At 39.8% G+C, this 144179-nt stretch overlaps 2 protein-coding genes across 2 annotated transcripts; both read right to left on the bottom strand.

The window, feature by feature from the left end:
* Positions 1 to 28761: 28761 nt before the first annotated feature.
* On the bottom strand, positions 28762 to 87194 carry TGFB2 (transforming growth factor beta 2). The gene is made up of 7 exons (XM_072332988.1): positions 86266 to 87194; positions 51267 to 51430; positions 36171 to 36303; positions 35944 to 36054; positions 33415 to 33589; positions 32702 to 32855; positions 28762 to 30680 (listed from the first exon to the last, which is right to left on the bottom strand). The coding sequence occupies exons 1-7, from the start codon at positions 86606 to 86608 to the stop codon at positions 30522 to 30524; spliced, it is 1239 nt and encodes a 412-aa protein (XP_072189089.1). The 5' UTR covers positions 86609 to 87194; the 3' UTR covers positions 28762 to 30521.
* A 4153-nt stretch (positions 87195 to 91347) lies between these two features.
* Positions 91348 to 119675, bottom strand: RRP15 (ribosomal RNA processing 15 homolog). The gene is made up of 5 exons (XM_072333615.1): positions 119529 to 119675; positions 116123 to 116391; positions 114661 to 114758; positions 113598 to 113799; positions 91348 to 97461 (listed from the first exon to the last, which is right to left on the bottom strand). The coding sequence occupies exons 1-5, from the start codon at positions 119614 to 119616 to the stop codon at positions 97309 to 97311; spliced, it is 810 nt and encodes a 269-aa protein (XP_072189716.1). The 5' UTR covers positions 119617 to 119675; the 3' UTR covers positions 91348 to 97308.
* Positions 119676 to 144179: the final 24504 nt, after the last annotated feature.

Here is a 144179-nt window from a genome sequence, read left to right as displayed (position 1 = left end):
TCCCAAATTCTGTTCTTTATGGCTGGACTAGAAATATATATTTTTTTTTCCTCTGAGGCTTTAAATTTTCTTCTGAAGAATATTGTTAACAGAAGGAAATCATCTGGTAAATGACTTATAACAAAGCAGCATTTGGCTTGTACTGAATTCTCAGAGATGTTGAGCTTTCATTGTAGTCAGAATATTAATATATGAAATTGTAATAATGATTTATTAATTAACTAAGACTGTCATCACGCTTTTCTATAGCTAAGTTAAGTGGCAGCCACACTGGAGCCTGTTTTGTTTCACTTTCTCCCTTTCAGTAAAATCAAGCACAGACACTTTGTTGGCCATCCAAGATACTTTTATCTTTGCCTACAGGGACCCGGGGGGAATGGAAGCAGGAAAAGTATATGGAAACAGGATTTGTACACCTCATGACTTCAAGACTTCCCTTCAAGCCCTGCATTTTTTTTTTCACTCCTCCCTTTTCCTGTTCAATAAGATATCAAAGAAGAAAGAGAGCAAGAAAAAAGAGAGAGGCAGGAGCATCAGTTTAAACTTTTTCCAGTGTCCAATCTCTCAGAACAAAAGAACGATATTTTAAGCTTTTCTAAGCCAGGATTAGAGGTGGATTTTTCAAATTATAAAGTGAGGAAAGTAAGTCTGGTTTTCATGTACTTACAGAAATCATCTCCAATCAGTAATTAAAATAAATCATGAAGGAGTTTCAGTACACAGGGAAGAAATGTCTCTAAAAACACCCAACAGTTTCCTCCAGAATACTTACCATGCTTGCCAAGGCAAACGAGGAGAGAGCTTATCATGACACTGTTAATAATTAAAGTATATTCCTAAAATTGTCAGAGATTCAATGGAGGTTCAGTAGTGATTGCATTTCATAGGTGGTTACTGAAGATACATGAAGGCAGTGAATCCTATATTTCAAATAGGAGCTACTAAAACTGGTTTATCCTGAAACAAGAATATAGTCCTTCTTTAAGCCCAGGAAATCCTCTATATTAACTCTGATAAGGTTTTGCAGAGAGCTGGAGAATGGAATATGTGGATGAGTAGGAGGGACAGTGAAAGCAGACACACCTTCAGGAGTTGTGGCTCCTGGCCTTCCTGCACAAGAGTTCTTCAACTAACCAAGGAGCAGAAGAGGCAAAACTGCACTTCAGAAGAAGGTACCCAGATCATTTTTCTCCACAGTCAAAATTACATTCAAAACCCAGCTTACTTTTGGTGAAAATGAGAGACTCCATGAAGTATATTAGATTGCCTAAGGCAATTTTAAATACACGTATCATTCTTCTTTTATAATGTTTATAAATTTAGTAATATTATACATTAATATCTTGAGGTATCAGAAAATGAAAGGCATTGTAATGTTTTATCCTCCTGCTGTGAGCTATGACTCTTGCTATCAGCTTCTCTCCATTAGGCAGTCTCACAGACAAAATCATAGATGGTGAAAGCATCCCACAGATTTGTACTTTGTCCATAACCTCTTCCCACATTGTAACAATTTGTTACTTGAGCGTAAATCTGATACTTTTGGCTTGAAAACAAAGCATTAGACAATCTGCAAATATGAGATCATCACTTTGGGCAAGGTGAAAAGGGTCACTGATGCAGTGCACTCACTGCTGGCACTCAGATATTAGTCAAAACCTCAGGAAACCAGCTTTTAGCATGGTGTCTATTTTCCTTTCATTAGCCTTTTTTCCATCTCTGACTCTATCACAGTTTGATATGTAGTCACTCAGTTCTTCCCTTTTGTGTGTGTATTTGTGTTATGATTCAGCCTTCTAACATGTATTATCAAGCAGCTGTGTCTTGTAGAGAGTTTGTGGTAAACTTGAGTGAGAAGGGATTTATTTCATCATTTCCCAAATTCTACCCTTTCCCATCCCTAGCTCAAGTAGTTTTCTCTAAGAGCAAAGATTTGCAGATACTATGAAAACCAAACCAAAACAAACCGAACAACCCAAATATGGGAGAGCATTAGACAGCAAGAATCCTTGTATTATGGCAGGTGTAAAACTTCAACTCTTAGTTACACTTGTAGTCTGCGCAGCTCCTCATCTCCATACTGCTCTGATCAGTCAACACAGAGCTTTCAGCATGCCAGCTACTGGTAGGAGAAAGCTCATACTCCAGAGCATCAATTTGGAATGCACATTTTAGCCTAAAAACGCTATTCACTATTTTTTTTTTTCCAGAGGATAAAAAACTCACCAAAGATAAGACTCAGAGCAGCCACAATAAGCTCAAGCACAAAAAAAATGTTAAAACTTGTTTACGTTCTCTTCAAATGATCTATTAGTGCTCTTTTTTTGTTGTTTTTCTTTGTTTATTGCATCTTTTTCTGACTGAGTCTGCAGGCTGATACACCTCCAGGAGATGCTTTTTCCTCATGGTACATCTGGGAGAAGTATAAACAACACAACAGAACTACTACTCTGTTCAGGCTTGTTACACTCAGGTTTTTCCTCACTGGACCTCAGGCTCATCAAGGAGAAAGGAGGCCACAGCTGGACAGCCTTAGATAAATCACTTAGCAAGACAACTTTTTGACTGGTCCCCAAGTTCCTCACACTTAGAATAAAGACATTGTTCTGGCAAATGGGAGAGAAGGCCACTGGTGTCAGCAAAGCTCAGCTCCTGCTAGGATTGGAAAAGTCTAAGAAGAACTGAAACATCTCAGTAAAGAAGATTGCTGAGATAGAGCTACTGCAAGAGACCCAGGTTCTCCTAACTAACATACTGAAAGCCAAGAAACCTAGATCAGAAGCTCACAGTAATTACCTTAATCATTCTCCAGCACCTTTAAACACAGTGTTATATCACTAATAGCACACCTGCCCAAAACTTAGAATAGAAAAATTAAGAGCTATCATAACTGAAGGATTTTTTTTTTTATTTTATTTTTTAATCTTGTAGGTTGACTCCTGCAATAAAAGGAGTGGTAGAAACATGGCAGTTTCCTTTGAAGTCTGTGTGATCCTGAGATCTAGTATCCTTGATTGAGTACTCTATGCAGTAAACAGTTGCAAGAAGGATAGGTAGAGGAAACTAAAAGAGGGAGGACAGAAACTGTACAGCTGACTATTAAAGTCTACTAAAAATTGGTGCTAGTAAAGTCAAAGCAGTATCTGAGGTAGAATGAAGACTGAAATGAACTAGAAAGGTTTTGCAAATTCAATCACAGGTTCAAGTAGAGTGAGGATATGGTGCCTGCGCAAGCAGCAAATGGCACAAGGGGTCAGGCTGGGAAAGAGATAAGGAAGGAGGGCTCCTCCCCATCTTGCACACAGTCCTGACTGGGAATGGCAAGGCTTTCTGCTGAGAACTGGGGAAGCAGAAAGAGAAACAGGATTGGGCGAAGCCCTAAACCTAAGAAAAAACTTCAGATTATAGAAAAGACCTGTCAGAGACTGTTGTGAGACTTTTATGAATGTAGTTTCAAAGCTGCTGCATCCACAGATGGAATAGGAAGGGTGGTCGCAGTGCAGCACCAGGCCACAAGATGGCAAAACCCAGAAGCTGACCTTAAACCAGACCTTACCTAGCATCATTTGTTTAATGACATGAGACCTTCTTAGCAGCCTCTCTGATGAGTCTCTGAAAACACCTGGAAGAACCTCTTCCTTAGCAGATGACAAAGCAGGATCAAGCAGCAGCCATTCCTGTGCCTTTGCAACCCTACCCTCGTGTTTGTTCCTGGGTATCATTTTGCCAAAACCAATGTGATTCCAAAGCATCCTGCTGTGAGGTGGGCTGGGTCTGTGTGAGGGCTGTGGAATTCAACACCCACCACATGCCAAGCTTCCTTTGTCTTGTCCCAAGCCCAAACGACATACAACTGTTAAACTTTAAGCATCTCACCACTTTTGTGAGCACTTAGCCACTGCAGCCTTTATTTGTTCCCCCAGTCATTTCACACTGCATGGAAATCTCAAATGTTTTCAGAGCCATGGGAGAACTAATTAAAACATTCAGTGGTTTTACTGTCTGAGCAATGTAAATACAACGTAAAAAAAGAAAATTAAGGAACATTTACACAGATGCGTACTTGCTCATTGTAACTATAAAACCTAGCTGCAGGGACCTGGCAAGAGCAAAAGTTCTTATTCTTCAAAACAAGTTATTCAGCAAAAAAAAAATTAGACACCAAGTTTCAGCATGGAAGAGTTATTCTTTGTTACTCTCATCCTTAATTCATCCTTTCAAAGCCACACTTTCCTCTTTTTTTTCTTTTTTTTCCCCCTGGTTCCAATTACTGGTCACTCAATTTGCTGCTGAAATGGGTCAAAAGTTGATTTGAAACAAAATATTTGCTTCACACTCTTGAGGTCAATCCACACACAAGCTTTTTTCCCTTTTACTCATGCAAAAGTCTTTTGAATAGCTAGTCCCAGTCACAGTGAATAAGATCCCCTGAAATACTGGTGACGGGCTATGCCCAGGACAGGGAAGGCATTCTGGAGTATCGTATTTTCCAGTGCTGGTTGATGTTTCAGTCTGGGATTTCAAGAACACCAACTGTGTTGTTTACACTGCAAAGAAAGGAGCTTTTTCACCAGGGCTAGCTGAGTCATTCCCTGTTAGTTTTATCATTTTGCAAAGAGCAAGAGCTAATGCCTGATCTTTCTCTGACCTTTTATTCAAAAAAATTTTTTGCTGGATTCCCAAGCTTTTCTATTCAGTTTAATCATGTCTCGTTGATATTCAGAAGAATCAGATGCTTTCTCATTTGATGTGACATACAAAAGCAGCAGAAATCCTATGAGGTTACCCTCTGGACAAAATGGTTCAATGGAAGGATGAGACTTCATCCTAGAACTTTGTTTCTGGGTTCTGATCTATTTTCAGAGTTTTGTGGTATTGCTTATTTTGGGTGGGCAGGGTGGGGGTAGGGGAGTAAAAGGGGTTGAGATCTCTTGCTGTTTTTTCCCACAGAGATCATAAGACAAACAGATCACGGGTCAGGTAATGTAAGCAACAGACTGCAAAAACCTTGCCAAAAATCGTAGCCACCCAATTGGGTCTGGAGGAAAAAATTAATTTAAGTGACACATGTTAATAGTATTGAATTCAAAACAAGTGTTTTGACATCCAGATGTTGGAAAGTGCCATATCCTGATTAACAAAAATATTTTCTGGTCTTTCTGATCTTCCTTCCTTATTTTGATCATGATTCAAGTTTAGGAGAAATTCTTTCCCACTACTGTCCGCTGATCACATCACTGAAGTATTTCAAAATTTTAACTTCTTTCCTATAAGGAAAAAATGGAAAGCATAACCGCAAATATTTATGTTAGTGTCACTGCTTATTATTGGAAGCTTAGTTCAGTCTGCTGCAGTGCCTTTACAAGAACATGTCATCAGATGTGGCATTCAGTTCCTCCAGGCATTTTACAACAACACCAACACATACAATCTTTATAACCTGGGAGAGAGATTGTATCCCAAAATGAGAAGTGTGAACAGCATGCAGAAAAGTCCTTATGCAATTTCTTCTGACTGCAAGGCATTGGAAAGATACAGCCATGTTGCCAATCAAAATGGGCTCTAGATGTAAGGGTTTTGGAGAACCACGATCATGGAAATATAGAGCTAATGTGGAAAAATGTTAACTCTTTCAGAATAGGTGCTGCCATGTGTGAGGCTCTGCAGCCAGGTGGATGTTTTGCTGTCTATTCTCATTTACTATATCAGCACCCCAAATTTTCCTGTAATATGGAATTATGAGGAGAGGGGAGGAATTTCATGGAAAGGAAAACTTAGGTGAGCATTCAACACTTAACTCTCAATGCCTTCCAAGGATACAGCAGGCAAATGGTGAAATCCCTAAGTTCATAAAAGCTTGCTGACTGTGAAGATGGTCTCCATATTTTTAATGAAAAAAGGTCACCAGGGATCATGAAGGCAGTGCACTGTTCTACCCTAATAAAAGGGACTATAATTGTCTAAGAGAAACAAGTTTGGGATAGAAGGCACAATAAATTTATAGTAGCTTATTTTGGTCTTTTCCTTCAGCTATAGTAGCCTTGATCATAATGTTACCCCAACCAAAGTTATTGTCAACCAAGCAGCCTTGTTTTCTAGAATTATAAGGCTTACAACTCATTTCCATTTCCTCCTTTACTTGATGGGAAAGACATAGAATGATCTATATTGCAAATATTGGCTAATATCTTGCAAAGCCTTGTCCTAACCTAACATGACTGAGCAGTGTGGGAGGAGGAAGTAATGACTTCCCCCTGACCTGTGTAACTGACATGAAGCCTGCCAAGAATCACAGCCCTTTTGCTCAAGGGAACACAGGAGAAACTCTTCAGAGAGGAGGCGGGGAATTGGGGCCGAGGGAGGGTAGGAGCTTGTCTCCACCTCCTCCTGTGCTCCATATGACAGAAGAGTGTGGCCACACCACTTAAAAAGAAGTAGTAAATTCCTCTCCACCTTCCACTCACAAGCAGTTTGTTTCCAAAGGGTGGGGTGGTGTAGCTGCTGCTTTCCGCATTGGTACAGTTTTACTGTGCCCACCACTTGGGGTATATATAAAATGCACAGTCTAGCTCATTTGGAAAAGAAAATGGTTTTCCTGCATGTGCAGAGAGGGCTGTGCTGTGAGGATGGAATTTCACAACAGAGCAAAAATAAAGCACAGCACTGTTTCAGAATTTCTCAATTCTTATTCTCAACAGCAATAAACCCAGCACCCAAACCCCAGCCCGGACAAAAAATTAGCATTCTCTCCACTCTGGTTACAGCTCACATCCCTCTTAATACCTCCTGCTCTGCCATGAACTATTTGTATAAGAAAGACTTATGTTTGAACTGGAATTGGCACGAATAGTTACCCATTGGATATTCCTTTTCTGCAGAAATCTGAACTCTTTCAGTGCTTCACAAATCACAGAATCCACTGAGGACAGAAGTCTGTGTTTTCTTCTTCTCCAAAGAGAGTAAAAAATTGTCAGTAACCCTGACAGCTTCCTGTAGTGTGACTCTCACAGCTTATTCCAGATGAGCCGAACATTAAACTTGCCATAAAAATGTTGTGATGGGAGGATGCATCTCCCACAGTACTCAGAAATTATTTAGTGAGTTTTGCCATCATCACCCTCAGGCTGTAACTATTCCCCAGCTCTTCTGAGAAGTGAAAACAATACGGATAAACTTAAATCCAAACCATAACAGTGACAAATAAAAACAGCAGCTACCATAAGCAACAGTAATGACTGAAACAAGGCAGAAGAAGTCGTTGAGTCTGTGTGCTTTGTGAACAGCTTGAACCCACCTAATTGGATATGGTGAAGAACTCTGCAAAGATACACCCACAGCTGTATACAGGCAGGACAGAAGTCAGCAGAATCATAAACATTGGTAATGACCTCTAAAATCATCCAATCCAGCTATCTGCTCACCACCGACATTGCTCACAGAACCATGTCCCTCAGTACCATATCTATGTTTCTTGAACACTACCTGGGTTGGTTATTCTATCACTTCCCTGAGCAACCTGTGCCAGTGCAGAGAAGTTTGTCCTATCATGCAATCTGAAACTCCTCTGGTGCAACTTAAGGACATTACACTGTTCCTATCACTGTTAACTCAGAGAAGATGCTAAACCTCACCCCACAGCAACCTCCCTTCAGGCAGTTGTAAAAAGGCAGCCTTTCTAGCAAGAGGATGTCTTTTTCCTGCATTGGCTGCTTGCTCACCATGAGATGTCAGTGACTACACAACATGATACATGTGCCCTGCTCCATTCTCCTCTTGATTCACTCAGTAGCACTGCATATGGAAAGACCTGAAGAAAAAGGAAAATCTGTGTCCTTTACAGACCACTGTGGACAATCAGGCACTATTTTTGCCAGTAGCTGCCCACTGAGGATCTTACTCCTCTGGTTTATTTCCATCTGAGCAGCTGCCTCCTCTATCATGGTCTATTTGGTTCCGTCATTGTTAGATATGGGTAAGAAACCTTGAAAATTCTTCATGTTCTCAAGAGATCTGGATTTTCTCAAAAAAAAAAAAAAAAAAAAAAAGTTCTGATATTTCTCAAGCCTCCCTTTCTTCTTCTGAAAAGGTTTTAAAAATGTGGAATGTTGTGGGAAATTACTCAGAATGTAATAAAAATGTACATGTAGAAAAAAGAATCTAGCTCACAGTCTCCTTGGCTGGAGTGATATCCCAGGGCTGGATCCAGCTCAGCAATGCTCTTTGGCCTTTCTGTAGTTTTCTCTTTCCAGGATCACATCCCTCATTCAGTCTCTGCTTCCAGGACCCTCTCTCTCACCCACACACACCACATAAATACACAGACACATACAGCTCTGACATACATTTATTTCTATGGCACAGGATACCCCCAAAGCTTGTTTTCTCTTTCACAAAGTTTAGGCAGCCCCTCAGCAGAACACCTCCCTTCTCTATTCCCTGGTCTCCAGCTAGATACAAACAATCCAAAACACAGTTTATTTATTGGATCTGTTTGGTTTTTTTTTAACCACTTGGTCACCACACAAACCATTTCTCCTCTATGTATATTTTGTAAGAACTAACAAAAAACACCATAGGAAGGCACTGGTTGTTCTTTTTTGTACTTTAAGATGTTATTTCGAGTGCTCTTTTTACACACATGCACACTTACAGCTCACCAAAATGTCACTGACAAATAAAAATTGAAAATAACTTCTAAAAATGTGCATATGAATGATGCAAAAAGTCTTTTGAAAGTTTCTCTAAACGTGCCTCTAAAGAATCAAAAAAAATCTATTCAAATGTATTTTCACTGTTATGAAACCAGTGAAATTTTGGACTGTTTTTACTTGGAAAATTTTGAAGTAACAGTTTTAACCTTCACATCCAGAAGTAGCTTCAGTGTTCAGAGCTATACATCCATGAGTCATTCTCTCCACCTCTTTTATACCTCCAAATGTTCCTGCCATTACTGTTTAGCAAATAACATTTTGTTTACCTCTTTTATGCGAAGAAGCAGAACATTTTTGTAACTGAAAGGTCTATTGAAGGTGATAATTACTGTTCAGAAGATTATTGCAGACTTCAGCTTGCTGAATGAGGCTCATGCTGAATTAAATGACTCATGCAATTCAGAGGCGTAGAGATGGACTTTGGAAAGCCGATTAAAAGCACACATTGAGGATTTTTTTTTCATGATGGCACTCAATTCTAAGCATGTAATAACACTGTTGAAGCTGATTAGAGCATTTGCACGCTTAAATACAGGCTTCAGTACCTTGCTTGGTTGTGCCATAAATGAGTAGAGCTTAGATACGTAAATAGTTTAAAAAACACTCTGTACTTAAAATAACTTTTTACCCTTTAGAAACCCTTGTGCATTTCAAGTTTTCCATGCCTTAGGTCTCATTGCCATGGAAGCACACAGTGCAGAGCCCGTTACACCCCTGGGGCTGCCCTAGGGTCACTTTTCCTGCAAGATCCACTTGGAGCTAGCCAGCATGCCCCTTCCCACCCTATGCATCAGACCTGCTGCTCTCATGGCACCCATTCAGCTCTGCAGAAGTATTTCAGGTGGAGATTAGGTGAAGCAGAGTCCTCCAAAAGGACAGGTTCCACCCACTAAGTTGAAGGACACAGCTCAGATCTACGGCTGAACGCAGGTCTCCCAGACTTGAACATTTCATCATATACATCTATTATTCAAGCTTTGAAGGCACTGCCCTGGGGAGCACTTACACTTCTAGATGCCCTTGTAATAGTCTGCAAGCCTTCCATACTGATGAGAAACAAAAAGGGGTCAACACTTTCTCCACACTGTGCTAGCGTTTTCCAGGTTGACAGCCAGCACTGACACAAATCTGTTTCCCAGGATAGTTGTTCTTTGGATGAAGAGCTCCCTACGAACACTATAAAAGCCATCACAAAGAGAAAAAACTGTAGCATGTCTCTGCTACCCCCTCATACAATGTAGTTACAGAAATATGGTATTACACTTAGTATCCTTCTTTCCAGTGGCATGCATCTGTCTCCATGCTTTGTGTGGCATAGGATGGGCAAAAACACAGAGACAGGGAGGACACAGAGCTGTGGGGGGCCAGTATCACTTCCTGCTCTTCATCTCCTGGTCCTCACAGCATGACAAGTGCCGTTTACAGAGACAGGCAAGTGGGGAAAAATCTGGTCAGTGCCAATATGCAGCTCACAGTTTAATAGAATAGGTTATGTTGGAGGGGATCTTAAAGATCACCCAGTTCCAACCTGCTTGCCATGGGCAGGGTTGCCAACCACTAGATCAGGCTGCTTTAAACACCACCATGGATGGGATAAGTCTTTCACAGAGGCTGTGTTTCTGTGGTGACAACAGCTTATAATTTAAGTTTGACCTAAATAACGTTTGCAAATGAGAAAGCATGAAATATGTAGAATAACACAGCACTTTGCAGAGAGTTCTCAGGATGTCAATCCAAAGTTACTACACTTTGCTGGTAATGCTACACATGCTTTGGTTGCATAAATCTAAGTATTATACCAGTGGGCACAGCAGCCATTATCTGTGTGCTGTAGCATGTATAACACTGTAATCTGATGAAAAGCACAGCAATGACAACTAAGTTTCAAAATCCTAAGCTGCAGGATCAAACACAGCAGTCAAAGGTACAAAAACAAAGGAAAGAGCTGACTGACCTTTGGAAGACCTCAAGTGAACAGGGATCTCCAGGAAAACACCCTTACCTCCCCCTTACCAACACTTAAATAAGGTTTAGTTAGGGTTGGATCCTGGTTCCAAGCCCTTCTGTCACTCAGGTACATTGCTTGCACCTGAGTTTCCCTGGGTTGGCCCTGCCTTCCCACCAGATGCTCAATCACTGGTTCAAGCCATGACTTAGCATTTTCACTACAGCCTGTCACTACCTCAGCATATAACATAAAAATCAAAGCAACAACTCTGTGCTGACAGGTAAAGATCTCAGTGCTTTCAACAAATACCAACTACATCTCAGCTGCATAAAATGCTCAGTCTCCCAGAGAAGAGCTCAAAGTAGTGAAAAGCTGTACTTTTATACAGTTCTAAATTCAGATAATTCTACAGCTGATTGTACTATGATGCCTTGAAAAAAGAAACTCGTGAAATCACTCATGCATCTTTCTAGAGCCAGTGTGAAAATTACATCCAGATTACTTTGCTTGAACAGGAATGATGCTGGAGACACATACAGCATTAATTGCAGTTTGTGCTACAGCCTAGGAAATTAGTGAAAGCACCTGCCTTGCATAAATGGCAGAGCTCTGCATGCTATGAAATTACCTCTAAAACAAACATCGGCAAAATTTATTGAGGTTTCTTGCATGCTTGTGAGATCTGCTCTGGGTGACGCAGAGAACTTGACTGTGCAAGGTGCCTCGTACTGTGGGGCTTGAACTTTATAGTAGTGAATGGCAGACAATCTAATGGGTAATTAAGCAAAGGGCTGTTCTAGTACTCAGCTTTAACGAGGACTATATTCCAGAGGTGAAAGTATGGAAAAGTAGTTAGATATGATTTGCTGAGAGACTTATAAGGAACCTCAGTGCACACATAAGGACGATGTTGACATGGAAGAATAGCTGACCATTTAGTCTGAGTAAACTATTACATAACAGCTAAGCTATAATAAAACCCTGATTCCAAATCAAATAAGTCTCCCAGACTGCTTGAAGTGAGTCACCAACAGCTTTATAAACATACAAAATACTTGACAAGGAAGTCTCTGATAATTTTTTAGTAATTATGTCTGTGAATTGTTCTCTGTTGACATCACTATTAGAAATGGTTTCCCATAAGTTTGCACTGCCTGTTAACATCTGCTCATTAATCACCGAGGCTTTGAATATTTCTTTCATTACAAGTTTATTATGGAGTTTACACGATCCTGAATCTGGTTGTTCAGAGAGATGTTTAATTAGTGCAGAAACAATAGCTGAAGACAATACAGTTTTATTTTGTATGGATTTTTATGGCTTCAAAAACCTCTTAACAAGACAGGATTTCACAAGGCAGTCACAGATGATGAAATATCTGTGCATCCCAGAAATTTGTGAGCAAGAGAAAACCATTTTTCACAGGCTTCAAGGACACTTTCAAGCACTGTCTGCGGTCTGAAAAAAAACAATAAAAGTTTTGTATGAAGTATGATTTGGAAGCAAATGCAGCACCAAAATTAGAGGTCCTTAAGACCATCCTGCAGGGCTGATAAAGTAAACGTATACAATTGGCCTAAGGGCAAACATGGAAAAGGAAGGATGTAAGCAGAGTCTGATGAAAGAAAAAGTTCCTGGAGAATATGATTTTTGAGGAGAGATGAGTTACAACGCTGTGTTTTAGAGGCAGGAAGGTCCTAAGTTCAGTAGGAACTGAAGTATCACCACGGGCAGTTCTCTTGACCTTTGTGGTACCTCAGTCAGCTAAGCTGTAAGACTGGGTTCCATTGAAATCCAGATGTTGCCTTTGAATTAAACTACCCTGAGTAAATAAATTACCAGAAGAACTGCATATCTGAAAAATGTCCTAGCCAGAGGTTACTAAAGGATATTACTAATGACAGACAAATGAGGAACATCAGAGACTGCCATATTTGTAGATACTTCAGCCAGGGATGCTACTTTATGTAATGCTTGGAAGAAAATAAATAATGAATTTCATTATAACGGAAAGGGAATGGAAGGGAAAGGAAAAGGAAAAAACCCACAGTGCAAAGACAGATGCTACTCTTAAATGAAAACTCAAGTACTTTCAGAATCAGCAAGACAGTGATGAGAGCACCTCATTGCTTTCACAGGCTTTAAAAGTGAAAATAAAATCTTAAGCAGTCTGCCTTGCATGACACAAATCTATGGCTGGTCACAGGCAAATGTGAGGGAAAGAAAATATTTCAGATATCCAGTAACTTCTTGCATTGCAGATGCCAGCCCACTCCCATGCAGATGGTGAATGTGAATCAATGGAAAGAATCCTCAAAGAATTAAATGGGAAGTGATGATGACAGTCCCAAAGCTCTGACCCCAGACTAGCCTGGCATAATGCACGGAGGGTGCTAGTGAGCAGGCAAGTGGGTTATATGTTGACAGTTCCACTCAGAGAATGGAACTAGAGAGAGTACTGATGCCCTGTAATTTGGAACTGTTAATAAAATCAGCAAAATCAGCAAAAATCTTGTTTTGCAACTCAATAGCAAAACGTGGCAGCATTATTAGAATTAGGATTAGAGCCAGTTTCTTAGTGTGACATCATAATTTGACTTAATGCAGCTGCACACAAAGAAGATTGAGGATCCTGATGTGTACACACTGGTTTGTGGCTCTTGTAATTGGATGGGGAATAGGGCTGCCTACTGTTTACTTCCTCTAAGTAGCAGTTTTGGATGAAAGACTGGCAGCAGAGGGGAATAGATGATGATAGGTGGATGCATGAGACAAGAGACAGGCTATAATTAATTACTATCTTCACCAAGACCAAATCACTTAGTTCTGTACCTTGCAAGAATAACTGCAGCTGTTTTTATGCACTGTCTACAACTGAGGACTGTATACAATGTTGTAGCATGATCATAAGTAGGAACCAGATCATGGGCTAAACTACAGGAGAAATAACTGCAATTGATGGTGATCAGGAGCCTGAAGACAATGGGCAGAGCTCTGAGCCTTATGGCTGTATTTTTCAAGGCATCATGCTTGCTCATATCTTTCCCTTTTTCTTTATTTCTCTCTTTCTTTCCTTCAACAAGAAGAGTGGCAAGAGCTCCACCTAGGATGTCTTAGTGTACTGGAGCGCAATGGACTTTGGTGTTTACATCTTTCTTCTACACAAGCAGCTTTGGTTTGAAAATAGTGTCTAGAAATGAATAGGGATTTTGCCATTTTTTTTATTTTTTTATTTTTTATTAAGTGCAAAATGCTAGGAATGTTTAAAAGTAACAGTAACCAAAGTAACAGGGAATAGGAAATAAGAGAGACATTTATCCCCTTAGAAACAGCTTTATTCCCCTTGCATTTCTACAGAAGCATAGACGTTTTCTGTCTGCTTTGGCACCAAAAGCAGCTTTTTCAAACATCAGGAATTTTTCTGCCTTTTAAAAGGATTGCATATATTGGATGTGAGAGAAACAAAATGCACTTCAGTTTTAAAACACTTTATCACTGCTACCAGCAGGACAGTGTAACAAATAAGAAACTTTCTTGAACAATAAAGGCCACTGAAGAAATATATAATTTCACTACACACCAAACACTTCCTTACTAACAGCTTGTTCTTGCTTTGTCAGATCCTCTGATCTAATGACATCAAAGCAGATGAAATATGTAGGCTAGGCTAAGATTAATGTGTTTGTTGCTTACACTTTTCTAGTTAGAAAGTACATTGCAGTATTAGAAGACAGGCATTTTTATTGTGATTGTGATCAGCAAAATCAGTGACAAGGGACCTAGTTCAGTGTCCATTAACATCCATGGAAGCCAAAAGTTTTTCCATTGATTTCATTGGCTTTTAATCAGGCCCACTACCTCTTCTACAAAATCCATCTACTCTGATTTTCAAAGAGAATATTAACACAAGGCAAGTGAGCTACATGCTGCCATGAAGGTCATATTCGTGGATCTGCTATAGCATATGCTGTAGGCAGAATGTTGTGTACCCTGATTTGACATCAGGAGCAATTTAGAGGAGAGTATTGAATATCAGGCTTTTAAATACAGTCATTATAAGATCTTTGAAACAAATACTACTGTTGCAATTTGGGAAGCCTAAGGAATTTAATCAGCCATTCTTGATCTAATTGCCAGTATGATTTTCACTCTATCAGATGAGATTTGTAATCATTTTGGAAAAGTTAGACATTTGATAGGCTTCTGAGTTCTCCTTACCAAAATACTTTATTTTATTAGACAACTTTCTCAGCACAGTCGATAATCTGGTTTGAAATTCATACCCTTTTTCCTAGGACACAGTAAAGTAAGTACTGAAATGACCATAGCAATGGCTCTGGAAAGCTGTGACAGCTAGTAAGGACTGAATTATTGATAGTTACCAAAGGCCAGAAAACCCTTTCTGTTAACATCCACTATTCTATTTTCAATGGAGCAGAGTATAAATCTTTGTCTGAAATCCCATAGCACAGGGACATCGTCAGGAAAATGAAAGGAAATACTTCTTCACAATGTGGAATTCGTTGCTGCAGGAAACAGTGTAGTCAAATAACGTGTCTGGATTTCTACAGGACTGCAGTGGCATTACTGGTAACAACTGTAATTTCTATTCATGGCCCCAACTCTACACGAAACAAATTTTTTTGCAGGATCTGGGCTTCGATTTGCAGATGCGCTGTAGCAGGAACCTATGTTCAGATTTATCCCCCAAAATTACACAGGGCGTGTAGACAACGGGAAGAGATAGTGAAGCTGAGCTAGTATGAGTGCTGCACTTTGCCCCAGCAAAAGCTGGTATTATCCATAAAAATATCAAGATTTTTTACTACCTGGCTCAGGTAAAAGCTCTCCTCCATGTACAAAAATTGCAAGCATAAAGCAGTTCATGGGTAATGCACCTTACTGTTTTCCAGCTTTCCTCCATTCAGGGAAACAGAGGGACTGCAGAAAAAGCAGCAAATTGGTCCCATCATTTGTCCATCATCTAATAGCTGCTGCACAGCCTCCAGTACTCCTAGTGCAGAAAGTGCTGCCTGCAAACAGAGGAGCACAGGAGGGGAACGTCAGGAGGCTGTACAGAAATGTGATGCAACACGACCTGGGCCTGATCCAGAGCTCGGTGGAGCTGATGGAAAGACTCATAATGACTGTTGGATCCCACTCATGACGCGTTGTAACCAGGCTCTGTGGGGAGCACTGAGCCCAACTTCACTATCCACAGAGCGCACAGCTATCCTCCAGCTGCACTGTCCCAAACGGCACTGAAATGATGTTTGTTATTGTTATTGTTATTGTTGAAAGAAGCATTTTCACAGCAGTGAAGGTCAGCTACAAATGATGACTCACTTGCACCACCGATCTACACAAATAGCATGTGCTAAGATTACCATCTGGTATAACAATCTACATCACAAGACTCCACATTTCCTGTTACCCAGGGTAAGTAAATTTCAAGCATGAGGGAAAATTTTAGCAAGTTTCCCCAAGTACCTTTGCAGAAAGAATAATGTGGCTTACACAGAGGGGGGAAGAGAAAGGGAAATTATGAGGTAAACGTTATTTCCCTCCCTTCTGCCCCCTCATCTCACAAGAAGAAAAACATATTAGGCTCACCGTTCTCATTTCTATCACATTTAAAAAGCTGGATCTATGTAATGAATACCTGCCTGGATGGATGCCAATGGGACACTGACAGCCAGCCTGTCTGGGTGCAGAGGGAGTGTGTTTCCCCCTCTCCCTTTCCCTGTCTCCGTATTATGTGTGGTGTGAGGGCAGCCTCTGGTGAGGAGAGGGGCATCTCTGTGGGTATCTGTGAGTTACTGTGACACTATGCCGTCTGCTGGGGTGTTGTTTATCCCCTGCAGAAGTGTCCCATCACCACCACACTTTTGTTTCCCTCTGTCCCACCTGTCTTTGGCAGTGAGACAGTGGCACTGCTGGATGCAAGGCTGAAGTTCCCTCTCAGAGCCAAGCTGCAGGTGGCCAAAAGTCACAACTTCTCACCGAGGTCACCCTTACAGACCAGCCATACCCTCATATGGTGGGTCCCAGTCCCACATCCTTCTGATGTGGGACACAGGCTGGCCCTTCCTCTAAAGAGGCTCCCAAAATGTGTGGCTATAGGATCTGGCAGGAGCTGAGAGAAAGACCTGAGTCTGGGAGGAAAAACAGACGAGTCTTTTCCAGACAAAATAGAGTCTAATAGAGGTAAATCAAATAAATAATGCTGGGCAAGCCACCGAATGCCAGAGGCATTGTGCATGAGTGAGGTGGCTGGGAATCCCCTCTGGGATCCTGGCAAGCAGGGACTGATGATGTCTCTCATCATGAGTCAGTGCCCTTCAACATGCTCAACTCAGAGACAGGCCTCTGCAAAGATGGGAGAGATTTCATCTCTTGCTGGCATTTCAGCCAAAACCAAACACTCAACAGCAGAACGTTTCTCTCTGTTTGTCTGCCTCTGAAGGGCTGGGGTGGCCACCTCTGAGACCTTCTCTCTGATGGGAACACCGAGAAACAGGAGGCAGCAGAGTGAGAAATGCAATAATAAAACACACAAGAAGAGGTGTCCTGCTTAACAAGTGCCAGGCACCATTCTTGTCTTCCCTGCCCTGCCTTGCCATGGCACACTCCTTCCAAATTTTCCTTCCCAAAATCTTCCTTCTTTGATTCATGTGTGTTTTAAACCACCTCAGGAGTAGCACCACTGACCAGGGAAGGGCACTTCCTCAGCCAGGGTAAACTGCTGCAGCTCTGTTAAAAAGGCCACAGATGAACATCTTTTGAGGAGAAAATGTCATTTCCATACTTTTAAGTGAGAAACTTTCTCTCACACAACATTTTTTTTTTTTTTTTCTCCACAGCTGTTGCAGGAATCTACTTTTGATTAAAAGTGACAGACCTTTACATAACAATAAACGAACCTCTATACAAACTGTTGCCCAAGGCTACCAAAGAGTGAGATCTCCCATTCTGCCCTGACCATCCAGTCCAAATAGCCTGCATATACAGAGGCTGCACCTCTATGTATGTAAGAAATCGGCCACATCGAAGTGAAAATTGTTATATATCAAATTATAGAAGGGCACTTTTTCTTTTTTTCTATTTTTTTTTTTTTTGATACTGTGATCTAAGAAACCTTACAGAAACTCCATTGAGTGTGATGCAAGTACACATGAGATTGATTGAGATAAGATTCTCTTGACATAACAATATGTGCAATACACAATAGTGTTTCCTGTGCTATGCAGCACGTGTTGAATATGTGATGAATTACAAGGTTACTATGTCCCAAAGATAGTACCACTCATAATTGAGCTGACAACACTTTTGTTTCTTATTTTGGTTTATCAAGGCCTGATTAAGCCTTGCAGTGATGTAAATCAGATCTTTCTTGAAACCACTAGGCTGAACTAAATCAGCAGAGAACCAGCTCAAAGGCTCAGTGTGCATCAGGATAGTCTGTGATGTGTTATACTCATATCTGACTTCATATCTCCTTGAAATGAAGGGAAAACTTCCAAATGCCTCATTAATTTTGCATCATTTCTTTAAAGGGTGAGGCACTGGACACACAGATTAGAAAAGAATCAAAGCTGGGTAACTGCAGGGATATTATACACAGTTTCAGGATGAAAATTAGTAGGAGTGGCAGGCATTTTTAATTGCATTTGCTTAGTTTGTAAAAACATTGCCTAAACCCACCTCTGAAACCACAGTACCAAGAATACAGATTTCATTCGCATTTCTGCAAGAATAAAACTGTGTCTTCAGCACTTCTGAGTTATTCTTAACATATGAGCTGTTTTCTGGAGAATCCAAGCCTTTGATCAACTTTACAAGAAATACCTGCAACAGAAAGAAAACATTTAATGAGTCAGAGATGTCAATTACAAGCTTAGAAGCAATTTTATACCCTATATACTGCATATAAACCAATATAGTTTAAAAGGCACTTTATCATGCTATAAATGTCTTAAACTATCCCTTTAAATATTTCAGCTTTTTTTTTTTTTCATTCTTTGTTTCAAAGAGTGAAAGGTAAAATTCTTCACATATTGCGTGGTCTTTCATGGCATAAAGCAAAACAAACTGTGAACAAAGAAGCAGAGCTGCATGGAGATTGTAAATTTCAAACAAATGAAATGCTTCTGTATTTCTTATTTCAATCAACTCATGTTTGGATGGATAGACACTGATTTTTGTTTTTCACTTTCTATGTTTTAGTGCTCTTCCTTATGTTCTCCCTTTTGGACCATTAAATCATTGCACTTAAGGATCTGGTCCTTCATCAGTGATACTAAAAAGAAACTCACCACTGACTTTGGGAAAAAACAAACAAACAAAAAAAAATCATTAATAAAAATCTTTGAATGATTATTTTAGACATCTTGATTGTTAGTGCCCATTTTTAAGTGCCTTATAGTGCCTTGATTTTCAGAAAATGCTGAATTCCAGTTTCCTAAATTACACAACTAATGTATGGCTTGAAAGCAGCTGTCTTGTATATCTGTTTGCCTTGATAGAGCTCTTCAGCCTTGAAGCTCAGTGAAGTTCTCTGTCAGTGTGAAAGAACCTCTGAACACTGGTATAATAAGGAGTAATACATTCATTCTATTTTAGCTTTTCAAAAATCATATAGACTGAATTCGACTTTTTGTCATTATCAGAAAAGTTTAACTGGGAAGCAACAGAGTATTTCCCTTATGCAACTAGACAAATATCCAGAGAAAATGTTAAAACTTCCAAGTGAACTTTTGTCCTTAACCAGAGGGTGGGCTAAATCCCATCTACTTCAAAAGTGCTCTCATTATTTTGTAGTCTCCAGGCCTATCTGTAACACCTTCTGCTTCCATTTTGTGAAGTTTCTTGCAAAACGTATTAGCCTCAGTAAGAGATCTTCAGTTCCCACCAAGACTTACATTTCAAAATGATGCTCCGTGCTAGTAAGTAATATTTTTCCTGGGCTTCCACATATGGCAATATTTATCTTCAAAGTTTTCCTCTTTGGCTCGTAGGCTGGTTTGTAAACCAGATGGTCTTGTGTGGCCTAATTGTAAGATGATTTGTTGTGTGATTCAGTAGCATTGTTTATTTGTACAGTGGTTTGATGGAATTTGTAAACTGCATAATATTGTTTTACTGTGTTTTCTTTTATGAAAGAGCCACATCTTGCTCTGGCATTTGTGGCAGCTATTATAATTAAATGTAGTTCTCAAGATACTTTGATCTCTGTTTGCTTGCTGCTTTAAACTACTGACATAAAAACACAACATTTCTCATTTAAGCATGGAACCAGTGCTAGATTTGAAGGCTGAATGCATCACGTTTAGTATTACAAAAGCAATAATGCAATTAAAAAAAAAAAAAAAAAAAGTGTTGTAAAAGTGTTGTTAATTGGATGGTGGAAATTTGATGACTTTTCATCAGTGTCAGCTGTATGATTTATTTTGAACTAACATTTTTAACATACCTCTTTCGTATTTTTTTCTGCAGAGATATCTTTGCTTTTCTGATCAAGAATATTTCTGCCCTACTTGTTCACTGTATATGGGTTACTTCCATTTGTATGAATATTCTTTAGCTGTGAATATATTTAGGCTGCCAAGTCTATAAAAAGATCTAAGTGTTTTCTGGCTTTCAGTCTGTTTCCATCATGAAAAGTGCCTTCAGGGGTCTGTTTGGTTTCTGGTAGGCAGACTTTTGGAGGGGTGAATGGGACCAGCAACCAAAGAAATACTTTGTAGAACAGTATTCCAAGCTTAGAAGATAGTGAGGCTTCTTCTACTTTAAGAAACGCAGCTACAGGCCAAGATGCTTTACTCAAGGTCATATGAATGTCTCCTAGTTATTGATGTTCTGTTTGGAGATTTGATGGACTAACTTCAATCCCATATTCTTTTCCAAGCGATGTCCCCATCACATACAAGAAAATCAACATCAGGCACCACAGCAACACTAGCTACTTTATTAAGCAATCTCAGACTATTTGGGTAACTATCCAAATCTCAGAAGACAGGCTGCAGAAGGAAGACATGCAAGAATCAGGTTTGACACAGCCTCTGGAAGCAGATCAGACTGCTGCCCATAATATTCCCAGTGTCTCTTCTGTTTTTTGTTTTGTTTTGTTTTATTTTGGCAGTAGAAATCAAAGTCCATTGTCTCCTGCTTCTACAAGTGTGTGTTGATGGAAACTAACAAACAGAAAAGTTGTTGGTACAAATTAGGAATTATTTTAGTGCAGACATGCTGACTGTGCAACATCTAGTAAGTAATTTATAACTGATCTGGAATAAGGCAAAAGAATCATAGTTTTATTTCCATCAGGAAATAAGGATATCATGGTGATTCACACAGAAAGAGCCTGACTGACCTTTGATTTTTATTTGGGCACTTGCTACTTTTTATCCCTTTGTACAAACACATTCTATACGGATTTACTCTTAATAAAAAAATAAAAAAGATCAGAGAAATAGTTCAAGTCTCAGCGACAGAAGCATACCAGTAAGTAAAGCAAGTTCATGAGGAAGCTTGAACTAGACTGCAAAGCTGTTACTCCCACACAGTGCCTGGCCAGCCCAGAGATATGTCATCATTTTTCTTTAAGTGTCTTAACAGAGATAGTCAGTGTTCTTACACTTTTCTGAGTAGGTCTTTGTTTGGGATTAAAACCTCTCCTTCTGCCTGCTCATCTCTGGAGATGCAGCTTGCAGTTCTTGTTCTTTGCGGTTATTTTTTGCTGAATAAGATTCCTTCATGCTTAGATTTTCTCTTAGGTCAGGCAGTGGTTGAACACCAAGACAAGTCTGAACACAGCTTTTATTCTCCTGAGATCTACCTTATCTCAATGGGCTATCACAGCTTCGTTGTCTTGTCAGGTTGCCACTAATCAACTATGCATAAAAGACCACTCAGAAGTGAGAAGCACAGCTCTGAACTGAAGACTTAGTCTGCCTTAGCTGGTGAAGAGAGTTGGCACTGAGGTGCTCCGTCTTGCTCTCAAAAGAGTGGAGGCGACTTCTCTGATTCTAGGACTTCTCAATAGGATATATGTACAGATGGACCATTTCATGCTGCTGCAAATGTACACTTTTTAATTTCTGGAAAGAATATTGGCCAGATGGAGAGCAGTTTAGATTAGCTATTTCTTTTTCTCGTCAAGGACCAGAAAGCCCGAAGCTTTCATTCTTGTTTCTTCAGTACCAGAGAAAGAAGAAAACTGTTACACTTGGGAGATCTCTTTTCTATTGAATGCCAGAGGCGCTGTGGAGAAGTTACTTAACTGAAGATACACAAGTAACACCACTTCGCTCAGTGCTTTGTTCCAGTTACTCTGCAAATTCAAGTAGATGTTGCCATGTTAATTCAAAACAGCTCATGATTTCAAGCGTTTCTTTATGGTCAGGAGCACTGGAAACTTGCTTTCATGTTTGAAATGAAAACTGATATACCAATCTAACTATATGACCCTGACAACTTTGAGTGCATTTGTCTGAGTTGTGCTTTCAAGTTGAGCTATGAGTGCACAGCATTTCTGATTGGAGAGTAAAAAGCAAATATACTTGCCTGTTCTCTCAGAAGTCAAAGATCTCTCAACAAAGCCTGATAAAACTGTACATAAATTTATCTCTGGGCTGAACTTCAATATCAAAAGTTCAGCCTGAAAATGATCCAAGAAAGGTACAGGCAACTGAAAAGGATAGTTTACCCTATCTATAGTAGTATAAAATACACATTCAGTAAATATAGTGCAATTGAATTCAGTATTAAAGTATATTATTTTCATTACTGTTGGATGACAGCAACACATTGCTAAATTACTGATCTAAGTAATAATAGGATTCATTTCTTCCTTTGCAAAATGACCATATTCATATTTTTCTAGGTTTTAAATATAAAATCGAATGTGTAATACAGATGCTTTCATGTAGGCTCTTGTGGCAATCCATACTCAAACATTTTTGCAAACACACATGCTGTATGCAAAGTCATGAGTGAAATGACAAACAGCCTGTCTGTTCTTGTACAAATGACATTAAATCCTGGCGTGTCCCCTATTGAAACAGTTGTGCTTGAGTAAAGCTAATGCATGAGCTGGGAATAAGACCAGGCAGTTCAGTTCTGTTGCCTCCAAAAGTCATTTCCTGCATTTAGCAACACAAGTTACAAAAACAACCTGCTATTACTGGAGTAACCCAGAAGTGAAAGAGTCTGAAATTTCCTTTTTAACTCCCTGGGGCCATACAGTAAGACTGCTAAGAATATAACTAGTGAAGTGGTCCAGAAAGTGCAAAAATACTTAGCAAACAGAACAAGAGACTTAAGAATACAGAAAAAGCTATATAAACATGGCAAGTGTGTGCAAATTCTAAAGCAGGCTCTAATTCTGTATGCACCATCTTCTGAGGACAGATTTCCTCAGTGAGTCACTGATTGGTCCTGCTCTGCTTACAGGGGGAAGGAGTTCTGGTCAGTGAGACAGTTGTCTGGGTGCAACCCTGGGAGCCCTGTGGAGACCAGAACAACATATGTTTGCATTACTTATATGGATTACCCATTGCTGGCTTAGTGTTTGAGGCCCTCTTTATGCCCAGCCTGAAGAGCACTTGTATATACAGGGCTTCTTGAAGGGACTTGGCACTAGAGAAACCCATGAATTTTCTCATTTAGTTCCTGGAGTACTCTGTGGAATTTCAGCTACCTGATAGACATCATCTGTTGTCGCAGTGCAGTGGAGGACATTTTAATATTATAAGACCAAGGTCAAGGAAGAAGCTAAGGGCTCTTAGCTACTGGAAAAGTTTATTAAGATCTTGTTAATGGCTCATTCACAGTATGTTTCCTGACTGATAAAATTTTCTAAATATGTCAGTGACTTTGTTATTCTCAGGTAAATTCCTTCCTCTGTAAAGATGACTCTATTGCAAAGCAAAGGATAAGAAATGGGAACAGCCCTCTGTGGTATGGAACCATAGCCAAGGCCAAAGCATAAAGTACAGCAAAAAAAAGGAAAAGTGTACTTATCCTGTGGGTTTATTTAGGTCATATACTTTGTGCTGACATAATCCTACTGTTGTATTCATCTTTCCTGCTCTGCTTTCTGTGACCTGGCTCTGCGTACATCATCTGGCTGTCTTTGAGAGCCAAGATTTGTGGTGATTCAACTTCTGTGTTGCACATATCATAACTGGGTATCAGAGTAAAAGTCAGATCATATTCTTATTTACAATCCTTTGACTTTTTTGTGATTGAAAGTTTTGCAGAAGTGGAGGAAACATTGCATTTCAGAGTCTCTCTAAATCCAACTTTCACTCCCAAATGTTCACAAATTGATCCAGACCACCTCTTTGAGAGCAGGTTACACACTGAAGAGGAATGCATAACTTGCCCATGAACTGCAGCATGTTTTGTCTTTGGTATTTACATTTTTCCAAGGGGAAAAAAAGCACACTTTTCCTGATAAATATATATTTTCCTCTTTTGATGAATGAAATTAGTCTGCATACCCTTCGAGGCAGCCAACAAGTTTACACTAGGAAGTGGAATTAAGCTGCTGATTTGTTTCACATGGGTTCCATCAAATGGCAAAAAAATAAAACAACCAAAAAACAAAAACAAAAAAACCCCATCACTTTGTTCCATACTGCTTAGCCTTTAATTACTGGAGAATGAAGTCACCCAAAGTCTGATATCCCACTACCAGTCCCCTGGAAATGAACTTGATCTGGAAGGGGACTTTGTCTGACTGCCATTACTACAAATGGCAATTAGACTTACACATCTTTGTGCTTGGGAAAAGTCCAACTCCTCTGAGAGACTTGTACCTGCCCAAGAGCTACTCAAGTGTAAGAAAATTCTGGCACATGTAAAAGTCTTATACGTCCCAACAGTGAATCTGGTGATTAAAGTCTGATTATAAACCAGTTGTGGGGATTGAGCCTAACTCAGTTTTGGAAAAGTGATCCAAACTACTTGAAATCAGAACTCTAAATACCTGATTTATGTATTTGGTAAAATGCAGACTCACATGTTAACATTTAGGGTTACTCCACCTCTAATTAGCTGTATTAAATATGTAAGAACTGCTTTCTGTGCCTCATGGTATATTTCATAGAACAAAATGAGATTCAGTGCCCTTTTGCCATTTGAATCTATGTTGTTCCATTTCCTATAGAAAAGTATTCCACATAATTAGCATGGATCTTTTAACTGAGACTAGCCTACAGTTTGGGAAAGAGTGCTGAGACCAAAGATCAGTGACCACTGAACCTTCCTCCCTACTATCATCTTGCTTTGGCACTAAAACACATTCAAACAAACGATTTCTTCCTTGGACCACCACATGTTTTAAGAAAGCTTTATACCCCAGGGGTTCTGTTTTAGATTCCAGCAGGTTACTTCATTAAATGAGCATATCAAATTTGATTGGAAGTTCTCATCAGCTTTCTGTTCCATTTAATTTTATTTTTATACAGATGAAGAAATTACTGTTACACCCATACCCACTGACAAGCCAACTACATTACTTCACATCTACTTTATAACCACATATAATTACATAACCTCTCGGTTTATTTTCTTCCAGAACTCATGGCTCCTCACAGAATCTATTTGGTCTGATCTGAGAGGCAGATTTTGGCCTAAAGACTAGTTTTCAAGACATTTACATGGTTTGGATTTTCCTATATTGAATATTCCACCTTCATTAACCACAATTTTATTCAAGCAGAGAAGCAAGGACTTCACTGATAGAGCCTGGTGATGCTGTATCAGTAATGGTAAAAGGCAAACCTAGCACCAAAATACTCTGCATTAATATCATTGTCGTGGGAGAACTTCCATCTTTTCATCCCCACACTGTAAAATCTCTCTTAGCACAATGTGTTCCTTCCACTTTGTTCCTCTTTAATCATAGGCACGACAGTGACTTTCCTATTTAAAAGATCCAATCAACAAAGCACTTCCAACTCTCCCATTACTCACTGATTTCAGAAATAAAGCAGCCAAAGTTGCAGAGTATTCTCACCAGTATAAACTGAATACTACCTTTAATAGGAACGGAGCTGGCAGATTACATGTATGTAAAAAGCATGTAACAGGATAACTAAAAACACAATGAAAATTAATATCTGTCAGCTTTTTGCAGAACCAGTTTTACACTAATATAAACTCAATGACATCAGTTAAGGCTCCACTGTAAGACTGGAGCGTAACTGTGGTGAAATGGCCCCTAGGATTGTTTTCACTGCTTATCCCAAGTTGCATTCCTAAACACATATTCACAGACCACAGGGTCCATTTGTTGTAATTTATCACAATAGCACTAAACAATCTGGGATAAACATATTCTTTCTTTCACGCCAAGAAATGTTATGCACCCCTTAGATCCCAGATAAAGCACATGGAAGAGAAGGTAAGGTGTTCAGTGCTACTTGTCATCAGTCCATCTTCTGGAAGCATGATCCAATACTGCAGCCCTTCCTCCAATCTGCTTCATTTATTTGACCTGTGCTGCTGAAGGGCTAGCAAAGAAAAGATGCAATGCCTGGCTCTCTACTTCATATTTGCTTAGTTAGTACAATTATATATTGCAGAGAGCATGGAGAGAGGCTTACTATGAAATCCTATTTCTTGTTATAAAACAAGCACTCATACAAAATAAACAAACAAAAAACCCAAAACATTTCAAGATGAGTTTGTGGCTGGTGCTAACAGTTAGATGAAATGACTGAGAATCAGATAAATGATTGGCTTGGACTGTAACCATTTGCAGTTTCATGGGGCAAGCAAGAGTCGATCCCAACCCTCTGGTCAGAGCAGGTGCAGGGGGACCAGGCTGCCCAGAGGCAGGTTTTTAGCATCTCCAAGGATGGATATGTCATGCAACCTGTACTAGGTCACATTCACCTCCACTGTACAAATATTTTCCTTGCACGAAGATAGAATTTTCCTTGTTCTAATTTGTGTCTTTTGCCTCTCCTCCAGTACACCATCTCATGCCACATCTTGTTCAATGTACAACAAAAGTTTCACCTTTCCTCTATTGAAGGATGTGATGATGTGAGACCTTTTATTGTCCAGGCATCCCAAAATTGACCCAGATCACCTTCTCATCTTTTGTGGCACTACAGGCACTAGGAAGAAGCTACCAAAGACAAAAGCCACTGTAACTGATGCCTGGAGTAACAGCCATGCGGAGGGACCTTTATATGTCTGGGTAGGGTGCTGGTGAAAGATGGGGCATAGTGAGGTCATGGGGTAAAACTGCTCTTACCTGGGGCAGTCCTTGTCCTGTGCATACATGGGATAGTGCTGCTGCTCAGAGCAGTCAACCAGAAATCACTTCTTGCCTGCAGACCAAGGCATATTCTGCACTCACTGAGGGGAAAGTAATCCTAAGAGCAGATGTGCTGGACCACATCAAGCTTCCCCACAGAAAAAGTGCTTGGACCAATTAAGCTGAGCCTGAGCTGAGGAATTGCCTATGCCAGAAGAACACTGTCATATGAACAACACCAGCGTATAATTGAAATAATTTATTTACCACTAGAGCACCACAAAAACAGACATACAATGTGTTAAAATACAGAGTAATCGATCACCAAAGTACAACACAGCTGTCCTTTAAGTTCCTTTTTTTTTCTTTTTTCTTTTTTTCTTTTTTTTTTCTTTTAAACCATGCCAACCATACATTTGTGTTGTTGCTAAACACATAAAAAATGCTGTCCTAACCCACTCAGCTAAGTGCTAAGACCCCCCTCAGGCTCACACAGCTCCTTTGGGTCTGACCTTTCAAAGTGCGGAACATTTCCTGCCAGGTGCTGGGCATCACCAATGCTCAGGGACTTTGCTGAGATGGTACCTACTTATTGTGACAGTCTTTGAACCATTGCAGTCCCATCTAAACATCGTTTGATGGAGGGGGGTGGGGTGGGTAATCGACATCAGACCTGAGTGGTGTTTGGCCTCACATCACACCACTCTATAGAGGGGTGTTTCACCCATTAGTTCTGCACACTGTAGGATCAGGTCTAATAGTGTCCCTGGTAATTAAGGGAAATACGTGCCTAATAAAGTGGAGAAAACAAAGTCGTAGGAGCTCTATAAGAATATTTCAAATACTATCAGTGCATTTTGAGGAAAAAAGTTTTTTAAAAAAAGTATCTGATCTTGTGGTAGTGATTTACAGAAATAAGGCTTTATATTTAAATTTAGACAACAAAAACTCCAAACCCAAACCAAAATCTTTAGCTGCGTCCAGCGCATAGTGAGTATAATTGGACAACTATGCTATCTTGTATTCCACTTTTCCAAAGCTTCAAATCCACTCTGAGTTGCATTCCCGTAGCTGAGAATTGCAAAAATGTTCTTCAGTCTTATGAAATGTGTTCATCCATGTCTCTTCCTGTCCAACAAAAATACAGGTCTCATACTGAACCTGATAAAACTAATTTTGCTGCTGTATGCAGCAAAATCCAGAGTATTTACTACCCTGAGGAGTTTCACTGAGTTCAGTGCATCTTCTCACTGAAGTAAGTCTGGCTCAAGCAAGTGTTAGCAGGACAGATTTTTCACTTGTTCATCTCAACTCGCTAAATGAATCAGAAGTCTAATGTACCTCCTCCTCTGTGCTGAGTCAATGGGTGGGATTAGATCATCTGTGGGGCTACGTGTCCATGTAGGCAATAAGCATAGACTGCTGAAGTCCCAAGGAGCTGCGGGTGCAAGCCGCTGCAGTACTTCAGCTTTGCATCAGTGTTCTGCTGAAGTCAAAGAAATTGCACATCTTAGAACTGAAGCTGACAATGTAAAGCTCGGGAGCATCCTCCTGACACCACTCAGGTCAATGACAGAAAATGTCCTTCTCATCCAAGTAGCATTTTTCTAACGCAGTTTTCAAGCTTTGCCATGCAAAACCATTTATCATATGATTGCGCCTTCTTCGTGACATTTTTTTTTGCCAATTTAAACTTTTTAGAAAAGAAATGTATAATGTGGATTATTTTTTTTAACTCCCTCTACAGTATTCAAATGCATAACAGCAACAAAGCCCTAGAGACCCCATATTTCTTTTTCCATTTCTTTTTTTTTTTTTCCTCTTTTAATAGGTTAGAAAAGTAAAAAATTAAAGAGTCTGACCCTGCAAATTGTGCCACGCCACTGCAGAAGTTAAAGGCAAGCCTCTGATACTGTGCTGGGAGCAGGATCAGCCCCACAGCTTAATCACAGGGCAAGTCCTGCTTTGTGCGAACCCAGGGCAGTCTGCTCCTATGCATGCCCCATGCAAAGGCATTGCTGAGGCAGATGCTCCGTGCCAGCCCTTGACACAGGACTGGGTGTCACTCTCTGCCTCTGAACCGCGTTGCGATTCAAGTGTTACAAATGGGGATGAAACAGGAAGGAGGGAAGGAGGGGAGGAAAGAGCACTTCAATCCGTCCTTTTTTATAATATAAAACAAAACAAAATTAAAAAAAAAAAAAACACAAATGGAGTCAGGTAGCTTATGTCATAATGATGAACAATATACAAAGCACATGTATAGCAATTATTATAAAACATGTATTTGTAGTGCAAGTCAAAATATAGGGACTCTACTCATACTGGCCAGCTAGAGGGAAACGCGTGATTCTGAGTGATCAAAAAGAGCCCCAAATTCAAATTCAAACTCATGAGAGCTGACAGTATTACAGAGTACAAAAATATGGTGAAAATTTACACATTACACATAAAGTACTTAATTTTTTAATAGTTTACAAATAGAGATCTACAGATATGTTTCCAATTAAGCTGGCTTTTACTACCCACCTATTGCAATACTCTAGGTATGGTTACATATACCAAAAGAACAAAAAATCCCATAGCATAGCTATACAGCAACATATTAAGGTCTGAAGATTAGACCAGTACATGTTAAATATTTTACTGGTTTACTAAACTGACATTTAAATCATTTACAGTAAAAAATAAAAATAAAAAAAAAAATAAAAAAAAAAAAATCTTATAGACTTGTCTTTGAGTCTGAGACAGAGTGTCCTTTATTAGTAAGTTATTCAGTATTTAAAACAAGGGTTTGAGACCTTACAAGAAGCCTCTCCAGGCAGCTGGCATGAAAAATAAGGTATTCTAAAGGCAGAGTTTCTCAATAGTGTAATAATTGATTGCTATTTAAATCCAACTAAACTAACCATTACTTTCTGCAACTTTTGATCTTGTGTTCCTTTAGGCTTTCTATGTATTTCTGGCAGCTTATTTGGTCTCCATTTTGTCCACATTTGCTGGTTTTCCTTTTCCAATGGCGATACGGAAATGTTCATTTGATAGTTTTTACACACAAATAAATAATGCACTGTTAACTCTACAACTAAGAGGAATGGGTAGGATGCCTATTGCATAACAATACAGAGAGATCAAGTAAGGCACGGGACAGATACAGCAACTCCGCTTCATGGGATTTTCCTGTTTTTTTCCTTTCACATAGTAACACTAACAAATTTCTTCCAGTGTTTATTTTTTAAAAAGGTTTGTTTTTTTGTTTTTTTTTTTCTTTAACTTTGCTTCTTGTCTATCTCACACTATGTGGAGGTGAAATGTAAGATAAAGGCCTTCAATGTTTTGCTTCGGATGCCAGTTTAAAAAAGAAAACAACAAAAACTTTCAAACAGTTCAGACTAGTACCGCTTTTTTTTTTCTTCGTGTTTTTTGGTTGTTTTTTTTTTTTCCTTTTAACACTGATGAACCTGGGTTTTTGTTTTTCTTTCTTTCCTCCTCGTTCTCTCTTTCTTTTTTTTTCTCGGTTTATTATTTTTATTTATTTATTTATTTATTTTGATACACACACGTCACGCTGTTTCTGGGGTATCCTTTAGCTGCATTTGCAAGACTTTACAATCATGTTGGACAGCTGTTCAATTTTGGGTGTTTTGCCAATGTAGTAGAGGATGGTGAGGGGTTCTAAATCCTGGGACACGCAGCACGGAGAGGCAGAAGCTTCTGGATTTATAGTGTTATACAAGCTGAGTACCTAGAAGGAGAAAGGAAATAAGAGATTAAGACGGATTCCTCTGCCTGCTCTACTCTGGAAAGCAAATTCCTTTCTGCATCACTTCCTCCTCCAGTGCCTGGGAAAAAGCCCAGTGAAATCAGAAGAGAGATGCCTGGATTTGAATATTTTTGCATGCTTTTCCAGTTCAACCTGGTGTCACAAACCGTCTGAGCTTCCTAATGTTTTATCCCCACAGCCTTAAATCTTAAAACATGTATGTGCCTGTAGCCTGACTTGAAAATGTAACTCTTCAAAGCAGCACACATGCTGTATAGATAGGGAAGGAAGAAACTGAAATATTTTTATCTGCAACTTCAGAATGTCATTTACTGTTACAGTATTCTGGTTTTACAAGAGCACCAAAGGCAGAGGAGAATCCTTCAGCACGAGTACTGTTTTCCTTCTCATCCCTGGATACTTTTCTGTAAATCCACCAATGCCACCCTTCAAGAGCCATGACTACTTCCTCAGTAGTCCAGCTGAGGATCAGCTGTGGCTGAGAATCAGCAGCACCGGTACTTTATGTCACGTTGGATTCATATGCATGGTTCTCTGCAAGGGAAGTATGTAGGGTTACCCACTGATGATTCACAGGTATTTCCGAGGATGCCATTAATGTGTTAGCTAAACACTAAATGACCTTTTCCTAGAGCTTCAACACAACATTTACAGCTTTTAGAGACAGAAGACCTGTTCAGGACAGCAACACTAACTACTTTATTAAGCAACCTTTGCCTATTTGGGTAACTATCCAAACCACATATTTGTGACCATGACAGTTATTCTTCCTCTTTCCTTTAAAAACAAGTGCTGCTCCAAACAGTGCATGCTACTACTCCACACAAGCATGGAAACATAGGTTCTATTAAAAAATATTTACCACTGTCATCTGACAGCTACTGCTGATACTACAAGGCCACAGCCACTGACAGTTACAAAAGATACCTGCACTTAGGTCTGTACCTTGTGCCTTTACAGACAAAATGGAAAGCAATCTCTCTCTTGAACAAGAGGCTGACATTGATCTGATACTTTAAAGAAGGTTTGTAAAAAAAAGAGAGATATCATCCTTAGTATGGAGGGTGAAATTCTTTCTTTATGACAACTGCGGTGCAAATGCCTGCTTCATGCATTTACAGTCCAGACATCCTTATTGACAGTTGAGCAAAATAAGTCCATCACAACAGAATTATCACTCATTCTAAAGCACTTGGCTAGAACAACCCATCCAATCCCTACAGTAAAAGATTCTATCCCAACCATCTATCAGTTCATAAGCATCCCAGACACAAGGTCATTCTTCCTCAAATAAATTTTCAATGTACAATAATGAATGCCTCTTCTGAAGAAGTACATCGATCCCTACATCATCATGAAATTCAGCACAGTAGCAGATCTCTAACAATATAAAAAGGAAAAGAGCAATTCATAAAGTAGGTGAAAATTGGATGGTAAGACTCAGCCCCATAATCATTCTGATTATATTTTCCTAGGTGCCTTGGCTGAGGGAACTCATTGACACTTTTCACTCATGCTCTTTACTGAATGGTCCCTTTTCAGGCAGCCTTCCAAAGCTGTATCACGCTCATGGTCACAAAGAGTATTGGATACATTCATACCTTCCATTGATGACCATGTTTAGAAAAGTATGTATCTGGATCAATGCATGCCTTTAGCTTCAACTCTAGTCTGAGGCCACATTCAAGTCTCTCTTTAGGGTCATATTTTCTTATCTACTGAGATAATAAATTGAAACTTTAGGCTCTCAAACTGATGACAGTCCCAGAAACATATTTTACCCTGTAATTATAAAACAGAAGATAACCTATGTTCCTAAGCACCACATCTACCCTCTTCTTGAACACCTCCAGGGACAGTGACTCCATCACCTTCCTGGCATACTTCACCCCTCTTTCCAAGAATAAATTTTTCCTAATATCCACGCCGAATCTCCTCTGATGCAACTTAAGGTTACTACCAGCACCAAAATCTTTACTTACTCTGCTGTGCTGAGTATCTGAGCTCCATAAATATGGGCAGGCTCCTGCACAGAAATTGGCGTGATATCCTTTAGGTTCATGAATCCATTTCCAGCCAAGATCCCTCTTGAAGTCTATATAAAGTGGACGCAGGCAGCAATTATCCTGCACATTCCTGGAAAATAAAATACAGACAAATGCATTGGCCATAACAAAGACAACACAGAGAATAAAAATAATCCAGTTGTTTGCTCCCTGAATGATGATTTAGAAACAAGTTAGAGTCCCAAAAATTCACAACCTAATCACATCTGTTGTGTTTTATACCATAAATGAAACGAGATGCTTAGACATGGTAAAACTTGTTTATAGAAAGATAATGGAGGATCACTGAAGTATTTTCCTCCAGCCCGTAATGAGTCACCTCTCAACACAGTGGAGGTGATAATTTGGGTACAACTATGGAGCCGATAGGCTTGGGAATCACCCCAAGTGGAGCTCAGTTCCTGCATTCTGAGGTCTTAACCTTCCTCCTTTTCAGGCACCATCTCCATGGGAGTGGAGCGCACTGGGCAGATACCCTTTTGGGCATGGACACTGTGGGTCTGTGAACAAGGACCAAACTGTAAAATGCCTGCCATAAAGAAACATCTGCTTACATGAAAAGCAACTGCACTACAATTTAGAAGCTGGCACAGTTATGTAAAGTATACTAAACATAGATGCATAGTTACCTAAAACAATAGGCAGCATCTAGAGCACGCTTCTTCCGCCGACTGGGCTGTTGCGACTCAAGTCTGTAGGAGGGTAACAACATTAGCAGAAGATGTGGGGTCTTCCCACTGTATTTTTTCCTATTGGACTTTAAAGCTTTCACATCACCACTGGAATATGTGTAGTCATCAATACCTTCAAAAAATACATTTTGGTGATAAACATTATGTTGCTATTTTCTTCACAAATTAAATAAACCATCTCTTTAAAAAAATGCTGTCAGAACCTGGGCAATGATGGCATCAACTGAGCACATTTACTGGGAAAGTTGAGCCAAATTTCAGCCCAAGATCCCAAATATATTCACAGTTCTCATGCATCTAATGTATCAGCCCTCCCATATTCATAGCCGCTTAATGGCACTTCAGTACCAAAACTGTTGAAATGAGTAACAGAAAAGATACGTGGAGTCCCTTCAGCCAATGCATCTACATTGCTTAAACTAGTTTCAAATGCCCAAAGCAATGATGCTTCTACTACTTCACCTACAGCAGTATTCTAACAGCTTGCAGTCTTCTAACAGCAGTGTACCTTTCTAAACCTCACAGTAGCATTAAAGCTGCTCTGTATAATCAAGCTGCATTTCTCACTGCTTACTTTCAAGTCATTAGTTTTCTCCATCACATTTATGCCATTCTAATGCTTATAAATTCTCTGTCTCTCACTGTCAGTTCATTGAATTCCGCTAATTCTCCTAGTAAAATCTGTTATTTTATCTCCTTCCGTGTGATCACGGTAAGGACATTGATCAAAATATTTATTTTTGCAGTGGAAATCAATGATCTCATATTTCGTATTTTCCCTTGAAACTAACTGCCTTACTAACTTTCTTATCATAGCAATAGGATGGGCAAAAGAACCCAAGTTTTAGCCTTTCCCAGGAATTAAATAGCTCGTGTTATGCCTCTTCTTGAGAACCTTTTGAAAATTAACCTCCTGAACCAAATAATGCTATCTAAAGGAAAGAAGTTACTTTTTGTAACATGCAAAAATACAGAGATCAAATATAATACTAACATTTTGTTTAAATGCACACAATGGCTTTATTCATATCTACAATGCATATATTTACCCAGAGAAAAAAAAAAATCCAATGCAGTAAAACAATGGTTAAATACATGTAATACTTGACAAGGAATACAGCCAAATGCTTGGAAAACCAATGAACCAAATCATGATATATTTGAATAAATGAAAACTTGATAAACAGCATGAGTGAATTCCAATATAGTCTCTACTTCAATATGCACTGATTGATGATAATTCTGGCATCACCAGTTAAATAACATTTCCCTTTTAGAAAATGAAACCCGAATGGCTCAAAGACACACTGGAGCTTATGCTTTCTATATATCACCTTGTCTGTTGTCCACAGAAAGCACATCCATCCATAACCCTTACTACATATTTCTTTCTTTTTATTACTTATCCAATCCAATCTTTAAGTTTTTACTAAGCTATCAGAATAAAAAGCATTTGTGTAACTAATATATAAGTAACAATAAATTACAGATGCCAGTGATGGAAAGTATATGTATTGAAATAACCAATATTATATAATATTGCCATTGCTTCACCTGAGACTCAGACTTACCCTGCTTGAAGCAGGAACACATTAAACAGGCATACCCCTTCTGTTACTTCAACGCATAACTCACTTGGAGTATAGAAGTTTATATATTCAAGTCTGGCACCTATTGTTCAGTTATTTCTGAAGTAACTGATGTCATTGCTCAGATGAATTTTAATATTATGGACATATATGAAAAAAAAGAAAGTGAAAAAAAAAGCTGGTGTTGCTCACTGTTTCCAAACAGGTATCAGTTATTTACAAATACTGGGCCCTTTATAGAAAAGGAAGGTGCCTCTGTAAGGAAACCAGCCTACTATTGCTTTACCTATAGTTTGGAAATTTGCCGTAATAAGTATTATTTTCTCAGACATGTTCTTAAAACACACTCACACACATCTACTGTAAGCAGCTCAAATGTGTGCCAAGCACTACCTTAACTGCACTCTCCAGTAATCTTCTCTACTGAAGCCTGAACTGTTACAGAGTTAGAATGGACAGCAAAGGGTTTATTCTGAAAGATCTGGTAAATTTTCTCATGATTATCCAAAAGTGGATGGTCTACTGTACATTAGTCTTTCCTGCATCCAAAACTGCATACACATATACTCATTGTGGATGCTGCAAACTTTAACATAGATATCTAAGGACACAGAAGCTCCAAGTATGGAATGAGACAGCTAACTCATGCCATTCGGTTTTAGAGTAGTTCAGTTGATTTTAGAAGAGTTCAGCTGACAAGAGTTTTGCCCTTGTGCCTTTAACACCATTTCCTACCAGTTAAGAGTCAAGATTTTTAAATGTATAAGTTTTCCATCAGCTGAATCCAATTTTAGAAACGTAAGAGATCCTTCTCCGCCCCCCCCCCTGCCTCCTCAGTTACACAACAGTAAAAAGTTACATATTTTTCAGTCATTACCTGCAAATCTTGCTTCAAGCTCCTCACTTTTATTTGGGATGATATAATTATTGGAAGGCACAAAGGTGCAGCACGGACAATGTAAGCTTATCTTAAATCCAAGGTTCCTGTCTGCAAAACATGAAAGTAAGTGGAATAGGTTTTTATGAGTGGAATGAGCCTGAAATACTGCTGAGTTAATAGATGATGGCTTGGGGCAGGAGTGAAGACAAAACACTGCTTGTCACCTCTGTGATGGAGCCATTCATGTACAGCCTCAGTGACATCAAAAGACAACCATTCTCCTTCAGCTCTTGTTTTAACCACTTTGCTGTCAATGTAGCGCTGTCCTGGTGATGACAATTCTTTGGATTTCAGAACCTGCAAGAAATAACAAATATGACTGTTTGCAGGTTAATATTTAACAGATTTGCATTAAAGTGGACCACCAGCATTACAAAAGAGCAGAAGAAATTATTACAGCTCAAATTTCTACACAACAAATATACATTCAGTGAAGTTTTCAGTACCAGAAGAAAGTACAGTATGTCTTAGTTTCTGCAGAATCATTACTATCAGTTACAATGACAACAGCAACAAGGATTCAATAGTGTGACTATTGCAGTAAAGGTACTTGGCTAATGAAATCTTTTTCACTTCCCCTAGAATAGTGCTGCAAATGGTCTCTACCCACCATCAATTGCTCCACACTTCAAAGTCCTCACAGGGCTACCATGTCATAGTTCTACTTTGTTGCTACTGCAGCGTATCTTGCAGTTATGATGTCTGACTTTCAAAAACCAAGTGACGCATGCCCATGTTTGCTCCCTACTTCACGAGGAATCTTCTTTGGGTGTGTGGGGAGAGGAAAGCAATGAAAAAAACACCTCAAGGAAACAGGCTTTTGTCCCCAAGCAAAATATGTAATCATCAAATACTTCCTCCTAAGAGAATTCACACAGGGTGACTGCACTGAAAATTTGTCCTGCAACACTTGTGGTCAAAGGAATCGCAACAACTGGAACTTCAAAACAGAGGCTACACCACTTTCTTTAGTAACACACTGGCTAGAATATCTCCAACAGAGAAAGGCTCAGGAGGAATCTTATCAATGTGTGTAAATATGTGAAGGGAAGATGCAGAGAAGCTGGTATCAGGTTCTTCTCAGTGGTGCCCAGTGTGAGGAAAAAAGGCAGTGGGCTCAAACTGGAACACAAGTGGTACTGTCTGAACATCAGTAAGTTATTCTTCACTGCATAGGTGCCAAAACATTAGAATGGGTTGCCCAGATGTTGTGGAGTCTCCTCGTTGGAATTGTGCAAAAGACACTTGGACGTGGTCCTAGGCAATCCTTGAGGTGTCCTCACTTGAGTAGGGGGTTGGACCAGATGACCTCAAGAGGACATCAACCACTCTATGATTCTGTGCTAACAAGAGCTAAACTACAAAACAGTCTATGCTCTGAAGGTATGATATTGCTTACTCGTAACTAATCTGCACAGTAGATCATCATCACTTTCAGTACTGGTTACACACTAAATAGAAAGAAAGTATTGTCTATACAGGTAACCTATGGGCATGCAAAACCAGCCAGGTGTGAATAATGGCCACACAAAGATCTGCACAACAGATGATTCTGCTTCTGTCCAAACCAGGATGCCAGCTGCGTTTGTATTTGAGTCAAAGGTTTCAGCAGTTTGCTGCTGAGATTGCAATAAAAATTACCTATACAAAAATCCTCAACTCCCCCCCTTCAAGGCACAGAAATGCATGCCTGGAATTTCAATTGCTCACAGTCTTCCTTGTACCTAAACAACTTGAGTGACTGCCTTCTCATATACAAGCATAGGCTGCTATTATGTACCTTACCTCTAGGATGAAAACAATGGGGCTTTTAGCTGCTAAAAAGTTTCTGGATTCAGAGTTATTGTTACATTGATAGTTCTGTGATGCAGGAAGTTAAAATACCACACCAAGTTAAGTCAACTCCAATCAGCATACCATGCTATAACATCACTTTGTGACTTATAGCATGCCAGCAGTGTGAGTCTGTATTTTGTTTTGGGTTCTTCCACTCTTTAGCCGTTCAAGCATATCTCCAAATGAGTAACTCTCAGACATGTCTCATTGTTTCCTCCTATTTTCTCAGCCCAGACCAGCCTGATATCTACCAAACCACTTGCACAAAGCAGTGATGAAACTGCATAACGTATATATAGAAAGGTATTTCAAAAGAGGTGTGAAATTACATCACCATAATAAAATTAATCTTTTCATAATGGAAAAGAAAACTTGAAAAAGCTAGACTCTGTCCAACATGTAGAGATTCCTCCCTCTTTATTTCAAGTGAATGCTGGATCTCTCAAGATTCAACGGTGCAGCAGCAGCTCCTACAGTATCAATTGTACTACAAAAAGAACAGCAATCTGATATGCTCTTTCACATTTGCAGCAGGAGAAGAAGAAAGATATGAGAAGCTGTTGGCCCCCAATCCAAAAAATTAACAAACTTTGATAGTAGATGATGCTAATGTCTCCAGTAGAAATTGAGGGCACTCAAACATTCAGCACTAGGACTCCTTTTTACAGGGCACCCTTCATACAAAGTGTTTGAACAACTGTTTACAGAGAATCTGGCAGCAGCAAGGGGACTACCATTGCCCAGAAGTGCCAGAGAGATGAGACAACTCACAATCAATGCTGGGAAAGTCCCAGAGAAGTACAAATATAACTTTGCCTTCCCTTTGGTCTTTATCAGGTCAACTCAAGTGTTTCTGAGGACGTAATGCAGCTGTCACTCTGTAGCAATGTGGTGGGGGTGCAGGGAAAGGGGAGCAAGTGGGACACAAGAACTTGGCTAATTTTTCTTCCTTTCTGCACAGTCATATCTTTCCACTGACTCCAGAAACTGCATACCTCTCAGTTTTGGCAATGATGTAAGGATCTAAAAGTAAGCAATGTGCCAAAAGTAATCTCTTGCTGTTAACTATAATTGGTCTTAGATGTGTTTTGAAAACTCAGTTGTGCTTTGGTATCCAAAAGAGAATGTCTTTATCCCAACCTCACCCCTATGAAAGGACAAAGTCAAGGATTGGCAGTGTCCAACTGGCATACAAGGCATTTACAGAAGGACAAGAGATCATCACTGCACATATTCAGTAGTACAGAGTACACCCATCTTGACCCATGAAATGAACTATAAGAAAAGTGATTGCATGTTTCCGAACTGAAGGACAGGATGGACAGTGCAGATTAAAAGAGCCAGATATAATCCATCCTTCACTGTCTACAGTATCTGAAAATGTGACTTCTCTCCTTGTGGTTTATGTAGTGTGTTCAGGAAAAAAGTTATGAGGAATGAGCTAGAAAGTAAAAAAAACTAAGCACAGCATAAGTAATTTCCACAACTGACATCATGCATTAAACAGGCACTAGTAATTCTTAAGCAAAATGTTATTGAGTATAATATGAGTGCCACACACAGTGAAATTAGCAGGTCTGCTTCAACCTCAAGCAAAAATGATCTTTTAGCCTCACTGTTTCCATTCATCTCCCCCCCCTTTTTCTTTTTTTTTTTTTTTTTTTTTTTTTCTTTCTTTTTTTTTGTGGGAATAGCAGTCCTAACATAGAGCTAATGGATGATAAAATCCCAGGCTCATCAGTCTGTTTCCTCCCACAAACCCACCAGATGAATGACTCTCTTCAGTTTTCTACATTGCACTCTATTTCCATCCACGCTGAAGCAACTACTTCCTGCACAGTGAGAATTAAAAAGGTTTCTTTGTAGGAATCTATCAGAAAGTCTTAAGGCTAACAACACATTCTTCAAATACACTCCCAATAACTAATTACATTAGATAAACTTCCTACTAAATCAACTAGCTTGGTTAGAAAAAAAAAAGAAGAAAAGCCTTTTGTATGCCTTGCAGCTCTAGTACTTGAAAGCTTGTCTACTTCTTCCAACTACAATATAGCTCTTAGAAGAGATATTACACCCTTACCTATAAACATTGCTTTGTCTGTAAACACTGCCTTGCCTTTATGCTTAGCCAGTCACAACCACATCTAACACAATCAAAAATGTCGTTGCTTAACTTGTATCTGTGGGGTGCCTGAAAGGTGAATGTCTTTGTTCTACAGTTTTCAGTGCTCCAAGTATATCAACATAAGATAAGAAAAAAAGAACACTGGAAAGAAAGAATACTGAACTAAACTTGTAGTTCAGTCTTTTCTCATTTCCTCCTGGAACAGCATCCAAAAAATCTACCTTCAAGAGGCAGAAGGGCTTTGGTATGTCTATGGTTTATGACCTGGATTGATAGGACTTTCAGGGCTGGGAGTATCATGTAGGGGAAGAGCATACCACCTACACATTGAAAAGCCATCCAATCCAATTTCCACACACACATCATCTTACCCCCCCCCCACTTACAAGTGTATGGTATATGCACAAGTAGCTGACAGTGCACAAAAACTGCATGAGTGCAGGCAGGTATGAACATGCACACCTTTATACATGCATGAGTGAAAGCTCAAGACAAACAAAACTCAAAATTCAGGTTGTGCAAAATCTTTATAGCTTCTAAACATGAGGATGTTCTTCCACATATCTCTATTTAGTCTTTTCTTCAACAGAGTGATCATGCAATGCTGCCTTTTCTATAAAAGGATTATGCATAGGCATATGATCACATTATGAAAGGATTAGCTGAATAGGTGGAACTGTTACAAAAGGAGTATCCAGCAGATTTCTAGCACAGTATGCAGAATAAATTTCCTTCAGTATCAGTGCTGTTACTTTAAGAACAATTTGGCTTTGTCTGCCCTCCTTTTGTATGTAATGTCTTCCTTTCACATGAAGGCAAATATTTAGCCAAAACTCTTCATTAATCTCTACTTGACAAAGTAGTTTGTATTCTCGAGCCTTGCCTTCTAGCTGTCATTACTACGGGCGCTGCAAACTTTGTCTTTTTTTTTTTTTTTCCTATTCTGACCCCTCCTAAAAATACTCAAGGAAAAGAATTATCTCAGGAATATCCAGGAAGAATCTCCAGATGCCACATGCATGCAGCTGCCGCCAGCAGGACAAAGGAAAACACAACAGTGGATACCTGCATATTGCAGGTAACTGCAGGAAATGGATCATAAAGCAGCCAGACAGGCACAAACAAAGCAGCGCTCTTGCTTGTACAGCTATGTGTTTGAGAAGCCCACTTGGTGATCACTGTGATGTGAGTGCCTTCACATGCCGCTCTCATCAGGCCTGAAAGAATTTGGGTACCTTATAAATCCTACTCAATTTTTTTACTCTTCACTGGATCTCTAAAAGTGTTCTACCCACTACTCAGTTCTTGAAGGGAGGCTCTGCTCTGCTGGCTAGAATTTATCTGTGCTCATTTGTTAGAGGAGGCTGTTAGTAACATGTAAGCATATTCCAAACCAACAGGACCAGGTGTTCAGTGATGAAGTAGCTTAATTTTGTCATAAACTGGTTGTAGAAGAATGACAAGCAAACTTCCAGAAAAGACTGAGCTCTGTATTGCTTCTGCCATCCACTCTGATTGTTTTTTTTGACTAAACAGCATAAAGTGATAGATACTTTTAAATTTAAGTATCCAGTAGCTGAAATCTTCATTAAAAGACTGGAAGACATAAACGGTTTATTTATATGCACGTATGTTTATACTCCTAGGAAGCTGTAACACAAGTAAGGAAAGGCATTGTCTTAGTCTGCATTTTATAAACTGTGATGTATGCTGAGAACACTAAAGGCCATGATAACTGACAAAGCAGAACATTTGCAAAATCAGTAGAAACGTGGTTTCTTTAAAAATGAGGCCTATCAGAAGCTGTTTTAAGCAGAGAATCAGGACTTGGCATCAGCGAAATGACATCAGTTTGAAAACAAAAATCCTCCAGAACTTTTTAGTCTGTTAATAAGAAAGACAACTACTTTGCTCAAATTTTCCTTTGCCTACTCCCTTTCTCATATATATATGCAGCTAAAGTAGGGGATAACTCAATGAACACATTAGCGTATGAATTTTAAACAATAACCACTCAGAGCAGACAGCAGAAGAGCCTGTCTTCATGACTCATTACACACATAAAAAGACTGTCAGAAAGACACACTGGTTCTTTCACACAACAAGTGCTCCACAACAGCAACTTGCTTAGTTTATTTCAGGTTTGACTGCCTGGCCAGTATATATTCCTATTCTCCGATATTTACCACAATAAATTTCAAAAGAATAGGATAATTGCAATTAAGTACAATTTACACTGGAACAGTTTTGGCTAATAAATTCTTCGCCTCCCCAGCAAGCAAGCAAGCAAAACCAAATGTGGTCCAGTAGTGGTTATACACAGGCTGATGCATCAATGACATATATCTGCTGCAGCCAAAAAAACTGAGCACACATCAAAGGTGAAGTGTTAGCACCAAAGACATTTTATAGCTGGGTCTGAGAATTAGAGTCACCGACCGTTAGGAAATATTTTGGGTGACATATTTTCTTAAAACAAGTTGGTGAATTTTCAGAACACAATAACAAGATTATACAGCCACCTAGAAGTATCTATTGTGTCTGCTATCTTGCCCCGGTACTTATGGTAGTCACAGCTGTCAGACAGTGTGGGATCTGCCATCACCAAGTAACAGTAAAGATGGTATTATCTTGTAAAAACCTGCTATGAATCTGTTTTTCCTTTCCATTTATTCTGGTCTGATCTCCTCCCTCCAGATGCTGTTGGCTCTCTGATAACTTCCTTCCTTCCTTCCTTTCCCTTCTCTGTCATCTCAGACTTCTGTGATGTTCTTGTATTACAGCATTTTGGCAGACTCACTAATCTTTCTCTTACTTATCATCATCATCCATGGTTTCCATTGGAACTTCAATGGCCTTTTTAAAATAATGGAAATAATCTGACATGTACTTGTGAGCTCAAAGCAAGTAAGCCCAAACAATGAGATCCAGAGCTAAATGATGTGCTAATGATGGTTAACATCACAGAAGAGATAAATCCTCTTTGCAGAACATCGTGGCTACAAACTGCCATCTAGGATAACTTCTTCTGGGCTAGTAGAACACTGCAGGGACTCCAGCCTAATCTGGTGCAGAGTAATAACCGGATTCCCAACGTCCGCATACGCAGCTGCTTGCGGTTTCCAAATTCTTATGTACTATTCACCCTACTGAAAGAATCACTTCTCTGCCTCAGTCCAGATTTCAAAGGTCTCCTCAGACAGTTCTCATGGACCTCATCCAGCCCTTTCCTGAATCTTAGAAGCTCAAGAAAAAAAAAAAAAAAGAAAAGAAAAAAAGAAAAAAAGAAAAAAAGCCAAAACCATGCTAATTCTCAGCCCTTTCTCACTCTCATGTTCAGTTCAAGGTCTTGGATCCTATTTTGGACACGAGGATAAGCAGTTCTGCTGCAGACCACTACAGCCTCTCCCATCCAGTTTCTTACTCACTGTATGCAGACACATATGTCGTAAAGTGCCAAAACCTTGATATAGTACCAGATAATTGGGAGTCTACCAGCTATCAGAATCTTAACCTTCTTATCACCACTAGTGCAAGAGAGATCACATATTTTTTCCAAAATTCTTGGTGCTAGCTTTCACGCTTCTTTTGTAGCCACTTTTGGAAAAGAGCAATTCAGAAACTGCCTTTAGTGCAACAGAGTTAAAAGGGCTTTACAGTCCCCTTGCTCATCAGTGGAAGCCTTTCCATTACATGTGAAGGTCTCCAAATCAGGCTCAAACTGAGGGCAGAATCTTTAGAGACTAGTATAAGAAATGCAGAATTCCTGCCAAAATACAAAGGTATGGAGTACTTGCCAAAGTCTTAAAAAAAGCCATAGCTGTATGATCCATCTGCTCAGAACTTGCCAGACACGTTCTTCATGCAAACTCGCAAATAAAAAGAACATATTGCACACATAACCCAGCCCCATTTATATCTGGATGGACTACAGCTGTGGCAGAATTCCCTGTGTGTCGGCTGCTACTCGCTTAAAGGTAAAAGAAGGTGAAGTGTGAGGGGGCAAGGAGAAGTACAGCTAAAGAAGGTCAGAAAAGGAGGGGAAGTAAAGTATGTCAGGGAATCACTGTGTCTGATTCGCTGTTATACCCCGTGGTGAGGGGATGAGCCTCAGGAAAGAGGATGAAGACTGAGAAGGGATTTCCTCTCCACTCCTTCCCCAAGCAGGGCCTTCCACCTGCTGTGGCAGATACACGTGCTGGGTATGGTGAGGATACAGCCCTGAGGCTGCTCAGTTTCATTTACATTTAAGCAGGCAGGAAGACTGCGTTGTGAAAGCAATAAATAAGAATAGAGGGTCTGGGGTCCTTCTCCTGGAAGATTTTGAAATATTAAGTGCAATTTCCTGCCGTATGGTAGATTTTAAGATAGCTCTGAAGAAAGATTTTATGTAAAATGAAGCAAAACAAAAAAATCCTGTAAACTTATCTAGCATTTAGCTTTAACTTGCCAGAGGCACGTTATGTTTTATTAAAATATCAACAAAGAGCAGCCAAAGTCAACAAAAACAGAGTGGGCTCTCCTGTCTCCCAGCCAAACTGTGTGTCCTGCAGGGTACTCCTGTGCTCACCTCCCCTCTGAGCTCAGTTCTCCCAGCCCCCTCCTCTTCCTCAGCCTTGTGCCTGATTGGCACATTTCATGCTCACATGCATTTTCTTGCAATATTTTGGCATTAAACCTTTTTCGCTTTTTTAATATTCAGATCTACTGCTTCTTCCACAATTTTGTCTTCTTCTACAGTCCTTTTCCTTCCTCCTGCCTGCACCATTCTCCTTCTGTCACCATTCTCCTTACAGTCTTCTCTTCCCACCACTTACAGGCTCCCACACAAACCACTCCTATCCTCTATTTTCTCAGATCATCTATTCTTCTCTATACAGGCTCCTCTCCCACAAAGCTTCACACTGTTTTCCACTGTTTACCTCTCATCCATAGCCTTTCTTCATATGCCCACTACTGGACAGGGTAGCAGGGCATAAAGGGGGCCTTTCGTTGTCTCATCACTGCTGAATGATACTGGAATGATACTGGGATTTATTTTTTTAGGTCTTCTTGCTGAGGGCCTGTTACTTGCTTTTAAGTATCACAAGGTTCTACAGCACAGTTTTCACATTTTTGACCCAAGTGCTGCTCTTTCCCCCCTCCTCCAGACATTTCTGTTCCCTAGCTAGCCCTGAGATGAACTATCTGATGACAAAGCTCCCCAGCCCCTCCTCAATGCCTTGCTCATCTCTGATGGTCTTCTTAGCACCAGCTTGGTATTCCCCAGCCTAATAACTACCAAGCTGCAGTGTTGGTTAAAACTTGGGCATGTCTGCACGTCTGGTTACCTTGCCAAACTGCAGCCTGAATAGCAGGAATCTGAATTCAGAGGCTTGTTTTTGAACTATGTCCTACATTCCTATGTTCCCCATAATGTACACACACCGCAAACTATAATAAATCTGTCTATCATCTCAGTGCCCTACATTTCAGTAGGGTTGAGTTGAGAATATGCACCAGCTCGTGCCAGTAGCTAATGGGGTTTTATGTACCACTTCAAATTGTCTTCAGTAACTTCACAGTTCCTGGTAAAAGCTGGCTGCATATGAGATAAGCTTTCAAATGGCAGAGAACATGACACACTAATAAATACTTCCCCTCACTTATGCTCAAGTTATTTGCCAAAGGTACTCTACACATGGTCTTAAATGTACTGCCCAGGGAGGTGGTGGAGTTGCCATGGAGTTGCCCTGGCAGTGCTCAAGAGGCATCTGGATAGGGAGCTAGGAGATATGGTTTAGTGGTTTTCTGTAGGTATGGTAAAGGGAGGACAGTTGGACTAGATGATCTTGTAGGTTCTCTCCAACCTTGTGATTCTATGACTCTACGTTGTTAAGTGCACAATTTGTACTGAGTTTAGCACTTCAGAAAGCACCGCACATTTGCCACCTTGCAACCAATCCACATGCAAGAGCCTGGCTTCAGGCATAAACTGTGGGATCCAAATATACCACTTGAGATATGGGTCAGAGCAACAGCAGTCAGTTGGAACTGAATGCTACTAAGTGATATTTGTTACCCAGATATCCCACAGCAGCTCAGTGCCACAAACATGGCTTCCTGCTATTTTGCTCTGTGGTGTGAGAGATGGCACTTTGGGGCCAAAAAAGAGCAAGGACCATTTGCTCACAATTATACTGAGATCAATCTGGGGCAGCACTACTGTGGCCAGCGTAAATTGCCTCAGATTTGCACCCCTGAGATCTGGCCCAAATCTATAGAAGCTTATTTTAAATGTATTCCCTAACTGAAAGTCAAGACACTGTCTGAACTGAAGGCATTTGAAAGACTGACTGTGGTTTAAATTTAAATCTGACTCATAGAGGGGTAATATGTTCCACTGCATCTTCCTTCTTATACCTCCAAGGGAGCAGAAAGGCCCTTAAAGAAACCAGGTCAGATACTGTCTGGAGGATGGCCACTTCTTCCTGAGCCCCATGCAAGTGTTGGGGATACCCTCGGCATAGATGGGACCATACCTAACACAGAATATCCTAAGTTGGAAGGGACCCATAAGGATCACTGAGTCCAACTCCTAAAGAGTTGGAAAGACCAAAGGTCTGCTGCTTGTGGTATCTACCCATTCCACATCTCAAAGCAATGTTCTCCTGGGCATTAGCCTGATGCTGCACAATGCTTGGACACCTCATATGGTAAGGACCCCCATTCACCACCCAGTAGCTACCTACACATATGGCAGCCTAGGACAATGACACTAAAAAACAGCTCTTTGGATGTATTTTCTGTGATGCTTTATGATGCACTACCAAAACATAGTACTGCTTCCACAGGAAGCAACCATTACTTCTTATAGTTTGATTGTCTGTACACAATAAAACTACCTCAAAAACAATACCGCAACACTCTCTGAACCACTGTTTTTCACCCCACAAGGGTTTTCACTTGTCCAGCTTTGCAGTGGTGCCCATTTATTTTTTGGAATGCTTATTCATAAAAGGCAAGCTTTCTCTGAAGGGTGAAGGGAGTTTATTCATAAATACAGAAGCACCTTAATAAAAGAAAAATGTGACAAAGTCTTCAAAGTGGGCAAGAAAACTGATGAACAAAGACATTCCCATAACAACCGAGCTTTATCTGATCAAATTCCAATAAAGCCTGCATTTGGCATAAATCTTTAAAAACATAGTGAGGGCCACTGGAGGATGCTGAAACTTGTTTATTTAATATTACTCCCTCCCCTAAAAGTATTTTATCCTCTCAATATTTTCTGAAGGCTTGGTGCACATTATGAAGCACATCAAGTGAAGATGGTGCAGTGGAAAGTGAAGCATAGGGTTGCTGCCTCTGGGGTTCTGTTGCTTCCTTCCTTCCCTGCAGCTTCCCACTGTCCAATGCGCTGATGCTCAGCAGCACCAGGGATTAACCTTTGCTTTCAGGCAGAAGAAATAACAGAATTTAATTCTTTAAAGGCACCATCTTTTCTATTCTATGTGGCTTCACTTAACTAGAGCCAAGAAAAGACAGAAGCTTTTATACCAACCTTATAAAAGAAGCTTAATTCCCACTTCTATGAGTTCTATTTCTTTTTCCCATCATTAAGACTACTTAAAATGTGTGCGGTGCTTCCCATTTGCGCAGGAACACACAAATGTGACTGACTAATCCTAAAATACCCAGAAAAGTATTCTGGGTGAAATCATACATTAAAGAAACCGTTTCTGCTCTCAGGGATTACCATTTGCTCCCCCTGGCTTTGGGAGAGGAGTTTAAAGAAGATGGTGAGGTACAGCGTGCTGCTGTCAGAGCTTTGCTCAGCACCCTGCAGGAGGTGAACATAGGACAGCCAGCACCTTGAAAAGGGACTTAACCTTGGACCCAAGAATTCTCGGAATACACTCTCCCAAGCAGTCTGCAAACATCCCAGCTAGGTAACTGTGAACATGGGGCCAATGAGCTGCCAGGCTACCCAGGGACCCAAGACAAGGGATATGTCTAGGTCACTCTCAGAAGAATTCACTTCCAGAACCTATTGCTCAGAATCCCATTTGCACCATAGGGCACAGCCAGGTTGCCCAGTGGATAAACAACCCAAATAAATGCATCAAGGTCCTGTGCGTCTGACTATGTTGGGTGGGACAGGGTCTTGCTGGGAGCAAGGGGCCCAGGCTCACCATGCCAGGCAGCCCCAGACTGCCTTCATGCAGTCAGTGCAAATCAGGGCTCTGCAGGAAAACACAAAGTTCTCCTCTGATGTGGTTTAGAAAAAGGAGCCAAGTGCAGCCTGAGGAAAGCTTGGTTGAAAAGGTGCAGTCTTGCATTTCTCATTTTAAGGGGTAAATCTCTAAGGTCAGAGGACCACACAAAGAAAGAATCAGGAGGAAAACCAAAATATTTATGTTTTGCTTGCTTATTTTTTTTTTCTATTTATCCCACACATCTGTCTCTAGCTGTTCCTGAAGCATGCTTTCTGAGTAATATTGTCCTTTTTATATCACTGGTATATATACTGCTATTAAACTGCCATTGGCCAAAATCAGATTGCGTTGGGGTACCTACATGTATCCAGGGGATCCCAGCCTCCCAGTAAAATACAACAGGGAAAGCTCTGGCTCTCCCCAGGACACTTCTGCCTCCCTCCTCCTGCTCAATGGGAAAAGACGAGACACAGAAACAACCATTCCCTGAAACTACAGGTATGAGAAGAATTTCAAAAACTCTCATCCAGGAGATTTCATCAAAGCAAAACAAGGCAACCTGAAAGTCAGTGAGAGGAAAAAAGAAAGAAAAAGGATTAAAAAAAAAAAAAAAAAAAGAAAAAAAAAGAAAAAAAAAGTAGTAATTAAATGTTGCTTATGCAAGATGAAAAACCACATTGTTGCTTCTGGGCACAACAGCCCTGGCAAGCCTAGCACTATCTCACAAGACAGGAAGCAGTGCTTATGCAGGGAGGAGGAGCAGCAGCTACACTTGCCAAATCTACCAGCAATCTCCTCTGAGAGGCTCTCTCCATGCATGGCTTCTCATGCTTCAAGCAAACATACCTGAGAAAGAGTTCAGCCCTTACAAGATGTATTTGCCTCTCCCACTTCCACTGAAATGAACATCCTCCCCATTGTTTTACCTCCTGTGTTTGTTCCTTCCCTCACTGTCAGTCACTTCTAGCACTACACAACACTGAAGTTCCTCCAGCATCACCTTGCTAATCCTTCCCTACATTCTATTCCTCAGACTTCCCCCTTGTTTTACCTTCTAAAACTTATATTCTTAGTTTTAGGATGCTTCTATAGCACTGTTTTACAATAAAGTCTCATCTCCAACTACTCTTTGCATTTGCTTCACCTGTTAAACACTGTATGTAGCCTCAGACATTGTGAAGAAGAAGTGAAGGAGGGTCGAGGGACTCCTGGTAGGAAACCCATGCAGTTTAGTCAACACAGAACTAACATGAATGGGGTAAATATGACCACAAGGCAGAGTAGCAGCACAGAAAAGCACTAGCAGGAATCTTACTAATTAATGAGTATACTGAAGGAAATGCTCCAGGGACAGCTTGCCTTTCTACAAGTGAAGCAGCAAGTAACATACCTAATGGAAACCCAGAACAAACACACCTTGCTGCCTCTGGGTCATCTGACCAGGTATAGAACAGCTCCAGTTCTACAATAACTTGCACTCATTACTTACCCAGTGCCTCACTAAGTGTATCTCCAGCCAGTCTAAAAAGGAGACTGCCTTACTCACTGGCTATACATTTATATAAAGAACCCAAGTATCTGCTGTGGGTGCAGGTGTCAATTATTTTCATGGGCACAGGCTTGCTGGAGTCAGCCTCTCTCAAATGAGCTCCAGCTGTTTCCCATCACAAGGCAAATTCCCAGCTGTTCAAAGGCCCCTTCTTCCCCATATCCACCAAACCCTTTCTGTCCCACATTCCTCAAACATGGAGGTGCAATGAGCCGAGCTCAGGGAATGTCAGCTGTATCCCTTCCAGGTGCATGATTAACAGCACTCAGAAAGCCCAGGGACACCATTATCTCCATTTAGGATGTCTGAACAGTGAGGTCAAGCCAGAATATATGATTGTTTTGACAGGCTGGTGTGACACCATCACAGGGACTCAAAGTGTAATTCTTTGTAATGGCTGTCAGACCATGAGCACACTAGTGGGTTTCATCAAAGATTCCTGTTACCTCTCTTAACAAGTGAAATGTTATTTAGGCACCTTTTCTGCCTGCCTGTTCATGGAATGCACATAGCTAGGCTGCAACCTTGACAGCAAGCACCCGGTGACCACCTGCAGACCTGAACCCCATTCAGTTGGGAATCACACTTCTCTCCTGTTTAAATCATGTTTAAAACCCCAGTGCATCATTTCCTGCCCTTAGTCTCTCAGTTTGGCTTATAGCATCACTTCAAGAAGCACAAGCACAAATCCTGCTCTGTCTGCTCCCAGCTTGGTTTGTGCTTCAGCAAACCAAGCAGCAAAATATGAACTTTGAAAGTAAAGGTAATAACTAACTCACATTTGCACCCACAGAATCTGCCCCAGGCTCTGTGGCGTAGCATACTCACAGCAAGGCTCAGATACAGCAAATAAGGGTAGCAAAAACAGGGCTAAAGAAGGGTCTGGTATGATTTATTTTACAAGATAGCTTTCTACCTAGCAGGTTTTCAGCTGAACAAGTACATAACTGCAGAGAGTCAAATCCCTTTTTGCTGTTGAGCTTCTCAGGAAGATGAACTATGCTTTAGACAAAATATGCTCTAGCCAGAATTTCCACAAACAAATGCACAGAATCCTTGCAGTTGACTTTAATGGATTTAGCATGTGTGCACGCTGACTCACTATCTAGCTAGAGGAGCCTCTGCTTGAGTTTGTTTACACACAGCGGAAGTTTTGTGGGGTTGTGATGGTTTCTATGCAAGACTGAATTTGCTTCTTCAGTGACAACATCATCTGATCAAGTTCATAAATCATCGGATGTCACCAGCTGAACAGGAAAGTGCAATTGGAAAACAAACAAAAGAGAGATAAGTCTTAATGACACTCCAGAGTGAAAAAGAAAAGTCTTCAGATCATTTTTTTCTCCTCTCCACAAACTCTGAATTTTCCACTGCCTTGTTCCAAGCCCTGGACCACCATATGGAAGTCAAGCTGAAGGCTGGAGTTCTGAGGCACACTTTCTAGAAAAACATGTGTATTTCAGCTTCTTAAGACTTTGAATGAAGCTGCTTCCAGGAGAGACACAGAAAATAGGCTACTTTTGACAGACAGCAGTAACAGCTGGAGCCCTACCTGGTACAGCTCTATCCGCTGCTCCGAGACCCGTGCCTTTGAGTTCTGCAGGCGGAAGACCCTGAACTCAGCCTTCACCAAGTTGGATGCATTTTTCTCCATCGCCGAGACGTCAAATCTAACAATTCTGAAGTAAAGGCTGTAATAGCTTGGTGGGATGGCATCTGCAAGAAGGCAATGCAATTATATATTTCTTAAATGATAAAATACATTGTTCTTTCATCTGTTTCAATACAAGACAGCCAGAAGGCACCAAAGGAAATATCTGTAGCATGATTCAGTTTTCAATGGCCAATTTAGTATCATTAACAATTTAACCTCTAAAAAACCAACCCCACATGTGTTTGATTATAGGAATAGCAGATTAATAGAGATTAACAATCATTTCCATCTCTACTTCAGGGCATGCATTTAACCCCTCTCTTTTGACAAACTAGTGGAAAATCTCAGATGCTTACAAATTGGAAAAAAATCCTAACAGTTTGTAGCTGGCAAATGCCTTCAGACTTGTAAGGAATTCACAAGCAATATACTAAGAAGACAAGTAACAGGAAATTGTTTGATCTATATGTTCTCCAACATCCATTTTCTCCCTGGGCATAGCATATAAATTAATCAGCTTCAGGTTTTGTTTTCTATTTAGTTATTAAGGATTTTATTGGAATAAAATATTCATTCTCATTATAACAAGGGCAGGAATAGAAGAAGGAAGAAAAAAGCAAATAGTAGATAGTAGACAAATAGAATTACATGAATATCAACCATTTGCAAACAGCAAAAGTAATTAATTTAACCAACCACCATGATATGTTGCAAGGAAATCAGGAAAAAGAAAACAAACAGAAAAACAGAATCAAGTCCTCAGTAATGATATCAAAGGTATCAGTTTAGGTTTCAAAGCAATCCTTCCCTCCTTTGCAGCTGTAAACCCTGACTGAGGTTAAGCAGCAAAGTACTTTTGCACAATTCGGATTACCCTGAAGAGTTCAGTAATGATCTGAGGCTGTTCCACCTAATTCTGGCCAAAAGCACAAACAGAAAACCATGTGCAGAAGTCTCTGAACATGCTCTGTATGTGTGACATTCTCCACACCCTGTTGTTTGGCAAGATTTTCCTCAAATTGCAGAGTGGGCACGGTAAGCCAAATTCAGGGATGAGTCAAAATGACTCAAAGGCCCTGATAAAATCTCCATTCAAGCTAAGGGAAAGGTTTCCTTTCCTCTTACATTTTGAAATGCACAAAGAAACAGAAGATGAAAACTATCGTGGAGGCTGGGGGGAAGATTTTCAGCAGAGGAAGCAAACTTCACCGATTTCCTTGGGGTCTCGCCAGCACGAAGTCTTTGGATAAGGATTATAAAACATTAAGTTTTCCCACTAGCCTTATAGTTCAGGGTTTGTCGTGTAGTGGTGTGAGACAACAGCCTGTACATTAAGAGAGGCGAGCAATTAAGCTCCCATGAAGGGCCCAGACTGTGTCACAAATCCTGCTGAAGCCTTATGAGGGGCTGTCCTAGCTCTCTGGCCACCCAGGCTATCCATTCATTCAACCACTGCTGAAGTACTATCTTCTGGAAGCTACATAACTCTTCATTGTTGTAATATACACAACATAGCACTGCTATGTAAAGAGATTGGAGAAAGCAAAAAGAGGAGTTTGAGGGGAAACCTCATGGCTCTTTCTAAACATCTCCAAGGAAGCTGCAGAGAAGTGGGTGTCAATCTGTGTCAGCCTCTTTTTTCAGTTGAGAAATAGTAGGGCATGAAGAAACAGACTCAAACTGTGCCCAGGAAGTTTTAGACTGGATACTGGGAAGAATTTCTTCATGAAAAAGTGGTCAAGCACTGAAAAGGGCTGCCCAAGGAAGTGGTAAAGTCCTCAACCATGGAGATATTTAAGAGATGTGTGGAAATGGCACTAAGTGTTTTAGTGGACTCAGTAGGTCAGTTTGATGGATGGACGTGGTGATCCTGAAGTGCTTTTCCAACCTAGACCACTTTATACTTCTACTTTTACTTCCAATGATTAATGATTAGAGATACTTTGATTAAATCATTAATAATACCTATTCATATTAATGAGCTACATTTTTAGCTTTAGGACCACCTTTCAAATATTTAGTATTTCAAGACTGCCTATTATCTGAATCACTGAGCAATGCAGCAGTCCCAGACCGCACAAGGCAGCACTGCTCTCACTTGCACATTTAACATCCAGTTAGTAGAAGCTCTTCAAATTCATATTTATAAGCTCAGACTAACTACAGAATAAGTATCAAGCATTGGTCAGTCACAAAATTAAGCATCATTAAGTATATGTATCCTCTTTACATTATTTACAAAATTATCCTACATAACTGAACCAAAATCAGTTTTAGAATGTTCAGAGGTGAAAAATCCTAAAAATAATCACAGAGATGAGAAAAATCTTAGAGAGAAAGGCAGGCCTCAACTATAGACGCATTATAAGTGAAAGTTCTCAAAATGTTTCAAAATCCTCTGTAAAAGTATTTCCCAAAGAAGACTTTCGATACGGCCAAATGTTCAAGAGCTATAAATACAATCCTGAAGCCCCAGACTTCCCTGTGGTTCCATTTAATCAGGAAAAAAAAATGATTCTCAAATTTTTCACATTTGCAGTATTGTAAAATAAACCCTGATGCATCATGATCGGTACTATTGTCCACCAGCTACAATCTTATAGTGAGAACTAAAAGAGAAAGGGATATGAGTTAACCCCCCCACCCACACTGTTCCTCTTTATCTTGAATAATACATAAGTGTCAGTCTCACTCAGTGCCAGTCTTCTCCCTCAAGGAGACCTAAATGAAGGCCTTCTGAGTAAAGCTTTATGTGATGATAAACTTAATTTTGATAGATTTTGAAAATTCTTAGAAAAGCTACTCAGTTCAAAGGTTACATTCTCATTTAAGAGAGAAATTATCTCCTAAATTTATTTTTTTTTCTGCTACAGAAAACTCTGAGACTACTACTTGTTTCTCTGCCAAACCCAATCCTACTAGGAATATAATTTGGCATAATAACATGTATATATAAGATTGATGCTTCCAGGATGAGTTGTAAGTCGTCCTTCCCCATCATTTATTTGAGGCATCAGCCTACAATTTCCTACCCTGTGGACAAACCAAAGTAGCAGACAGCCACTTGCCCTGGCACAGACAAACCCAGTCCATCTTGATTTTATTTCAGATACAAAAGTCCTATTTAAATGTCTGGTTGATTTATAGTTAGCTTCTAACTTATTTCTAGAACTTTGTTGGACTTTATTTGTAGTCTTCCTTTTCAGTTCTTGTATTTTAGATACCATACATTATGAATGTGTGAATATGAAACCAAAAGAATTTTCCTAAACCATCTCTACATTTGTATTTTTCTCTTTCATTTATAAAGAAAACAGTATCAGCTAGAGAAGGCATACTCTTTCAGTGTGCATGCATTTCTGTACGAGCAATACACAGTGAATGAGTATTTACCTTCTACTGGACATCAACAGTGGAGAAGAATGAATTCTTAAGTAAGTTTCATCTCTTTCACAAGACAGTTTTATACCATACAACAGACCATAGGAAATTTGATTTATTCTATCATTCACAACAGCATCCATGGGAAATCGGTTCAGGAAAAGACAATATTTGTGGATAACTGGAAAAAAAAAACATATATAGGCTTTTTACTAGCTGGAGCTCTTTCCCTGTGAAAGAAAGGCTGTCTGCAGACTTGGGGTTCACATGAAAATTCATCAACATGAGGACTGGGAATTGAGACTTGCAAAACTCTGCAAGGGAATGGGAAGAACCCTATGGAGTTTACAAGGGTTTGGATTAGCCTTTAAAGTGGTCTCAGATGCTGCAATTTATGTCTCTGTGACTCCACCTTAACCTGGCAGATGTAGTCTCAGTTGGATATCCCTGGATTTCACTCTGATTTTGGCCCAGTGACTCCAGTAGACACGAGGATGAATGAACAACTTTGCAAAGACAGTTACACTACTGCAGACCAGACTCCTTAAGTATTCTTTGAAAGATTATCATTGATGAGTGGAATTAAATCATCATGTTTCCTGTAGCTTGGAAAAAATGTTTTTCTTTTGTTTTGGAGAGAGGGGAATAGTAAATACACTGGAAGATTTCATTTTTGTAATCTTTCAATTATTCATTAATTCAACCCCCCAAAACTGAAGACTTTCAGCTGTAATAATCATAATCATATTCATCACAGTAAGGCTGAGATGAGTTATAAAACACAGTTGGAGAAGGTGAAGGCAGCTTCCCTCTTCTTTCCTTTAGTCTAACAGATCCATGTGCTTTACACTGAGCATTGCAGGTTAAGCTTGTTTATTCTGTTTTTCTTTTTATTCCACATATGAGCTTAAATTTCACCAGCTGCCTTACACAGGACAGTTCAAACTGCTAACTTGGGAAGTTTTCCAGTATGTGAGTTCTTCCCGACTTTGTTCAGTGTTCATGTGTGAGACCAGCCTGCAGCATTGTCCCATTTAATATTACCATAAGATCACTGAATCATTAAGGTTGGAAAGACTATTAAGATGATCTAATCCACTCAACCTGTGCCTGTGACCACATTAGAACATATCCCTCAATGCCACATCTACCTTTTTCTCAAAAACAGGTACAGTGACTCCACAACCACTCTGGATGGAGCAGGTTGGAACAACACCATCAGGAGACTGCACACATCCTTTCACCAACCATCCAAAACAGCAAGTAGATCCTAACGCACTCCTCCTGGAGGAGGGTGAGATGGGTTTGAACGCCCTCAAGCCAAAAGAGGAAACTGAAGGAGGCTGAACCCCAAGATGTTCTCCCAGAGATAGTCCCAGAGTCATGGACCTCCTGTATAACAAAGACAACACTTTTGTCTTCAATAGTTGTGTCATACCAACTAAAGCTTTTCTCACAAGTGCTACGTGTACTGACACTTCAAGAGCAATTGATCAAAGACATCATGCATACACTCAAACTGGAAAGGCTGAGAGCTTCAATCCAATCCTTCCATCAAGGGCTTGCAATAAATGCTCCAAAGATTTATTTTTATTCCCTTTAGTGTTTATTAAACTTTGAAGGGCTTCTTTCCCTTTTTTTTTCTTTTCTTTCTGGTGCTCTGCCCATTCCTTATTGCAGCAGCTACAAAAAAACTGAGTGCCCTTTTTTTCTCGCCTTCTTTTTTTCCCTCCTCTTCTCTCTAACTACAGAACATGAATGGCCATGTAGTAGGCTTTGAAGCAGCACATGCAAATATTTACAAGATTAGCTTGATTGTTATTAAATGCAGTTGTTATGCTTTCCTCTCTCTGGCAGGCTTCCCTAAATCCTCTGACTATTAGGACCGTTTAGGCTGTTCAGATTTCAGCTCACTGATTGCAAATCCTCAATTTTTGTTTCTTTTTGCAACAAACAGCAAAGCTGCTGACAATGCAGTGAAAAAGACTTTTGCCTTGTTTCTGGAGCAGCCTTCCTGTCAGAACAGGGTATGCACCCATTTGCAGTGCAACACAAGGCACAATGTCTGTGCATTGTTACTGCACCTGTTTTGGCTGAAGAACCCACACCAACAACTGGTGGCAAGGCATCTACCACTTAATGAACCTTAGATATGTAATTTATCCAAGGGAAAGGGGTGCTGGTGATTCACGAACCTAATACCTTCAGTCTTAGTGCACTTGGATAGCCAACACTTAACAAGAGAGATGGACAGGAGTCAACAAAGGAAGGCAGAGGTATCTTCATCAGGAAGGCAGAATGAAAACAGTTTGAGGATCCAATTTCTGTGTGGCCCTTTTAAAGGTCAGATCAAGGAAGGACTGAAATCTAATGGCTCCTTCCTCTTTTACCACCACCACTGACTGCTGGGCCTCTCACCCCAGTCAAATGGGGAAGCCTTAGCATGTCTTCACTAAGACAGAACAGCTTACAGTCCTGAGATAATTCTACTTGGAATGAAAAGAAAGAAATCAAACCTTACTCTCACATGGTTTTCTGCTGTATCTGTTTAAGCAGGACATTCTTTCATCAGTTATGCTAACAGATGCCAATTCTGAAGACAGTCTCCTATTTTAGTAACTTCCTACTACATAGATCAACTATACATCTTAGTATATATCAGCTATTTTTTTCTTCTTTGTAATACATAGCCATTGAGCTCCTGATATTCAACAGGGAATCCATTCTATAATATATATTATTATTATATATATAATTATTATTCCATAAAATGGCTATGAGGGCTCAATAAATGTCACTAGCAGACTCCAAGGTGCTCAGAGCAAAGATGCCTAGCAGTGCTTATGTAACACAAATGCATGGTTTATTTTTCTATTTACAGTCTCTGTCAAGCTTCACACTTCACAAAACATACACCAGTAAAGGTCTACACAGGCACAGATTTGGAACAAGGTAATTACCAGACTTTGTGACATACATCCCCCTGTTGAACCACTTGATATTCCCCTTTTAAAATACACCAAGATCTATGAGAACACATGAAAAGTAATCAACCACAAGATGGTCTCCTCATTGAAAAGTTAGGTACAACGAGATGGGCTGGGCTAAATCATATTACAAGTTAATCCTTAACAGTATTTACATATTGCAACTGAAACTGATTTTGGATGTTCCTTAGTTTGGTCTGAAGACTGTTGTGAAAAGGACCATAATTTTCATGTATCACTGAATTGCCCAACTTAACTGAATCAAATCAGCCAGAAATCCCTCATTTCAATTTATTTATTTATTTATTTATTTATTTATTACCCCCATAGGAATTACTCTGTCACCCTTTCACAGTTATTTCAGTGAAGCTACTAGTTTGCAGACTCAAGCTGATATATAATTTAGTCTGAAAAAATATCCACGCTGTTTGTACCAATAAAAGGTAGATAAAATAAGTATTCTGAACAATCAATCATGGCTTCTTTTTTTTCATCTCTTCTCCATCCTACTGGTACCATATGAACAAAAACTGCTGGGCCAACATCATCTCATGTCTGGTGCAACACCAAGAGCCAAGAAATCCAGGCTACAACAGACTCCTCTAACAGGCTCATCTTGTGAAAAGTTCACAGCTACTTACTCTTCTATTCAGAGGAATTAGATTTAATATCGAAGAGAAATCTGCACTGTGCTTTATCTGAAAAGCTGACCTAAGGCAGAGCCCATGACAATGATGGAGATATTGCCTGCATTAGGTTTATATCCTCAAATGTGTGTTAGGATGAATCAGCAGAGAGATTCCAAAACCATTTGTTATTGCTCCTTTATAGCCACAGGCACTTACAAGCCAGAGTCTTGGTTTTGCAGACTCTCCTGTCCCAAGACCATGTTCTGTTGAATAAAACTACATTCCTGCTTTTTTTTGTTCTGCAGCTTTTAGGAAAGTGAGAACTGCCTTGAAGACTGTTTCTTCTATAAAACAAAATTCTTAAGTATTAACTTTTAGCACAGTCAGACTGAGTATTAAGCCATAACCTCTGAAGCTGGAGAAAGATCAAAAGCCAGTTCAAGCTGCTGAAATTCATAGCTAAAATGAAAGGGGAAGCTGTCCAGTCTCTTTTAGGAAAGCAAAGAAAAAAAATTATTATTAATATTAATAATAATAAAACAAAATGAAAAAAGAAAGAAACAAACAAAAAAAAAACACACAACAAAACACAAAAGTCAGACACGATGTGACCAGTGCTGAATTATGCTACTTCTAGCAGATGGGCATGGGGACTCTTCCAGACTATGCCCCCCTGCTCTCAGGATAAAGCAGCACATGTAGCACAGAACTGTACCCCACCCCTAACTCCCTAGAAAAACAGCCATTTGCCTATTTGCAAAAGATGAATTAACAATAAATGTGAGCTAGCACCTTGCATGGGCTATCTGCAAAGCCCCTGGGTGCATGCTGGTCTGCATATGTTTTCTGCTATTAACAATGCTTGAAAATGAATCTCTTGAAGAAAAATTCTGTAACATGAACTCACCCAACTCTCCTCTCTGCTTGACTTTAAGTCTTTCCAGGTTGTTGGCTTGCTTTCCCTCTCCCATGCCGAAACACAAGGGCTGGGTAATGTGAAAACACTAACGCATTGCAAGAGAGATATATTCAGGACTTAATTTTGACCCATTGTGCAATGTTTAATTGAGGTAACCTAATTACTTGGGAATATTCTGGAGAGTGGCAAATGCCAGTTTTTCCATTCTGGACCATCTTTCAGCATAAACAAATCTCCACACATTTTAGAAAGCCCAAAAGATCTGACCCCAGTTCTCGCCTCCACCAAGTCCTATTTACACATCTCCTGTCACACAGAGGAGCCAAAACGGAAAGCAAATACAATCTATGCTGCTATCCATGTTGCTAAACAAAGAAATCTTAATCTTGTGGCATATTAATACACATGGAGAGAAGAAACAGCAGAACAGCCCGCTTTCTCAAACTGAACCCCCACTATAATCTCACCGTTGCTTATGCAACACTACATTGTTAAAAGGAACAGAGAAAAACACATCCTTGGGTGCGTCCTTTACTCTGGGTCTCAGACATGGGCAGCAAGCCCATGGTCATTCATTCCCGACGGGAGCCAACACATCCTTTTCTGCTGGGAAGATGCCCAACAAACTAGCAGGTAAGCAGCAGCATCTATCAACAGGCATTAGCGCAAGTTACAAAGGTACCAAAGCCTCTCTGAAATCCGAGTGATGTTTTGGCCCTATTGAAGTTACTGACAAAACATTCCCACTGCTTTCAAAAGAGCCAGGAATTTACCCCCACACTTGTACACACTGAGAGGATTTTCAGCACAAGTAAACCATCTCCAGCTTCTCAGCCTCCTGTTCGCTGTGGATTTAGGTTGCCAACAAAAGGTCCTTCAGCTTTCAGCAGTTATTTTGTGAACATTCAAGGAAGAAGAACTCCTTTCAAATCCCCATCAGGATCCTTTGACTGAGATCCCAGGTTATCATGTATCACCACTGAAATCAAATATGTAAATAGATTTGTGTTGTGTTTGGAAAATTCTCAGGTATGTACTTTGCTATTCTGCTTACACTGGAATGTAAGAAAAATACTCCTAGTGTCTTTCATCTCTCTCCATGAAGGGCTGCTCCTCTTTCAGCTAGGAATCATAAGCAAGAATTGCAAGTATAATCTCCTATCTCTGACCAAAAAAGAAAAAGAAAAAAAAAAATAGGATAAAAAGTACAAAAAAGTACAAAAAAAACCTTGTCAGTGAATAGGAGCCAATCTTCCATAATGGCAATAAATAAATAAAACAGACATGCTAGCATTGTTTAGCTGCTTGTGACTGCTATGACTATGGTGACCCATACCTGATTAAATTAACTTTCTGCTATTGACAAGATGGAGCAATAGCTTTCCTCATTACAAAGATTTTTCCTCTCCCATTTCCCAACCTTTTTCTCAGTGCACACCACTGAAGTGCTAACTTTGGAAGTAAGCTGTAACCAGAGACCTCTCCATCAGAATCACAGAATCACCAAGGTTGGAAAAGACAACTAACATTATCTAGCCCAACCATCTACCTACCTCCATTAATGCCTGCTAATTATGTCCCTCAGTGCCACATCACCATGTTTCCTGAACACCTTCAGGGACTCTACCACCTCCCTGCACAGCCTGTGCCAATGCCTCACCATACTTTTTATGAGCAAAAGATTTCATAATGTCCAAACTGAACTTCCCCTAGTGCAACTTGAGGCCATTCAGTGGGCTGAAGTGCCAGATACAATCACGAGCCCAACTGCATTCCTCATGTATTGTGCTCCTTTATACAGGATGCTGCCTGCAGCAGCTATAAACCCCCAAGGAGGCTTCATGCTCCCTAAACCCCAGTAACCCTGACTCATTTTCATCTAAGAAAATATTTTCCCTCCTCCTCTCAACAGCAGATTAGGTATAAGGTTAGATGTATGGGTGTGTGTTTGAGAAAAGGACTGTATGTAAGTTTTTTGTTTTCCCTCTAAATCCTTCCTCTCCTTGGCACCATTCTCATGAATTTCATTTGCACTGACAGCCCAGCCAGGAGGATTAAAACTGGCTTCCCGGTGTTATCTCAGTGCCAACTTACTAATGAGCTACATTTAAAAAAAAATACATTGTGCAGACATAGTTTTATTGAATCCGTCAGAATCCATCAAAAATTGAGCAGGCAAGCCAGGTGAAGAAAGCAGGGCTCCTCCAGCTGCGCTGTTGGCAGGGAGGGCAGGAGATGGGGCTGCTCACAGGTGGGACCTGGCAGCCCACCCAGCGGGCAGCAATGTTGTGAGGGATGGGATTAAGCCTGACCTTCAGGCAGGAGTACAGGCAGTGAGAAATCAGGTTAGCATGTTTTTAAGGCTTGCCCCTCCAAGGAGAGGGACTCAGTACTTATTTTAATATGAGCTGTGGTTAGCCATCATATGTCTCTGTAAAATTAGGCCATTTATCAGATTGGTACAGCTTGCAAATCCTACAGCAGACACGCTCATCGCAAGCTCTGACTTGTGCCTTTAGTGCTGGATGACTTGAGTTGCACTTTAAGTCTGTGTGCACATCAGCATTTTAATTTTCTATGTGGAAGGGCTCCTAATCACAAGTATTGTTATGAAATCCAAGAGGATGGCTGGAAATCCCTTGGATATATCCTTAGGATTATACACTGTCACGGCAAAACAATACTATACAAAAGTCTTTACAAAAAAAAGTACAACTACAGAACAAAGCAATGCTGGAAAGAGGAAAAAAAAAATAGAAAGAAAGAAAAAAAAAAGCACAACAAAACTGGAAAACATTTTGAATTATTTAAGGAACTACTAAGAAAACTTTCCCCAAATCCAATTTTCTCCAGCAGTGTCACAACAACCACAAAGCCGTCATACATGACAAACTCAGTAGTGTTGAAATCAAGGAAATGGCTGTGAAAAGACATTCTTGAGCTATTTCACAATTTGATTTAAGCTGTTCGTACTGCCGTGTTTATGTGCCTCTCTACCTTAGCACAGAATAATCCAAATTTCATTTATCTTGTGTTCTAGGCAAATGTTTTATTTTGCCTCTAATCATTTGGGGCGTGGTTCAACCAACTGGAAATGAATGTCTGTGAGATGAGCCATAAAATAAGTTTGGATATTCCACAGGAGAGCAGGGTAAGAAGCCTATCACTCTGCTGCAGATAAAGAGCACAGGCATTTGCTTTACTTTAATACACTGCTGCTGAACTCATCTTTTCTGAGCTTTCCTGAACAGCCACATGCTTAAAAACTGTCTCAGCGTGCCTAGCAGTAAGGGAGAATGGCAGGAATTTGGGCCTCACAATGCTCCTCAGAGTGAGACCTCACAGGACCAAATCCTTGATGCATCTCACACTCACAACATGATTTTCATTGCTGCTTTCCCATCCCACCGAAGCCCTGTGTTTTTGGGAGATCTCCATGCAGGAGGGATACAGGTGTTACTTTTCATGCCCATGCTATCAGTGGCCTTCTGATTCAAACTCCCAGTGTGAGATGATGAGTGCCAACTTTCAGAGAGCACAGAGAGAGATTTTACCTACCAGGCCGAGGTTGTCCCATCCATCTCAAGATGGCTAATGGACAGCCACCTGTTACTAATGCTCTCCAGACCTCTCCAGCTGGATTAAATTTCAGCCTAAACAGAGCCATTCAGTCTCCCCCAAATCTTTCACTGTAGGTGGGAAAAGAGTATGGTTCTAACTGACAGAAGTTGGTAAATGAAGATCCCTTGCACAACAGAAAGTTAAATACAGTATCCTACAGAATCCAAAAGGGCAGTGCTCTTTGCTCCATCATGGATGACCTTATTGAGGAAGAGATTACCATAAGCAACGTCCTACAGTCACGTAGAACTTGAAAGTGGTAACATCATACTGTCGTAGGTCTGGAGCACAGAGTCCTGCCTGTTATCTATGGCTGCAGACTACAATATAAAGCAATGTGCCTTCAAACTGCTGTCTCCTGAACTGTCCTCTTCCTCTGCTTCTCTTATACAGCTCCCAAGACCACAGCTGTTAAGTGTACATCTATTATTCATTGCAGTTTGTGGTAGCTCTTTTACTTTTTTTGCTGCCTCATCTCACTTGGAGCTCTCCCATCACTTCATTCCTTTGAACCACTGTGCATTTTCCTTTTTCAATTAGTCCCTTAAAACTTTCCTTCCTCTTTAAGTTTGTGATTATTCTTTCATTAGAGCATTTTGTGGTGCTCTCTAAGGAGAACAAAATTAAATTTAAAAACAAAACAAATAAGCACACAAACAAAAAACACCCCAGCACAATTATGCTGTCATGTTCTGTTCAATACAATGATCTCCAATTTGCAAGAAACTGAGCCAATATGCAGATCGATAACCAAGTTCACCAAGCTCTTTCCTCTTCTGTAAGGTAAGGGGAGTAAAACTGACTATAGATTCATAAACTATAAAATAAATGAAATGAAATAGGGTTCTGCAAATGAAAGCTGCCTGTGAAAACAGTTTCCAGGTCTATGGTTTTAATTACTACACAAATGAATGGAAAAACAGATTAAGGAATTCACACAATTGTAACACATCATATTTGGAATTGCAGCATTTTTTTCAGCTACAATAGCATAGAGGCATAATCAAATAAAGTCCAACTGAACTGAATCCAGTTTCTCACTGATGTTTCAGCTTATTAAGACAAGAATCTGAAATCATACTCCAAAGCATTCGGACGGGAGTGAAATATGAGGTATCTGGCTGATCTTGCACATCTTCCTCATTTCTTCTCAGAACTTTAGGATTTGCACATATTAAAACTGTTCATGAGTTCTAGTCATTCAGCTCTACTCATTAGCAGCCCTATTTGTAAACAAGATTTCTAGTGAGCCACAGTTCATAGTCTCTTCTGAAGGAGAAGCCTTGTGAGTAGGCAAAGCCAACTGTTTGCGAATGGAAAGCAGGCACAGGAGCAAAAAGTGTTACAGCTGCTCTTGTGTTGTAAGAATTGGTTCATGTTTGCAAACACAATATCCTCAACAAATCCTATGGATTTTCATCCACAGCTAGAGTAGGCCTTTCATTTTTTCCTCTTCCTTCCTCAGTTTTTCTCTTACTATCATGCATACTGATTTCAGTCTGAATAAACTGCTCTTTACACTGCCTTCACGTAAGTCAATTACCCAGGAAGAATGCAGCATGCTGTACCAGCTCATTCAACCTTTTCTTCCTCAAGCCTAAAATCTCCCCAGCTCCTCTCTCCTCCACAGGCCTGCTCTTCATCTCCAGCCAGACTGAAATCTGGTAAATATTACTCTTACAAGGTAACAGGTCTGGAATGCAAAGCATCCAAAGCTCAGCAGAGTCTCTTCTTGGCACCTCAATACATGCGCTCTGTTGCCAGCTGCCAAACAGAATTCAACTGGCCTTATTTGATTCAAACGAAGATACTGAATCCCGGGACTGTGGAAACATTGTTTACCAGTCAAGACCATAGTTAAAAGAAATGCCTTTGTAAAGGCAGAGCCAAGTGCTAGTTACCTTTCTAGCATCTCTGAAAAGTGTACTGTCTTGAAAAAAGCTTTCAACTCAGAATACATGTTTACATTTTTGGTGTCACCCTTCATAAATATAAGACAAGAATAGGAAGATGAGGGGTGGCTTGCTGTGCTTTTTCTCCTCATAGAAGCTTTCCCATTGGCAGTATCTCCTGCATAACAGCAAGAACCAATGCATGAAATCCTGACATTTCATCACAAGCTTTGCAGAATAGTACTTTAAGCCAGCTGAAGGCCTTTCCTGAAGGAAAGATCTGACATATATTTGACCACTGCCCTTACACTATTCCTAGCATTCAAGGAATTAGAGATGGATTAGATGCTTAACAGTACCCTCCAAAGCAAAGAATACACAGGAGGCATCTACCTGTCCTTGTCCTCATGCACAAAAGATACTTCTGATGCTAAGGAACAAAAACAGACTTACAAAGCAATAAGTTCAAACTCTCCGTATAACTAAGCATTATTGAATATTATTAAACTACATGGCTTGGGAAGGAAAATTCGAATTATCTCTCGCTACTAATTTAGGTCTAAATCTAAAATGGAGTAAGAAGCTTGATTTTGAAAAATGTTAACTTCAAAGGTCTTAATTCAGGACTACAAGGCCCTGTGATGCTGGAAAAGCCTTTCAGAATTTCATATAAATTGCTATTAATTTAACTACATGGATTAGGTTCTTGACATCCAACACGAGGTAGGAAGAGTAGATTCTCAGCTTAAAACTTTACTCTCCCACGTGAACAAATGTTGGCACACCTACCTACTGGTAGAGAACCTGAACTGTACAGCTGGCTATATTATAGAAATTTTCTTAAAGTGACATGTGTCAGCTTGTTCAACATCAGGACAGGAGAAATCATAACATAGTGTCAGAAGCACGAAAGCTCACTCTCACACCTAAGATACAGCCAGCACTGCTTAGGCATTTCCACAGTGTCTACACTCTTGCAGGCATTCAAAGATGTAAGACACATCCTCTTCCAGACAAAATGCCACCGAGCTGGCCCCAAGTATTTGAAATCAGTATTAGACATACCTAGAACACAGAGGATCTCTAACCAATAGCTCCACTTCAGCACCATTCTTTATATTGATATCAGATCAGGAACTGTGCATCTCCTGATCTCCTGAGTGCAGTGCAGTGGAAAGAAGCAAAACCTCTGTGAATCCAACAAGACACCAATACGCAGCACAGATGGTTATGTAAGAGCACCTGATTGAAGGTGTGATCTTATTATTTCTCAGATCATGTTGGCTAGAAATTTTCTAAAGACTGATGACTACAAGTGATTTACTCTAACAGACTACTTTTTACACAAAGCTACCCTCTTCTTATCTTGTCTAAACCATGATCTCCAAGCTTTAATGGACTAAGCACATTAAAAGTGAGTAAACAACTGGTGTGAGCAAGCGAGATCCTGCTCACAATGCTTCAAAATGGTGAGGAGGTTTTTTTTTCTTTTAAAGTTTTTGAAAAAAATACAGTCAGGCATTTGAACTTTTCAAATTCTAGTATCTGTTATTGCTAATACAAAAATTGCTATTTGTGTATATCTATATATATAAACATATATTAAATACCTTTTTTTTCCTGCAACATTTTAAGCTAACAGGGCAAGGTGAGTTAGACAGCATTCTACGTCTTAAAACCATCCTATTTCAAATATTGGTTAATGCAAATCTGGAAAGTTGCCTTGTCTAAAGTAAAATCATATACAGACTGAAAAAAAGATCATTTTAAAATTCTTTTTTCAATATGAGCAGACTTTACACTTTAACATTCTAGTGTCTGGAATAGAAGACGAGTTGGGGAAAAAGGAGGAGAATGTAGGTTACAAATTACTGCAGGAACATACAAGGTAACAGGTCATGACAGACATTCAACCATCATTTTATAGTACAGCCCTTCCTTGTGACAAGTTAACACTTGGGAAATAAATGACAATACCTTAATAGGCATTCCATTCTCGTCTGTGCTATTTATTCACAGTAGAGTGTTCACCTTCATGAGTCTAGTCTCATTTTCTTGCAGCTAAGTGAAAAAGCTAGATGGATCCAGCTGGGTTTTCCAAAGCTAAGACAAATGTCTCTCACCCGCGCACGAAGAATATTAGTCACTAAGAGTGTGGCTACCTCCTTCAGATCATCTACAGAGGACTGGTTTTTAAACATGCATCACCAAGACTGAATTTCTTATTCCTTATCATACCTAATACATACCAAGCAAACATTCCTCACATCACAGCAATAAATACCCTCTGCACCAAGGGTAACTGAGAGATGGAGGGACAAACAGGAGCCACGAGCCCCACAGGCAAGCTCACAGAATTGCCAAGTCAGTGGAATTACACACAGACCTAACAAATGATGACTCTATGTCTGATACACCTAATTGCAATTCTTGCTCAATCCTTTACTGCTCCCTGAAATTCCACCTATTTTGTTTTACTTTCCCAGTCCATTCTCTACTGAACAATAACTGCAAAAAAAGTTGGTTTTGTAATTTCAAGCAGCCTACTTTCTGTTTTCCTGAGCAAGAAGAAATGTTGGAGACAAAATTTGCTAGAGAAAGAGGCATATATACTAACACTCACACACACATATATAAGCACACAAAGAAACCAAAAATATAGAATATATATTTCAGACTAACAAGATTATTTCCAACTAAATATTAGAAAAAGATGTTATGACCATTTATGGTTCAGAAGGATCCAAAACTAACGCAGACTCCAGACAGAGATCACATTCAGTGAAAGAACTCCACAAATTGCATCATGCAACACCATGACTGCAATAATGAATATGGATAGCAATTACAGAGTCAGTGTCTGCACTTCTTAAAGATCAAAACAGACTAGGAATGCATCAGCGGCTTCTCAGAATAGCCTAAAGAATAATTTTCAAACACATTTGTTCAAACAAGCATGAAAACTATGGTAGCACTTCACAGAAGGTTGTAAATTTTCTGCTCTATATGCATTATTAGTCACACTTCCTACTAGTAGGGTTCTGCAGGTATTCAGCTGACCTATGTCTACGGAAGTATAGCTTCAGAAATACTCTTTGTTGTTTTAGTTGCATGGCACTGGCTCAAATTACACAGGATGTTTAAGCTTCTGAAGACCCATATTCAGAGGGAACAGAAGTCTGAGGTGAGCAAGGTGATCCAGAGGCTCTAGAATCTGAAAAATGGCAACATGGACTGAACAGCTGTACGAAAGGCAGAGGAAAGGGTCAAAATTCAACTATGCAGACATTTGAAGCAAGTTAGCATCAAAAACAGCAGCATTTTTAGGGCAGAAACATCATATCTTTGGAATCCATCCTGTTTTTACGAGTAGTTACAGAACTGCTACATTGCTTTTTCTTTGGCATTCTTGGCCTACCAATGATAAACACCTAGAAGGCAAGTGGACCAGAAGCAGTAAATTAAGTAAAAGAACCACCCCACAAAAATAAAAAGATTATGATGTGCATAAGGCAAATATAGCATCTTCTTGGTTTGACAAAGTTCTGTGTTTCAACTTGCTGTAGCTGGCAGTTAAGGATCTGTTCTAAAATAATAACCCACGTGGCCTCTAAGGGAACAGGAACAGTCCCAGGTACAAGGGACTGTGGGCACCGTCACTATTTTTTCCACTTACCAAATTTTTTTAAAGTTCTGCCACAAATCAATACATTGGTCTTTACATTTGGTAAATACATTTTGGTAGAAGTCCCGTATTGATTCTACTAGCAACTACATATAAGAGAATACAGTCTCTTATACTCATATGCAGTATCAAAAGACTGGATTAGAGCACATGCTATCTATATATACAGGAAAGGGAAAATAAGCAGTGAGGAATTAAAGACAGAACTAGAGTGGAAAAAATTTAAATGAACTATTTGTTAGCACCTGGAAGAAAATAAGGGGTTGAGTAACAGCTCACATGGACTTGTCAAAAGCAATTAGCGTCCAAACAACCTGAAATGCCTTCAGGACTGGATAACAAGCTTTGCAAATAGTGGAGAAACCACAGATGACATTTATCTTGACTTCAATAAGTTTGGACACTAACATGCCCATTAGCAGATGGGGGAAATATGGTCTAGGAAAAAAATGAAAATAAAAAATAAAAGAAATTCAAGGCTGAAAGACCAGAAAACTGGACCAAGAAGGTAATTACCAGCAGCTTATGGTCAAAGCAGAAGTACCCATCCAATTAGGTGCTACAGAGCAATAAATACAGACGAACAGGTAAATCTGGGTTGCTCAGACCAAACAAGAGAAAATTAAAGTTGTTGCAATAAAGCAATCTTCAATTATGTCAAAAGCTGCTGAAAAAGCAGAGAATGACCCATGTCCACAATGGATGAACCATGAGCAGTTCTGAGTTGCAGCAAGGAATGTGACATGAAAATCTTTGGACATCAGGGATAACAAAGCACTAGAACTGCATTTGAAGACTGTGGTGGCAACTGCAAGTCTCTAGGGAAAACTGTCCCAAATATCTGCCTGAATGACTGAAGTCTACACTCTCTTCCAAGGCTGGACCAGCTGAGTGGCCTCTTGAAGCCACCACAACTCCGTGCGTCTTTTGTGACAACAGGCTGCTAGCAAACAGCTTGCATCTCTGAACAAGCTTTATGAATGCATCCATTGATACCTAGACACGTCAGATATATTTATGCAAAGTAATTCAGGAATGCATGTCATTAGGTCAGGTCCCAGAGCGTAAAGATCAATACATCAACTCTACTAAAATCAACAGAACCTGGCCCCATGTGCAGCAAGGAAATAACAGCTGTGAGCATGGAGGTGAGGCCGTCAGGCACAGAAAGCTCCCATGACAGCCCATGTGGAGGAGAGGCTTACCAAACTCTTTCTGTGGAAATGACTTGTACATGCTACTAAATAAAAACATACAGACAAATATAAACATTTAACATTCCTACTTAATCCACTCAGAAGTCTGCTGCGACCATCCTGCAACTGGCTAGCTAATAAACTGTAACAGCTCCTTAAGATAAGGAGATAAGCCATGTGTTAAAATAATTTATATCAGGACATATGAAATGTGGAATAATGCAAATATAAGGAGTAAAATCTCTGTGGTATTAATGTTAGGTTCATGCTTAAAACAACACCATATATAATTATGACTAATACTTCATCCCCTGGTTTTCAATTCCCCAATCTAGGATGCTACGTTGTTCACTGCTTTCCTCCACTGGTGATTCATTAACTTGAGTTAGCTTGTTAAAGAAGAGTTATATTCAGTGTGAAGAGTGATGGTGAAGTTTCAGTAAAATTACTATGATATGCTTTTTTCTTAGTCTTTGGCTTTATTTCATCCTAAACTTTGAACTTGCTGCTATTGCTGATGTACATTTCAAGTTTAAAGTGAAACAGGCCAATAGCTGAAGCCAAATGTTTGACCTCCAGTACAACTGTTGTAATCTTCTGGGAAAATATCCTCTTGACTCTAATTTCTCTTTTCAGACTCACCACGCTGCTGATGAGAAATAAGTTACTGGAGGTCATGATTAATGACTGCCCTCAAAAAAAGCAAAAGAATAAACCAACCAACCAAACAAAAAAACAGCAGTAGTACTGAATGACACAATCATGTACAATCGCTTCCTAGATAAGCATGCTGGACTAGTGCAGCCATAAGAAGATGAACACTATCCCACAAAGCCATATTTAAACTTGTATTAAAGTCTTGATTTCTAAGCACACAGACTCTTTGTGTTGTAACTGATTAAACTACAGAGCACTCTTATCTGACTTTCAGTTCAGGTTCGTAGGGCTGGTAGAAGTACAGTGAGACCAACAGCACCTCTCACAATGGACTCCTGATCTCCCACTGGCGCTTGAGCAATAGTTACATGAATATTGCGGCATTCTTCACTTTGCCTCAATTGGATAGTGTTGTTAGATGGATGCAGAATGCTTCTATCAAGAAATATTTGGCTGTGCTTCCACTGGAGTGAAATGATCCCTGTAAATACATGGACAAATTGTGGCTGGCCCTTGGCTCCACACATCAGAAAACCCTTCTGTCAGCAGCTGCAGTATGGGGTAAAAGTTGGCTGAGGCACTCATAGGACCAGAATGGGAGCAAAGAAAAGGATCTCTGTCACAGGAGCTCTGGAGAGTCCTGACTCATCAAACGTGGGCAGCTACAGCTGCCCCAGCTGTATTGCTCCTACCCATGGATGTTTTATTTAGCACCTCTCAATAAGAAGTAAAAAAATAAAAATAAAAAGAATATCCAGAGCAAAGTTCTTTCTTTTTTTTTCCTCTCTTTTCCAGCACAGAAAAACAAGACTCCTTTCACATCATTTTTTTTCCTTTGGTGACATCAATAAAAATCTAAATTCCTTGTCAAAAGTGGTGAGAAAATTATTAATGACCCAGCACAGCTGCCATAGCTGCCAATTCCATTGAACTAAGAATGCTTGTGCCTACCTGCTCAGCTGTCAATACCCAAAAACAATATCACTGCTTTGTAACACTGAAGGTAAGATAGGCATTCTCAAATTTACTTTAGGCTAGCCCAGTCTCTACAACAGGAGGATCCCAGACACTCCAACTTACAGTCAGAAACATACATTCTTACCAGAAAGACCTTGATGGAGAAAATGTTTTGTTTTGGTTTTTTGCACAGCACAAATCTCATGTATTTGCTCTGGGTGATATGGCCTGTTTTGGGGTAAGTCAGCCCAATCTGAATAGCATGAATTGCATCGACCTAGACTGGAAGTGTGTAAAACCCAGCTCACCCTGTCTGGAATTTCACAATAACTGGCAAATAAAGACACTTCCATGTATATATCTTCCCCTCTGCTTTCTTATGTTAACAAGGTTTTTTGTGCTTTGGGAAGGATTCCCATGTTGTTGATGTTAATGAAACAATCAGATCTTCAGAGGAGCCCCTAATCATTTGCTGACTTTACTCAGAAGATGTTGAAAGATGTAGGTATGTCAATCAGACACGGAGGCAAAAAAAAGAAAATATGATGCACAGAAGACATATTCACAGCAGGACCTCTTCTATATTCTACTTGTGATGAAACCATGAAAGCGGACAGATGCTTTCAGACATCTCAGAGGCTTAGAAGAGAACTCTTCTCACTTGTGCACTTCTGTTAAAGATTCCAACTGTGCAGACCAAGGAATCGAGTTTAATTGAGTTTTAACAGGAAACCTGCAAAATTTCATTTCAAAGAACATCCTATTAAATAAAGGATTTGCTGTGTTGATGACAGCAACCTGTCTGCAAGTCACTAAATACAGCTACAGTGCTGAAGCGCTCCTCTGCCCAGCAGTTCACCTACCAAAAGGACTCAAATAGTCCGCAAAACTCAGTGCTTCAAAACCAAACCCACTAATCCAAATGTCCCCAGAGCTTTAAAAATGGATAAAGCACAGACCTGGATCCCATTTGTAACACAAGAACTGAATGTGCATTATTACACAATGAGAGGATTCACAGAAGGTGATAGTGATGGTTGCCAGGCAGATGGGAGTGCCCATCCTCCCTTGTTCAAAATCACACCCATAGAGGTTTGCCATGGATTGTCCAGCACAGACTTGTATTTTTTTCATCTATTATTACTGATAAGAGAAAGTAGCTCTTTAAAAAATAAATAAATTAAAAATATTAACAAAAAAGAGTGGGCCTCAGTGCTCAGCTCTTCTAACTGGAAGATAAAACCGCGGTCAGGAGATTTCAGCGCTGCCTTACTGAGTGCGGGAGATGAAAGCAAGTCCCACGGCACAGGCAGGGCTCCTCTGGCCCCACCTCTGCCAGGAAGCGCTCCTGTTCCCTTGGCAGCCCGTGCAGCTGGCTGCCTCCTGCTCAGCCAAGGGTCCAGGGAACTGAGTTTCCAAACTATTCCCTGGCTGGAGGAGGAAATGAAAGCAAGTCATTTTCAAGAAAAGCAGGTTGGATTGTCCAACTCCTGCACTCTGGGGAGCAAAAGGAAAAAAAAAAAAAAAAAAAAAAAAGGAATTATACAAGAAGTAATAGAACTGTAATGGAAAGGAAAGTCAAAAGAAAGTAACTTTTTTTGTGCATTGTGGAGAAGTCAAGGCCCACAGACTCAAAGCATCTTTAAATGATTAAGACAAAGACAGCAGGTAACAGATCAATGTTAGAGACAGAGGAAAGTAAACGTTCTTAACCACATTAAAATCATGTAAAATTTCCTGCTTCAGAGTAGTAACTGCAATTAAAATTATTTACACTCTGCCCCGGCATAAATCAGGAATGGAAAAGCACAGAGAAAGTGATTCTCTGTTCAAGAGAGCTCTCCCACCTGCAGAACTTACTGCCCCAAGCTGCTGGGGCACAGGAAGCACACACCTGCCTGCTCAGCTTTCATCTCCTTCCTCTGCTTTTCACCTAGCCTGGCCTAGGCAGATCCCTAAAACGCTCCATGGACTGTGCAACTGCTTGCTGAGGCCTGAGACTACTACGGAGCTCAACACAGAGGGGTTGGGAACTGCAGAACAAACAGTACCACACAGCTTGAAGGAGCATATCTAAAGAGCTTCATGGATAACTGGCTCCAAATCAAGGTATAGAATTCTGGCTGTCAGACAGAAGATTAATTTTGAAAAGCTGGTTATTCTATCTTATAGAGTAACTTGTCCAAATCAGGCTACTCCCTGAAGATAAAAGTACCTGTTTAAGTACCAGCTTTCCTAGTTCCAATGTCTTTTTACTAATTCCTAAAAACTAGGATGAAATATGATCCATCCTGCCATCTACAGCATGTTTAACACATGCTTTATAGACTAAGGACTGAGATGACTGAGTAGCTCTCCACTTACATCTTTGCAACACAGTCACTACCTTGCATTACTGAATGTGGAAAAGAAAGACCAAGTTTGTTGCACTGTTTGTTGCAACCTCCCAACCATCCTTGGGCAGCTGCTGACTGACTACTGCGTATATTATCTCCACCTACTCCCCATTCCAGAGTTAGGTGCTACACCTCTGCCCGAAGCACAAGGGAATCAACTTAATTAGGTTGAGCCTTTATATCTCTTTCTTGATGCGATACTATTCTCTGATCAGCTGTTTTTTTAAGACCTTTTATTTTAGGTTATCTGGCCTTTCTTGAGCAATGCTCAAGAAGCCTGGCACCCACAAGGCCTAACATCACAACATAACCACATTTCAGCAAACTAAGCACCTTCAAGGATACAGATTAAGCACCAGTTTACTTTGTGATCCTTTGGCTACCCAGATATGACTCAAAAGATTCATAGTTTACATAAAACTAATCAGTATCTAATCTTCTGTCCAAGACCACAAAGTCACTACTTTGCGTGCATTCAGGTTTAGTACTATGAAGGAGACAGTCATACAAAGATTGATACAATACAATGATGAGATGCACTGATTGGACAGAGGTGTTTACAGAGAAAAGTGGAAAAGATTATGGACAAATATTTAGTATCCTACACAGGCAAAAGCAATATAGTCCCATCATAAACAAATAAGACCCCTGGAGACAGAAAACTCTCTATGACAGACCCTGACTGCAACTGCAAGAAGATAAAATTAAAAAGCAACAATGTACTACAAGTAAAAGTCATAGCTGCTGAGAACAGAAAATAACAGCATCAGAAAATAAGAACTGCAGATAGCAAATGAGAAAACCAAGCAGGCATAAGAGCTTAATGGCCAAGAAACATAAGGTGACTTTTAATAGTGTGATACACATCCAATACAGGATAAAACCCTATTGAAGTTAGCAGAACAGGAATAAGAAGCACATTTCTGTAAATAAAAAAGCCAAGCAGCCCTGATTTTTCTGTTCCAGCAGCAATTCAAAAGGTCCCAAAACAACAGTTAATGCAATCAGATGTGACATGAGCTAGACCTGGTAACTTGTATGAAGACTATGTAAAGAGCTGTCCAAGGAGCTATCTAATTCAGTTCCATCAGCCTTCAGCAGATCCCAAACGCTGGACAGTATCTTCAGGATTATAATTAAGGAACATATTTGCTAATATATATTGTCTAGACAGAGTAACCCTTACTATCTCACATACACAGCCTTATATTGATCCCAAACAAAAGATGCAAAATGCACAAACGAGAATCAACTCAGGAGTTAAAGGAGTATAAACAACATGAAAATAGACCCCACTGATCCAAGATCTTAGTGAGCAGGACCAGTAGTCCTGTTGATAAAACAACTGTTTAAATATAATATACTTGTGTAGCTGTAAGACATTTAAGCTGGTGTTACATAATGACTTCATTCAGGAACAGCAGGACATCAACATGGCCACACAGTAAAGGAATCAAAGCCTCGCTTTTTTATGAGACTCAAAATATAATGGTAGGCAGGAAACCACTATTGAAAGACAGGCTTCTAACAAGGTCCCATAAGGCTCATTTTACAGTCTTCTCTTATGTAATATTTTTATCAGTGACCTGGAAGGAAACTAAGCCACTATTAACCAATTGCAGATGAAATAATTATAGAGATGTGACAAATACTGAAGATGTAGCATCACAAATAAAAGTGACTTAGACTGCTTGGTATGCACAGACACCAAGATATAGACGTCAGCAGGACCGATATAAAAACATAACCCTAGGAAGAGAGGATCGAGATCATACTTACAGAGTAGGGGATTCCATCCTGAGATTCAGCACCTCTGAAAAAGACCTGGGGAGGGGAACGCCCTGGTTGGTAATTAGTCAAATATGAATTTTACCTTTCCTAGTAGAGCTCCTAGCAAAGTCACTGCTGAAATTAGCTGTATAAACTGTAGAATCACAAGTAAGAGAAGAGAGACTGTAATATGCACATTTGATAACAGCACAGTCTGTAGAACTGCTCTGAACTGCTGTTTTCCACAGTCCCACCAGTGTGTAAATAAAGCAGAGGGGTTTCAAGACGGGAGTTGCAAAAGCACCTACAAAAGGTCTACCAAACAGCAAGTGAAGATTTAAACTGGGTCAAAGGTGAGAGCTTGACACTCAACAAACTTAAATCACCAAGATGACTGTTTCAAGTGTATATAACTAGTTGCTGGAACAATTTACCAAATGAATTCAGGGAAATACTATAGCCTAGCAAATGCACGGAGGGAGATCAAAAGATCATAATGGTGGCTTCCAGTCAATGTCCATTCTACAGTGCTCAAGACCTTCTAGAGCATCATGAGCTCAAGTCTTCCAAAAGCACAGTACAGTACAGGTCATTGGCAACAACTGGCAGCCTACCTGCTGAAATGAATATCTACTTCAGCTGTGAGGTAACATCAAGGTTCGCTCAGAAACCTGCTTGCAGGTCTGGCTGTCATTATGTTAAGGCACTTCACACCCTGTGACACTGTAATACTGCCTTAGATCAAATAAGAATCAAGCCCTTTGGATTCATATCACTCTTCAAATTGCTTGGGATTCAATTTTGTTCAACATGACATAGGAAGTGCCACAACAGAGATGATTTTCTCAGATAAAATAACATTTTTCTCTCTTGCCTCTTTTTCACTTTTTAAGACCTGTAGAGGCTGGACAGTCTTCCCAGCTTTGAAAAACATACAGTATTTAACACAAACATGATATAAAACAGAATCCAGAACATTTCTAATCAGCAAAGCTGATTTACTCGACTCAGGCTTTATCTGAGTAAAAGGCTGGGATCCCGAAAGCAACAAGCAGGAGTGAAATTCCTAGCTCCTTTAGGTGCTTCTTAAAACCCCAGCCACAATGACGGTTCTGCTTGCCTAAACAATCACTGCACAGATTCCAACTACAACAACACAAGGAAAAAATCTGGAGTGGCTTTACCAACTCAAAATTAAATTGTTCCAACCTTTCATCCACGAAAAAAAAAAAAAAAAAAAAAAAAAAGGAAAAAAAATAAAAGTACCTCAGAAGTTAACTCATTATTTCAGAAGGCACTTTGTGACATACGTACTCAGAGAGGCTTTACAGAAAACCACATGCACTTTCATGCTATCAGCACAGTTCTTGTTCCTGCACTACCTGGCTTTCCAGCCTCTAAACTTAGTATTTATCATGCAGTAAATTGACTTGTAGAGGTTGTTTTTGTGGCTCTAGCTCCATTCAGAACTGACTTTCAGGATTTTATTCATAACATTAAAACACCTTGTTGGCTTAGGCCTGACCTTTCTTCACAGTCCACTGCTCAGGGATTTGCCACATTCTTATTCACAGCCTTGAGATTCTGGGTGCCAAGATCTGATTCTATTCTTGTTTGTAGGAAGCCTGTGGATGCAGAGTGATGAACTTTAAGACAAAAACTCACTGTAGGGAAGATGATAGAGATATATTATGGCGTGTTTATTTGCCAAGACCTTTGCAGTCACATGGTCATTTATTTTAGATAGGGGGAGGTGTGGAATACCTAAGAAGTACACAACGTGAACTCATGCCTCCTTTTCTGCAATTCTTGCCACGTTGCTGCCATATGCTGTTCCCAGACGACATCTGCCATCAAATGCTTCTATCAATAAGCTACTATGGTGTTTGCTTTTAAAGTGATTTTTTTTTTTTTTTTATTTTTAATATATATATACATATTTTTTGCGAAACTTTACACAGAAGAACATCTCTGGCAGCAGCTCAATAAAAGGGAGAGTACTGCATTAGAGTAACACGTCCCAGTATATCTTGAAGATGTGGCTGTTCTCTGAAACAAAGGAACAGTACTTAATGCTTGATCCAAAGACTTCTGCAGTCAATGGAAAGACTTCCAGTGTTTTCAGCAAGCTTTGGACCACAGCCCTTAATCTGGGGAACATACTCTCAAAAGGCAGAAGAATGGAAAGGTTTGGCTGTATCACATGTATAGCTGGCCTTGTGGCAAGCGTGCATTAGGCAGATTTCTTTCCAAACTCTACCTCAACAAATACACTTCCAGCCAGAGAAAATTAAGTCTCCCAGTAAAGTGGGTAAATAATAGGACTCCAACTTGGAAGGAGACAAGTTCCTTCAGACATATGATAGTGTTGTAACTCAGCCCCTGGCCACCTTTATAAAGATCTCTTTTTCTAGATCCTTTTGGGGTTCTTTTCTTCCCTGATTAGCAAGAGGGATGTGAAGTTTCCAAATACATGGTTCCTAGCATGGAGAAGAAAGACAAGCCAGGATAAAGAATCCAGATTAAGAGGAGAGACAGCTCCGACCCCCAACAACCTGCTTAAGTCCATCCTAAGTGGGACTAAGATGCTTACTTAGCTCCCTTCCTTTCCAAACTGTATACCCTGGCAGGGAGCCTCTCAGTTCCTATCACTCCACCAGATCAGAGCAGCAAATTTATTTTCAAGAAAGCTGGAACTTGTTCCTTGCTTGCAAATCTGAAGCTATATGTACTGTCTGCTGCAATAGCCTGCCATTATACACTAGGTAAACATGCAACAAGCACCACAAATGAAAGATACAGGCATCTTTCAGCATACCTCAATGTTGAAATGCAGCTACTTCACTTCCAAAGCGTGCATCAGAGAAAAAAGTTGATATAGAGCAGCGATTGGCACAAGATACATACAGCCCCTGCTCTGCCAGGGAAGCGCAGAGCCAGCTACAACAGCCAAGAAAACTGGGCTGGATCTCTCATAGATTGGGCGAGAATGAGAACGTCAAGGATTTGCATAGATCCAGCACATCTCCAGGCAGACTAAAATGTTCTATCATGTTGGAGAACACTATATACTGTCTATCCTTCCTGGAGGGCACATATCCCCTATGAAAGCACAGCCCACAGGTGCATGGATAAATAAATAAATCGCTGGTATCATACATGTCAATGAATCTGTCCCCCAACTCTGTAAATTTTACCTACAATGATGTGATACTACCCAGCCAACTGGACTGATTCCTCCATCAAACCCTAGAAGTGTGACTGATACAAGTTCAAGGCAGAAGGAAAAGCTGCTTCACTGCTGCTGTGTTCCCAGGGCAGCAGTGACACATCCCAACTTTCCCAACTTGTCACAGCCCTGGAAGCAACTAATGGTGGAAGGAGGAGATGCAGCCTACCAGAGTCTATGGTGAACATTGGACTCTGATCACATCATGCCTGACAGTCTCTTCTGACATTATTTTAATCCACCACTGCATCCAAAGAGGACAGATTTGCTGCACCATGTTTATATGTGACTTAGGACATGAAAAGTTCTGCATGGGTTGTCCTTTCCCAGAACTCATCTGGGGCTGTCCAGAAGTGCTTCATTACTTCTCACTCTGGAAAGTCAATTTATACATTCTGTCAGACAAGGCTCACCCATATGAGCAAGGGATACTCTTTGATCAGCCTGAGGTACTAGAGATCATCTTTATGCACGAAGGCAGGCTCAGCTTTATTAATCATTACTGCACAGAAACCTTCTTCAAATACAGGATTGCTGCATACTCTCTGACACTTCCAAAGAGTGAGGGCTGCTAGGTCTTCACTCTCCTTAGTACAGAGTCCACTCATGGGGTTGCTGGTTTTTCATTTATTTATTTATTTTTTATGCCCCCCCCCCCCCAAGGAATGAAAACCAACATGTTCTGATTGTTATCTTTCAATCATCACCATGATAAAGATAAGTTACCATCAGCTGAACTCGCTGCTGAATAGCAAATGCTATACATAAACAAAAACAAGAGAAGGAACTTCAGCAGTCTTAGCTCGCCTTTTAAAATTCAAGGCAGGGGTTTAAAAGAGATGAAGCCAGGGAAAACATTGGATACTAACACCAGCCAAACAGGGAAAAATAACGAAGTTGTAAGACTGAAAAACTGAAATGGAAAGAATGACAGATTTACTGCTGCATTTGATGCACATAACCACTGATAGACTCTCCCCAGGAAGTGTTGAAATTACCATCACTGAAAAGAATCCAGAAGCTAAAAATTAAATTATCCTTCCCAGAACATTCCAATTTGGGCTTTGGCAACACCAGATGTTTCAAAACCCTGAAATATATGCACGCGCGTGTGTACACTCATGTACACACGCACACACACATACTTAAGCACAGTATCCTCATTCACCCAAGACCTCCCTCTTGGTTTTCCCAAAGTCACACTGAACGGATGGTCATTTTGCAAAGCCTTTTCTTTAAAGTCTCCACTCAAACACACAACTGTCAGATTAAGCAACCACTACGGAGCCTTGCAGCAGCTCCAAGTTATGAATGAATGGCTATTTGTGAATGCGCCTGTCAAGACAGATGCGGTATTTGTCAGTGCAGTGTGGGTTAGATATGGTGGGAAGGAGCCAAACAAACAAAGCGAAAGGTCAGCATCACAACATTTGCCTTTCTGCCCCTCAGTTTGCCTAAAGGATGATACAGCTTTGGCTGAAATGTAATACAATACTCTATTTACATGCAACCTATGAGGCTTGTTTGAAAAGAAACATTCACACAAGGAAAACAAAAGAAAAATGGGGGCAGAGGGTAGAAGAACAAGAACTTTTTGATGCAAGGAAGCTGCAATGCAGAGGAACAAACACAAGATTCACAAAACAAAGCACATCTTTAGAAACTTGGTAATAGTTGATTCCAGACCACCCTATGGAATTTGAAACATCGTGCATTGTTTTTCTTGGATTTAAAATTATTATTATGAGGATCACAGGTTAATTCAAGTTGTAAAGGACATCTAGCCCAATCTCCAGCTCAAAACAGCGTCAGTTATAAGGTCAACTCATCATTTGTAGCAACCTGCACAGTTATTTATAGTAACCTGAAGTCAGGCTATTATTCATAAGCTGTTTCTATTGCAGTAGTATGTCAGAATCTCAGCCACTTACCAGCATCTCATCATGCAAGGTCTTGTCTAAAAACTAAAAGAGGCTTCTGCCCTAAGATTTCAGTGGAAATAGCTCAACTGTATTGGGAAGATCCTGAATATATCAGTAAGCATCACATGGAAAAAAACAACAACACAGCAAACCTCTCTCATCTTCCAAATGAAAACCTGAACAAAGTCTTGCCCATGTTCTCTACCACAAATCTGCTGCAGGGATGGCTGCAAACTCTCACATACCCTCTAAACTAAAGATGGGTGCTGGAAAACATTTGCTGCAGGGTAAGAGGTATTTCAAGGGGGCATGTTGTGTTGGTAGAGAATAAGCAACAATTGGTCACACTGGAGGGAGGTAAAACACAACATTTTATGCCAAGTTTCTTCAACTCCTCATCCTGTTGTCCCAGACAAATCTGCAACTTTCAGCAAGGACAGTGAGGGCATACATAGGAGAGGTGCTTTAAGAACCAAATTGCTTGGGACGGACCCTGCAGGCAGTCCACCAAGAGCAATGCTGCAGCTAAGCACAGAGAGCATGGACTGAAAACAAACAACAGCCTGGTGTGGAAGGCAGGATGGGAAAGTCCACTGAACAAAGAAGCCAAACAATAACGTTAATCTAAACAAACAAAATCAAACATCCCCAGCACAGTGCTACAATAAGCAGTACCTGGAGACATATCATTCTCAGGCTACAAACTGCCTGATCCCAATCAAAAACATGTAGCATGTGGTTTCACAACAGGCACAACCTTGGCACCACGTTTCCTTCTGGCCAGACTCTGATGTCCAAATGACAGATTTAAAAGAAGCAAGAAGGACTTGAGCTGTCTGGCTTTCCTCAACCCTGCAAACATCTCATGAACCAGTCCCCAATTCAGGAAGCTAATAGGGCACACCTATAATCTTATTGTTAATGAGTTCATTCACAAGTGTGTTTCAGTACCTTGCTGAAGAAGCTCGCTGAAGTCAACAGCCTGGAGCCCCCATTCATCTTCTTGCTCAGTAATTACACAAGCAGGAACCTCAAAATCTCAGAAATACTCTGAAAGTAGCAATTTCAAAATAATGCAATCACACTAAAGACTGCCACTGAACTGAAGCAGTGCATCAAGGTCAAATCAAGCCAAAAGCAACAGATGATGATGATTAGTCCTCTTGTCTCTGCAAACCACCTGTGCCCTGCCAGCCCTGCAAACCAGGCAGCAGGATCAGCTCCAGCCTCAAGAAGGCCCAGCAGATCTTCAGACGTGGACCTTCTTCAGTACTAGAGGACTAGGACAAGTAGAAGACTAAAACATGGTTTCAGGTGGGTCTCTGAGATGGCAAAACTCACACACCCCTGATAGGTTGGGTGTAGCAGGAGCTGTGATGATCAGCTAACCTTTCACTCAACAAATGGCAGAGTGGAAGCAGATCTTTAAAACAGACCCAGAGAGGTCCATGACACTGGCTTCAGAAGACAGCCCTATGCTTCTGTCTTGCAGTGGTAGGAACTCAAGCTGGGACATGGGTCTTTGCTTTTCTGTACTCTGAGAGAACCAGTGGTGAGGAAGGATTCACCACACCAGTCTATGACCTCCCAGCGGTAATGGATGGTCAAGGAGACAGCAGACCATATGCACTGCACCCCATAGCTGCTCAACATAAGCAGGAGTTAGAGAGCTTCTCTGATTTCACCCGGTCAGCACCACAGAGCACGTTATTTTATTATCCCTTGTAGCATGTAGATGACTACTGTCCAGAAAACAACCCAGCCTCTTTTTAAAGCCATCTGCAATTTCCTGTTTTTTTACATCCCCACACAGGAGGCCTGTAATAAGTGCCGTTCATAAGCAAGGAGCTGTTCCTCCCACATCCCTCCTGGGGAAAGCCTTCCCATTGCTTCAGGTCCTTTCTGCTGTGAACAAGAGGCAGTACCCCAAAGTGGTGCTGCAGAGCCCTACCATAAGGTCAACAGAGCCAGGAGGTCTTAATCTAAGGTGTTTCTTTCAGGGCTGCTTTCATATCATTAATAACATCAGAAATCCCAAAACATAAAGTTCTCTGTTGTGCTAAATGCGCATGCATGTGAGCTTCATGGCTGGAGCCAGTCACATCGTGGTGCTGATGCTGGTGGTGCTGGAAGGTCAGAGCACAGCAGCCCCAGTGCCCTGAAGGAGCCCACATAGGTGTAATTGCTGGTAAATCGAGTCCTTGTTGACAAAGTAGAAGCATGGCATTGTGCACAGGCAGTTCATAATGTTGGCTTTCATTAAGCAAATGGCTCAGCAGAATGACAGCCTGTGTAAAGCGATATTTGTGGCGCAGAGCTCCCAAAATCACAGAATCACAGACTATTCCAAGTTGATAATCCTTACGGGTCCCTGCTGAGTACAACTCCCAAGCCCATCACCAAGCTCAGGCAGGAACCTGGAGAGGCACCCCAAAATCCACATGACATCAGAACCGAGCCCAGAAGGACTGCCATTTCTTGGGCTACTGAGCCATCTCCCAGCGTGCAAAAGACCCATAATCTGCCTTGTAAAACTTTCAGCTATCAGTACTGATTGACTCATTGTCTGCAATAAGAACTGCCATGAATAAAGATAACAGAATCAGGCCCAACCGTTGCACACATGTGCTGCCTATTTTGCTAGAGTCCCCCAGCTGTGCATTAGTATTATAATCTGCTATGCTGGCATTCAATTTCTGCTTATTATCAGTGCAGTGATGATTATCACTCAGCCTCAGATCAATAATAACTAGGTTGAGTCAATAGCCTGGATCATCCACGAGGAACTGATAAACAACGAACCTCTAATATGACTCGATCTCTGGCTGCCAATTACACTTGGGAGGGAGTTAAGCTCCCAGCAGCTAGCCCACGCTGCCACAAGCACAACACACACAGGCATGCTTCACAAACAAAAACTTTTGGGTTTTTCAAAACCTCTTTGTAGTATTTTTTCCGCCGCTGCTTTTCACATCTGTTGGTTTTGGGTCCGGCAGTCCCCAGCCCGCTGAATTTCCACATCTATTTCCACACTGGATGTGTCTTTAACCTCAAGTGGACTGTCAAGCCAGATGCCAGATGCCCCCTTACTTCCTCAGTGCAAACTATCGGTAAACCTTAGCATAACTTTACTTTGAGCCTTAAACTAACAGCATGTGAAAAGATTAATATGAATAAATTCAAAACTAATCAGATCCCTTCTTTAAATGTTGACACAGTATTATTTATATCCCATAAATACCTTCTTGACTAAAATTCATCCCAGGAGATTGGCACCTCGCCAGTTCTATTCATATTTACTGTATTTATACAGTACAGTTGGCCAAGGATAATATTTAAGACAAAATATGCCTTAGGGTATATACAATATCTCTTATAGTTTTCCTTTTAAATCTCCTCATTGCTAAAAATATTTAGTCTGAACTTTATAAAATGCCCCACAAAGACCTATCAGCGATCTGCAGTGATATATAGCCGACTACGAGTATAATTAGAGCATATTTGTAATACTTGGGTCGCAGGCGGTTGCCGAGTGCTCACGGCTCACGGCAGGGACTGAACCGCTGATCTTTCCCATGCCTTCCTCCCGGCAGCGTGCGACCCTCTTCTCCTTCCTGCCTCTCCCAGGCATGGAGAAAACACAGGGTTAAAGAAACCTGCTCTGAGACACCTTGGAGCTGCACTTTCAAGTTCTTCCTTTAAAATATGGTGAGGCAATTTCGTCCCTGCTGTCTTTTTTGGAAACGTTCACTCCGTTTGGTCTAACTCGAGAGCAGTGGAAAAGCAGTTAACCTACTTACTGGGATGTTCGCGGCAGCGCACAGCAGGACGGAATCTGCTGCCGCGGGGCCCTCTGATCCCAAACTTGTGATGCACTCTGTTGGTAGGTACCTGCAATCTCCTCTATTCATCTAAAGCCTGGATTGATCCCTCAGTGCAAACCTGGCCTCAGACGAAGCTTTATAATTAGATCCTCTTTCGCTACACCACCCAAGAGGCACAGTGCAGGTAACTGCACTTTCTGGACTATTGGTCTTTGGGAGTCTCCTCACAGCAGGGGACATATGGAGCGTGGTCAGGACTGAGGCATTTCACCTCCAGAGACTGCCCCTCATTTGGCTCTCAGCCATTCCAGCCCTACCCATAGATGCCCACTTCTCCACTCAGGACACGACCCAGGAGGTCCCAAAACAGAAGCACTGGCTTTCAACAAAACCCAGCAAAACCCCACTGACCTGAACACTGACCTAGTTGCTATTGCTGCAAATTACACTGGACCTCTTTGCTCATAGCCTCTTGGCTCCAAATATATATATTTTTTTCCTAAAAAAAAAAAAAAAAGAAAGAAAGAAAAAAAAAAAGTATTTCTTCCCTCTGGGTAACAAGGGTGGAGTGTATTTAGCATGGCTATTAGGGATGGTGCCATAATTACAATACTAAAACGGCTCTGACTGCCAGGGTGTCCCGTACCTGATGCTGTCATTTAACAACAAAGGGAGGCAGCTGCGCCCAGCGCGGGGCTCGGATGCCTTGGCTGCCATCCTGGGACGATCACATGCAAGACAGAGCAAGCCTCAAAGCTACAACTCGCTCAACTAAAAATAAATAAGAGAAAACGCAATTAGAAACTCTAGGATAAAGTTACCAAGATGGCTGCATTATCTGTGTGAGCTAAAGGGATGTGCTTTGCCGACCCAGCCGGTGAGGAGATGGGGCGTCCAGTTGTGGGAGGGGAGACAGAGGGAAGGGAGAGAGGCGAAATAGTGGGGATGCAGCTCTGGGTACGCAAGTGGAGGAGTTACTTTCTGCTTCTGGTATTTCACTTTCCTCGGCACGATGATGATCGAGATTCTTTTAAGGGAGTGCAGTGTTTTTCCTTTTTTTTTTCCCCTTTCTTTTTTTCTCCCTATACACTTAGACCTCACAACCCAAACAAAAAGGCGCGTTGTTGCAATTCTTAGTTGCACTCAGTGGATCCGGTCAGCACAGTGTGTTCGTACCCTTCCACTGCACTAAATGTGGCACGGATCGCCAGAAAGTGGTTAACAGCAGCGAGAAGGCAGACGGGCTGAGACAGGTTCCAAGCAGCCAGGCTACCCAGAAGGGAAAACTTTTCCTCTACCTGAAATGAAAGCGCCCATGCACCAAGCGGGCAGGCGGGGAGGGACAGAGGGGGAAGCCGTAGCTCTCTGAGCATCAACCCATGGGACAGAGTGCTGGAGGGGCAAAGGAAACCTAGAAGGGATTGCTGTGGGTTTTGTTGTGGGTTGTTTTTTTTTTTTCCTTTCTTTTTCTTTTTAAGACCTCCTTTTCAGTCCTGGAGAGATGGAAACTTGCCCGACCCCGACACTCCAAGGGAAGCAACGGCAGCGGAAAGATGTTGGCTCCTCTCAGAGGCTGCACCCAGAGCAGCGGGGCAGCTGCGCGGGCACCCCTGGGGACCACATAGGGCGACCTCAACAGGGATCTGAAACACCGTGGAGTTGGGGGACAACCGAGTCCCTCCCTTCAACATATTAATTCCCCCCATCTAAAGGAAGCCCTATAAGCAAGCAGATGGGATGCTGAGAGCAAGAGGAGCAAAGAGGGAGGGGTTGTGATGTACGACGGGGCTGGTGGGCACCGCCAAGTGAATTCACGTCCGCAGAGCACTTACTTTCGGGGTAAAACGGATGCATGTCTATTTTGTAAACTTCTTTGGCGTAGTACTCCTCGTCGCTCCGCTCCCTCTCGCAAGTGGCGGCTCTGTGGTTGGCTTTCTCCTGCAGCAGGTCCCTGGTGCTGTTGTAGATGGAGATGACCTCCGGGGGCACCTCCTCGGGCTCGGGGTACTCGTCCGGGGGGCTGGTGAGCTTCAGCTTGCTCAGAATCTGCCCCCGGATCGCCTCGATCCTCTTGCGCATGAACTGATCCATGTCGAGGGTGCTGCAGGTAGACAGGCTGAGAGCCACGGTGGCCAGATCCAGGGTGAGGAACACGCTCAGGAGATAGCAGTGCATCTTAAGTGCTTAAATACAGCGCCCCCCGAAAAAAGAGTGACTTTAACCACGAACGACAACGATGGAGGTGGGGGGGGAGGTGAGGGGCTAATATTAAAAAATAACAGGGGGATGTGTGCAAACAAAGGGAGGATCTGCAGACAAAATGCAGTGAACAACCGGACTGCAAGGACGGCTTGCAATCCACAAACGCACGGGAGTCGCCAGTGGAAAAAATACCAATAGTGATACAAAAAAAACAAAACACACACACACACAGAAAAAAAAACCAAAAACCAGCAGCCTAGTGAGAGTCGGGGGTGGAGAGAGCGGCAGCAAAAGAAAAAGGGGAAAAAAAGAAAAAAAAGAGAAAAATAAAAATGGGGGCAAAAAAAAAAAACAAATACCAACCAAATAGATAAACTCGCAAATCAAGTAAATAGAAAAGAGGCTGTTCGCAGCGAGCTGGCGGCGCACAGTGGAAAACCCAAAATTAAAAAAAAAAAAAAAAAAAAAAGAAGGGAAAAAAAGAAGGAGGGGGAAGAAGTGATGGGCAGAAGGGCGCTGCCGCAGCCGGCGCCGAGCCGAGCCGAGCCCCGCGGTGCCGGCGCTCAGCCCCCGCGGCGGCGGCGGGAGAGGCGCGCACGTGTGCGCCCGGCGGCGCGCAGCCCCGGCCCCGCGGCGGCGCCCGGCCCCGGCGCTGAGCGGCGGAGCTGCGGCGGCGGCTGCTGCTGCTCGTCCGCCCGCCGCGTCCCGCAGGCTGCCGCTTGCGCCCCGCGCCGCATGCACCGACCCACCCCCGGCCGGGCCGCTGCGCGCTGCTGCGGGGCTTTTTCCAGCTCCCTCCTCTTCCTCCTCCTTCCGCCGCGACTCAGCGAGGCCGCCGCCGCCGCCGCCGCCCCGACGGCCTCCCGCGGATCGTAGGCGCGGAGCGGCCGCCCGGGGCTGGCCGCAGCTCCGCTCTGCCGGCCGGCCTCCCCCGCGGGGCTGGCCCTAGCGCTCCGCCCGGCGCCCCCCGCCTCCCCTGGCCCCGCGGCGCTCCCTGCGAGGAGGGGACGGGTGCCAGCAGATAACATCACGGCCGCGCAGGGAGAGGGAGATTTATAAGGGCTCCCCGCCCCACGTGCTCGCCTCGCCGCGAAGTGACGTGGTGGGGCTGCGGGCAGAGAGCGGAGGGCTCCGCCGCCGCCCGCCTATTTATTCTCCGAGCCCGGCAGGGACCAGCCGCAGCCTGGCCGGGGGCGAGAGGGGCAGCCCCGGCGCGTCCTTTTTTTTCCTCTTTCAAAAGGACGGCTGCGGCGCTCCTCGCCCCTCTTATTAGGGTAATTGGGTCAAACGGCAACCTCGCTACATTTAGGTGCCGGGATATGGTTCCGTGCAAGTATGCAGGGGGCAGGACGAGGACCTCCGGTAGCAGCAGATCGGACTTTGCACTGCCCCACTCTTATTTTTCACTTCCACGCACGTTTGGGGCAATTCCAGCGGGAAGCAGGCTCAGCTCCGGCTCCGGGCTCTCCCCTCCTGCTCTCCTCCTCCCTGCACTTGACAGAAGCTCTCAATCCCGCATTTTCAGGCTGCGTCTGCAATTCAGTTTTTCCACTGCCTCTTTCGGCCGCAGCGCACATCGCAGCCTGAGTCCGGAGCTGTGTACAGGCATGGGCCGGGCTCAGACCCCGGGCCCCACTCTGCCCTGCAGAAATGACCTTGCACATCCCCTCAGCCATATATCATAAAACAAACTCTTCCAAAGAATAAGACTGTTAAGTGATTTCCTCCTAAAGATGCAGTTGAAACCACGGAGAAATGCCATACACTGAACATATGGTCCCATGCTGTTTGGTTACTGCTACGCTGCCCAGGGGGTTCACAGCCCTCAAGGGTTGGACTACTAGATGGTCTTAGTGATCTTTTCCAACCTTAATGATTCTATAAAAGCACTCCACTCTTTCCTCCAGTAGAAAAATCTGTTACCTCTAAAGAGCTCTGTAAGAACCATCCTGACATCCCTGAAGTTCATTCTTTTTGAAGAAAAAAACAAACCCAAACTTTGCCATTTCTTTTACAAGTACAGCCCTGGAGCTTTGGCAGTGCCTTGTTTGGGTACGAGTCCCTGCAGCCATGGGTGCTGGGGTCCAAGCTTCAAAGTGCCTCATAGTAGCCACCAGAGATGCAACCAGGCTGACAGCAAACTCATGCGATCAGGTTCTGCTGAGAGTACTCCTGATTTGACAGTCTGGCTAGGAAGACACTTTCTTTTGTTCTCATTTGGTCCTTTTGCTTCTATTTCTAACCCTTCATGTGATGCAGGGTGTCAGGTCTTCCCAGGTTCATTTCAGCTTTGCTTCTCCAGTGCAATGATGCTCAGTTCCCTACGATTTCACAGTGTCCCCATGGTGATGTGTTTGCCAGGCAGAACTTCCCAGAAGCAGCAGCAAGCCAGGCTTTGGCCTTTCTGCTTCCAAAGCCTTGGCTGCTTGAGCTAAACTGCCAGCAGCTGCAGCAAGCTATGGCACCTGCCTGAGCTGCTCCACCTGCCCTAGGAGAGGAAACCTTCCAGACATCTTCTGGCACTGTCCAGAAGAGACCATCATAAAATGTCCAAAATTATCCAAACTCCATCCACTCCTCAAAGCTGGACAAAGAACAGCGGTGTCAGAATATACTCAAGGCATAATCTGCACAGGTAACTCAGCTTTCACATTTTACCTTTAGGATTCAAGACCAATATATCCATACTAATTACAGCTTCGTGTTTTATCCTGAAAAGCCCTCTATCCTCATCCATTTCTAAACAGTTTGTGTTTAAGGAGTACCCATCAGCTTCAAAAGCAGCAGGGATTACCAGGCACTAAGGCTGAACTGAACAAGCACTTACCTCTCCCTCTGCCTCTTCAAAGCGGACGGACTTGCCCTGTGCGCCTGCTGTCAGTGGGAGCTTTGTAAACCAGAAAGCAGAAACTGGCTCTCACCATTCACACAAGGAAAGAACAGAACTTATCTGTTCTGAAGCATTTAATACAATACTGTCTTTTAATATATTGATATTAATATTTTTTAATAAACAGTAACTGTTTATAGGAAAAACAGGGACACCTGGAAACTTACTTCACTAAACTTAAAAGTTTCATGTTTCCTATTAACTTAAAAATTATGTGGTCAGGATTTTACAATTTGTGGTTTCTTTTGAGATTGTTTTGGTTATACGCAAATGTGCTGCGTGAAATACAAAGGCAATAATCTTTCTAAAACTGCTGACGACCAGGTCATTAAGTAAGGTGGCTGGCCACATTTCATAAACTAAAGAACACTGTTGGAAGAGGAATAACTTTTATAAGTTAAGAGGTGACTTTTGTAAACTCGCACACCGATGACGACTGCGGGATGCTTGCACAATTAATTCTTTGTGGCACGCACAGAAATCTGCAGCAGTTGCTGTGGTCACGTAGAATCTCAGTTATTCTGATGCGGGGTGCGGGGCATTAACGTTCAAATTCTCCTTCTTATAAAAGCGCACGTAAGAGGGTTCAGCTTGAAGAGCTAAGGTGGCACCTAATAAAGGTACGGCAAAAAGGAGACGACAAATAATGGAAAATTTTAATATGTACACCACAATAAATAGTAAAACCTCGGGGTTTATTATCTTTACTGAAGTAGAGGCCCATACCTCTGTGCCGTACACTTCATTAGTGCGTGCAGTAATGCCTGTATGAATTCTGAGAGCAGATCCTGCTGACCTTACTAATACAAGCAGCCCCACTGCCAGTGGGATTGCATTTCACACAACCACAGCCCGCTCCTGCAACGCTCACGTTCCAGAAGATAATGGCTACTTTATATAACGTACTGCTTAACACGCACGACTGCTATCCACATATACACACACATATGTAACTACTTGCCAACTTGCAAATCAAAGGTATGTTTCTGATATATACGTATAACTATAAATAAATAGAAGTAGAATATATACATAGATGAAAGTTCTCATTCCTGAGGATAGAGTAAGTTCAGTGGAAACAATCACAAGAGAGTCATCAACAGGATGTGGCCCCAAAGCCATTCACCTCCACCGCCAAGTGAGAACACGGGATTACAGCAAGCCCCGATGCCCACAACAGAGCGTGCAATTTGCATTAAAAACCATAACTTGATAAAGGGCATCCAGAACGCAATCACAAAAATAACAATGACTTCAGACAGGATTCTGATCCCAACACTTCAAGCCAGAATGATCAAAATCTGAAGGGGAACATTTGGGAGGTGTTGAGATATTATGGCTCCCTGTGAATCAGTACAATTATTTATTGGTTATGGTTTTTTTTGTCCTAAAAACAGACACTTTTCTATGAAGACTGCATGTGACAGTGCAACAGTGCTACATTCAGAGGAGTTCCTTCTTCTAACAGACAATTCACATCTTTAAATTAGTTAAGACTCAAGTCTTGATAAAAGTTTTGTGAATGCCAGAGTTCTTCCCCCATGCTTACACCTCCCAGTTTGATCCTCTCACGTGCCCTTCCAAATCTGCTCATCAGCCCCAGGGTTACCTCTCTCATCTTCTCTGTATCATTCCAGTTTCAGTGTGTGCACCACCAAAAAAAAAGGCCTACCTTAATCCTAGCACCTGTGCTTTTAATCGCCACAGGAAATCCTGTTTCCACTCAAGTCAGTAAGATTCCTCCTGTAAGTATCAGTGGAGGAAAATGATCAGGTTCACTAACTAAAAATACAAATCAAGAAAAAAACCACCAAACACAACTGGAGAAGCACGGTGGTTTATGTACTACAGGGTCTTGACATCCACTTACAGCAAGCATGACAAAGTAAAGACAGTAGAGCAGAAGCCATCCCTTTAATCTCTGTGTTTGAACCCTTGACCTGTACCTCATCCTCAGCATTACGGCTGTTGCATGCTATTTTTGAAGTGCTTGATGATGATTTGGGTTATGCCCCACTGAATAACATACAAATGATACCTATAAATACCATATTCCTAGCAGAGAATCTACAGGAGTCTATTCAGGAAATTAAAATGATGCAACTTGAGTTAGAATACGCATCTACGCTGCACTTCAGAGAGTTTAAGGAGATTACATATAGAACAAGATTAATTGGCAGCAAATTCAAAATATGGGCCAGGCAGTAATGCAATATTTAGCCTAGTGAGAGCCAGACAGCCTTGGGACTGGAGTCCTGGCTTCTTCACAAGCTGCTGGTGAAGTCCACACAGAAGAAAAGCTTTAGTAATTCAATGGCGCTCCAGAACTTCCTTGCCTAATGTATTTTATGCAACACATGTTTGAGACAATCCTAATGAGTTTTCAGAACACAGTGCTTTGTTGTTTACATTCATCTCAGAAAGAAAGGGGTTTTTATTAAAGTTTTCTGCTGCACTCACATAAGTTCCAGAGAAGTCTTTGTATTGCCCCTCTCCCCTCTTCTCCCACCATTATTCATTTTTAAACCTATCTATTCTTGGCTACTGAAATCAATATCCTTGAGTGGCTGTTCAGGAAGCTTCACTTCAGCTTAGCTGGGATTCCTCTCCCTGCAGAAGAGGTCTATGTAAGTAAGTCAGACACAATTCTGTTATCCTGAGAGCTGCTCTGTAGGGTACCAAGCACCAGAAGAGTTGGCATCCTGAGCTTGTCCCCATAGAGCCACAACACTGCTCCACATACAGCTAGGGATACCATGAGCCTCAGTTTTACATTAGTTTATAAGTAAATACTGATTGATTCTGTGATAGTGGCAATTTAGACCCAAACCTAGACAACCTCTAACCCAGATCTAAACTAGGCTGCCTAGAAGTCATTGCCTTCTACAAGACTTCATCAAATGCCTTTGGCCTTCAGAGGTCAAACCCAGCAGGGTCAGTGGCAAGCTATCTGCATGCTGACACCAGAATGCAAAAGGAAGGAAGGAATTGCATAGTATTTGCTACAGATTTATCACCAGTTTGGTAGGTCATCTTGACTATATTAACCTCAAATAATAGTAGCCTTCTAATGCCATTTGCTATTTCAAAATGGCAACATGCAGAAACAGCACACACATCACACCTGGAACAAGAAACCAAAAATTAATTCTGAGATACAGTAGTAATGATAATAATAAAAGTCATTATGCAGGTGGTTCAGTATTATGCTTCAACATAACTGTTGAATTCTCATTAGCTGAAGTGAATGAGAAACAGCATGACCCTGCTAAGCACGATATTGATGCTACAGGAAGACACAGGTCAATTTCCCTTCTTACTTCAATGACCTTTACATGGAATATATTTTGCTTCTACTTTATTTCTAGACAGTGGCACCAAAAAATTGTAAAATTACTAAATAATAAAATGTCAGAATAAATGTAATGAACACAGCAGATGGTACTGGCAGCCTTGGCCTCACCTGGTTGCGGTGGAACATCATCATAGAGGTGTTCTGTCTTGTAAGTCCTAGTCCCTAACACAATCTTCAAGATTACCCGTCATCTCCAAGCAGTACAGTGAAGTGGTCAGGTTGTGAAGATATATTGAAGTCTCAGTAACAAAGAGCAGTAAACTCTGGTACCCAGCCCTATAGAGACAGTTTTCATCCATGTGCCCAACTTCAGGCACCCTTTCTAAAATGGATGCATGCCAGAATTTGTTCCTGGACACAATGCACTAAACACAAGGCTGCATTTAACAAGCTGCTTCCGAGAATATTTGCCTGCAAGAAACTATCAAATCTCAAGATAAATCTGATCTAAGCTAGTGGTTCACAATTAACAACACACATACCAAATCCAAAATTAAGAATCACTGAAGAGTTCACTTACAGACATGGGAAGATGAGCTATTTGAATGATTGAGACATTATGAGGAAACAATACTTTCTCCTAAAATCACCTTCCAAAGTGTTTCTCAGAAGTAATCTGTACTCACATGGTCACATGGGAAAGCCTGTAGAAAACATAATTCATGATCTGATAAACACATGGGTTTAAACAGAAATCATCCCTAAGCTTGAAGCGTTGCACCAAGATGAACATCTCTGGTGCTGAAGCTATTTAATTTGACCACGTTTTTATTTCAACATCTCCCTTAAGAGAGAAAAGCAATTACAAAGATGCATTCAAAACCAAAATGCTTTGTTTAAGTAGTATCAGCTACTCTGTATCTGATTAAGAACAACCAAGGAAAATCCCTTATCTGCTAGGTTATCTACAGAGGTGAAACTTTTGAGGTTTACACACTGCCAGAGGTCAATAGCCATTGCTTTAAGATAACAGCAAAGGAAACAGACAGTTTTCCACCATACATTAACCGAGAATTGTCCTGTCTCCCAGGTCTATCACTGATGACCCAGAGTCTAAGTTTAACGTCTTATTTAGTGCTACAATTCCATCTATTTAATCCAAGCTTAGTAGACTTCAACATTTAAATCCTTCTCCTGGCCCTCTCGCTTCTTACCTCAGCAACTCTTGAAGAAATCATTGAGCAATTTGGAGGGGTTGGAAGTAAGCAACATTGATGACGGCTCTGTGTGAATATTAACTATGCCAGGACACATTTCATAAGAATGAGGAGTTTGTCATTTTAAGTTGCGCAGTATTGTGTGCCAGATGACTTCTGCCTTCCTCCCTTAAGACAGCTACTGAGCCAGCTCTGAGCAAATGCAGCTTTACAGACCACCTTCTTCTGGAAGCATCAGATAGTCAAAATGCTTTTATAGCCTCCATAAAAGCGTCTCCAGTTCTTTTGCTCTTCTCAGTTTTTGAACCCCAGGAGGAGCTGCCTCAAAGCTGCAGAAGTGGGACCTCACCCCATTTTAGCAGGGAAGACTAAGTGGTGCAGCAGCATCAGGCACAATGATATTCCACCACTAGTCTTTCCTTAGCAGCAGACTGGAAGAAAAGTAGTGAAATGGTCCTTTTCTCCATATGCCAAATCATGCTTTTCTTGCTGAGAAACTAGAAAGGAGAACAGACATGGGAAGAGCTGACCCCGTGCCTTCTCTTATTAAACAAAACCTTGTTACTTGCATGCAATCCATAGAATATTAAACTCTGCATACTCTAGAGTTGGCTCGAAGCCTAACAAAACTGGAACCACCCCATCTTTATTGGCTTTATATAGATAGGTACAGAAATATACAAAGTCAAGATGATTCATGCTCTCTGGAATGAAGGGCAGCAGCACAGTTCTGCCTAAGCAGAGATATTCATGGGAGCAGGCAAAATAGACTGAGAGCTGTGACGGCTGGGAAAAGCTGCTAAAGGCTGTTCTTTCAAAGCTATCCAAAAGGAAAGAATATTACTGAAAAAGCTAGTAGGAAGGTAGGTGAAACAAATGATCCTACAATCAAGAAGGGAGACTGGAAGATCTCTGGGCCAAACAGGGTTTAGCACTTTTGACTCGCTAGTCTAACTTGTGAAATAAATCAGCCTAAAATTAAATTACACTGCTCTCATCTGCCACAAAACACGTAAGTTTATCTTCTGGAATTACTAATCTATTTAAGTTACTACAGAAGCTTCTCTGCATATGGCACAACCAAAGTGCAAGGCACAGTATCAGAATTATAAAACTATTCAATATAGAAGTCTATTACGCCTCTTAAAGGGCTAGAAACATTCATCCTACAGGCAAAATACTTAAGCACCGCTGTGCACTTTAAACAGAATGGAAGCTCAAGATAAGCAAATTAATTATAAAATCTATAAACATCTGAGTATTCCATAAGTGTTCTGAAAGTCACCTCAGGACATAAGCTAGTTTTTCTTAGAAACTGATAATTTTAACAGCTTGATCTCAGACAGGGACCACTGATAATAACTTAGAGAGTGACTGCAGATTTAAAGGTGCTGATGTAGTCTTTCTGCACAAAGTAACTAAACTCTACAGAAAGAAAACAATGTCACATTAGACCATTACGCTGTTTTATCGACTCAGAATTCAATGTAGTATATTTTCGTAATGCTCTATAAGATGCCAGCTCTAGCTGAACAGCTGTACAGATGTCTAACCTTCAGAAGCTAGGATAACCATATGTCAAACTTCTGTGGTTTTGCCACTTGATATTTTGGGTGTATGCCTTCATTTGTGATAATAAATATCAGGCCACAAACTAATGTCTACACAGATATCTAATATGTTTAACACTCAAAGCAGCTTGAAAATCTAAACATTTCTGCTGTTAGCTTTGAGTTCTCCTCAAAGAATTATGCTACAATGTATACCAGATGAATAGGCTAGGGATAACACAACCACTGCCAGTTATTAGGATGGGTTTCTCTGTATCATTTTGTATGTATATTTTTAAACTATAATATACACAGAGTTCACCTCCCCCGCCCTCCTCAATGCCTTCATTAAAAAACCTAAATCCACCATCCTACCACACATTTCAGTGTGGAAGAGGGAAAATTTAAGGCTCTCCTAATCATATATTGCACATAGGCAGTTATGAAGAAAGGCTTGCATGAAAGAAAACGTAGATACAGACAAAATAGCACAAAATATATAAAGTATCGATTAAAAGGCCCCAAAGCAATCTCTTCACATGGCAAACAGAGAAATGCGATAGCAAAATTAAACAAGCTGCACAACATTAGAAAGAGAATCCAAAACAAAGGAGGCAGAATCCAGCCCCAGCCTCTCATCTAAAACTCCTTAAGCATCACGCTGTTCCTTCTGTATACGTTTGTTTCCATATGAAGTACTTGTATTACGCAGTTAGCTTCTGCACCTTTGCAACCCAACAATCTATCAGGAGACACTGGTGTAGCACAATCAAAGCCAACATTTGGTATCCTTACAGTATGCACCTAAGAGAAAGGGCTTTTGTTTGACCCTCTGCAGACCTGAGGAATTAGCATTACAGTCGACTAAACCCAGAGTGTCTCAGAGGTCCGGTTCCCTACTGAAAAAGACCAGAACACCAGAACTGCAAATGAAGCAACACTAAATACAACTTTATACAGTGTTGCTAGAAAAGACCTTCCTGCCCTAACAAACACAATAGCAGTGACTGTCTTTTCCACTCTTACTGGTCTCTTAACACATGTAACTTCAGACTTGCAGTGGAAAAACATACATACATATGTACACTTTTATACCTACTTTTTTATATGTACATACACACACAAAGCCAACCAGTAGGGTCAAAACTCATTTTACAATTATATTTCCATAGTTGTCTTCAATCAGATTAATGCTCCAAGACCAGAACTATCACATTAATGGTTACTTCTCTTTATTATCTACAAAACCCTTCCTAGCCAAAGTAATAAAGTCTCTATAGGAGCCTGATAACTTTACAAGGTGACAGCATTTCTGTGTTTATTGTAAGCCATTTCTACCGTGAATTGCTAACAACTTTTCAAAGTGTAACCCTGATTTGGAAATGCAGGCGCACTAATACATCAATTGCCATGACTAATGTATAAACTTTTAATGACCTTGGCAAAATCCATCTTTCATTGGGCAAGTGCCACTATTTTGACTGCACAAAATGTTTTGGAAATATGTTGAAAATTATACACGTTTTGAAAAATATTTCAGGATTTCAGTACAGCAAATGAAGCTGTATTTAAAAAGTTGGACACTGAGGAAATAAAACACAACCAATTTGTGCAAGACTCTTGTTAAGAAGAGACAGCCTCCAAGTATCGTACATTCACAGAATGTTGATTTTAATCCAAATAAAGAAAGATAAAGTATCTTGAAATGTTTTCACTTTCATTCAGTCACTGTCATCTTCTTGTTTTAAACCACCTCCTTGTTCAATATTGCCCTCTCCATCACTTTCCTTATCCCAGTCTTTCATAGATGCTCCCATCATGAAGTCATCACGCAGTATATTCCATTCTGGTCCCTCTTCAGACTTCACTTCACCCTGTATGTTTGAAGGGGGGAGAAGGAAGAGGATGATGAGATGAATGTGGAAGTGTGGAAGGGGCAGTAGAAGATGTAAAACCCTCATATAACCACAATATGTGAGGCGTTCACACAAATTTGCATTGACAGACATACCAAAGGCCAGCACCTCACACAAAAGTTACGTGGATAAACAGGGCAATCATAACTACCTGATGCAAATAACTGAATTTGTTTTACCCAACCAATAAAAGGAACACAGAGAAAAAAAACATAAAAACAACAGTTATTCCTTGTGGATGAAACAGTCAACCCTGGGCATGGCTTCCTTTATTAAAATCTTTCTTGGCAATCAGAATGGATTCATGATATCATTTATTAACCCCCAGGTGCTGCTTCATTATAACACTTCTTGGCACATTTCTAAAACACAAATATGGATTTAATAAAGGCTTTTTAAAAAAAAAAACCCACAAATTTAATATTTAACATATTCTGCAATACATGAACCAAATCCCCTTTATGTGGATTATTACCTCACTACCTGGACTTGTCATATGGTGCAAAGCTGCCTCTAAAAGAACCTGAAAGCTGATCCACACTCAGCAAGCCAACAACACCGTATTCCAAATCTTGCGCTTCTTCAAAGTGCATAAACTGAAGCCATGCTAAACTGACCGGTGAATAATGAAGAGAAGTGACAGGAGCCTTATTTTCAGGTTAGCACTGAAAACATTGTTAGGTTGTTCTAAGCGACGGCATACATTTGGCGATACAACAGCCCCATCCTGTGGCAACAGCTATAAAGAACAGGATGAAGTAATTCCAACATTACAAACTTTACTGAAGGAAAACACTGAAAGCATTCAATGTACCGAAGAAGGACTTCAGTCATTTAAGCCTCAGTAGCAAAATACTTCTGAGGAACCATTAGTGTTCAACAGGCAAGCAAAAAATTATTTTACCGAGGAATCGGGGGGACTGAAAACAATTTACTTTTGTAAGATCTTTTGAAACACAGCTATACGGGCATCTCACACCACTGTCCTTCCCACTGCCCTACTCAAATCAGGAACTGATTCACTCATTTAACCACCACCTTCTGATCCTGTACCTTCAGACAGGGGTTATTTGTTACAGTATCTTCTGCAGATGAAGATCATGTTGTTTCCAGGAGAAAATAGCACAAAATTTAACAGAGGAAATAATTAGGAGAAAATGCAGATCTGTCACTGCAAACCTAACACATCTCACCAACAGAAGCTACCTGAGTACAAGAAGTCTCCCAGATGAGTTACTTTCAATAGTTACTCAAAACAGAAATGATTTCAAAATGTGACTTGTCCTGCAGCTCTCTGTGAAAGGTGAATCTCACAAAAAATAAGATTACATCTTAATACCTTCCCTTCCAAAAGGGATCTCCCCAGGCTCAGTTCAAAAACAGCAACCAACTAAAGCTGTTCAAGATGTAGTTTTTTTGTTTTTTTTTTATTCTTTTCTTTTGTCTTCACAGCTGCTCTCATTAATGTTTATTTGGAGGTGTAACTCTCCCATCTCCAGCAGCAATAGAAAAACAACACCCTTTTTCCCCAGGGGAGTGACTCCTATCTACTTTCACTGTTGCAGCAATTCACTACAAATGCTACAGCCCATAAAGCCTAAAATCATCTAAGGCAGGGTAATCAATTAACTGGAATTAAAAGAGTGACAGACAGTGTAGGTCTGTAGGAAGACCTTAAAATACTCTCACAGTAGAATAATACATATTAGTGAAAACTTCAGTATTCTGTTCTACACATTTACCTTTCCAGATTAGAGAAAGGTCAAAATAGTTACAAAAAAACCCACTCAGTTGTTTTTAAATCCCAAATATTTTAGAAGTAATCACTATTAGAACATATAATAGAGCAAAACATGAAATACTCACATGGAAAATCCCCATTTTCCTTACAAAATTCTTTTTTTTTTTTCCCTTTTTTTCTTTTTCTTTTAATAATAATCAAACCAACAGAGATGTCATTTATTTTTCCCACACACACAGAACTGACATTGTCAGCAGCAACAACGAAAGGCTGCTCAGGCTTTGACAAGCCCAGTGCTCAAATTATCACAATCCACTATTCAGAAAGTGAACAAGAGAACAAAAGCAGGACCTCAACAAAGGGGGATGCTGATCCTCTGCAGTATTACCCACTATGCAAGGAGCCACAAAGGTTTGAATAGAGGTTTATACAAGCGCTAAGAAGAAAGACAGAGGTAGCATATCCATGCCTGAAAGATGAAGATTAAATACTTGAAAGCAAACATTTAATCAATTTTAAGCATGCTACCAAGTGAAGAAAACCCCACGTTTAGTATCTTCATTCTTAACTCAATTACCTCTCAATTTTTCCCCCCTCACAGTAAAAACTACCCAAATCCATTCTACCACAAAAAAAAAAATAAATCCTGGAGTCTTAAGAAAATATGCAGCAAGAATATTTGTACAATTAACAATTAGTTCAAGTCCAATATCACTTCCCAACTTGTTTTATATAAGAATGTTAATGCATTTGGGTTTTCAATGCTATAATCTAGTTCCATCTAAGTAAAACAGAAGTGATTCTTGGCACTTGGAAAACAGCTTTAATTCTATTCAACTGCCTTTGAACTCCCAGTCAGCTGTTCATCCACCTCTCCCACATACCACCACAACACTAAAGTCCCCTTTGAACATCCCCAAATGCAAACAAAACAGGCTGTATAAAGGTAAGTGCTTAACACTATGGGAAACAGTAAGGTAGGGAGTGAACAATTGTGGGTTTTTTGTTTGTTTGTTTTCCCTTCTTTTATACACAGATTTCAATAAGTCTGTTCTTTGCCTGAAGGCGTGGAACCTATTTCAGAAGGTCAGAGAGGGAGCAGTTGGTAAATGCATCTCTCCAGTCGCTAGTATACACTGATGCATTTGTTATCATTAGCTGCAAAGAGAGACCAAAACCCAAAGCTGTGGTTACTCCACTACAAATGTCCATTTGCTGGGAAGGCCAGATAGCCCACTTGAGGAAAGAGAATACCAGAAATGCCATCTTACATGCTTAGCGAGTCACCTAAGCTATCACAGCATTAGCTCAAGTCTGATACAACGATTTTGCACTGGTGACACATTTCCAAAACTATTACTGGGTTGAAGATGTAATCTCTGAAATCTGAACCAGAACAAGAAGAACTGAAATTACTGAAGCCCTAATAAAAACAAATCAACCAACAAACAGCAAAGCTCAGGTCTGTAACCCAGAACAAGCAGCCATCACTTGCAGGATCCAGGCTACAATTAGACAACCCTGGATGCTTATGGAGTAACACAGAGACCTACACACAGGCTGATGAAAGTCCTGTAACACTGGTGACAGTATAAAAGGTTATGCCCTGAAAACAGAGAAAACAGATTAAAGACAGCATTTGTGCCACTTGAACATCTGCACAACAATAATAGAGGTATTTCTGCCTATATCACCATAGGGATTCCTGTAAAGTCTGAATTCCTCTACAGTTCAGAAGACAAAAACTGCAGGGTATTAAACACTTTTTAAATGTAAGAATTACAATCAGCACACTGGGCTCCCATGCCTTTGCTCTGTGAAGAAGATGAAATACCACAGCTTGCAGGGGCATCTCTCTTTACCATCACATACAATAAACGTTTATTTGTACCTGTCAGGGAAGGAATTTCTAACATAAATATCTCTAAAGTAACGACGTTAAGCCTTGAGAAAACAATTCTAACACGTCTAATTAATTTGAACTGCCTCCCCAGGTTCGTCTGTTTTGCTCAATACAGACATCTAAGAACTTGAAATACAGGGAGGCTTTTGTCACAGCAAAGAAGTTAAAAAGTCTATCTGCCAAAATGCATTCTCACATAAATCTGACAATCACCCTTCCCTGCCAGCCTGCATCTTTCTCCAAATGACTGCTGCTATTCTCTTCCTTATCCCCAAGAAAGCTGCCTTAAGCCTAGCTCAGAAAACCCACACACATACACTGACGTGTGTTAAATCTCCACTAAAGCATACGAACACACACACAAAAAAAAGAAAATAAACATAAAAAACAAAAGCACTTGAAAAGCAGGAGAAAGAGATGCAAGGCAAGGAACACCAGCAAAATCTTTACCTCTACATTTGTTTTCAGGAATAAAACAAAAATAAGTTTTCTCAGTTTTGTCTCAGCTAGAAGCAAAGAGAACTATAGCGTAAGTATCTCAAATGGCAACATTAAGTAGAGCTGAATATGTGAACACCTTTAACAAGAAAAAAAAAACCTTAAAAAAAAGACGACTCTTGGGCTTAATAATCAGTACAACTTGCAGTTTTCACTTATTTGAAACACAGTGAGATCTTCAATTCTTCCTACATACACCTGATCCCCAAAAGACAAAAAATCTCCAAAGATCTAGAGGCTACGTGCTGTACCCACCACTGACTTGGACTTCTGAACTCAAGTCTCGTAGAAACTCACTCTGATTTTGGAAAGCATTTTTGAGCTGGCAGAGCATGTCATTTACAAAACAGAAGTCTATTCTGCAGCAGAGTAATGCTACACAATTGTTTATTTCTTAAGACAAGAATCATTCAACAACTATTCACACTCTCTCTTAATGAGACAGAACTCAATTGCCTTGGTATATTTGAAGTGACAACAGCAAGCATGGTACGGGAGATTTATTCAGACCACAAAGTCTCCTGCGCACACTAGGACCCACAGTTACATTGCTATTAAACAAATACGACAATTAATTTTTGCAGTGTTTTGAATCCTGTTGTTACCAGCCAAACCTCTCTGCAACCAAAGCCCTGGAATTGTTACCAAAAGGCAAGGGAAACACAAACACTGATTTTAATTTTGAGCACAACCAGAAGACCACCCACAACTTAATGACCTGCAGGCAGAATCTCCCCATCCTCATACTCTCCTCCAGGGTTTACTACAAACAGGGATGTGTGAATGGAAAAGAATGCTATGGGTTGGCATGCAGTGGCTTAAATATGCTCCAAATCGCGTCACAGAAATTCTACGTACAAGTATTTATCTAGATTTAAGGAGAAAGAAAAATCATTAGCATCATCACAAAATGCTCAGTTGCAAAGAATCACAGGCATTTGAGGAAACAGATTTCTTCAGCGTCCACTCATTAGAAACCTCATAAATCAGTATTTGTCAGAAAAAGCAAAAACATTTAAAGAATTCAAGTGTAACACAGGGCCCTTCTGCATACAGGAAGGTCTGGAGCTCTTCAGCTCTTGCAAGGCTCCAGTTCTGATAGCAGCAGTCTCAGAAATCCTGCTGCCACACAAGGAATTTTACTACTTGCTGCTCCAAGAGTATGTCCAACTGTACAGGCATTCTCCTCACATTTTTTCAAGCAATAATAGCCAGAACAGAAATACTACACCTGAAAGTTACTCATTGAAAACAAACAAACCCCAACATCTGTGCTCCAGAAGGTATCATGCACCTTCCCAGGAACGCAACTCAGTATATAACTTGTGAGATTAGTTTAATTATCTTCTGTTCTCAGTCAGAACACAGAGTTCAAAGCTGAACATGAAACATACATGGTCCAGCTCATTCCAACAGACGACTTCAGTTATTACGCACACTTCTCCCAGCTACTGTGTTAAAGAAATTCAACCACCTGCATAGACAGGAAGAGTCAAAGCAAAAAATAAACAACAGAACAAACAGGGCACATTCTTTACTTGTTCTTAGTAGTAATTTGAATTAGGTATTTAGAAAAGGATAGCTTTTTTTTTTTTTTTTTTTAATCTTTAAGTTGTTGGGTTGTTTTAAGAAAACAAGTAGGCACGCTAAATACATTGTGTTCTAGTTCTAATAACCCACAAACCCTCCTCTTGCATAGGAAGCAATTTAACTTCTAACAGGAGAGGTAAGAAATTGTGAATGTTGTTAGGTAACCAGCATGCTAACCACTTTTAGACCACTCCTACACATACTAAAAGAAACCCACCATGGAATGCATTCTATTATGTTTAACTCATGTTCTGTAAAACATAAAGCAAAATGACATTGTCCCGAAATTCAAACAACTCTTCTAAACTATCAGATGAAAATATCTCACCTATGAATAAAAATGCTTTTTTGTGGACTTCTCTTTTTAAAGTGGGTACCACAATGCTGTACCTCTGGACATGATACACCTCCGATAGGAGGAATGCTTTTTTCTTTTTCCTCATTGCAATATGTGGAACAGCCACAGAACCCATAGAAGGAGCAACTGCAGCTCATCACAAAGGCTGGAGTGACAGCAGTCACTCCAATGACAATGCTCAGAGCAACTGCAGGAATTGGAACTGCTGCAGGGATTATCCCAGGAGCTGGAGAGTCTGTTGCATTGTCATCAGATCCAGAAGTATTCTCTTCCCCTTGAGGATGCTGAATAGTGTTGAAAAGAGCTTGATAGGCCAGGCCCAGCATGCCACAGTGGTCTGTACCTCTTTAGAATTGCTAGGGTTACAGACCTTTGGAGGTGTCTGCTGCTCTAGACACCTCCCCATACCATCCCACACTACCTGCCACTCAGAATTATCCTGTTTCAGGGCAGGTGTCTGGGTGATATTATTCTTAAATGTTTAATTTTAAACATAAGCCAAAACACATTCACAACACATAGCAATAGAAGCAGACGGGTTTGAACACCCCATGGATATCCAAAATTCTGAAGAGCTATTGTAACTAGCTCTTCTTGAGCTGATCCTGGCAGGTGGCTGAGTGCCTCACAGTCACTGGCTCACTTCTCCCCTTCCTGATGTGATGGAAGAGAGAATTGGAAAAACAAACAGACAAAAAAAAAACCAACAACAAAAACAACACATGGGTTGAGATAAAACTTAGTAAGATACAGCACAATAGTTTTGACTATGTATATATATACATACATACATATATATATATATATATATATACATATATATATATAAAATGTATGTAACAAGTGATGCACAAGCAATTGCTCACCATACCCCAACTGATGCCCAGCTAGCCTTGGAGCAGAGGCAGAGAGAACTCTCACCCCCTTCAAAACTCCTTCCACATGATGTTATAGGGTATGGAATACCCCTTTGGCCAGTTTGAGTCAGCTGTTCCAATTCTTTTCCCTCCCAGCTCCTTGGGTTCTTCACTGAGAAGAATCACAGGCCTTGGCTCTGTACAACCCTGTTTAGCAGCAACTATGAACACTGGTGCGTTTAAACACCATTTTTCTCCTAGAACCAAAATACAGCATCATACCAGACACTCTGAAGTAAACAATTTCATCCCAGCTGAAACTAAGACAAATAAAACTAGCTCAATGTATATCACAAATTATTACAGAGAAGATAGCTGGAAAAAGAGTTCCTTTATTAGGTTATCAGATAAAACATCTGGAAGCACATTTCCAGACAGTATACCTTTCCAATATGTCATCACTGCTAATTTTCATGTTTGTTTTCTTTTCCCCCTGTTAAAAAGCAAACCACTTAATCATCCTCCCCTATATGCCTTTACACTCACATCTGCAAAGCCTATTCATCAGCCTTTACACCAACAGCAGTGAAATTACTGCCTACTATACTAGCCACTACTACTGCAGCATTCACCTATTACTTCTATTTCTTCTTCAACTATCAATCACCATACAGCTTTTGCATTTCATCTACTTGAACAACAGGATCCTTAAAGCAAAGATCACACAGAACTTACATCAGTAAATTCTTGACAACAATCCAAGGAGTAGTACGGTTGAAAACAGCACATAATCAAGGCTGTCATTAATAACATAATATGGTGCTTTACTTTCATTGCTTATCAGACAAGAATTTGTATAACTAGCTATGGTATTCAAATTACTGTAATTATAATCTCTTTGTTCAGAAGACAACTAAGGATAAGGTAGATGCAGTGCTTCACTGAGAATCTTAATTCTTACTAGGATAAGACCATGCTGTCTATTCGAAAGAAAAGCTCTTTGTCCCAGCCAACACTGAACCTCAGATAACTACAATCTACAAAATATCATCTGTTATGTAACCAAGACCATCAGCTATTATTGCTTAATTATCAAGCATAAACTTAAATGGACTCCTCCTTACCATCTTCTTGTGATATTCCTAAAAGGAAAATAATGAACTAAGTATTTTTCTTCTTGGATGCAATTCAAAGTAAAAGAACTTTTCCAAATAAATAGCATTTCAGCCCGGGAAAAAAAGTGATTCAGAGATAAAAAGAGACTGGTTCTATATTTCTTAATACATACTTAGTGCAGTAATGAAGACATGGGGGAGTTTAAGGATCAGGTATCACCCCAAACATCACCCTGATCTACAACATCCTTGTTACAAGGTGCAGTTTCTGAACCCTTACAATGTATCTAGAAAACACACAGAGGCACCTTGGAGCATCTGTTCAAAATGAAGGCCTTCTACACACCATCCTTCAGAAGTCCAGTACTAATGTCCTTTAATAGCTTATTTCAGAGAAAATAGTTTACAATTCAAAACAGACTTTTCCAGATGTCACCCGTTTATGACAGACACTTAGGCAATGTCTCAGCTGGAAATCTAAGACTTTCTGAGTGCTATTAATAGAAGCTTGCCTGCCAACACAGTACAGAAGCATGCAGACCATTGGCTGATCAGCATATTTTGATCCTCTTTTAAAAAATAAATTATCAGCTTGCAGATTTCTGAATCACCTGAATCCACTGTTTTCCATTAAGACTCAACAAGAGGCACAGCAAAACAAGTCCCAAAACATTGTTTCAAATGATGAAGACTGTAAAAATAACCTGGTCTCTTGCTTCCAGCACTTAAGAAATCATATCAAAGTACAGCTGATTAGGAAGAAGTGGGCTAACAGGCTCCGTTTTCTGACTCAGGATTTCCACTTACATTTGAGTCCTGAAACAAATATAGCGATGCAAAACATAAAAGGAGAAAAGAAACACAGTGAATTGCCTCTTGTATACTTTCATTGCTAAACATGAAATATTGAAGCTTTTATGACTACTAAGCACCTTGCCTGGCTAAATGCTCCCTCTCTCATAGTCTCTAACTTAAAAGGCTTTTGGCAAACAGTTTGCCCAAAGAGGCTGTGGATGCCACCCTCCCTGGAGGCATTAAAGTCCAGTCTGGATGGGGCTGTGTGCAACCTGGTCTAGTGGGAGGTGTCCATATCTATTGGGGGGGGTAAAAAATTGGTGATCATAGAATCATAGAATTACCCAGGTTGGAAAAGACCTTGAAGATCATCAAGTCCAACCATGATCTTAAAGGTCCTTCCTAACTCAAACAATTCTATGACTCTAGGACTTAACAATTGCAGCAATATCAGGTATAAAAGAGCCATGGTCACAATACAGAAAAAGAAAGAAAGATTTGCTTACCCATCCCAAGGATCAGAGCTCACCAAATACTCCCAAAGGAGGAAACTCCATGTAGAGATCCCTCCCTTGTAGCACCCAGCCCTTAAATGAGGCTTAGGGAGAACCAGGTTCCAACCCTTCTGGTCATCATACAGGTGAACTGCTTTCACTTGTGCTGACTTTCACAGGGCTGACCATCTCCTTATCAGGTGCTCAATCATTGGTTAGAAATTCTCAGCAACATATCCCATATACCCACAAATCCAAGTTTCTCTGAATTTACACTGCTGTAATTTCCTACACAACTTTGTGTGAAAACATGTTAAGAAACAGACTATACACTTGGATATTCCCAAGTATTTGTAGTAACTGCAATATATTTTTAATACATATTTTTTCAAGCTTCCACTCAATTTCATAAACAGTCATTAAAAACTGGTCATATTATTCCATGGGGAAAAAAACTAAACAATAAATACTGAATTCAGCAACCTTCTAACCACTGGAAACTGTAAGCAGTTTGACCCATCACTGTTGAACTCTATCAAGATAAATAAAGAGCAGGTGTACAGAGGTCATTTATAACACAACTGCTAACTCAATGCTCATGAAATAAGAACATTTTATACCTTAATAAAACTTCAGAGTAAGGGAACTGCTTTTCAAGACAACTTGCAACAGCAATTGCTTAGACCAAGGAAGCTCATTTAGATAGATAAGTTCCACCCAACCTTTCTTACTTCCAGAGACCCTCTTCTATAAAGTCTGTGAAACGTTTAGCTGTATTTTCTCTAATTACATCACTCTGCCTATAAGAGAGTTATGAAAAACACCAGAAGCAGACAGCAGCTTTTACTAAGACTTCCCACTCAGTTTACCAGGTAGAACTGGAATTGCCTTTTCTTTTTTAAATGACAACTCTTCATTAAGACAAGGCTGTGTCTATGCTCCTAACCTGAAATTTTCTCAGGGATGGCGTTGGTTGAAAATGTTAAGCTGATTCATTTACAAGCAGTAACTAGAAGTCATTAACTATCAGTTTGGCAGGATGCAGTCAGTGGTCAGCAGCAACTAGGGATGCAGCTGTTTGACAGTTGAAACATATTCTATAGAAAAGCCTGAATGAACTGAAATTTGAAAAGAGTGAAAGGTCCCAACAGAATGGAATGGAAGGTCCCAACAGAATAAAGAAACATTCAGAAAAAAGAGTTTTCTGCCACTGATGCAGGAAAAAAAAAAAGAAAAAGAAAAAGAAAAAAGAGCATAATTGAAAGAAATAATGGAAAGATTTTCCCCAGCTCTCATTTTCACACAATACACTTCCATAACTTTAGTCAAAAAAAGTCACAGATTAAGCTGAAGACAAATTTCCTTGTAAAACAATTCTGCAGATCATTGTTTTACACTTCAGTAAAGGAATTCTAATAGGATTTGGCATTTTGGATGTCTGCGCTTTGTATACTTGCAGAAAGATCAAAAGATGATGTATACCACAAGTTTGTGGTTATTTTAGACATAGTTTTACTGAAAACCAGCTTGGCAACGTTGTCTGAGAAAACAGAACAACACCACAGCCCCCCAGTGCATTAACAGTGAAATAGACAAGTTACTCAAATATTACAGATGGAGCTGTTTCAATATTGCCTGACATTTCAATTGTTAGTCTCTGTTTATATTCACTTAAACTTGCCAAATTTCAGCTGCATTAGGCTGAAATTTTCCACTGCAGTCACCTGCCTCAGGCAGAAGTTTTTGCAATGTTTCAACGAAAATTATTTCAACCAGTTTCAAGACAAGATGAACTCAGAACATTTTGTCTACAGCCCTAAAGAGGAAAGAAGTATTTCCAACAAGGCATTCATTAAAGTCTTGTGCATTCATTCTGAACTTGAAAAATCACTAAATGATTATTTTGGAGTTGGGAATATGTCCTTTGCTATCTCCATTACCATATTTCCAGGCCTGACCAAGTTATGAACATCTGGGGGACCAGTCTCCCCAGATCTGAGGTCATCATTTCAGTTGATAAGTCAGTAGCCAAATTCTTTTAAAATCTCTGTTCTCACTGATCACATACTAGCTGCATCTTTGAAGTCTGCATCAAACTAGATCATGCATGAATGATGACAACAAAGAGGAAACAGGTCCTTCTATGCAAACAGTAGTTAGGACTGCTGCAGCATTAGGAGCCAGACTGTAAGACTTCATTCTTGGCCCTAAAACGCAGAAAGTACCTGTTTGGAATAAAATATGAAGGGGATTAAAAAACAAAACAAGAAAACAACAATAAAACAGGTTTGTAGAAACAGAGTGCCAAAATCACAGCCCTTTCCCCTTTCTACCTATTAGTTGAGTATAAGAGAAAACAGATCCTGCAATAGAGAATAAAATGAGAAATCTGAATACAAGAACACTGGGAAAAACAGGTGAACCTGAGATACAGCATCACAGTCTTTATCCCTTTTACCTGAAAGTAAACTTACAGCATCAAATTCTTGATATCTATCAATCACGCAGACGTAATTGTGGCAAAGACCTACATTCCATGCTGACAGTCATGGGTATATGTCATTAGATAGAAAACAGAGCTTGTACATCTTCAACACTCAACACTACTGATGACCCAAAAGTGAGTCCATCCTTCTACAAACATTTAAATGAAAAACCTCACCATCAAACAGCTTCTATTTATAGTACAACCACCTTTCATCCTATGAATATAAGAAAATCAGAGTACGGCACACTGGTGGCTGTCTGCACTGCACTACAGTTATCCCAAGGATATAAACTAAAATACAGCAGCATGCAGTCAGATAATCAGCAACTATCTGTACTAAAACCAAACTCCAAATATACTGGAAGTGACCTTCAAGAAAGTATGTACATGTGAGAGAGAGATGCAAGTGCGCGATTTAACACTGAATTAAAACTAAGGTTTCTGTGCATGTAATGGGAAGCCATTTGTTAAAATTGGGAGAACAAGAACAACCTCGACTCTGGCCACAGCTGAACTAAACTAGTACTTGGCTGTTCCCTCAAATCTGCTGGCACATATGTGTGCATTAGTTACTCCTTCAATTAGTTCTGTAAAGCCAGCACACAAGAGTTGTAGCAATAAACCTGTGCTACTTTGAAATGCCATTATCACTTAAGAAAAACGTTTCCTTTTAAACTTACAAGAGGTGCTGATGCACCTTAGCAAATTCCTAGCAGAAGCCTATGCCTTCATCTCCACATTCAGGAACAAATTACTTCCTACAGTTGGTTACAGAAATCATTCTTTCCCCTAGAAGAGACATATAGATGAAAACAATGAAAGCATTTACTCCCTCCCCAGTTATGTTGTATGGAAACTGTGGAAAAATGCAGAACGAGATGCCAACAGTCACTGCTTATTCATCTGCACGAAAAAGAAGGCAGTCAGTTGCACGTTTTAAACAGACACCTGTAGATTAATAACATTTCTTTAAGTATTTTAAAGATGGGAAATGGCCAAGATCTAACCAATAATTACATGTGCTCTGTCAGGATTTTGTGGAATAAGACTTGACATCCCTTGTATCTCCCAATAAATGCTTACACAAAAACAAGACCAACAACAAAAAAAAGAGCAAAGAACCCTCACAAAACAAGAATGCCACCACTCAAGACTTAAAGAACCCACTCAAAAAAAAACCAAAACACTGAGATTTTTCCCCCTTTTATTACGTTCTTATTCCCCATTACAAAGCTTTCAGGTAAGATGATGGTGGAGGAAGGAAATTACACGATCTTACCCAGAGGCAAGCATCTTGTACAGTATGTTGGAGGAAAAAAAAAAACAACAGGGAAAAACATGACACAAGTCAGCTGGCTCAGCAAGGATTAAGAAATACCTTGATAAACAGTTAGTGATATGAAAGGCAAAGCTTTTGGCTCCAGCTCAGAAGAGTAATTACTCCCATCTGGGCACAGAAAACCTGAAAAGGGATTAGTTTCAAATGGCACAGAAAAAAAAATTCACAGCCTGACAGTCCGTCTTTCACAGCTGCATTAGGTGGGTACACCAAAGGGTGTTTAGGCCAATGGCTAGAAGTATGAGACTATAAACAACAGCGAGCTCTGGCAGGGGTACGGGTTACCTGCTCTTCCCATGAAGGCATGAAACTGGTGGAAAAAGAATGTACTTTTAAAAAGGTTTGTGCCAAAACAAAATCCCACCACTACCGATAGTCTTTACAGAGCTTTTGATTTATTTTTCTCATGCATACCTATACTTGATTGAATAGCCAGCTACAGCAGAGCTTTATAAGGGGTATCTTCAGTAATTCCTAACATTTGGAAGAAGCCAAACCCTCAAAACTATGGTTGCAAATCTTTCATTCAAAAACCACCGCAGAGTAAGAAAACTAAGTATTTGCCCATTCTCACAAATATAGTCAAGTCTCCCTTCACAGCACAAGGAGTGGGCAAAGAAAGTATTGCTTTCACTGGGAAAACTTTATTCTGCTATTTTTCTTGCTGACTGCTTGTTTTATGTGGGTGTGGTACTGTTTTTATTGTTCTGGACTATATTTTAATTGATGGCACAAAGCCTGGAGTTTGGGATTGGCATCTCTTCCATCATTTATGTTGAAATAAATAAATATATTCCTCTCTTTTTTTTTTTTTTTTTTAAAGAATGAAATACACACTATACTCTCAATTGCCAAAAAGAAAGCAGGCTGCTACAAAGGGAGAGGGAAAAAAACAAAAACAAAAAGCAGCAAATAAACAGCTTGAAAACCACCCCTAACAAAAGCTTTCAGATGGCTCCAAAATCTACCAGGGATCCTAGAGAATTCACCATCTCAAAGTCTCATCTCTACTCACCATTCTCTGAAATACCTTTGAAAGACCAAGAAGCAAAGATACAACTGTGGAAGCCAGCAATACTGTACAGTAGCAGAATGTCTGTATAAATCTGATTGTAAGACTGAAGATCAAAATTTGACTTCAATCTCAGGCATTAACTAAGAAGATGGGAACGTACTGAATTGGTAAAATATATTCCCAAGAGAAATAACGGCAAATTAATAAAGCACCTCTTCAAGCTGTCATCAAAGAGTTTGTTTGAATCGAGAGGCACTGAAACAAATATAACAGGACAGGGAAGGAAGAGTTGTTCTATCCAAGTAAACACTAATATAAAAAGAAAAAAAACACAGCAACAACAACAAAAACCAAACAAACTCACAATACAGCCTTAAATTCATGATGAAAAACTTGTAAATCTGAACCTTTTGTTTACAAGCAACATGAAAGCAGCACCTACCAAAGCTCAAAAATAACTTCTTACCAGTCAGTACTTGAAGCTTTATTTCTCTATAGTATTTTAATGAAAATATGCTGTTACTAATGCTGTCAAAATAAGACATTTCTCCTATGGTAAAGAAACATTCGCAGTCTGTTTTCTAACCTAGTAATTAGAAAATTGCCTTTCTATAATCTGACAAAGAAAGAAAGAATCCCAGTTTTTATTCAGCTGTTGATTCACTGTCAGTCTGCCATGTTTTTGCAGCCGATAGATAATTCCCATGACTGTTGAGTTAATAACAATCTTGACTAGTCTTTAACATCAGCAATAGTAGTAGGCAATGTTATTAGTGATGTTCTGCTTTCTGGGGAATAAAAAACAACAAACAAAAACAAACAAAGCCACACACATGTCCCCCACCCAAACAAGCAAGCTGGAATTATTTAAAGAGAAATAAAGTGTCAGCACGAAGCTAAATTGTTCTCATTATCCAAGGAATTCAAAAAAATACTTTAATGTTACATTTGCATGAAAATTCTATGAGCTCTTCATGTCAGGCAGCATTTCAGCAAGCTCCCCAAGCACACACAAACAAAAAACATATGACAAACTGTTGTCTCCCAGCTGATTAAAGTATTTCTTTCTGGAACCAAAAACCCACTTAGTTAACTGCCGTGAGTCTAGGCCAACAGAAGTATTCCACCCACTATCAAGCACAAAGTTCAAACCTGAACACAAATGGCATGTCAAAAATGCACAGCTTCTGAAATACAAGAAACGGTATGTCTGAGCAACTTGTTTTTAACCCTGAGCTACTTACTGAATTGATTGGACTGATAAAAACTTAAACAAGCCCAAATAAACTGCCTATCTTACCTATGTTTGGAAAAAGGTGTGTTAAAATGCTTCTTTCCAAAACATTTTATCAGCAATAATGTTCCACCAGTCTAACACACAAAGAATTTGAGAGAGAAAAGCCTACAAATTTTTAACACGTCTGAGTTTCTCTCTGTTGAAGTATTCACTTGTTAAGTCAAAGCCCCAAAGTTCCTTAATCAACCAGAGAAAATGAGTTTGAAGTGTCTGAATCTGTGGGAAAACGGAAGTAGTACAGTCATACACACCATGCCAGATAAATAGGTACCACATCTTCCAACAATTTTAGAGAGCTGGTAATTACTACTGCCCAAACTCCACACATTCGTTATGATTTAGCAGTCTGTTCCACAATGCGCAAAACTCAATACAAAAATAATAATTAAAATATAATTTAATATATGCATTTTAATAAAAGCACAGGTAAAACAAGTTATTTGCACAAAATGCTTGATGATCTCTCAGGATAGCTATGTAAAGGTAAAAAAGGCTAAGTAATAGAAAAAAAACAAAACAAAACACGGCACTTTGATACAGCTGTTCTGCACAGGGAGCACATCAGCAGACTACATGCAAATACACTGAGAAGGTGCAAGCCTACCTGTTCACTTTTTGCAGCCTTCTTAGCAGAGTTATGGTTTCCTTTAGCACCCTCCATGCTTCTTAAAACATTGATGAAATCTTTCTTTGAAACGGATGATAGCAGTTTAGCACGTTGCCTTTCAGATTTCGCACCTTTCTTCACTTTCTCATCAACATTCTTTTGGTGTGTCCTGACAGCATTAAATAACTGCACAACACCTCTAAGGTGGTGGGCAATGGAAAGGAAATGAACAAAAAACAAAAAAACCTTTAAATTCATGTTGCTTTTATAGATATGAACCTTCTATCAAAGAAACTAACCAGTTCAGATGTTAGCTGGCTTCTAGTTCCTAAAAACTCAGAATCTCAGTTCTGTTAAGTAACATTCACTACAATACAAGAGGCTTTCAATTTTCAATCTTTCTTCCCACTTATTACTAGAAACCAGCGACAAAATCCACACACAACTTTTCAGATCCCAAAACAAGCACGATACATTGTACTACCATCAATACAAAAACCCGTTTCAACCCCAGAAGGATGCTAGTCATTCTACAACCAGCTATTAAATTCCTCATACGAGAATTTAAGAGCAGCTGAAGCAGGGGTACAAGGGACAGGAGCGAGTCCTGTAAGGAAACAAGCAGATACAAACAGAACATCAACACGGTGCTCCACAAAGAACTAGACGAGCACCACTACAATAATGCAAATCAGGCAACTGTACTTAGCAGCCATGGATCTGGTGAATTCTCTGCAGAGAAAAACAGAACAGCAGAAACAACTGTTCCGTGTTCTTAAAGCATTAAATTAACCAAATAACAGAGTCTAACAAAGCACTTCTGTTAAGCAAACATTACATTATTGTCTACATTTTTATGCTTTCACAAACCATTTGAAATCTCTTGTTGAATTTGATACTGTAAAACATAGATCAGCATATAAATCACTTGGCTCCTGCTAGTCACTTCTTAAGAGTTCAATCTGATTGGAAACAGACTACCTGCACAGGCCTTTTCTTCCCCTTTTCCTCCCTTTAAGACATACATATATTTAAAGAAAGCTTTCAAAAAAACTCTTACCTTGTGGCAATTCTCTGAAGATTTCTCTCTCTGTCTCTGTCTCTGACAACATCTGGCTTCACTCGGCACATCATTTCCCACTCCCGCTTTTTATCGAGCTGTTATAAATATTGTTACATAAAGTAAGTGGCATGGGGCATTTAAGAATGCAGCATACTCTAACAACATGCAGTAAGAAGAACAAAAAAAGATAAGTCAACAAAGCTCTGTTTGGTTGATGGTAAGGGCAGCTCCAACAGTGGACAATAGATCTAAGGCTTGTCTCTTCTGCCTACCAAAATAGGACCCCAATGAAATCTCAATCATTTCCCTTCTACAACAGAAAGTTGTGACAGAGTGATGTTTCTGGATGAGACAAGCAAAAAGGGTATTTCATTAAGTGTTTTTTATACAAGAAGCTTTTCATGGAATTTCAGAGTCCTTATCTTTATAATTTCAGGCAGACTACTATGAACTCACAAGTTTATGACCAAGTTTCGACCTTTGACCAAAAGACCTGCTGCGTTCTAGCTCGCATCAGCAAGAAATTAAGAAAAGCCAGACTGACCTGAAGTTTTTCTAAGGGTGAACTGGTTAGCTTAGAGACCTGCATCTTACCTCTGCTTTACAGTACTTCCACATTTACTGGGTAACAACAAATATTTAGGACAGCTAGAATTGAGGAGATACCTTACCAAAGCTCTATTAAAGGGGCAGGCTGTAGCCTACCTGCTGACTGTCCCAGATTATCAGCAGAAAATTTTGTTAACCTACTTAAACAGAACTAGCAAGAGGAAACATTAGAACTATTAATGAATTTTCAGCCTGGAGGTGAAACAATTACAGTGTGGAATTAAAATTCCACCAAAGAAAAATAAAATAAAAAAACACTAAAAACCACTACAGTTTTATTTTCTTTGCATCATTTTCAGAATTAGAAGTAATTTAGAGCACAGACACCACCATACCACCTACCATGGAAAACCAAAAGGGGCAAATTGAATCAAAAGCACATTATGGATTACTGAAATCTCAACCTTGAGGCCTTTGATTTTGGACTCACAAAAGAATTTGACTGCCTGCTGTTCTGTCTTCTCTTCCTCATCTTCTACAAGTAAAACTACTTTCACTCCTAACGTCAATAAAGAGTTACATCTTTCATTAGCAATAGCAAACAGCAGTCTCCAAGCTTAAAGCTGCTTCTTTCATCCTCTCAACAAAATCACCTTAAGATGGCTGACAGCAAACACCCTACTGCCAAAGATCAGCTTATCTGATGGCCCAGAAGAAACAGTAAGGAAAAAACCTTGACAGCATAACTGCCTGGAAGGTCACAAAAATGAAGCTGCCTGAGGGTGAGAATGGCAGAGAGATTCCAAAACTGAGAAATGGGTGCTGCTCTTCAAAGTCCCTGCTTGGGTGATCTTGCCCACATCCCTATCTGACCGTGACTGTACAATGAAATGCCAAGTCTTTTTCTCACCTTCATCCTCTTCTCCAGTCTTTCTTGTTTCTCCTTTTCTCTCTCCTTCTCCAGTTTTTTATTCTTGGCCAAGATGGTGGACTTATTTTGTGGTATCTTTTTGTTAAGCACTTTTGCCATGGCATCTGCCCAGCCTGAACCAGGACCAGCTTTGGAGTCCGCACTCTCTTCATGCCCAACTGCTGCCACTTCATCCTCATCATCTCCATCCAAGGCTTCATCCCCAGAAGAATAGTTGTCATCTGGAAGTCCCGAGCTTATCTCAGAATCTAGAATATGGGAGGGGAAAAAAAGAAAAAAGTATAAAGATTTCCATCTCTAGTAAGGTCCCATCCCAAGTTCAATTTGTTCCATATGCAAATGTTATTAGAGCTCAGGGCCATACACTGCTTGCTTTTACAACTAGTTCTTCAAGATACTGCTTGAGCAGGTATGAAACCACCAATATGAATTTACTAGAAAGTACGCAGTGTAAGGGCTTTCTACTCTCACCAATGTTTTACAGTAATTTAAGAGGTTGGATAGAAGGGAGAAGATAGTCCTGGAAATTATTACTATATTAATGAAAATTGTTATGACTAGGATTGTGAAATTTGGGTGAAAAAAAAGGTACGTTCCAGTTAAAAGAAATTATTAACTGCGTGTATATATACACACGTGTCTATGTATGGCTACATATACTTCTATACACACTGCAATAGTGACATCTAGTGTTTAAATGTATGTAGGCAGATTAAATTGAAGGTAGGGAAGTATTTCATACATGAAAGTGATGCATACTTCAGGAAAGAAACAACGGTCCAGGAAAACGATTAGCTAAGCACAAAGAACAAAGAAGGGAAACTGCTCCGTGAAACTGAGACTCAGATTTGTGAAGTACCTCAAAAGTAAATGAGCTTTTCTGTTCCATTCTCTGTTTCTGCTCAAATACTTCAAACACAAATAAAACATCCCCACATTCACATTTACTTACCCCGTCCCCTATTCAAAACAAAAGTAGGAATTGGAGTTTAAAATACTCATGTCTGGAATCAAGGAATTGTGAGAGAGGAAAGAAAAGCAAACTTGACAGCGAACCAAACACAAAGTATATTCTGCTACTTTCATTAGCTTGATCATCAGTCAAACAATGAAGACTCTAACAGACAGAACAATTAACCAGAATGTAACAAACTGCAAGTTTGGGGTGCACCAAACTGTCTCGTTACTTCAGTCTACCTATTTTTTCAGGTAACTGTGCAAGATGGGCAAGTAGTGTCCTGTGACAATTCATTGCCATTCCATTAATACTTATGCCACCCAGAAGTTTCACATTACATACATAACATACAGTGTATAAGGCTGGGAAGTCCACCAAGTGATTGATAGAACAAAGCTAGCTTCTGACTCCCCTGCAGTCCCACCTGCAAAGAGAGCCAATGGCCCTGAGATGAGCTAATTGATACTCATCTGCTTAACACATAGCTCACTGCCTTTCATCCATCTATCCCTCTCATGCTACTTCAGGAAAAGTATTTCAAAAATGGCAGAAGTTTTGTTCCTGATCAAGTGCTTTAACTTCATAAACATTACTACATTCCTTCAATTAACTTTAGCAAACCCATCGTTATGATAATGAAGTCAGGAGGCACTTGACAAGATCTGTTTTCCGTAGAATAATGGGAACAGCTATTACTGTTTACCTGTTTTTAATCCATCCTAAATTCAATTAAAGATACATAAGACTAATTCATTACTCTACTTTCTCTACATTCTTTTTGAACCAGCAATAAAACACCACAACACCAAAACAGTGCTATAAGCCAGTCTGAACACACAGGCACCTTCAGAACTTAGGAAAACATTCAGTTATCATCAAAGGTAAGATTATTTCTATGTAACAAACATGGACCTGAAACACTGAATGCTTGCTCATTACCTACATAGGTATTATTTTTTTACTACAGCTAAAGTGAACACTTCAGTGTTTTAACTTATACTGTATGGACCAAGACATGATTTTTTGCAATATCCCTGGCTCCTGCCATGTAAAACAACCTATCAGATTTCCAAATCTAGGCCTCCTCCGAGGTACGATATTGCCATATAACTTGAAACAAGGAGTCAGTCCCAACCTGTGGTTCTTACAGCAGAACTAACAGCTAACAGACATCCAAGTGCGAACTTCATATGCTTCAAAACAACTTTCAGTTAGCTATTAAAAAACAAACAAACCACAAAACAGGCTTAAAAAATTGCCATGAACAAAAAAATACTGCAACACGATGCATTTATTTTTTGCTGTACCTAGCACCCTCTCCAAATAAACTAAGAGAATAATACTAGATAATACCAAAAATCATTTTGCAAGGAAACCAGCACTTTCAGCAATTACAGAAAGATGAATGACTGAGGCTTCAGCATTTAGCCAGTCACAGTTTTGAACATATGAGAGGATGCGTCAACAGGAAAAAGTAAAGCAGAAATATCTCAAAGTAACGTACATTGTATTAATTCTATCACAACTGGTACTTGGAGCCGTGTATTAATTTAGAGTGATTCAAGTCTAATACAATTTCCATATACAAAGACTTAATTACGGCGTGGGAATATACATAACATATTTCAGTTGGAAGAAGCCCTTAAAGGCCATCTAGTCCATCTCCCCTGCAACTACGAGCAACACCTACAACAGACCAGGTTGCCCAGAGCCCTGTCCAACCTGACTTTCAGACTCTCCAGAGACAGAGACAGAGCATCCACCTCCACTCTGGGCAACTTGTGCCAGTGTCTCACCACCCCGATTGTAAACACCTTCTTCCTTATATCCAAGCTGAATATCTCACCCTTTTAGTTTGAAACCATTTCCCCATATCCTATCACAACAGACTCTGCTAACCAATTTTTCCCCTCCTTTCTGACAGTCTAAAGAGATACTGAAAGGCCATTCTCAGATCTCCACAGAGCTCTCCAGCCCCAGCTCTAAACATCTCCATACTTCCCTCATTTGCGACTATTCCACAACCTAGGTGTAGGCACGTACATTTAAGAACATCCACCACTCTGAGAGAAGCTCTGTAAGCTCTCCCACCAATCGTCCCTCCCCCGAGATTCAGAGCTGACTGCTCTATGCTCCCCCAGGCCCCCCACCCCCCACACAAACACACACTAGCCAAAATTATTTGCCTGGGCCCCGCCAGAAGCGGCCTGCCGGCTGTGTTCAGTGGAAGAAACCGGAGGAACCCGAAAGCAGCTGAGGAGGCAGCAGACACCCTCAGCCATAGGAACACGCCTGAGGGGAGCTCAGGCGAGTGATACCCCGCCGGCAGGCTACGTGGGGCAGAGGGGGGAGAAGGTCGCAACCCAGGGAGGGGACCAAGGGAGAGGAACAGGAACATCCCCCCTCGTTACCGCTACCCCCTGTTACCGCTAGCAAGCTCCTCGCCCGCTGCCGCCTTCCCTCGTGATATCTCCACGGCGGCCGCCATCTTCACTGCACGGCGTCTTCTGAGCATCTTCCGGTCCGACTCCCTCGCCGCCAACCTGAGTTCCGCCCGACAAAGGTTCCGGGCCGGACTGGTATTCTGAGTGTTCAAGCCTGTAATAAAACCATGGCTAATGAGACGGAGCATGAAACTTTGATCTGCATATGCAGCACAGCCAACAACTAAAAAGTAAATAAGGTGGCGCATAGATATGCAGCTCACCAGTGTTTCCTGAGATTTTAAATGTGGTGGTTTGTTGTGGGTTTTTTGTTTTCTGAGGTTGCTTGTTTGTTTTGTCTGCCTAATGTTCATATATCAGCAATACTAGGAGAAGTCCAATTACCTTGGTTATGAAGTTACTGCTAGTTCACACCTTTGGAAGCCTGTATGGGAGAGGACTAGGGATGCAATATAGGCATAGCAAAGTGTACTAATTGGGGTTGTCCTGTGGAAACATGTATTGGCTGGAATTTCTTAATCCTCAAAATCTTCATGGTTTGATAATGGACTAAGTTACTGTATTTCAGCCAAGATATAGTGAGGTGTACCTCACATCATACAGAAAGGCAAGAGTAGAGAACTCTTCTTTTGCTCTTCATATGTGGAGCAGACAGCCAAAATAGGACATTCCAACTCTGAGTCAGAAAATAACCAACTCAGAAACAGAACTGGAGACCAGACCACTATATGCAGCCTTTTCTAGCTGGCCAGAGCTTGTGTGCAACTAATACCTTAGCACTGGAAGGGTATGAGAGGTGTCTTTGCCCGATGTGGCACCATTGTCCTCCAGCAGGGAGAGAGAATAAACAGGAGGTAGAACAGAGAAAGCATTTTCTTTTCTTATCATATCAAGCTGCAGGGGGAAGACCTGCTTGTGCCTCAAAACATAATCCAGTTTTAAGAAGAACATTAATCCACTGAGATCCATGAGGCATCTCACACAACTTACAAATACCATATCAGAGTAGCTAGAGTGTGAAGCAGGTATTCCAACAGCAACTGCCCTGAATTAGTATACCAGACTGCGCTTCACAAATACCTGGATTCTTTTGGTTCTTGCCTGTTTGGATCCAGATTTTTTTCTAGATACTAGAACTTCTTGTTCCACATAACAAGGGATTCTTATCCACCTTTACTGTAGAGAAAAGAGCATATATTCGTAGTATCTTAACATGCCAAGGAGGTGACAGAGCATAAGTAGTTTAGAAAAGAAGCCTGCAAAAGAGTGACATAGGAAAAAAGGGAAAAAAATAATGGAGGTATGAAGCTTTAAAAAGAAGAGAGGTTGCTCTGTGGGGCTGTTGCTTTTTATTGTTTTGTTTATTTATTTATTGCAACAAAAATCACTGGCATCACTGATGTTCATGGAGACAAGGCTAAGAAATTTGGAAAGAATTTTCTTTCATAAAGGAGTAGTTTTTTGGGCTACAGATGTGATCCTTATGAATTCCTGTGTACCTCAGAGGAGTTGTGAGAGTTGTGTTAAAATACGAGGGACTTTCAGAGCTTGCTGTTTCTCTGTTTGAGTGCCAGTCTAATGCTTTCTTTTGATGTTGTTTCCTTTGGAGCTGCTGAGCTAGCTGGAGAGATTTGCTGAACAGTTTGGTGAAGTTTCCTGATCTTGGAAAGTGATGAACCAGCACCAACAGTTCCAGAAAAAGACCCTTGTGACCATAAATCTCATTCTTCTCAGGATCTTCAGTGCGTGACTAATATCTAACAACTCCACATTTTATTTTATTTTTTGGTAATTAACAAATAATAACAGTGCTCAGCAGGCACACCAGCACTTCTCCCCATGCACTTAAACTGCTTCCAAACTGTAATTTGGGACCCTAATAAGAGTCAGAACCTAATTTAGAAAAGGGATGAAGATGTAAATGCTTGCAAATCAAAATTCAGTGCATGATTCAGTAATGAATTAACTGATTTTCTCAGACTCTGCAGAAAACTATATTCCAAAGAGTATGAAGAAAGACACATGGATACATACATTTCCCCTCTAAACACACAACATATGTAAGTATCCATGACCCTGCAGTAGTGTAGGGAGCTTTTAACAAGAGCAGTGCTTTTCACTTTATATCGATCCAGCGCTGTGGATTTAAGCACAGAGACTTTCTGCTTCCAGTGGCCTTTGGATCAAATCCTCATGCTTAATAGACTAAGAATAAAAATAGCACTGTGATCATTTCTAAAGAATCATATTACCTGTTCTTTGTGTGCTAGGAATTGCTATTGGCATCCAGGAGAACTGAGCATTTACACGTTCCTCATAGGTTTCTGGCATTATCCTCAACTTCTCATGAATTGTGGCCTTATCTAGAGTGAATGTTTCAGTGTTTCTGATTTGTTTTCCTTTGTGACTTTCCCCAGTGACTGCTACCACTCTCTTCCTCTTTGCTTTTTGAACAAATTGCTTTGAATCACTTGTATCCCCAGAATGATTGTCCTTTCAGTTCCAATGAGGGCTGAATCCCAAGCCAATGTAATAAAGTTTAAAATCTTTGCCACTTTCATAGGTCATATTCACAGCCTGGTTGCTGCACTAAAAGGGATCAATAACTCCAGATAAAAGATGAGCATGATAAAGCACTCCAGTGCCACAGGATTTAAACATGTTGATTCTCATTTCCATTTCTTTGGCTAGCTGGTGCCATATTTTTCCCCCCAGTTCTTCAGGGTATTTACAGATTAAAGAAGAGCACCCCATGAGTAAATCACAGAAACTGTTCCGTCACTTGATAATCACTGTTCTGTTAAATGCCATGAATTGGCATTTAATAAGTCATTATCAAAAACTACATGATCTTTTGCATTTTTTTTTTTTGCCTCATGTAATTTATAGTCCAGCAAGATCAAGCTGAAGCTTCCTTTTTTTTTTTTGTCACTAAGTATTTATTTGGACCCTGAGTCTTACAGACATACAGCAAAGTAAATTTTAATATGTCAGAAATGGGGAAGAGGGAGAAAGACAGAAAGGTAAACATAACATTTTAATACATTTACACCTATATTTGGAAACATAAATATGTCTTTTACAACTTAGATAACTACTGAACTACTTGAACAACTGTTATCCTCCTAAGTGTTGAAAACCACATTGTATACATAAAAGGCTTTGGGGACTGAGAGACATGGCCTGAAAAAATGATGGCAAACAGAAGAAGTGAAAAATTGCCTGTTGAATGTGGCAGGTTATCACAGTGCATGGAATTCTTGGAATAATCCTGAGTAATCTAAAATTTTTGTTTTCCTAACTTTTTAAGAGCTCGAGTTTGCAGCTATCTCAATTTATCTGTATGAGATATTGATTATTCTCTATTAGATCTTAACCAAAACCATCATGCCATTTGAAATACATCTGCCTAGTTTAAGAGGTGTGTGATCATCATGCTGATGAGCAATTATTTTCTTCTACATTTGTATAAGGAAATGGGAGAGAGATAAAAAGATTCAACGTACCTGGTAGCTAAATCTTAAATTCTTCTTTGTTTCTTCCTTGCTAGTTCCATTAACTTCTTCAGGCTGCATAACCATTCTTGTTTCTGTATTCCACAGGAATGAACTATGCTAGTGATGTTTTAGTGACATGGACTGGTACCTGGACTGTGAGGAATTCATGCCAGATTTTCTCCATTTGAATCACAGGAGTTAGCTGTAGTTCCAAGAAACACTTAAGTAAAAGAACTTGTCTCTCAAAATGTTTTTCTGTCCTCAGTAGATTTTAAATGCTTAAGCACTCATAAAGCGGGGTAGACTGGAGAACAAAGAAAAGTAGTCAATATTTTTTCCAAATCTTTAATAAGACTTTTTTTTAATTATTTTTTTAATTGAAGTTATACTTAGCCATATTCATTATCCGATCATTTTAAAGAATTTTCATGAGTGACTAGAGAAGGAAAAAAAAAGCTTGCAAACATGAAAAAATATCAGTCCTATTAAGCTCAGAAAGTTGTTGTTGCTCTTAGAATATCACGGAGAAGACTATGGCTTGAACCTGTGAATAGTAGAAAGATATCCAAATCAAAATAGAAGTGTTCAATAGTGAAAGAAGTGCCAGAATAGGCACTTAGTTTGTATTCATTAAGGATTCTGCAGTGACAGTTTCTGTAAATTCTGTCAATACAAACGTCTCACTAGTTATAAAGTAATAGACTGCAGGAAAAAATTCTAAGGTGATTGTCTGCAAGTTGAGGTATATATTATTATTGCATTGTCTAATGGAGGTTAAATACATTTGTATTAAAGAAGGTTATTTGTTACTTTAATCTTTTTAAGATATGCCTAATTATCTCAAATAATAAAATCATCCTGAATCTACATTGTTAACAGTTGTGACAGCCTCCATAAAGCCAGGTGATTTCACATTGACTATGAAAGTCATTATTAAAAACAGATGCAGAAGGGTTAGCCAAAAACAATATAGTAGCTACAAAGCAAAAACTATATTATAGGATGATGAGATAATATCCTTGTACAATGATGTAAGAACTAAAGAAAGATTTCATAATAAATAAGCTTGAGTTTTTAATATATTTCACTGTAAGACAAGGAAGTTCTATTTTTTAGCTGGACTTAACATTTACTTTCAAACTTGTTTGCACAAGATCAGCAGCTGCATCTGTTTTTACACCTCATTTAGTATCAAGCTATGGTACATCTATGTTCACTAACATTCAGTTGAGTGAGTTATCATACTTCAGAGGGTATTCATAAAAACCTCACTTCAAAAAGCTTCAGCATGACTCTAAGGCTCTTAGGAAAACTTAGCACATGCAATCTCTCTGTTAGTACTTGTGAGCTTGAAATGTGCTTACTAAGCATGTGCTTAACTATCTAGATGCAGCCTAAATGCGTGAGATTGCAAGCATGTGAGCTGTAACTGGGATGTGCTTCATGTACCTGGATGCTGATAAAAAGGCACAGCTGTCATATCAGAACATCTTCAATGAAATGATCCTGTTTTCTACTAGTAGTTCAGGTGCAATGGGAATTGGTTTACAGCTGGTCTCTATCATACTCAAGTGATAGTATGTTTTCAGCAACCTGAACTTTGCCCACACCAAGATCGCAAGAATATATAAAATACAGGAAAAAAACCTTGTATTCAGATATATCGCTACAAAGTAATGTGTTTATAAAAATCAATTCCTCCTCCTGAGTTCTCTCCTTCTCACAACATAAAACACTGCAAATCAGTGAATGCAGCTAATTCTCCTTTACCTGAATGAGAACTTAAGTCCTAACCATAGTAAAAGCTCATTTATACAAGGTGAGGTCTATCAAGAATCTTATGCCTGGAACTTCTTAAAGAACGCTCTTAAGTTTCCCTCTTAGGAGGCAACCACCCCACCCAAAAACACAGTCATCTTTGGGTTGTAGCTACCACCAAGTACATATTAGCAAGGTCTTCAGGTTATTTCCCAATGGTTTTGTTTGAGATTTATTGCTTTATTACTTACAAAGCTTTTGCAAAAATTAACTTTTGCAAAAAGTTAACCTTTCAGGTATTCATTTGAATCTATAGAGAAGCTGAATTTTTTTATTTAGTACTGTTTCAGTGAATATTTGGATCATGCTTGAGAGAAATGATTGAAAGAGCACAAAGTCACAGAAACAATGCTGCTTATTCCAAAAGTGGTAACTTCTGTAGTTGCTCTTGTTTTAATGTTGAGTGATAGTTTTTCTGCCAATAGACTCTTTATTTGTCCAGAAGGAGAGCAGCTTCTAGGAGGTACCAGGATGGAAGAAAGAAAAAAAACATAGCTTTCAGTATCAGGACAAAAATTTGTAGCTAGACTGGGATTTATGAAGAGTCAGTTTAGAGTGTTTGTGGTGATCTGTATTAATAAATAGGCAGCTTTTTCTATAGGGATTTTTTTTATTTTTTATTTTTCCCAGGTTGTGTCTTTGTTTTTAGATTTAAACCCATCATTACTACTCCTTAAGGATAAAAAGGAGGAAAATCTGGAAGAAGATGATTGGAAGCTTGGTAGAAGGGCATACATTTTTATTTATTGATACACTGTCTGCAGAGAGCCTTTACTATCTCCACCTGACTTCTCAGGTCTGAAGGTTTACATTTCCAGGAAAAGCCAAAGAAAGATGTGTGTGAGAATTAGCCCTTAAAACCATATCCAGGGTTTTCAGCATGACTGACAAAAATAAAGGAAAGACGTCCATGTCTGTCTAAGAAAACGAATGTGAAACCCACATAAAGGTGTGAGTTCCCAATGAAGCTCTATGGTACCTCTTTCTGCCTCAAGTAGAAAATGTTTCTGTTTATCCTTATTAGAAATCCATTGCATGTATCTATATAATGGAATCTTTCTTTTTTTTTTTTTTTTATTGCAAATAGGGCTCTAAATCTTACTTTAGAAATGAATATTGCACTATATGCCAGTGCATGTGCAGAGGAAGCCATTAATAATCTTCATTATGAAAACCTGATCACAAGTGTTTTTAGTCCATTAGCTTTTCAGCTTTATTTATGTCTTCTTTCAGGAAGAATTTGAAGCCAGAATTCAAAAAATGAAATTTGGAAAAAGAGCAACACATGAGGTCATCAAGTGCTGTCACATCCAGTACGTCAGAAAACTATTTTCTTTAAGACTTCCAATAAGTCCTAAAAGAAGATGAATGAATATTCACCATCTTCTTTTTCATCATTAAATTACAATGCTTTTAGGAAACAAAACTCTGATGAATCACGCCAACGTAATCTTCTATTTACACAAAACTCCAATATACTATACTTCCACAGGCTGTATAAATCTACTGCAAGTAGAAACACTAAGTCTCTTCCCCTGAAGGCTAACATGACATAACTGTATTCTTAGTATGTCCTGACTGCCAAGATCTCTAGTACTATGGTCCCTGCTAGGATAGGAAATTTTTGAAATAAAACATTGAAATATTTGCTGTCAGCTTCCTATCTTTGTGAGTTTACATCTTCGTTGTAGTTACTAGTAAAATAAATAAATAAACAAATCTTTGCTCCAAAGCACCTTCAGGTCCTATTTTGTGAGAGCCGTTCTCAGGAGAACAGTTTTGCCTCAAACAAAATCATGCTATGAGATGGGTGAATGTGTAATTATGCTCTAAAAGGAAAATAATTTTTCTCTTGTATAGTAACTTGATTTCTCTCCTGTTTTGGTGTGGTTTTTTTCCTTTCTTTAAAATACTATGGGAATCACATTATTTATGTTTATTAAATGACTAGTCACTATTTTATCTGGTTAATATAATCACCTCATGCAACTGAGCTTTGAAAAATAATATTTTTACAATTTCCATGGAACACAGTTACTGTCAGCTTCGAGACTTTTCTTATATGTTTAGTGTACTACTGTACTTCTAAAGCTATGACTCAATCCTCTTGCACTGGGAAGTGTGAATTTGGGATGCAAAATGTCAGCACAGGGAATGCTCTCAGTGTATCACTTGTGCCATAGGCAGCAGTGGCACTAGTGGCCACCCCTTGGAGCTGCAGTTGTTCATACTTCACAAAAGCCTTTGGAAAATCCTTCTGAGAAATAATAAAAAGAAAAATAGTCTTGGATAATCTGTCTTCATCTTCGTTTAACATACCAAGAGGCAAGGTGATTGTCTAAATTATTTTATAATGTATAAGGGAACATTTTTCCTGTGATTTACATGAAGAATGCTATGATTAGTCTGATTTAATCATTTGGCATTCAATGCTTTCTGATTGACCAATGCTGAAAGGCCAAAGTTGTGGGTTTTTTTGCATAAAGAGTAGGTTGCTTCCAAATTAATTTCTGTAGGAGACAACATGGATGCGATGTTTTTAAAGCTTAATTTAAATTCAAATTAATGTGAAGACAAGCTCCTTGAGTCACCTAGTCTTTCTTGGTGGAATCATTTGTAATTGAATGTTAAGATCAAAGTTTAAGTTTATAAGAAAGAAAAACAAGTGCAGATAAATAGTTATTATCTGACATCCTTATGAAAATTCATGACCTGCCGCTTTATCAGAGACCTTTTAAGAATTCTAATTGTGAAGTATGCATAACTATTAAATGGCTAGAACGCTTCAGTCTCTTGATAAGAAGCGAGTTAAATAATTGTCCTGTTTAACTTGTGCTTGTTAACCTTTAAGGTCAACTAGTTTGAACATACGTTTAATGAAATCCTGGAGCCAGAATTTATGATACTGCTGCTGAATGTTAAATTGGACAATTTACATAAGCAGGACATTAACCTTCTGAGCACTAAATAGCATTTTAGCACTTAGCCGCTGGGGACAATAAGGGACATGTTCTATATATTTGTGATTAGCTTGCCTGGAAACTCTCATGATGACCAATTGGCCTACCAAGTTTAGCAGCATAATTAAATGAATGGACTCAGCCTAAGTAAATTATCAGTGCTGTGTACAGTATATCATTATAGTCCTAAGGAAAAAAAAAAAAAGAAGATATGAATAATTTAATATTACATTACTAATTTATCAGTGCTAAGTGACTGTGAGGAGGCTCTTTGTAATTCGTTGTTTTAAATTTGATATTTGATTTACTGCTGGTGTGATTAAACTTGAACCTACTTCATTTCTTTATCTGAAATTTATGGTAACAGTAGACTTTTTTCTCAGGGTAATAGATGTATTTCTCGTTTTCTTCTGCTTTGATGTTAACAGCAAATACAAAGTATTATGTGTTGCCAAACTAGTAATTAAGCAATTTGTCATTACAAGCTGTGTGTCATCTTTTAGCTAGTAGATTTCATAGCTGATAAGAGCAGCAGACCTGGAATGGTTTGTTTTCAGAGTCTGAAGAACATAGTGATAGCAGCTTGGGGTACACTTAATTCTTGAAGCAAAAAGGTGTAGAACAATATTCTTGCTCTGCCTACCCTAGTTATTCTCTTAAGGCAAATCAAGACCATATATCACAAACAGGTAACACAGACTCTTTGGGGATAGATGTTCCGCTTGTTAGGATGATCATAATTTATTCAGGGTGGTACTTGCTGGTCTTGTTCTGATGCCACACAGACACAGAAACAGACATGTTCTGAATAGTAACATTGGACCTCCTAGGGAAATGGCTAAACATGGAAGGTTGTACTAGATCAGTGAAGATAAGAACAGGAAGTTGAATTCAAGGAGCTGGAGCCAAATGGAAGAGGGGAGAGATATTTGAGCAAACTTCCAATAATGAATCAGCATACAGCCAACGTCTTCAGAAACAATCTCTCAGCATTTCTGACTGTTTCCCCCGAAACCCAGCAGAAATCATTGCTAAAGATATACTCCTGCCCTTGATATTTTTCCTGAGTTTGCAAATTCTTCTTGATTTGAAGTATGATAGACCAGGTATACTGGAAAGATTATGATTAAGTTGGAAATGGTACTATTTAGAAAAGTTAACTGAATTCCCATGCTTCCCAATGGCTAGCCAAATTGCTTCAATTGATGGTTTGGATTCTATGGCTCTTAGTATTTTCCAGATAGCAGATTTTAAGAATTAGAAAGATCAGTACAATAGAAAGTTGATACAAGATGTGCAACAATGGAAGGACTAAGGAAAACAGACTGCTCACCCACCTCCAAAGATCTAGGCTCAAAGAAGTCCACAATGAAGGGAGCTCCAAAAAGAAAACCCTTTCCAGCAGCAGTCAGCCCTTAAATGAATTCTAAGAGGTTGCATAGGTGAATTGCCTTCACCTGTGCTCCCAGGGCTGATGGGGGGATCCATACCCAGGTGCTCAATCAGTGGTTCAGGCTGTGATTCAACAGTTACCATACACTGACACATGCCAATCTTTTCAACCTCACTGATTACACCATAGTTATAAACTATTGATAATAAAATAGATGAACAGAAAGAAACCTAGTTATAGCCATCAATATGCCTGATCAAATAATCCTGAGTATTACTCAAGGTGTCATCTGGTAGCTTTGGACATTTGGTAGACCTAAAAAGCAATTAAGAAGTGGTGAATGTGTTTTTAGAAGGTAGTCTGAAAAGAGAGCTCTCCCACTTGCTGACTTTCCCATACAGAAAAATGTGGGTGACCTGAGTTTAAGCTCTTGTTTTGGAGCAGACATTTATGTGGTATTAAGCAAGTTAGTGAGTTTGAGTGCTCTAGCCCCAGTGCTCAAAAATAGCGTAGTCCCTCCTTCAAAAAGTTCTGTGTGGATAAATGCATCATGACTGTGAGCTATGCTATGAACTATAGCAACGAAAGTTGTACAAGTAAATCCTCTTCCCAGAAAATAGTAAAACTCCTTTATGGAGTTAGCTTTTGTGACAAAAGAGATTTCTGCTTGATACGTGATAAATACACTTGCATCTGAGTTAAGAGGGGGAAAAAAAAGAAGAAAGACAAAGTCACGCACTGGCCCTTCTTAGCCCCAGAGACTCAAACTGTTAAAAAAGATGCATTATCAGCACAGCATGTATCTATTTTTCTACTCTATTTTTGTGGCATCACTGCTTTCAATAAGCTATCACAGGATTATAAGGTGCAAGAGCCTTCAGAAACAATTTTAGAACATGACAGCTACCTTTCCCCTCCTTTGTTCCTCCTTCCAGATATTTTTCATTTGAGACATTTCTCTCTGTATTTTCAAAACAGTTTTATGAACATGCTCAAAATTCTTGGCTTTTTGTTACAGGCACGGTCTGTTCAGAACACCAGCCTGTTCACTCTGTATGAAACTACGATGCTCAATCCTGCGATCACGGAAACTGGGATTACACTGGAGTGACTAATTCCTGCTTGAATTAGGAACCAACAAAGGAAACAGTGTGTTCAAATAGTACCATAGAAAAAATCCTAGGGTAATAAGTAACCCACACATAGCAGTGCAGTAGCACAAATACAAACTGGTAAAGACTGATTTTTTTTAAAAAAAGACTCTGAATATGTTATTTCCTGATCTCATCAGCTTTTCTCGTGGCAAGATCAATTTACATTTCTGTCTCATTTCCCTTCCCACTGTTCTATGTAAATCAATGTAATAAGATTGTTATGGCTCTTTATCGAGGTTGGATCCCCATCCAACTGAATATAGTCTTTTGATTTTTCTCCATTGGTTAGCCAACAAAAAAATCCTGTTTCCCATTAATCCTCAACTGTAGTCTTATTTAATGTACTGTTCTGTTTCCACTACACTGGAAATCTTGTGTTCTGGTCCAGTTGTCTTTTTTCTTCCCTTCATCAGAGAATGTTTTAGTACTTCAGGGCATACAGTCCTTATTAGGAAAGAAACCTCATATAGGAAAATGAACATTGTATTGGGTGATACCAAGGAGGAACAGAGTAAGTATTTTCTTTCACTTCATTAAATATGCAATCTGATTACAAGAGACACACTTTCAGTGGACCACTTCCAGTAAGTCTTTGCTTAAGATATTTGCAAGTACTTAAGTTTCCTGATTTTAAAAATGCAGCAGATAGATCAGCTGAATGCAACAGGCAAGACACTTTTCATCATGCCTTTAAAATTGCCTTTGCTAATTTACACCTACAGGAAATAGCACATTTAAAATTACTGGCATTGCTTTGTCTTCATGCATTTTGGTATTCATTTTAGTTTTGCCATTTACTGATACCATCAGTTTCTTCACTAACCCTCAGCTTCTATTTAAAAATACTAATGATTATATATGCTGAATCTGACATACAGAAGGAGTAGTTTTATGTTACTGGAAGCTATGGAGTCTGTCTCTGCATCCTTCTCTCTTCTTCCTACACTGTCTGGCTAGTGAACTGTTGTATACACTATTGATAGTCAACACTTATATGGAATGATGTTTTAAACAAGCTTAAAACCTTCTGAAATGAAGAAAAAAAAACCTGATGTAGCACTCTGGCAGTCTATTTGAAGCAATTTTAAAATGCTTTCAGCCTTACTGTAGCTGCAAGACATCTTCCCACAAAACAACTGTTATCTCTGAAGAAAAAAGGAAGACATTTCTCCGGCTTGCTTTTCATACAGAAATTCTTAAATATAATCCTTTTTGTTGCTTTGGTAAGTCAATCACACTAACAGGTACCAGTTATTCAGTGACTGCCTTGGGCTAAATAGAGCAAGTGACAAAAACACTTTTAGGTTGTCATGTGTTAATGTAAAATGCTCCCAGACCTCAATGCTTATTCATCTTCATCTAGTTGACTAATGCTTTTCCCATGTTGTTACATGTTGGTAAATTAAAGAAGCCTTCCAGACAGTTCTGTCAACAGTTTACTGAAATGTACCTCATTAGTGTGGTTCAGCTGTCACATGAGTGTAATTTAATCCTATTGAATTATCACTCAAAAATGCTTGAATGCCGAGCCTTTATATGCTAAGAAACAAGGTTTTCTAGGAATACTGTCATGTCTTAAATTGATTAAATGTGAAGCATGCAAGGGAAAACCCCAGAGTTTTTTATACTTGCACTAAGACTTGTGACAGCCCTTTAACCGCATCCTGTATTTCAGAGAATTGCAGGGAGACAGGTGTGTATCTATGAAGGATTTGTGTTTTCTAGGTGCATAGCAAAGCCAAGAGGCTGAACACCATGCTTATGATACTTTTATTTCAACCTCCAAAATTAAGGAATTTAATTCCTCAAGTAAGAAATTAAAAGTATAAAGATGAATTTCAATTAGCTCAATCTCCAGTTATCTCAGGTATCTCAGTAAATCATATGCACTCAGAACTCCTTTTAAAGAATATCAGACATTCTGAAATCTTTGGAATCAGATCTGTGTTACCTGACCACTACAGTTATGATACGAAGTATATAGTCTGGCTGCCTGTATGTCTGTATGAGTGTCTGGGGTCTTTAAGTATATTCTGCTCTTACTGAAATCAGAGAAATGGGTCCCATCAGCCTGAGCATGATATGCCTGGGAAAGCTCAGAAATGGCATTTTGGGGGAAAAATCTGCTTACTGAAAGAGAATGCTTCCCTAAACATGCTTTAATGGTTTCTTTAGAATTGATCTGAGGGGACACAGGAAAGAATTTCAGAATGAAATACAAGGGTAAATTTTGCCCGTTTATGGGCTTTTCTGATCATGACAGAGAGTAGTGTTTCACTCTTGCATTTCTTGTACCTTGGGCATATGCTGAAAACTCAAGTTGATCAGTTTCCTGAGAGAAACTGCAAAAGGTTTGGCTACTTTCCAGTGGAGAAAAGGAACAGTTTTTACATCTCATGCAAGAGGATAAGGGTTTTTCATTCACACCAACTTCCAGATGTAACAGATGAAGTGTGATATTTGCATATATATTTGCTTACTATTGACAAATTGGGAGGGGAAAAGGAGTGGCATTGCAGATGCAGGATGTCTGCTAAGACAGCTCAGGAAAGCTTTCCAATGTGCAGTCCTGTTCCCACTGAAGGACACCAGCAAGTCTCTGAGGAGTGTGTCCTCAGTGCTCAGGGCCAGCCCTACATAGTTTCCTCTCCTGGTAGCTGTGCTGGCTTTACATATTTAATGAAATTTTATGGTTTTAGGCATTGTAAATTATATTCACTTTCTCAGACCTCTAAGACCTTCCTCCACCTTCCCTCCCTTGCCTGTCAAGTTTCACTGGGTATGCTTTAAATTCTGGAGAGGAGAACACTGACTTTGCATAACATAAATGAAAGAACTGGAAAGCATTTCATTTTCATACAAATTACATGAAACCCACAAGATTCTGTCCTTGAGGGGAGAGAGCAAGGCAGTAAGAGTGCAGAGAAACAACAACTTTTCTTTGTTTGTATGTTTGTGGGATAATATTCCACTGTTCATATATGGAAAGGAAAATTCCTGTGCTTTGCAGATAGCAATTGTTAGATCAAACAGGATTTTACTTGGTTTTGTAAAACTAAGAATCTTTGCCATAATCATACGTACAAAATATGTACATATCTGAGGGAAGTTATTAAAAAAATAAAATAAAATAAAATTGCTGGTAAAGAAACATTTGGAGTAGGGCAGTATTTTCCATTACTTATTTCTCAGTGAAGCAAGCACTCCCCTTCACTAGGCATATCAAACTGCTCTTCTGCAACAGAGACGACTACAGCCAAAGCATTTTCAATGATCAAAATGCACTGTTATGTTTTGTGTATGGGACTGAAGAGCAGCTACAATAGACTAGAGCTGAGAACATGTAACCTATATGGAAAGATTTTCAAAGTTGCTGTACTGAAGGCAAGGAGAGATGAATACTAGTGGATGGGGTTATCAGCAGAAAAGCAATAACTAATTCACGACTCCTACAATACTGGTGCCATAAAGTTAGCTAACTTTGTCCTATATTCCTCTGCATGAAGCAATTGTCAGATCACAGTATGCTGAATATTTTCAAACAATTCCATAACAAGCAAGCATTTCCTTGTTGTGGTTGAATGCTGGCACTGAGAGGCTACAGAGTTTGTCTGTCAAAAGTATGCAGGACACAGACATGGACAACCTGCTCTAGGAAAAGTGACATGAAGTAAAACATGACTAAAAGAAAGTCTAAAGCTACTCTAATATTTTCAGTAGAAACTTTCCAGACAATTGGAAGAAAAAAAGTTAAAATGGAGTAGATCCAAGATGTCAGACCAAGCTGCCTTTTCCTCCAGTACTGCCTTTAACTCATAGAAGCTACTACGGCCACCAGAGACTGCAGGTTCATGTGAAATGGGTGCTCTTTCATTCAGATGACTCTGGGACAACAAGTGTAGCATATCATGACATTCAGCCCAAGTTCATTAAAAGAAATCTTAAATAGTACGATACCTTCTTGTTCTTACTGTAGTTCCACCAAAAATGTTACACGCTGTATGCCACACCAGTGCTTGTCTTCTGTACTCAAAACTAGCAGTAAGATTTGTTGTAGCTCAGACCATGAAAACAGTCTTTAAGAATAAATAACTAAATAAACATAACAAAATGCCAAAATGTACATAGAAAAGTCCAGAAATTAGAAGCCACTAAAATGTACTATTAGATTCAGAGCTAAAGAATACTGAAATATAGAACTGCATGTCTGTTTCAACATTAGTTTTTTGTTGAGTTCCTTACGTATGTTTCAGATAACAAAAGGTAAAGCTGAATTTATAAAATAATTTCAATTTTTTAACAAAGAAGTATTCACTGTTAAAAAGTGTCTCATACATTTATTAGTCATACCACATGTATCTTTGTCATACAAAAATCTTCTGCTCAGATTTCAGTATATTCCTGGACTACACTCAACATGCTAATTAAAAATATTGCATACAAAATACTTGTCAAAAGCCTGAAGTTCAACACATAGTGTTCTAGTCCTATCACACCGTTTTTTTATTTCTACTCACATAGGCACAAAGATACCTATTGAATTCAAGGACTTGACTCCTAACTGGAAGTCCACTGAAATCAATAGAAAAATTCCAGTCACCCCAACAAAATGTGCATCTAACTTTTCTATGGGACCATCTCATCTTTCATTTTCTTATTTTAAAGCGTTCTATCTGTAATAGTTGCTAGCACAGTGCCATAAATGTCCTTTATTTTGCTAATAGTTATTTTTATGGGATGAGCTCATAATATTACATACAGATCTTTGTTATTTTATTATTATTTTGTTTAAGTACTAGTTGGGAATGTGTTTTTGAATATCTGAAATTTCTATGGCTTCTGCTTGCAGTGTGATTTGTTTCCAGCTCCACTTCACACTTCTCTGTAGGTAGCTTGGATCTCAATTATCAAATGCAGGTCCAAATCATATTACTCGTGTTATTAGGGACCTCCTGTAGGATGCCATGGTTTTAGAGAACTGGGTGTTAGGCTAGTGATTAGCCTTTGATGTATACAAAGTTGGATCACTTTCTTTTCTCAGCAAAGTGATACTGATTAAAACTGGCTTTCATTTTACACTGAAAGAGTTCTGAAGAGCTTTTTTTTTCCCATTCCTATTTAAGGCATAATTTGAGAACATCAAAAGGCTTACTACTGTTGGAGGAAACTGTTCTTTCCCAGACAGTGCTGTTCCCCTAAGCCACGTCTAGTACTAGTCTGATTCCTTGGTGAGCCAGCTCAGCTTGATAAGCAACCAGAAAACCTTGTTCCTGCCGAATTTGTTCTCTGTGTGTGTGATGGACTGACTTGGTGAGGGATCAGGGAGTGCAGGAACTCATGCCTGGGAGAAAGGGAAAGGTTCTCTTTCATTGCAGAGAGCAACTACCTTAGCTGAGCCATTAATACAGGGCCCTTACAATACATTTAGCCCAGCTGGAGTTAACTATAACTGATATGTCTGAATAAATTAGGTAAGTGATGCAAGCATCACTGAAGGTTGTAGAGTTTTCAGACTGTCTTTCCAAAAGTGAGGCTTTTACCCAAGTATGTGCTTGGTGGCATTTGTGCAGGACCTGTTGGAACTTGTATTGACTTTCTAGGTATATTCAGCCCTGTGCTAACATGGACACTGTAAGAGGAACAAAAGTACTGGCAAATTGTGTTTATGTATAGATTTACTCCTTGGCCACAGAATCTAGCACATCAGGAATCCCCTTCATAGAATTTGAGAAGTGAAATCAGCTACAAGCTGTATATATATCAAAAAATGGGAGTAAAAGCAAGGAAGGCGTTGCCTGAACCCCCTTCATTCAGTAGTTCACCTGCACCATAGATACATAATAAAATAATATACTGCAATATCATCCTGTGATATTAAGATCATAGCTTTTTCCCCTGTGGAAAAGCAGAAACTGAATAGCTGGGCACAGAAGTGTAACATAAGAAAAGAGATAGTCATTATTCACAAAGAAAAATGAGAATATGAAAGCTGGTATGCCTAGGAATTTTTGCAGAGGGTGGGCATGCTCCCAGAACAGGCATATGCATGACTGGAAGAGAGCATTTGCATTTCAAGACAAATTTACTGCTTGTTTTATTGTTACTTTAAAGCAGGGGAATAGCTTGCAAAATCAGATAGTTTGAGAGGGAAGATTCATCTTTCAAGTAAAAGAAAAAAAGATAACAAAAGCAACTATGGAAAGGCTAACTAGGATGGAAGGCATTCTTAAAACAGATGCTCCTAAATAAAAGTCTAAAAAGACTGATTTTTTTGTTCTGACATGCTTGTCTGGCTCTTATGAAAATCCTTGGCCTGTCTTCTTTCCAGCTGTCTTTCTTTTAGAGTTCTGTTGAAATCTGTACATGCTTAAGAACAAACTGAGAGATCTTTTTTTCCCCTACATCCCTTGCAAAAGGTGACTGTAAAGGCAGTAGTGTGAGTGTCATCACTCTGTTATATCTCCTCAAGTAACCTGTCCCTTATCTATGAGAAATAGCCTCCAAAACCCTCAGTTCTTGGGACATGGTATGGTTTAAGACAAAACCTTAAGTAGTATGGTTTTCATGTTGATTAACAGGTATTTTGTAAAATGGAAGCATACTGCAAAAGATTATATAATCTTCCTAAGAGTAGGTAATCTTGTCTTTTCCTCTTGGTGCATCTTCTACAATTTCTTCTAGATAATTTCTCTCTGATAAGGCTTTTACTGAGGCTCCAAAATACAGATATACTGTGTGGTACTATATCTGGGCAGCACTTCTGGTTTTGTCTCATCTCACAGGCTATGTGCTGCCTGTGCCAAATGAGACGGAAAGCACCACTTTCCCCTTTCACTTTAATGTATAATGATGCATGAAGTCTTAATTAATTGAAATGAGGTGTGGCCTAAAAAGTTGAGAAATAACATGTTAGGAACATCCATACATCCATACTGCTGCAGAAAACCTCAACAGTTAGAAGAAACCAGGCTGCCTAGACTTCTTGCACAGTTATATCTATCCTTTGAAAGCCAACAGCCCATGTAAGCCTGTAGTTACAAGTCCAAGAAAAAGCCACACCAACTACCAACAAGCCACAGCAGCAGATAACCTCTGCATGAGAGGCCATTTGGAGCACTTAGAGCCCCATCAACATGCTCACAGTCCTGATGCAACCACCTGTTGTAACTCTTTAAGTATGTGGCTTTAACCACAAGGTGTAAAATTGTGTGGATGTCAATGGTGAGAAGAATATGGATGCACATTTCACTGCTGTGTTCCTGCCTTGACACAGGAGTCATGAGATGAACAGAGACTTCTACTCCTTACAATGTGCTCCAACAAGCAGAGCTACTTCTAGATGGTCATAATTTATATCTGGACAACTAAAGCAGTTTCAAAATTATCCATAGTACTGACCGTCTCCCTTTTTCCTTTATCAAACATATCTTGGCAAAGAAAATAATCTGTCCTTTCTGCCTGTAAAAGTAGAGTTTTTGAAAGCTAAATCTTTTTAATATGTCATTACTAATGTTGTGTGAAGCGCTTGTCTCCAGACTTGGAGATGATTTTTCTTATTTATCCATGGTACATTGTCAGGACAACTGGATAAATAAGTCCCTAAGGGACTATTTTTAAGGAGATTGGAATGTAGGTTGATTCCTACATTTTGTTTTGCTGCCACTAATTCTGTAAGGATCTAGTTCTGGCTGTGAAGGGAATGGGATTTTGGTGCACCAAACTCATGGCTGCAAAAAATCGAGCTTTTAATAATTACCTTAATCCTTAGATACTATGTATGTATTTGTTTGTTTTAAGTATATAGAGAAATCTACGTGTATACTGACATTATTTATATATATAATATATATATATATATATATTTATCTATATATATTTAAATGGCATGTATTTACTTTGCCTTATAGTGATACTTGCTCTGATGGCATAGCCCATGGAATTATCTTTACAGCTATTTTGTAGTCATGACATTGATGTTGCCATGCAAGAATGGGGAAAATATTATCTTTTTTGTGTCAGTTTTCATTAAATCTCTAACATATTTATACCAAATAAAGAGCGGAGATTGTTAGCCTGTTTTATTATTATTCCATGTTTTATTATCTTTGCTAAACGAACATGATGGCTTGTGTTTGTTTTTTTTTTCCACATATACTAAACTGTGAAGAATGAATTTTTTTAAAGGATAAACAATTTCCGTATAAAATACAGTACATTAATCATGCTGCATCTTAGTGTTACTATGTCTGAATTTGATCATTTCTCTAAATCTTTGAAATCAGGTGCTTCTCTGTTACTTTCCAATGACATTTAACAGTTAGACTTAAAAATACAGAAGAATGCACTATAAGTTTTAGCCAAAATGATTATGGCAGTCATTTGAATAAAATACAGATTTTGCAAGCTGTAAAGCATATCATTATACTATATACTGGTCTAACTAAGGTTTGGTTCACAAACTACAGTGCTCTAACCAAGTCATTAAATCTATCTAAAAGGGCCTCATTTGAGAAGCAATAAAATTTTTAATCATTTTATTATTAAAAGAGTGTTTAATATGTAGCTAATTAAATGCCAAAGGCAGGTTATCTGAGTTTAACCTTCAAAAAGAAAATGATGTATCAAAGTCTGCCTCTGGCATCATGGGATAGAAATGTCATCCTCATAATCATTGCGTGACAACTAGCTGGTGGCCTTTTCTAGAGCTATAGTTAAATTACCTGATTAAATTAATAGCCATTTAGATGTTTTAGGAACTGCACAGACCTATACTAAATGAAAATTAGGTCCATTACATTTTCTGAGTGGGCTAGATAGACCCTAAAATAAAACACGTATGCCATTGTCCACATTACTTAGATTAAGCAATTAAAAGCCCTTTCTTAAAAGCTACTAATTTTCCATAATGTACCAAGAACTAGGTTCACACTAATGAGCAGAGTTTTTTCTGCTTTCTTCCCCCACCTTTCTTGTGTATTTTAGTATCAAAAAATCCCAGGGACTTGTGTATACATATTAAACATACCTCAAACGTTCAAGTATACATGGACATTGTGTCGTTTTGACTCCTCACAAAGCTTGATGTCCTAGGTGAGCAGTGCAGAAGGCCATTAAGCATTTATGGATTGATTTGCAGTAAGCATCATCTAGTAGTTAGGTCTTAGAAGATGGATCAGTTGGATAGGACAACAGTTTCCAGAAAGCTGCTGTTCTGAGCTTTTAAAATACCAATGTGTAAATTAGAAGCTATCATGTACTGAGCAATAGATTTGCTCAGGTAATCCATATTAGTCTCAGCATGAACTACTTGTCTATGTGCTCCTCTATGGTGTGCAGAGAGATGAAGACCACCAAACTGCTCTGATCCTGCCTAATCAAGACTAAACTTCAAACACCAGCAGCAAGCTGTGCTAGTGGTAAGAATAGGGGAGATAAGTTTACATGATGAAGATCTAAAGTACAGAAGTAACTGAAGCTATTGCAGAATATTGGCTTTATAATGATGCGACATCTTTCATCTGGAGAGCCTGACACGCTGAGGGAATATTAAAACACTAGTCTTGGTAGAATTTAAATATTACCCCTATATCTGTCATTCTTAGTGAGCAAAATAAGACATAGAGACAAATGACCACTTTTATTAAAATGTTGAGTCTTGTCTAACCCAAATTATTCAACAGGGACTCGGATAATACAGGCTCCCCAGATGAAACATGTAAAGACAACAGCCTTGCCCAGGGCTCTTTAGCATCCACACCAGCTGCCTGATTTTCATAAAGGAAATAAATTTCTTAGAAAGGTACCCGACAAAGTATGAGAAATATAATGTAGTGACAAAGGTACAGCTATGTTTTTCCTGTTATGAGACCTGTGGGAGAAAAGCAGTCAAAAAATCTTGAAGGAGAGTATCAAATACAGGTCCCAGAGGAAGAAAATACCTTAAGGGAAAAAAGTTTGAACAGTGTCGGTGCACCAGGAATACATATTTTAGGTGACTTTTCTCTGGTTGATGTATGCTATATCCCTTTAAATGGCTTTAATTCTTCTGTTAGAGTCCCTATGTAGAGTAGTTCCAGCCTGTATTCAGTGTTTGAAGAAAACTATTCCATCCCAGCTGAAACTAAGACAGTTCAGCTACACACAGTATATCAGAGAGAATCCCATGGGCTTCTCTCTGCTGCCCTTGGGTCTGTGCTGAGCACTGCTCATCTGGCATCCACTGGGGTGAAGGTGAACCCAGCTTCAACCAATATGAAAATAGTTATAGGCTTTCTCTGCAACAGCTGCCACTGTTATCACTCATAGGTGAGCTTATGCCCAGTAGCAATAATTGATTTTCATTTTTCAAATGTTTCTTTCTTTGGTGAAGAATCACAGTCATGTGCTACACATGTGCTACGTCTTGCCATAGCCATTGGCTTCACTGAAGCTACTCAGAACGAGATGACAGAGCAAATCATTACCCTGGCTGAGATAATGTGCTTTTAGTTAAATGTGCAAGACCATGGTTTTAACAATGGAATATTGAACTTCATAAACCAATGAAACAAACCAACACAACTGAAAACTAGAAAAGAAAAAAAAGAAAAAGCTTATGGAAAGAGAACAGTGGCAGGCTTGCTTTAACACAAAACAATTAAAAATCATTTTTATGAGGAATCCAATTGGAGGTCACTGACTACCAGCAGGGTACTGAAAGTGCTAAAATATAAACAAAAGTAATTTTTAAGTGTAACTGTGGTCATTCAAGTGGAACATCTTATTTTCAAGACCATTTTGCTGTTAAGATTTGTCACGTCAATGCTAGTAGCTTCTATGCTACCCAGACTTCTAGATATGCTTGTTTTCTTTCCATTACGAAAGGAAACTGACTGTCATACACATAATTTAGATACTTCTATTTATTTATTTCTTCTATCTACGTTGTTAATTATGGGTTTACAGCATTATAGCAGAGACTCATGTATCTCCATGTTATGAGAACAGGTCTTCAGGTCATTGAGAGCTGATCACATTCCTCTTAATTTATAAGAGACAGTGTGTGAGGTCTTATATGCACTTTATACTCTAATCCAGCTCATGGAGTTTAATGGAGAACTCCATCTAGAGTTATGTTCATACAAACAGAAACATAAGAAGATAGGTACTTCTGAAAAGGCAATGAACTGGGAACTGCCTGTGGTAAGAGCTGTACCAATTGTCCCAAAGCTCAGATCTGTTTCACCATTTGATGTAGCTGTTTGATAAGCTGTCATTGCATGCTGGATGTGTCACATAAGAAGAGAGTGTGCTAATCCTGACCATTTCCATGAGTAGAAGGTGCTGGGTCTCCACAGAAAAGCCTTTCCCTCATTTGTTCGTGTGCAGAAGCCATCTGAAACTGACCCAGAGCACCCAGAGATGCTGTTGAAAGCTGAGCTGTGCCAGCTGGCCCGTTCTTCAGGAAATGGGCAGTTTTTGCCACTGCTTCACTGAAATAAGCACACTTCCTTCCCGATAGTCCCACATGGAAGAGTTACTAAGTACAAGAAAGGGGTGAGAGAAATCCACTGTGCCCAATAAAACTTACAAAAATATACCAATTTCTCAATTTGGTCCCATCTTGTGGAAAACCCCATATATATAATTAAGCCCACGAGTCTTCTGAAACCAGCCAGTTTACTGCTCTGAAAAGAAATAGGAAGTGCAAAAGCATAGTCACACATGGTCATGAGCTTTGCAGCATCTACAGCTATCTGGGTCTCCAACATGAACACAGCAAGTATGGGCCTAGCACCAAGGACCAGCCTTAGATTCCAGTGCAGTGTGCCACAAGAGAACTGGCTTTGGGTTCAGAACTGCTCCAACAGGGTGAGGACTTCTCTCTGTTCATATAGTTATCCCAGTATGATTCAGATTTCAATAGAGGCTCTTTTTGATTTTGGCGGAAAGCTCAGGGCCAGTTTTTGGAAGGCAACGTTGTCTACCTCTAGTTCAAAACAGAGGTTTAATGTCTCATTGAAGTTCCAGTATGTAGGATTGGTTACCTCTCTCTTTGATGGTGCATAAGAACATTCTATTTTAATCTGCATTACTTCTTTGTTTGTTTGTTTGTTTTTTAATTTTATTTTTTAAAAACAGCATTTGCTGACTGTTTTCACTTCTTTAAATACTACCTGGGAGATAAAACCATGCAGTACCTCTCACTATTTCTGAACAATGTGTTTATCACTTCATTATTTACGTCTCTGGCTTGCAGTGTTGATGAAAACGTAGTAAATACTGTTAAGACCCGTGTGCTTTAGAATCTCTGGAATATCATCACACCTCCAAGGCTAAGCCTGAAGCTAAAGTGTTTAAGAATTTATATGGCCATTCTTTTTCTCTCTCTGTGGCATTAGAAGAGGAAAAAAATAAAAATAAAAAAAAAAAAGCAATAATGAAATGCATACCCCACATCCACAGAAAATATATTCGGCCTATTTATGATTATGATTCACAATTCAGTCACTAGAAATACACTGTTCTGCAGGTTTGTGCCGTTAGTGGTTATTTGTTAATGGCAACTCCTACATACGTTTTTCTGCAAGTGTTTTGGATTTTAGGAGAAATGTGCCCTTCAAACAAGTTATTTCTTTGAGGGATCTTTCTGTAAGTGGGTTTAAGCTGTGTATTGACTACTCATAATACTTTCTGTTATCATCTTGTCAGGGTTCAATTCATTACTCCATTCATTATTCAATTTGTTGGGCCATGAGCATCTGAATAATTGAAAACTGCAGAAGTATTATAAATTATAGTGTCTCCATGAGATCTCAGTTTTAGGGTTTATGACTTGACTTTAAGAAATCACTCTCTGTTGAAAGTTGGCATATGAGGTCTTGTTTTTAAAGCAGAACCTTATCAGTGTGGTGATTTTTAACATCTTTATTTTTGTATCTTTACGAACCCAGGTTCCCAAGTATATTAAATTGTAGACTTTTAGAACAGTTTATCTGTTTTTTTAATTACTATTGCTATCTCAGCGGTCTAGGAGCAGATAAAGAAATTAATTTATTTTAAGGTTAATAAACAATTCAGTTATTAATTAAAATTCCTTTTTTCCCTTCTTCACTAGAGTTCATACAGCCTCACTGTATTAAAGACAAAATAGTTTTGCAGTCTTTTGCTGGTCAGTGATGTTCCTATGCAGGAATAGGAGCTGATATTTAGCTGTTATTTTAACTAAAATACAGTATGTCTGATTCAGACATGTTATTTTAAATTTTATTTTTAACTCCTGTGTTTTGATTTGGCATAATATTTTATGTCAATTCTCTGGATAAATTTTATTTAATGGCATCATATTTACTCTAAGAGAACAACTGTTTTATTTCTAGAAATATGAATATCAAATATTTTACATTCTTCTCTGGATTATGTTGCTGAAAGATCAACAGACTTCTATCAGGGCAGTCTGTTTCTTCCTAATTCTTAAATATTGCCTGTCTTTAGATTGTAGGCCAAATACAAGAATGTGTGCCTGCAGTAATGAATCTGCTTTCTGTATGGATCTGACATTAAGGTTACAAAATAATTTTTAATTTATTCCTCTGCTGATTGTTGGTAGCCTCATGTACTTCTTCAAAAATGACTGCTATGATGATCTAATTTTGCTATTATGGTATAGGAAAATTTTACGATATAGGAAAATTTATAGTTATGCTATTGGCAAGCTACAAAATAGCAAGGATGATGCTATGAAAATACATATATTATCATGTGAACCATATTCTATGGTTTGTCTGCAACCTTGTGCAGAAGACAGGAGAAGGACATACTCCTGAGAAGACA

This window comes from Excalfactoria chinensis, chromosome 3 (genome assembly GCF_039878825.1).
Source record: "Excalfactoria chinensis isolate bCotChi1 chromosome 3, bCotChi1.hap2, whole genome shotgun sequence".
NCBI lineage: Eukaryota > Metazoa > Chordata > Aves > Galliformes > Phasianidae > Excalfactoria > Excalfactoria chinensis.
The sequence above is the reverse complement of the archived record's forward strand: the minus strand, read 5'-3'. Positions and strand labels throughout refer to the sequence as shown.

Bases quoted from the DNA above. Each gene is read 5' to 3' on its own strand.
- TGFB2 (XM_072332988.1), bottom strand. From the start codon at position 86,608: ATGCACTGCTATCTCCTGAGCGTGTTCCTCACCCTGGATCTGGCCACC. The intron at 33,590-35,943 runs GTAATGACTGAA...TATTTTTTGAAG, and splicing joins GCTTGAAGCAAGATTTGCAG to GTATTGATGACTACACATAT. The intron at 30,681-32,701 runs GTAAGTAAAGAT...TTCTCCTTCTAG, and splicing joins CAGATACTCAGCACAGCAGA to GTACTCAGCTTGTATAACAC.
- RRP15 (XM_072333615.1), bottom strand. From the start codon at position 119,616: ATGCTCAGAAGACGCCGTGCAGTGAAGATGGCGGCCGCCGTGGAGATA. The intron at 116,392-119,528 runs GTAACAGGGGGT...CCCATATTCTAG, and splicing joins GGGCGAGGAGCTTGCTAGCG to ATTCTGAGATAAGCTCGGGA. The intron at 113,800-114,660 runs GTAAGAGTTTTT...CCACCACCTTAG, and splicing joins CTTCAGAGAATTGCCACAAG to AGGTGTTGTGCAGTTATTTA.